This window comes from Drosophila suzukii, chromosome 3, assembly GCF_043229965.1.
Source record: "Drosophila suzukii chromosome 3, CBGP_Dsuzu_IsoJpt1.0, whole genome shotgun sequence".
Taxonomy (NCBI): domain Eukaryota; kingdom Metazoa; phylum Arthropoda; class Insecta; order Diptera; family Drosophilidae; genus Drosophila; species Drosophila suzukii.
This window is the reverse complement of record NC_092082.1, coordinates 13,687,907-13,798,537: the sequence shown is the minus strand read 5'-3', so window position 1 is coordinate 13,798,537 and position 110,631 is coordinate 13,687,907. Positions and strand designations below refer to the sequence as shown.

The 110,631-nt window shown below is 40.2% G+C and overlaps 19 protein-coding genes and 1 non-coding gene across 32 annotated transcripts; 12 read left to right on the top strand and 8 right to left on the bottom strand.

The window, feature by feature from the left end:
- Positions 1–10,368: 10,368 nt before the first annotated feature.
- Positions 10,369–10,695, bottom strand: LOC108011819 (uncharacterized). Its single transcript, XM_070996113.1, has one exon. The coding sequence runs from the start codon at positions 10,693–10,695 to the stop codon at positions 10,438–10,440; it is 258 nt and encodes an 85-aa protein (XP_070852214.1). The 3' UTR covers positions 10,369–10,437.
- A 9,009-nt stretch (positions 10,696–19,704) lies between these two features.
- Positions 19,705–29,025, top strand: LOC108011816 (uncharacterized). 3 transcript variants are annotated; one of them, XM_065864291.2, is made up of 3 exons: positions 19,705–19,933; positions 21,963–23,177; positions 25,712–29,025. In XM_065864291.2, exons 2-3 carry the CDS (start codon positions 22,403–22,405, stop codon positions 27,085–27,087), a joined length of 2,151 nt encoding a protein of 716 aa, XP_065720363.2. In that variant the 5' UTR covers positions 19,705–19,933; positions 21,963–22,402; the 3' UTR covers positions 27,088–29,025. The 3 variants fall into 3 exon arrangements, with proteins under 3 accessions (XP_065720363.2, XP_036671032.3, XP_036671031.3); XM_036815137.3 differs by having other exon boundaries at positions 19,705–19,982; XM_036815136.3 differs by lacking the exon at positions 19,705–19,933 and adding an exon at positions 20,355–20,593.
- Positions 29,026–33,579: 4,554 nt separating this feature from the next.
- Positions 33,580–34,938, top strand: LOC108011817 (uncharacterized). The gene is made up of 3 exons (XM_036815312.3): positions 33,580–33,743; positions 34,101–34,225; positions 34,698–34,938. The coding sequence occupies exons 1-3, from the start codon at positions 33,659–33,661 to the stop codon at positions 34,824–34,826; spliced, it is 339 nt and encodes a 112-aa protein (XP_036671207.3). The 5' UTR covers positions 33,580–33,658; the 3' UTR covers positions 34,827–34,938.
- Positions 34,939–37,296: 2,358 nt separating this feature from the next.
- Positions 37,297–37,809, top strand: LOC118877470 (E3 ubiquitin-protein ligase RNF8). Its single transcript, XM_036816518.3, has one exon. The coding sequence runs from the start codon at positions 37,297–37,299 to the stop codon at positions 37,807–37,809; it is 513 nt and encodes a 170-aa protein (XP_036672413.3).
- Positions 37,810–38,366: 557 nt separating this feature from the next.
- On the bottom strand, positions 38,367–39,253 carry LOC108011855 (loricrin-like). Its single transcript, XM_036815817.3, has 4 exons — positions 39,103–39,253; positions 38,802–39,044; positions 38,686–38,732; positions 38,367–38,605 (listed from the first exon to the last, which is right to left on the bottom strand). Exons 1-4 carry the CDS (start codon positions 39,163–39,165, stop codon positions 38,482–38,484), a joined length of 477 nt encoding a protein of 158 aa, XP_036671712.3. The 5' UTR covers positions 39,166–39,253; the 3' UTR covers positions 38,367–38,481.
- Positions 39,254–39,942: 689 nt separating this feature from the next.
- Positions 39,943–40,604, bottom strand: LOC108011854 (uncharacterized). Its single transcript, XM_017077095.4, has 3 exons — positions 40,448–40,604; positions 40,332–40,378; positions 39,943–40,250 (listed from the first exon to the last, which is right to left on the bottom strand). The coding sequence occupies exons 1-3, from the start codon at positions 40,538–40,540 to the stop codon at positions 40,151–40,153; spliced, it is 240 nt and encodes a 79-aa protein (XP_016932584.4). The 5' UTR covers positions 40,541–40,604; the 3' UTR covers positions 39,943–40,150.
- Positions 40,605–41,276: 672 nt separating this feature from the next.
- On the bottom strand, positions 41,277–46,790 carry LOC108011815 (uncharacterized). 3 transcript variants are annotated; one of them, XM_070995982.1, is made up of 5 exons: positions 46,524–46,680; positions 45,994–46,310; positions 44,541–45,937; positions 43,422–44,227; positions 41,277–42,898 (listed from the first exon to the last, which is right to left on the bottom strand). In XM_070995982.1, exons 3-5 carry the CDS (start codon positions 45,593–45,595, stop codon positions 42,405–42,407), a joined length of 2,355 nt encoding a protein of 784 aa, XP_070852083.1. In that variant the 5' UTR covers positions 45,596–45,937; positions 45,994–46,310; positions 46,524–46,680; the 3' UTR covers positions 41,277–42,404. The 3 variants fall into 3 exon arrangements, with proteins under 3 accessions (XP_070852083.1, XP_036671759.3, XP_070852082.1); XM_036815864.3 differs by lacking the exon at positions 46,524–46,680 and adding an exon at positions 46,687–46,790 and having other exon boundaries at positions 44,541–46,310; XM_070995981.1 differs by having other exon boundaries at positions 44,541–46,310.
- Positions 46,791–47,436: 646 nt separating this feature from the next.
- Positions 47,437–48,953, top strand: LOC108011813 (aldo-keto reductase family 1 member B1). The gene is made up of 6 exons (XM_036815832.3): positions 47,437–47,585; positions 47,692–47,859; positions 47,925–48,097; positions 48,157–48,301; positions 48,358–48,555; positions 48,625–48,953. Exons 1-6 carry the CDS (start codon positions 47,511–47,513, stop codon positions 48,814–48,816), a joined length of 951 nt encoding a protein of 316 aa, XP_036671727.3. The 5' UTR covers positions 47,437–47,510; the 3' UTR covers positions 48,817–48,953.
- Positions 48,954–50,005: 1,052 nt separating this feature from the next.
- On the top strand, positions 50,006–51,601 carry LOC108011838 (aldo-keto reductase family 1 member B1). The gene is made up of 6 exons (XM_036815831.3): positions 50,006–50,087; positions 50,211–50,378; positions 50,441–50,613; positions 50,882–51,026; positions 51,082–51,279; positions 51,348–51,601. The coding sequence occupies exons 1-6, from the start codon at positions 50,013–50,015 to the stop codon at positions 51,546–51,548; spliced, it is 960 nt and encodes a 319-aa protein (XP_036671726.3). The 5' UTR covers positions 50,006–50,012; the 3' UTR covers positions 51,549–51,601.
- A 438-nt stretch (positions 51,602–52,039) lies between these two features.
- On the top strand, positions 52,040–53,421 carry LOC108011836 (transmembrane protein 267). The gene is made up of 2 exons (XM_017077074.4): positions 52,040–52,562; positions 52,623–53,421. Exons 1-2 carry the CDS (start codon positions 52,269–52,271, stop codon positions 53,001–53,003), a joined length of 675 nt encoding a protein of 224 aa, XP_016932563.2. The 5' UTR covers positions 52,040–52,268; the 3' UTR covers positions 53,004–53,421.
- A 1,016-nt stretch (positions 53,422–54,437) lies between these two features.
- Eip63F-1 (Ecdysone-induced protein 63F 1) lies at positions 54,438–85,841 on the top strand. 6 transcript variants are annotated; one of them, XM_036814504.3, is made up of 7 exons: positions 54,438–54,591; positions 59,575–59,613; positions 59,711–59,750; positions 72,505–72,648; positions 79,549–79,699; positions 79,771–79,919; positions 83,956–85,841. In XM_036814504.3, exons 2-7 carry the CDS (start codon positions 59,575–59,577, stop codon positions 83,976–83,978), a joined length of 546 nt encoding a protein of 181 aa, XP_036670399.1. In that variant the 5' UTR covers positions 54,438–54,591; the 3' UTR covers positions 83,979–85,841. The 6 variants fall into 6 exon arrangements, with proteins under 6 accessions (XP_036670399.1, XP_036670398.1, XP_036670403.1 ...); XM_036814503.3 differs by lacking the exon at positions 54,438–54,591 and adding an exon at positions 56,626–57,019; XM_036814505.3 differs by lacking the exons at positions 54,438–54,591; positions 59,575–59,613; positions 59,711–59,750 and adding exons at positions 66,345–66,494; positions 67,520–67,776.
- Positions 85,842–85,936: 95 nt separating this feature from the next.
- mge (translocase of outer mitochondrial membrane 22 homolog mge) lies at positions 85,937–88,335 on the top strand. 2 transcript variants are annotated; one of them, XM_017070357.4, is made up of 3 exons: positions 85,937–86,039; positions 86,934–86,969; positions 87,641–88,335. In XM_017070357.4, exons 1-3 carry the CDS (start codon positions 86,019–86,021, stop codon positions 87,947–87,949), a joined length of 366 nt encoding a protein of 121 aa, XP_016925846.1. In that variant the 5' UTR covers positions 85,937–86,018; the 3' UTR covers positions 87,950–88,335. The 2 variants fall into 2 exon arrangements, with proteins under 2 accessions (XP_016925846.1, XP_016925844.1); XM_017070355.4 differs by lacking the exon at positions 85,937–86,039 and adding an exon at positions 86,411–86,763.
- A 99-nt stretch (positions 88,336–88,434) lies between these two features.
- On the bottom strand, positions 88,435–90,896 carry ida (anaphase promoting complex subunit 5 ida). The gene is made up of 2 exons (XM_017070353.4): positions 90,699–90,896; positions 88,435–90,631 (listed from the first exon to the last, which is right to left on the bottom strand). Exons 1-2 carry the CDS (start codon positions 90,816–90,818, stop codon positions 88,481–88,483), a joined length of 2,271 nt encoding a protein of 756 aa, XP_016925842.4. The 5' UTR covers positions 90,819–90,896; the 3' UTR covers positions 88,435–88,480.
- A 434-nt stretch (positions 90,897–91,330) lies between these two features.
- Sc2 (trans-2,3-enoyl-CoA reductase Sc2) lies at positions 91,331–93,183 on the bottom strand. Its single transcript, XM_017070354.4, has 4 exons — positions 92,752–93,183; positions 92,379–92,595; positions 91,747–91,862; positions 91,331–91,684 (listed from the first exon to the last, which is right to left on the bottom strand). The coding sequence occupies exons 1-4, from the start codon at positions 93,120–93,122 to the stop codon at positions 91,480–91,482; spliced, it is 909 nt and encodes a 302-aa protein (XP_016925843.4). The 5' UTR covers positions 93,123–93,183; the 3' UTR covers positions 91,331–91,479.
- Positions 93,184–93,809: 626 nt separating this feature from the next.
- Ubi-p63E (Polyubiquitin-63E) lies at positions 93,810–99,018 on the top strand. 3 transcript variants are annotated; one of them, XM_070996283.1, is made up of 2 exons: positions 93,810–93,828; positions 95,080–99,018. In XM_070996283.1, the coding sequence occupies exon 2, from the start codon at positions 95,091–95,093 to the stop codon at positions 98,976–98,978; it is 3,888 nt and encodes a 1,295-aa protein (XP_070852384.1). In that variant the 5' UTR covers positions 93,810–93,828; positions 95,080–95,090; the 3' UTR covers positions 98,979–99,018. The 3 variants fall into 3 exon arrangements, with proteins under 3 accessions (XP_070852384.1, XP_070852383.1, XP_016925841.4); XM_070996282.1 differs by lacking the exon at positions 93,810–93,828 and adding an exon at positions 93,955–93,973; XM_017070352.4 differs by lacking the exon at positions 93,810–93,828 and adding an exon at positions 94,165–94,322.
- Positions 99,019–99,316: 298 nt separating this feature from the next.
- On the top strand, positions 99,317–101,039 carry Ccz1 (vacuolar fusion protein CCZ1). The gene is made up of 4 exons (XM_017080663.4): positions 99,317–99,475; positions 99,532–99,629; positions 99,695–100,485; positions 100,543–101,039. The coding sequence occupies exons 1-4, from the start codon at positions 99,392–99,394 to the stop codon at positions 101,016–101,018; spliced, it is 1,449 nt and encodes a 482-aa protein (XP_016936152.4). The 5' UTR covers positions 99,317–99,391; the 3' UTR covers positions 101,019–101,039.
- Positions 100,975–101,605, bottom strand: Lamtor4 (Late endosomal/lysosomal adaptor, MAPK and MTOR activator 4). Its single transcript, XM_017080664.4, has 2 exons — positions 101,389–101,605; positions 100,975–101,329 (listed from the first exon to the last, which is right to left on the bottom strand). The coding sequence occupies exons 1-2, from the start codon at positions 101,532–101,534 to the stop codon at positions 101,122–101,124; spliced, it is 354 nt and encodes a 117-aa protein (XP_016936153.1). The 5' UTR covers positions 101,535–101,605; the 3' UTR covers positions 100,975–101,121.
- A 425-nt stretch (positions 101,606–102,030) lies between these two features.
- Positions 102,031–104,164, top strand: Gr63a (Gustatory receptor 63a). Its single transcript, XM_017077043.4, has 3 exons — positions 102,031–102,273; positions 102,335–102,484; positions 102,730–104,164. Exons 1-3 carry the CDS (start codon positions 102,064–102,066, stop codon positions 103,837–103,839), a joined length of 1,470 nt encoding a protein of 489 aa, XP_016932532.4. The 5' UTR covers positions 102,031–102,063; the 3' UTR covers positions 103,840–104,164.
- Positions 104,024–106,622, bottom strand: Fie (Fire exit). The gene is made up of 4 exons (XM_017077073.4): positions 106,243–106,622; positions 105,001–105,382; positions 104,801–104,937; positions 104,024–104,745 (listed from the first exon to the last, which is right to left on the bottom strand). Exons 1-4 carry the CDS (start codon positions 106,384–106,386, stop codon positions 104,656–104,658), a joined length of 753 nt encoding a protein of 250 aa, XP_016932562.4. The 5' UTR covers positions 106,387–106,622; the 3' UTR covers positions 104,024–104,655.
- Positions 105,904–106,173, top strand: LOC118877487 (U11 spliceosomal RNA). The gene has a single exon (XR_005014343.3). It is a non-coding gene; the product is annotated as a U11 spliceosomal RNA (small nuclear RNA).
- Positions 106,623–110,631: the final 4,009 nt, after the last annotated feature.

Sequence of the window (110,631 nt, the reverse complement as noted above, 5' to 3'; positions counted from 1 at the left end):
CCTTTTGTTGTATGGTTTCCTTGTTTAAACTATTTCGAATTTTTTGAGGAAAACAAAAAAGTGCCCAGCGATCTATCTGTCCATCCATCTCGCGAAGTGACAGGCCATAAGGACCTCGACCTCCTCGGGCATTCCTTGGAAATGGACAGCGGTATGTAAATATTAATGTTAAAGTAACGTATAGACCATCTGTGGAATTCGGCTGGACTAATTATAAAAAAAAAGGAATTGGACTCGCCCTACGCCCGGGTCCTAAGTAGAAGCCTTAAATATGCCCGTTCAACCCCACCCAGGTTGCACTGTAAGAAATTTATGTTATTTTTTTCGAGGTGTAATTTAAAACCCAAAAACAAATATATTTACAATGAAATTAAGTCAATAATAATAACAAGCGTAACTCCGCAAGATAAAATTGTCGTTAAGTTAGTAAATGGCATATTATATCACGGATATTGTTAGTAACGTTACCAATATTTTATAGAATTTCCAAAGGTCTAAATTCTTAATTAAATAATCAATCGTAATAATGGATATAGAATTTTATAAGTTGTTTTTATGTACTTAAGATTTTTACTGATTTTAAAAGTAGTATATTTCTTTTAAGACTTTTGGTACTAGAATTCCTTTACCTTGAAAAATACTTTTTGTTCTATTTTCTTTGTAGGTTGTATAGTTTTATTAAAAACTAATTCTATAATAATATTTGAAAATCCCATAGTGTATTTCTCTCTATGCATGTCCTTTCTTAAGTTGTTGACGAAACCACTCGCCTGGCACGCGGCTCCTTGCAAATGGTAATCTGCTTTTCCAGCCAACAGACTTGAAGGCGATTCCGAACAAGATGCGCTTTATGCGGCCCACGACGAAATTGTTGCGCTTCGTTAGTCACGCCCTCCGCCTCCTTGAGGAATTCAGGACCCACTCCCCATAGAGGACCTCGATCGCTGGCCACGCGCACACTCCACACCCTCTCTTGGAATATACCAACCTCGATCCGGAAGGTAGACTGCAGATGGTGAGGCACTGAGGCGATTCAAGCTCTACAACTCCATGTGGGCCATATGGCTTTGGCTTTGGCTAGCGAATCGGAACTTGGGCCACGCGTCACGACAGGAAAATGTAGAATAGTTTGGTTGTTGCAGAGGAAAAGCGGCCATAGGTGCTGCTACCAAAATTATGCAGCCGGCAGAGGACGACGGGCGGAATGGGGCGCGCTCACCTGGAACAAGGACAATATGGTTAATGCAGCGACAGCCTTTCCTGTTTCGTGTTTTACGAGCGGTGCGGTGTGTGTGCTAAGTTTGCAGCTATTAGTTTTTGTTTATTCCATGTTCTATACCCTGCGAGGGAGTATTTCAAATGGGCTTAAAGGCTTGCCTAGGGTGGTGTTTCCAACACGTTTTCGGGAGATATACTCGTATATAGGGTCCATGAGGACAAGTACTTGATCGGCAACGTTCGCTGTTGCTGGTCTACTATCTAGATTATTGGTTATAATTATGTAGGTCCAAATGACATTTTTTAATAGTCCAGGTCTAAGGACCTTTTTTTGATACTCCTAATTAGGTTTATTTGGACTTTCAATTAATTTTTCAAATGATTTTTTAGTAGAAATTAACAGCCGATCATTAGGCCATGGTGATAAAAATATCTTTTTAGAATGGAAGAAAATAAATATCTTGCAAACTTAAATGCTTTGTATGGAACATCATTACTTTAAACCGCTAGATTTGAAGAATTTGATACATTGATATACCAATATTGGTATCAAAATATTATTTTTAAACTTTTGCCGAACTATTAAAATACCAATAAATATTATAGAATTTTAAATAATATAACATATTTTAAATATATTTAGCTAAATTAAAATACGCTTAAAAATACATTTTAAAACATAAAAAGCAAAATAATTAAAATGATATGATATGATAAATAAGATATGATATGATACTGCATACTTTTGTATAATATCTTCAAACAAGTCCACAAGGGTATTTCGTTGGTCAACCCATTAGATTTTGTTGAAAGTTGTTGGTTTATTTAGTTTTGAGTGGGGGGTGGTGTGTCCGAGACTACGAAAGGTGCACCGCAGCCCAGTTGCGGGGATTCAGTTGAGCGCGTTTGCGAGCGTGCAAAAAGCAGCAGGAGCAAAAGCACGAGCAGGAGTGGGAGTTACCAGGAGCAGGGAAGCAAGGACCAGCAGCCAGGAGCAGGAGCAGGAAATGCTCTACAAGTGCTGCAGCTGGCCCAGCTGTTTTGGGTGTTTCCCCCTTTCTTTTTTCCTCGTTTTCCCCGTTCCCCGCTGATGGGTGGGCATTACGCCCAGCTATAAGCCCAATCTAAAATGCACACCCCACTGGCTGCAGTCGCCATTCGGCTTGTCAGCTTGCCAAGGGCTATTTGGCGTTGCCTAGCGAGTTGCCCCGAAACTTTGGCTATAACCAACGCCCCAACCCAGTCCTGCGACCCAACCCTATATAAGTATATTTCGTATATCCCCTCTATATGGTCGTATATCGCTCTGTCTCGCTTGCTCTTCGCTTGAAGTGTGACGCTCGCGTGGCACGGAAGTGACGTCGACGGCAGCTGTAGCTGTAGAGCTATAACCAGAAACTGTTGATCCTTTCCTCCTTCTCCTCCTTATATCACCCCTGCCCTACTCAACTGGGCACCCAGAGCTAGCCGAGGGCCAAAGGGAAAAGCAAGCCAGAGGCAGCGGTACGGAGGTAAAAATTCACAAAGGTACAGAGCCCAAGGGAACCAGGTGTCTGGCATGCTCATTCCGTTCTCCATTCAATGATGTATTAAAGTGGAAACAGCACGAGAGTACCAGACTGAGTCTGGGTCTGATTCTGAATTGTATATTGTTCATGCCCTATAGGAAGGGATATGGAAATTCACGGGGAAATTATGCTAAGTTCAGAAATCGTGGCATATAATATTTAGAATTTGGTTATAATTTGTTTGAATTTAAATATTTGTTATACTTGTTAATCACTTTTAATTATATAAAAATATATTTCGAACTTTTTAAAGAAATAAAGGCAATATATATATTATGGACAAAGGTAATATATGTTTCTTTATATATATAGTATACTAAGTTTACACACTTTGTAGACAAGAGATTTAAAAACAGACCATAGTGAAATAAGTCATTTATTTTGCATACATTTAAAAGAAAAGACCTAGAATGCTTACGCAATTTATAGAATATTTTTAAGCTACCCTGACTTTAGCGAAATTATTTTCCTTGAATATAACGTGAGAACAATTTTCTTTTTAATACCAAGTTATACGACAGTTGATGCTTAAAAATGCTGATTTACTGCATCGGCGAATTTTATTTGATTTCCCTTATTCCAGTTAAGGATACCTTTATACGCCATTAATTCGCGGACATATGTTCAGCGAGGCCTTTGGGTTAAACCCAAAGTATTTCCAATAACCGATACAATAAGGAACTGAAACAATCGAGGTGTATGTAAAGCGGTGAAGCCGAGCAACATGTAATTTGTAAAGCTTCCTTTGATTAGGATTCCGTGCCCTTTGTCGCCGTGTGACTCGTGCAGTTTATGGCACCATAAACCAATCAGTTGGCACGACAAAGAGTATTCACGCTTCGATGGCTCCGCAATTGACTTCTCTTTCATCTTTATTGTATTCGCGATGTCTGTGTCCGGGAGTCTGCAAGTCGGGGAGTTTGAGTTTGAGTTTAGGTTTGAATTTGAGTCTGGTTCTGGTTCTGGCTCTGGGTTTTCGGCATTCGGTGTATATATATCCTTTTGCGTCCCGGCGCTGTCGAGTTTTTCCCAAATGCTATTTATTCCTGTTCCTGCTGTAATTTCATTGTTACTCCTTTTTGAATGGCTGTGTGCAACAACCAACCACCCCATCGTCATCATCATCATCATCATCATCAGAGCAACACGGCACCACCACTTCCACTTCCACTTCCACAGCCACTTCCTCTTTCACCACCCTATAGCACCCTGCACCACCCAACACCACCCCATTTTTGGCATTTGGCGTCTGCATAGAAACAGCAAACAGGTAAAAAAAAAAAAAACAAAAGAACAATAACAACATCACAACGAGGGGAAGTGAAATAAAGGCGAGTTTACGTCATCGCCCGAAATTGCACTTTGCCCAGTTTTGATGGGCCAACTTATTAGCATATCCGGCAACAGGATATGAAGGATATGGTGGATACTTGCGGGGCTTCCCCAAAACTGGACGCGCGTGTGTCCATTTCCAGTTCCAGTTCATTTCAGAATCCAGTTACCATTCCGGTAATTCGAAACTTTGTATTTTTAATTACATTTGTTTCGGACTTTCGGACGAATCGGGTCGGGTGTTGAGATAGGGATATGAAGTTGGTATAGTGGGCTGGGGGAAATCTCACTGGGATCGTTATAGGGATAGGGATTCCTCTCCCTCTCTCTCTCTTTCCAGTAAAATTGGCAGCTGTTGCAGTCGGACAACAAAAGCGAATGAAACCCACAAATCGTTAGACGAGTCCTGGAGTTCAAAGACCTCTCCTCATGAGTGAGGAATTCGAAGGGAATAGGGGAAGGGGCAGGGCACGAACCCTGGCCCAAAAGTTGAGGTGCGGTCCAGGTAGCGAGAGGCAAGCTAAATAAAATAAAAAGGACAAGGACTCGCCCAGCGATCTGCAGACGGGACATCAGTCGATGATCTACATAAACACACACTGAAGAAAATCGATCTTTACGAGAAAAATATGCTTAAACACAAAACAAAGGATTGTAAAATAGGATTATAGTAAGAACTTGTTCATAAAGTTTGACTAGATTCAATATAATAAAGGAACAACTAATATAATTCTTAGGATATGCAAACTCATCCAATTTAAAAAAGGTTTTATAGGGGAAAGCCCATTTCGAGTAATATATTTAAAATTACTTTAGAACTAGAAAGTCTTTCATGGTCAAAGGGTTTATATTACATCAAAAAACAAGTTTTCTCGCAGTGCCGAAAACTGCATACTGCATGATAATGATGATTGCTGATGCCAGGACCAAAAACCCCTGTAAAAAACAGCCCAAGGGCAAACTGAACCCCATACAGAGAGCGAAGACCGCTTTTCAGTCGCCTTTCAACAATTTTCCGACAGCTGTCCACATTGGCATTATTTCATTTTCCATTTTCCTCTGCGTGGATGCAACAGCAGCTGATTCCTGATTCCTGACCCAGGTTCCTCTGGTCCTAGGTTCTGGTTTCTGCTGCACCCAGATCTTGAATTTCATTTCGGGACTGGGATAAGAACTCGTTTAGGATAGGGGACTGGGACTCGGATCAGGCTTAGGTTAGCGCCCTCTGGCATTTGTTTTGTTTGCCATCCATAAACTAATGGCTTTCAGGATGCAGCCGCTTTGGAAATACTTTGAATATCTAAGGCCTCATTCTCCCTTTGCAGCAGTTGATTCAATTAGAACCCCCGGAGAAGTCAAAACTGCAGAGGGTTAGGCATCAATCAAGGAACCGAGTTGATTCTTCAATTTGTGGGAATTACGGAGCCAACACTCATTCGCACAAAGGAAGATGCTTTCGGCAAATCTGTGCTGTGTAAATTGGTAATTCCAAGTGTAAGAGAAGCCTTGCGAAGATACACATTACTTGGAGGAGATAGAAATTAAAGCTTAGAATTCTCTACACTGAACTTAATTAAGGAAACTGATGTATTTAGGGTAATTTACATGATATTTCAATGCAACTATTTAGTGCTTATACAGTTTTTTACTTAATACTTAACAGTCTTATAAAGGCAACTAAAATATCTTGCTAACTTCAGAACAATAATAATTTTAATACCTCAAAAATAATGGTTAATAATTATAAATTTTACGATTTTATTTTTTAAGTTATTATTTTATTTTAAGACACGTTTATATTATATTATGTTTTTGTACTTTAACGATAATAACATATTTAGTAGCAAATAAAATCTTTTAAAGCATTTAAATCTCTTTAAAATTCTGTTTAGTTTTCATTTCCCTCTTTAAGATGCTTTAAGCCAGCAAGGACATCAGGAAGATCCTGTTAAATTTTTGCAGAGTGCAGCTAAAACAGACTAAAACAAGCAGGATGGCATAGAACAAGTTAAGTTGTTTGTCTGAGGAATCCTGTCTTCAGACGAATACGTATCTTAATGTCAGTGTGTGTGTTTTGTGTGCATATTGAGTCACTAATCTTAATTACTTGTGCAGCATGCAACAAGAGCACTTAGCGCTGATATCCTGGCAGACTCGTGTTGCCCGAGACATATGCACATACGTGATTATAGTTTCCGATGGCCTTTAGTGCTGCCTTTCAAGATACGTACCTTATACCCTATAAGCGGTATATACCCCCGCCTCTACATACTTCCCCTCCTATTTTGGTTTTTTTTTCTCCTTTTTCCTCATTTCTCTTATTGAAATAAATTCTCAATGAACGCGCCCATTCGATGGGCCTTTCATTTTCATGCGTGCCATTTGCAGCAGCTGGCGTTTTGGTCCTTGCAGCTTGTTGCTGATGGGATGCTGATGTTGTTGCCACTGCTGTTGCTGCTGTTGTTGCTATTTGTGAAACGCTTGCAAATCTGTGGCAGATGCTGCGCCGCACATATATCCGCAGCATATACATTCCCGTATAGTATATCATATTTGGTTTGCGCATTAGCCCGGCCAGCAAGGCTAAGCGACACATGGAGCTCATCCACGTAGATGGATACACTCCGTGCCAAACAGACACAGTTGGGGTCAAGCGAATAGGTAAAGAGGTTTTTTCTATGACTAACAGGGTTATATGTATGCGCCTTTAGAAATAATCATCCATTTTACCAAACGAATTTCTTATATATACCCCGTTATGCCTGAGATCAGAGTTCCTAACTTCTTAAGAAAAGTTAAAACATTTATCTTAGGTATACAAAGCCAATCTTTAGTAACTCTTTTATTTTTATAAGGATTTCAGCCAGGTATATCATATGTATTATAAAAATATTTTTTACTTATCTGATCTATCATCTTTAGATCCACGTTGCTATTAAAAATTGTGAAAACTTATATTATACTATCCTACTATTATTAATATTTTGTATTTATCTGATATTTCATCTTAAAAAACTTGTATTATACCATCTTATTATTACATGTTCCCTTAAATTCGAACAACAAACTTTGAAATATTCTATTCCTTATACCAAATAAAGTCATAATTTTGACCCCGGCTGTATGTGTGCTAGGATGCTTGTTTGCCATGTAGATGCTTAGGGGGTGGTAGAGTGGGCGATACGACAGCCCCATCCTTTATGTTATCCTCCATGTCCTTGTGCTTCAACTCGACAAATATTCAACACGTATTCATTTCCTGCGGACGCTCAGTTGCCAACTGGCAACATTCTGTGTCGCAGGAGTGGATTGCAAGGGGGCAGGGGTCTGAAAGGAGGTGGCGATGACGAAGAAGATGCTGCACAAGTGCAGCCAGGACATGGATACTTGCACTTGATGCCTTCGCCATATAGCTCCGGCTTCAGCTTTGGCTTTCGCTTTAGCTCCGACTGTAGCTGTAGCTGCTGATGAAGTAGCGACAATGCGGCAATGCGTCGCAAACTCACTTTGAGTGCTACTTGGCAGCAAGACAACGACGCCCAGACTGCCAGGAAGGAGCAGGGATGCCGGCGATGGCGATGGCAATGGAGATGCTGATGCAGATGGAGGTGCCAAAGGATGCGAGCATTGGTCCTTGGGGGCGGTGGAGAAATGCCAGCGACGACAGCGTGACACGCAACAGGAGGGCGGAGGACAGCGGTGTTTTCCCGGCCAGGATAAAGGAAGCTCTCCTTGAATTGGCGACAGATACGCTAAGGAATCTTTCCGCCTTGGATGAAAAGCAAGGAATGGCAAATGCTGCCACTGAAAGGTGCATGATGGAACCCGTGTGTTGGAATAACGATGAATAATACAACATGCAGATCAAACCGAACGTCTCTGTGGTTTCTACCTCAGATATTTTTAAATACATTGAACTATGTGGTATACAAAACGGTATTTAAGAGTAGGAAGAAATTGATTTATTGAATTTCTTTTATATTCTGGCTATCTCATGATAATATAGGAACTAGATAGAAATCATTTGTAATATAACACAAAATATTACTTAAGGTTTTTATTTTTAACTTTACTTTCAGTTTTTATTTAAGTTCCACCTATTATCATAGAAACCCGTTATAACCCTCAAACTCTTCTTTCTTGTTCAAGGGTCATTTTCGTACTTTAATAATTTCTATAAGAAAGAAATTGTAAAATGATGCGGCTCAAATTTATAGGATATTTGTATACGAAGGTTTCCCATTGTCTCACGGGGTTTTCTTTCTTCGCTGAAGTTGTGTTCTGCCCAAGACGAATAGGGTTTTCTTTTCTCAGAAGTCTTCATCGCTGGCTCAGGGCTTCATCTATTCCTTTAGGTCCCCTTTTTCTACCCCCAACCCCTCTGAGGAGGAAGTTCCCCGTGAAGTCTTGATAAATTTCCCTCACGAACCGACCGAGCGAATATGTTGATCCTTTGACGATTGCACAACACTTCCAGCACATGCATTCAGTTCCCAGTTCGCAGTTCCCATTCCAAAAAAAAAACGCGGCCCACCTCAATCCCAAACCCAAACCCCAACCCACTTCCCACCATTATTTCACCCCCCTGGAGGTATCTCGTCAAGTGACCCTCTCGATGGCTGTGGCTGCTACTCGGGTTCCCCCAGTTCCCCCGGCTCCACCAGTCCTCCCAGGATATCTCCAGGACCTCTACTTCTCCAGGAGGAAGCCGTGAACGCTTAACGCCCGCTCATTCCCTGTGAGAGAGTCACACGTAGCCACGAAATCATTTTTCACCACTTAGTCACGTCGCTTTGACAGCACATCCCTGGGAGGATGGGTTCTGGATTCTCGGTTCAGGATCTGGTGAGATGGTTAGCTGGTGAGCTGGGGATGTGTTGGGGTTAGTCTGGTTGCGGGCCAGGGATATACGGTCTCGGTAGCAGCCTCAGCATCCGCTCTTATCTGCGGTTTAGTTGCTTATAATTGGCAGACATGTGAGTGAAAAGAAGAGGAGAGCTTTCCCAGAGTCCTTTCCCCCGCTTTTCCTACACCCCCTTTTTGAAAAACCGGATGCCAGTGCCTGCCGACTGCTAATAGTTACACTCGCAGGATATCTATATGTCGGTAATTAGCCAACCGTAAGTCGGTACTACTTTCCCACGCGGCGAGCATTGCGTGATGTTGTTATTAGTAGAAAACAGTACTCCTACGTAACTTGTTCGGCAATTACACTCGTATTGCTGTCGATCGTTAGTTGGGAGGTGAACTTTCCCGCCACTTTTGGGTGGGTTTGGGTTCCTAACAGATGGCATCAATCAAGTGGAAACCACTAAGTATAATGCAGCAATGTTGCCCAAAAAAGTTGCCATTGCCAGTGCAGTTGGGAAATCTTGTTGCCCAGCAAGCACCTCTCGCACCGCCCTATATCCTGCACGGGAAAAAACTAAAAAAGGGACAAGTTTGTGGGTTAAATAATAATATTTTATGAAGAGCATACAGCTGCATTTATAAATAACAGGTTTTGTAGAACGCTGAAAAAGTACAAAAAAGGATAGTACATTTGATATGCTTTCCTTACATTTCATCGATTAATATAAGCCCATTCATTATGTATTGTAAATTCTTGTACTCGTAAAAGTTATCTTACTTTACTCATGGCATTGCAAGTTTTATTAGTGTTAATATTTCTTTTTTACCCTTATACCTCTTAGCTATAAAGGAAGACATAAGTAGTTATTATAAGAGGGTCTAATATATCCCGTTAATGACCTCAACTACATTTTAATGGTATAGTTAGTGTTGTTATCACAGATAAGGTTATTTATTTTATTATTATAAAAACCTAAGGAAGGCTTTAATATAAGGATATCATTCGTGCGTTTAAGAACTGAACAAAGCTATAAAAAATACTTAAATAGTTGTTACCAGAATACATTCTGAGTAGATCCTAACATTTATCAATACCTAGTAGTTATTCAGTTATAAATCCCAAAGTGCACCCCATTATAACTGATTTTCTCAGTGCACATTGAACCTCCCAACAAGTGCTTGTAGTACGTGTTGTCCTGATATTTGGTTACCTTGTATGGTTGCACTTCCTTCGTTTTGCTTGTGGCACGAATCAAAGTATTGAATTTCTATATCCGTTTTTTTTTCTCCTTTTCGTTTCATTTTTGTGTATTGTTCGGGTGAAAGGGGCGTGTTGCTCCGGTGTTGCTGCTGCTGTTGCTGTTGTCGCAGTTGCTGCTGCTGCTGCTGATGTTGCTGCTGCCGCCGCTTACATAAAGGACAACAGCTCAGCAGGACTAAATGAGTGCACAGGAAGTTTTTACATTGCTCACCTTGAGCGGGGGTTTGGGTTTGGGTTTGGGTTTGGGTTGAGGGTTCGATGGTTCGTTGGTTGTGGGAATGGAACTGAAACTGTAACTGGGTGCGGGGCAATTAGGTCCTGCTCCTGGTCCTTTCCCAATGGGTGGGTACATGTATATGTATGTGTACTTGTATCTGAGGCAAAACGGAAACTGTCGCAAGTGATCGGCGTGTTGATAAGTTCAAAAACAACATCAGCAGCAGTGAAAGCGGCAACAATCACCATCAGCAGCAACTTGAACCCAAAATGTGTTTCGCATTTGGCATTTTCAAATTGCCAAGGCAAAAGTTTCGAATGCGTTTTGTGGCTCTCGCAAAAATCCATTTTTCGCATTTGTATACCCTGACAGAGGTTAATTGCTCGAGTTCGTCATTTTAAAGGTCTACGCATTTTTTTAGCCAGTCGATTTCATTGGAAACTTTTTCGTGTGCTTCGAGGTCCGGATTTATGATGTGTCCTTCATTTTTCACATACTCTTTGTTTTTTGATTGCTCAAATAAAGGGCATCCTCAAAATGACATTGAAACAAAAAGTTGTCAGGGAGTTCCTAATAGAAACTTCCTATTGACTAAAACTTTTACTCTAATTTACTTAGTCAATAAACTTTATCGTAATTAAATCTTGATAAATACGTTTAAGCTAGGAAGTCATTTACATATTTACTGAGATGAAGCGATAACTTTTGTAATTGGAAGATGTCTTGATTTTATCATTAAGAGTTTGTTAACAGTATCTTTAGATGTGAACTCATTAAAAATGGGGAGAGTATAGTTAAGAAAACGTTTTTTAAGGATTATTGGTTTAACTACACCCCCATATCTTATTTGAATCTTAGATTCTATCACTTCACTATAAAATTTTAACAAAAACTGAGGATATCTATCGTTGACAAAGGTTTAAATTAGTTTTTTTTAAGATGTATAAACTTCTATTATTTTTTAAGGACTTCCCAAAGTTGTACCTGTCACAAAAACAATGGAAAAACCAGGGTATTCAAACCTTTGGATATCGAAGGTATTTTTTTAACGTTTTAAAATGTTTTTTGGTACAAGTTTGGAATCTGGTTTTCAGTATAGCTGTAGCTACTCGGAAACAAAGTGCTATAAAAGTCACGCCCGAGGCGAAATGAGTTTTCAGTTGCTGCAGGGAAAGCGAGGGGGAGGGTTAGGGGAAAAGGGGGAAAAGCGGGCGGAAAAGCCGCTTTTCCAGCGTGTTTTTTCCGTGTTCAGCATCAGGTAACCTAACCTTTTGTGCCGCCCATTAGAAACATGCACGCAGTCGGCTTACTTAAGCATACAAATTGTGTACGGAGGCAAATGCAAATGCGCCAGACTCAGACTCCCGGCGATATGGAAATGGGAAATGTGGAATTGTAGAATTGTAGAAATGTGGAAATGCGGAAACGTGCGGGGATTTGGAGCAGCTCTCTCTGTGGGCTGGAAAAACTTTGCCATGCGTGCCGCCATTTGACTCGCAAGATTGACACGCTGCCAAAAAAGGAGGGGGGAGATGGATTTTCCTTTGGGGGGAAAAACTGTGCAGATGTGTCCAATTTAGTGGAACACTGGACCAACGCCCCCGGCCAGATGCTCTGGAGCTCCTTATGATTATGATGTATATACACATATACCAGAGTCCATGGCATACAACCCCCGAAAAAGGTCTGTGGCAGAAGGAAAGCGACAAGAAAACCCAAGCCCAAAGCCTTGAGGCAACTCGACAAGTGGCGGAAATTAATGCAGTAATTGTGGTAAGTGCTTGTCCTCCTTGCTGATTCATAATCGCATGTATTCAATTAAGGAGATTAATTATTTTGGGCTCCCTTCGAAGGATTTAAATCTGTCAGACTTAAGCGAAGCGCAAGGAAAGGAAACTCTTTTCCTTGAGAGAAAATATTCGAATAGCCAGCGGTCAGCGAAAGGTCACGTGGCCACCATAAATATGCCGGCTATCGATTGTACCTGACCACGCCACAGAACTATCCATCTTCCATAAGATGTCAGCGGCAGGAGCTTATGCAAAGTTCTCCCCCCACTTTCTTTTGGGGGAGAAAAATCTATGCCGATCCCGAGAATTTCGACCATGACAATAATCAGCCCAAGCGGTTCTGTGTGTGTGGGGGGTGTCAAAAGTAGTAACTCCCCCTTTTTCGAGGGTGGTTTGAATTGCTTTCGGTTTCGGTTTTGGCTTCGACTTGGGTTTGGGCTGGCCAAATAAATTAGGCAACAAAAAATTGACATTCCAAGGAGGCCAGGACATCGCCACTGATTAGAACAATATGCGTAAGTATGTAAAAGGCAATCTATGGACCCATACAGCACCGTCTATATATATATACGTATATTTGTATCTGTGTATCTGCAGAGGCGTATTTATATAACGCATTTGTAGCTGGCCAAAAAAAGATGTGTTCAAAATAAATATGCGTGCGTGTTGCTTCCCCACACCGCAGTACAGTAGCCGAAATGAGTATAGATTTGTTTGTTTGTATGTCGTTAGCATTTGTTTTTTTCCCTCAGTGCGTGCGTGCGTGTGCCTCGGCATCTGTGTGTGTGTGTGTATTTTTGCCTTTCGTTGACACTTTCACAATTTATGGCAAATGCTGTCTTTCACCCGGTCCCCTGCCACAGGAAAGGCGCCAAGCGAGTGGCAGAAGCAGCCCAAGCAACCCCCTGAAAGTTACTTTCGCCACCCACCAAAAACAAAAAAGAATTTCCCCAAAAAAAAACAAGGCGATTTGGTAGAAATGGGGGTTACGAACATGAGGTACCCAAAATTAGAAGGTCTGGAAAAAGTCACTATAGTCAAAGCTATAAATAATCGTTTTGAGTAAATGAAACTTAAAGTGCACTTAAAGAGAAAATTCAAAATTATATAAAATAGTGTCTAAAAGTATGCAACATTATTTTAAATCTAAAGACCAGTTTTCATTGCATACTTTTAGACACCTTTATAAGTATTTTTTACAATCAAGCTAAAATAATCACTATTTAAATTTATAAGAAAGCACGAAGTAAGATTTGGTTATTATAAAGGAGTTAGATAGTTTGTGAAATATATTAAATAAGTAGCTTATCAATAGATTGGGACATTATCATACTTTCAACCCATTTACAGGGTATCTCCCGGGGGCGTTTTGTGGGCGTGGCCGCTGGGGGTTGGGCAGAAAAATCATTCTGTTTACCAGTTTCCGCAGTCCCCAGTTGTGCACAGGACTCATTTGAAATAAATATTTTTGTGTTTTTACTTGAAGCGACAATAACGCAAAACATGAAACATACACTAACAGAGCGGAGACAAATGTCCCTTTGTATCTATGTGTGTGTATGAATATCCTGGGAGGGTGAGACTGTGTGTGTGTGTGTGGCTGTAGGCAAAACCACGCGCGGCGCTGCGGCGTCAAAGTCGAATTACTCATACGCCACGTTGGCCAATGTCGCTGCCACTTTGGCTTTGCTGCCTTTGTTGTTCTTGTTGCCGCCTGACACACAATCCGTGCCTCCAGTATTTCGCGTTGACGTTAAAAGCTACAGAGCAATTAATCATTAGCTTTTACAGGATTTATTGCAAATACTTTTATCGGATATATTAAATGAACTCCACTCCACAAGAGGCTCTGCGCCGTAGCCTGTGGCCTTAGGCCGCCCGTGGAATTATGGCAGCATTAATCCAGTGGGGACTATCTGCCGACAACATCTTACTACTGTTCGGTTCTCCTTCTTTTCGTAGGCCTTTCGGCTTTAAGATTTGCGTCATCGCGTCATGTCAGTCATGTGTGAAAGTAAGGGAAAAACTTTTTTAGACATATGCACACACGCGATGGCTTAGCAACAGTTTACATCGCATTGTACTATGTTGTTTACTTTCGGTGACAAAATGAGTTACAGGTTTCATTCATTGCCCTAATGCAGCCTGATAAATTTGAGCGCATTAATTACGCTCACTTGGCGCTGGGAACACAGGACGAATATATCCTTCTTGGCACTGCTCCTTTTGTTAGCCGGCTATTCGCAGAGTGCCTCTGTTGTTCAGTTTCATGTGCCATTAACTGGCTCAAGCCGCCGCGATTGATCTTGGCCTTAAGTTGGGTTTATTGCCTCCTCAGAGCCAAAGAAGCTGTGCTCACTTGGGCACTCAGAAAAATGGTATATGTTAAATTACAGAAATAAACATTAAAAATTTTGTGGTTTTAATAATAATATCTGAAAGAAATTTTTAAAATCTTTAAAGTTGGCAAATAACGAGCTGTCTAAAAGTATGCAAGAATATATTTTACATTCCAAATACCTACGGATTCATTCCGAAAGTCAAAGTAGTTTTTTCGTTGCATACTTTTAGACACCTTTATAAGTGAGTTTAGAGAGTTTTAGAGATTTTTAAGCCAAAAAATATTCTATTAACTTATTTAAGATACCAAATGTGATTTTATATTATATTCAAATGATTAAATAATCGAAATATTTCATATATATATATATATATTTTACTTAAATTAATATACAAAGTTTTTTTTTTAAATAAAATGCCCTCTTTTTATCCCTATACTATATCCCTTTACAAGTTTTATGAAAACATAAAACCTGTGCAAATGTTTTTTGTGAAATCTAACAATCTCGTCAAGCTTTTAAATTTGATTCGCGTTAGTTTTATGGCGAATCACTAAATTTTACTGCGATTGGGAGCCATTCTTTTTTCAGAGTGGTAAGACGGAGTTGCCTCTTTCGCATTCTGCACATGCAAATTTATAACAATTTTACGTTCTCACATGCTGAAAGTCGTAAATCGTATTCGGCAAGGTGCGAACTGCTCCTCCATTCCGCGCCAAAACCAAGTGGCTGTGCATAAAAAATCGTTTATGGCTTTGCAGCGCTCAAATAGAACAAAGCATAAATCCTAATTTACTTATGTGGAGCTGCAGCAGTTGCCACTTGCTGTGTATTCGTGTGTGTGTGTCTGTGTCACCCAACGGTAAACATATATCAACAACATCTTAAACTCATGACGCCAAATAAATACAAATGTTGTAAAATGCAGGGGATGCCTTTGCCCCGGGACGCGAAAACGTAGAACCCAGGCCAGACTCGTAAATCGCTCGGAAAAGAGGAAAAACCCATTCCCATCCCCATCCTAAGGAAAAAATAAAATAAGAAGCGAAAAGCACCGTGTGAGCTTAGTGGCATCGCGATTGAATGGGACTCTGAATAAATTTCACCTTAGCAAGTGGCTGTAAATTGTTTATATTTTACTCGAGTTTGCTGTATTAAAAGGGAATTTGATGGAATATGGATTAGGAGGAGTGTTTTGACTTGGTTTTTGATTTTTCGGGTGAGAAGAGTGATAGAGATTCCGTTGGAGATATCAGAAATAACTTTAGCAGTCGATTTTACGACGAGTTGGGATTTCAAATGGAATTAAGAAATATCAATAAATGTATTACATGGATCATTTAATTAAATTATAGGATATGAATATGAATGAATGCAATGGCCGTTAAATTTGGGTTTGTTAGGAATTATACTTTAAAACATATTAAAAGATTTGAACAGAAGATATTTGTTTATAATATGAATAAAAACCTTCCAGACAAAATTTTAATGTATGTATATCTTAAAGAATATTTTTAAAGTACTTTCTCAAACCTTAACGTATTTTCTATGTCAGAGTACCAACCTTTAATATAAATAAATTCTTAATGGATTTGCACTTGCCCAAAGACATTTACAAACTGCATTGCGCCGACAATAAATGCATTTCACAAATATTTCAAAGTGTTCTTGGGCAATAAATCTGACCGAAAGTGGTCTTACCTCTTGATCAAACTAATCAAGTTGAGTAGCCGCCATTGAAGTGGTTTTGTTTACTTGAAGTTCTCGCCCAGAAATTGATATAATTGATGGCGAGCCATAACAGGCCACATTAGAAATGCCGGCCAATGTTGGAGATTTTCCTTCATCTTCAACTGGGCTCTCTCTGCTTTCTGTTCTGTGTCTCTGTCTGTGTGTCCGCATCTGAGTCCTTCGTCCTTGTTTGCGCCTGTATTTGTCGTCCATCTGGCAGAAGGAGCTTGGCCAGCTTGACTTGTGCAATCCGAAATCTAACAGGAGAAAAAATACTAAAGCGTCAGCGGCATGTTAAGTAAACTTTATGACCGGAGAATTCCGCAAAAAGCAGTGGGATGAGCTCCCAGGATAAGGACGGCGGTTTGGGAGGAGTGGAAATTGCGGGCCGCAAATAAAACCAGGACCAGAACAAGGATCCCGAACCCGAGTGAGGCATCAAAAAGTAAGAGCAAATGCAAAAGCAACAACTATAAAAACCTGCAGCGATAGTAAAATGCAAATTGGTTGGGGTGGATGAGCATGGGGGGATGGGGGATGGGGGCAGCAGGATACCCAGGACTCTAGGACTTCAGGACTCCCTTGGTCCGTCAACTGAGGCACAAAACAAAAAAAAAGAAAAAAGGAATAGTAAGCTCTGGCATTCGCACTCGTAAAATAAAAGTAAAGTGCAACAGCAATTTGTTTGCACAATTGCTGAATGCGGCCATTGCTGTTGCTGCCGTAGATGTTGCTGCTGTTGTTCGTGTTGCTGTTGCCGTTGCTGTTGCTGTTGGCACTCGTCGCATTGTTTGCTTTGTAGCCGGTTGTTGTACATTTTTATGACAGCTCAAATTGGCCCCCATCGCCACCCGCGAGCAACACTGTCAGCATATGGCAATAAATGGGCAACAGGAGTTGTTCCTCCTCGCTCCCCACAAAAATATGCCCAGACTATAGTCCACTATTTATATATCTTTATGTATATATCATTTCCCCTCTACCCCACCGACCTTTTTCGCGTCTGATTTGCGATGACAGCACACCCGGCTGATTTGATGCCTTGTTGCGGAGCCCTTTTTGATGACTGCCCCATCTTTTTGCTCCATTTCATTTTCTATTTTGGCACTTTGAAATTAAAATATAAAACCCGCGCCGCTTTGACAACTTTTTAAGCTCCATTAGCGTTGACGGCAAGAAAGCCTATCAAGCGGCAACAAAAGGCGGCCGTGGAAAAAGGGTCAATGTAACCGCGAAGGCAGCCGACGACGCGGCAGGACATCCAGGACATCAGGACATCATCAATGGCAGAGCAACAGCAACAGCGACAGCAACCCCTTTGGCCGGGGTAACCTTGCGGTTGTTTCCTTTCCCAGTCCAGTGCTTTCCCCGTCCCTGTAGCATTGCCAGGAGCCAACCAAACCCCGATTGCGAAACCCATTCAAACACTATAAAGAATTTCTTAAGTTAATTATTTCACTACTTTATTCGATGGGTAGAATTTTTTTTTATTTATTTATTTATTCTCAGGTTAAAAGGCAATTGAGAAATTATCTTTAACCTATGCTTCTTATTGCAGCTATGGGTAGAATATTCATATGATATTTTACAAATATATTTATAAACTGATCTTGTTCTACGTCAAAATAGTTTAGAGGTTAACATTTTAAGAAAAAGACATCTCTTATTTTAGTAACAGATCGATGTAATTTACGCAATTTTTTGATTTTTAAAACCATTTCAAATGGTACCCAAAAGTATGCCATAAGATATTTTAAATGCAAAATATACTAAAAATACTAAAATACCAAGCTATTTTTTTGTTGCCTACTTTTAGACACCAACCTTTTAACCTTAAAAAAACCTATATATATGGCTAGACTTGGGATATTCCACGTTTTCATTATAGTAAAAAGGCAATATAAACTGAAAATGAAATAAAACACTTTTCTCCCCGTGCATCCTGTTCCGGTCTGCCCTGGGTTGGTCTGTTGGCTGGCTTGGTTGGTTGGTGTTGCACTTCCGTGGCTCGAACAACAGCGGGAACCGAAAAAAAAACATTTAACTGTTTCGCTGTTTGGCATTCATTGCGAATTTAAAGGGCGGCTTAGTGACAGGAATAATAAGGAAGCCCGCAGCGGAAGCGCTGATGTCAACGCAGCAGCAGTAGCAGCACCACCAATGCCACAAAACGCAAAAAAAATACAAAAACCACAAGGGACTCTATTGGATTCGGGTTGGGGGGGGGGGGGTTACCCGGAATAAATGGAGGGGGCGCTGGGGGTGGTGGTTCCGGCGGGGGGCAATAATGGGCCACGGCCCATGGAGTCTTTGCGGCCGTTCTGTGTTTGCTGTATTTTGTGTCCTTTGGCCCCCTTTTCGATTCGGTCTCGCATCTCGGCCTGTGCAAACAAACCAAACCAAATGAAACCAAACCAAACGAAACGTAACGAAATAAACCCAAAACCTCAGAACGTTAAAAAGGACAACGGACACAAGGCAAGGAGCAAGTTTCAGTTGTCAACTATGCTAAATATTTGGTCTAGCTAACGGAAAAATGGGGAAAAAGAACCGAACCGAAAGCCAAAAAAAAAGGCCAACCGAAGAATGAAAACAATACCAAATTAAACGCTTACAGCTGGAGCAGCTCATAATTTATTTCTAAGCTTGGAACCCCTTGAAATTTCCAACTTCCAGGTTTGGGTTTCTCTTCGTTTTCTTTTTTCGGCAGCCAAGTGGCAGACATCAAAACACACCCCCGGCTTTTCGGATTTTTGGGAAGGTACTCCGATACTCTGGTACTTCTTCCCGGTTTTGCGGCCCCCCGTGGCTCACGAAAACTCATACCCCCCTCCCAAACCCTCCCCCATTTCCAAAAGCGGTGCTGTTGCATAATTTTCGGCAATCCACAAGTGTGTGTGGCACGAGTTCCTGCCAGGATATAGCCTTTGTCATGGTATTTGTGACTCGCTGGTTGTATTTCGGGAGAATCAGCCACAATGTAGAGAGTCTGCGCAGACTCCCTGTGAATTCTCTCATGGGGTTGTTGCATGTTTTTGGGTGTTTGTTGGGTGGCCAGGGGGTGGTGTTGCTACCTACTTGTTGTGTCTTGGCTTTAAGATTTGTTATTAAAGGCTAGCCAATAAATCAGAAAAATATATCTTAGAACTTAGGATCTATAACTGGAAATATTACGAGATCTAGCTTACCCTAGGCCCTAAAAATACCCCAAAACCCAGAAAGCAACCCCTTGCCTTCCAAAAAAACACCACCACCCTCTAGTGGTGTGCGTTGGTGTTGACCCGAAATCACGCACACTCGCTGTAAATCACACACACATATATATCCATACCTATATATATATATGCTATAGCCAACTGAGCGGCAGAGCCAGCGAAAAGCTGCGAATGCCAAGCGCACAGTAGAAGGGAGTGGTACGTCAAAAACTGACGCACAGCGGCAGGCCAAACAAGTCCATAGTTTAATAGCCAGCACACACCGCACCACAATAATAATATAAACTGTAAAATACATAAAAACACACAAGTCCAGGCCAGAAAACCGAGAAAAAAACCCAACAAGTTACGTGACCAAGTGCAAACAAACAAGAAAACAAAAGGAAAATCTATAACTATAAAAAGAAAAGAGTGTGTGTGTGTGAAAAAGAAAAAAAAAACAAGTTACAAATCAGAGCGAGTACGAGAGTTTCCTACTATATCATATCATATAACCGCTGTAGATTGAGGCCCGCTTGAGTTTATTTTTAGCCATAAAAGAAAAATCACCAATTTTGAGCCTTAATTATGCATGATTTGATTTGGTGTTGCATGTGACAAAGTGATATATATGAGGTATAGGCCATGCATGTGTGTGTATAAGTCGCTGCAGCTGCAAAGTATGCAATAAAAATCTCGCATTGTTTATGTGCAGCAGGATACGGAGAGCGGAAAAGAGAGGAATCAAGAGAGAGAGAGAAAGCGAGCAAGGGGGTGGCGAAAGGGGGTGGTACAGTGAGGTAGGCTAAGGCAACCAACAGTTGACTATTTGTTGCATGTACTCGCTATAATGGACTTCTTTCAACTAGTTGGTAAGCTTCAGCGAGTGCGCCGAGCTCTCTCGCCTTCTCTCGCTCGCTCTCGCCAAGCATGAAAAACTCTCTCCGTCGATTTCAATTCACAAAACATTCGACAAGTGCAGAGTGAACAAGTTGTTGTTGCTGAAACAACGAACGGAAAAAGAGGAAAATTTACAGGGTTTTCCACAAACCGCAGGCCATTACCTAATAAATATTCAACATGTGATAAAAAGTAAAGAAAACACAGGTCTATATAGGGCTATATATCACCCGTATATAACTAAATAATCCCCATCAAAACCGTAGAATCTCGGTTAGTGCATTTCCTAAACAATGGCAGCGAGTATATGCGCCATTTTTAAACGTGGGATAGGGATAGATAGTTTCGGTGTGCGTGCGTGTGCGCCACCTTCCAATGGAAGCTTTTCCGCCCAGTCCGCCCCCTCTCCCCCATTTCCCACCCCCCCTGATTTTCCCTTTTTGCTCTCTCCGTTCCACGCAGTGCGGAAAATGAACTGCCCGTCCGTGTATAAACCGTGCAATTTAGTGCAAAAAGTATAACAATTTATCAATTAAGTGTAATCAAGTGTTGCAAATTTTCCCCAACCATCCGGAAAACCCACCACCCACTTTCCCAGCCACTCGATGGGTGGTCCTGTTCCTTTCTGTTGCGTTGACGCTGATTGCACGGCGGTTTCTGCATTTATAATGTAAATATTATGACTGCCAACCACTGCAGGAACTTGTTTACAATTTTCGCACTTTAATCGCCGTTTAAATTATGCAATTTTGTTGGTTGCCATTTTTTTCTTTACCTTTTTGTGAGTGCAAGGCGTTGGGAAAGTGGCGGAGTGTGCAGTTAATGGTTGCCATAGAGTATTTACCTGCGATTTATGGGGTAGCACTACCGCAAAGGGTGTATAATGGGCTATCAGAAATTGCTTAGGGAGTTTCCCTCAAGGGTCTGTGGTTTTTTGTGAGTTCAAGAACCCAGGAGTTCCAGTCTATTGAAAAATATAGGAAACATGCATCATTGATATCTTAATAATAATGCATTTTTTAAGATATATTAATTTTTTTTATTTCAACCCAAGTCCAAATAATGTTACAATACGATGAAAAACTTTATGGGATCGTATATAAAAATAGCTTAACATTTTTAGAAATTTAGAAGTCCCTTCTTGAACTCTTAAATATTAAGTATATAAAAACAGTTTTGAGCTTGGATGTTTTAGTTCAGCAGACAATCCCAGTTTATTAGAAACCATTTCCTTTAAGATGAAGACTTTATTTATAAATAGATATTATCAATATATTTTTTTTAAAGTTACCAGTAAGGTACTCATTCCACATTTAAGTTAAACCATATATTTTTAGTAAAATATTGGATCAAAGAATATTTTTTTCAAAGTAAAATACAAGGAGATTTCAATTAAGCTCCCGCCATTTTAATAAGCTGCATGCTGCACAGTCTCACCTTTGTCTTGGTCCTTTAAGAGAAAAACAGCTATTACCAGCATGTAAATGTGACAGGGTCTTTGTGCACTGTCTCACCGGTAAATAAGTGCAATTTAATTTACCTGCGCTTCCATTACTTGCAGAAAACAAGGAGGCAGCAACAGCAACGGCAGCAACATTGCAACATAGCAACAACCACCAGCAACCAGCAACTATCAACCAGCAACGCAACAACGAACGGCAAATACCTTGGATTGCGGAGATAGCCAGATAGTCATAGCCGGTTATACAAGTGGAATAAGCTGGCAAGCGGATGTGGTAGGATCGCAGGTGGGGCAGGATCTCGTGGGCAGGAGGGCAGTGGCAGTGGCAGGAGGATGCCAGCCAGCCGGCGAGCCAGAAAGCACAACATTGCAACATCCGCAACTTCGGGGACAAGGAATCAAAGCTGAAGGAGCAACCGCAGCAATACACTCTTAAGGCAACTCGTGTCAATGTCAAAGTTGAAGTTGAAGTAAACGAGGTCGGGGGCGGGTCAAAAGCTACGGCTATAGCTATAAAAGCAAAAGCATTTTAACTGCAGATGACAAAGAAGGTTGTGCTACATCTACATAGTAAATACAAAACAAATCTAAGCATAAGATACACTCAAAAACCCACACCCAAAACAACTTCAACTCCAATCTCAAGTCCCAAACCAAAACCCAAAAATCTAGACCAAAGTAAACAGAGCGGCGGAGCAGAGCAAACAAGTGGTGGGGACTGCCCGGAATTTCGATTGCCGAAGCTCCAAACTGGCAAGAAAAGGCGGCAGCAGGATACGGATACGGTGACCCGTTTTGCAGGCAAAATGTCCGTGGACTTTATACTGCCCAATCGCAACAAGATCCAAACGATTGCCTATGCGAGTGCCAGCAAGAAATATGTGGCCGGAGGATCGGGCTCCAGTCTGGGCTCTGGGCTGGGATCGGTGTCGGGAGCAGGATCAGGATCAGGATCGGCATCTGACTTGCAGAGCTGGCGACGCCCCAAGCCCAGGACCTCTGGAAAACTGAGGCCGGAGGACAAGTCCCCGCTGACTGCCAGTTCGGTGCTAAGAAATGCCAATGGAAATGGCCTGGGAAATGCCGGAAAATCAGCACTCAAATCGGTGGCTAAAAGAAGCTCGCGATCGGTCCTCAAGCGGGAGATCATCGAGCTGGACGACGAGGAGGGTGAGGAGCAGGAAGATCAGCTCTGCGAACATCTGGAATGGTCCGCCGCCCAGTCGCTAGTCCAGATGAACTCCTCCAAGCAGGAAAAGCAACGAAGAGCAGGCAACTCGCCTGCAACTGTGGCAGCTCCAATCTCCGCCTCAGGTATGTCCCACTTTAATGACTTACTTTCGGCAACCATTCCCTGTTATAATAGTAGATAAAAGATCTCTTCCTTAGGAAAAACTAGAGATTTACTCTTCAGAAATTCTCAGAAAAGTAGGAGGATGGGGTGGAAACGACATTCCCTCGTTAAAAAAGATCCGCCAGATAATCCAATCCTTTCATTATTATGAAATTTGTTTATTACATTCTCAAATTGAAGGTGTTTCATAAAAGACAAATAGGAATTTTAATTAATCATAATTTTTCCGGACCAGAATAATACTTTTTTATAAATGGTTTTTAAAGCAATTATACGAGAAGATCATACAAATACACTGAACCTTTTTTGTTTTCCATTAAAATAGATAAAACGTATAGCTCCAAATATTGAATCTGATGACTTTGGTTTTAACTTTAATTGTTAGGTTATATGACAGTTTTTTATTATTAGGTGATTTTTCTATTCCAAACAGTAAAGGTATAAAAGGTTTTTCGGGTTCTTTCTGAGATTTGTTGTGTCTTCTAGTCATTAAATTTAAAGTTTTCCAATTATAAGGCCACATTTTGTAGGTTCCCCCTTAATTTCAAGTGAATATTCTTGGGTTGAAAAGCTGTTGCCTTCTGAAGGCGTGCTATTGTTCCATTTGTGGGACCTGCCCACCTCATACTCCATACCCCCGGAATCACCCGGAATCAACCAGCTGCACCCCCCTGAAAGTTGCGTCACAACAATGTGAACAGGTGGCTGCGACAATTTGTGTGCTCGTATTTATTTTTAGTACCCAGGCTCTGTGATCCCACTCCATCTTCGAAAGCCAGCGGCACTTCCAACCATTTTATGGCCACCCACTTGGCCAGCGTCCTTCAACCGCGCTGGTGACCCCCCACTGGTGGATGGCGAATGGTGACTGGTGGCTGGTGGTGACCCCACCACAAAAGCCCCCTGCTTTCCCCTTGCTTTCCCCAGCTTTCCCCACTTTGAACACTCCACTCTGAGCGCTCGTGTTTGACATTGTCGCCGTTAGCTAATCTTTTTAGCGTATGTTGGCATTTTCCATGTTTGCGCTTGCCTTCTTGTCGATGTCGTTGCTTGTTGCTCTTGAATGAAGGAAAAAAGCCTGGGAAAGCGGGGGAAAATCGGAGGGAAAGCTGAGGAAAAGCTAAAGAAGAAGAAGCAAATGCAAACAAGCGGCATTGACTGCCGTTGGCAGTGGGTGGCGTTGGGTGACGGGTGGCTAAGATGGCTCGGGAGGTCGTCATATCGATTGAGGAACTCGGAACGTAACAGGTCAGCCGCCGTGGAGAAGGGATATATTGCGTCAGCCTCAGCTTCAGTCCCATAAAATCCCAAAATGTGCATTTATGGTTACTGCTGCCTTTATGATTCCTTTTTTCCCCCTCTGTGGAATATGAGTATGACTTGCAGTTGGCACACGACACGCACCCTTAGTACATATATTTAGGAGGAGCTTAAGAAAGGGCACACAAAAAAGTCTCAGTTTTAATAAAGTCTGTCCAAAGGAGCTCAGGGTTTCGGGTTACACTTTCGAGGTCTACAGGTGGGAGCTAAAAAAAATAAGAAGGCAAAGGAACATAAAGTAATGTAAAAAGTAAGTTTGATATAAAGAAGCAATCAAAATGTTAGGGGTTTCTTCGATACAAATATTTATATGGTTTTAAGGCACCTCAAGTTATTAATAATCAAAATTTTTATATATGTACCTATTTTTTTAGGTTTGTCAAGTAATTTATAGTTTGTTTAGCCTCAAACTTAGCATGTCATCTTTAAAATTGATTTAAAGACTTCTATTTTTTATAGGGTCTTTTATTTTGGTGCAGTGTGCGAAGGTTATTTGTGTGTTTGTAGGTTTTTTTCTACCTTCTTCAATCTCGGCCCAACAAATTGATTGGATTTAAGCTAGAATCAATCTCCTGCCAACGGACCACTTTGATTCAAATTGAATTTGAGCCCATTCCGATGTTCCAAAATGTCAGAGCTTACAGTTGATTAGGCAGCCCTGGCGGGAAGTTGACCCTTGGGCAAACGTGGCAACCCTTCAGCTGGTCAGTCTTAAAAATCAACAAGTCGCTTGACAATCATTCAATTTCCGATTAAGTTTAGAGGTTAAGATCTTATTCCTAATGGCCTTAGCCCTTTTTTTTGTGAAAAAATGAACTTTAAGGGGTATTTTAAGCAGAACGAAGATGATTGCCAGCCCCTGGACTGTTAGTTCTTATAAGTTATCAGATATTTCTCGGGTACTAAAAGTTGACCCTTGGGCAAACGTGGCAACCCTGCAGCTGGTCAGTCTGAAAAATCAACAAGTCGCTTGACAATCATTCAATTTCCGATTAAGTTTAGAGGTTAAGATCTTATTTCTAATGGCCCTAGCCCTTTTTTTTGTGAAAAAATGAACTTTAAGGGGTATTTTAACCAGAACGAAGATGATTGCCAGCCCCTGGACTGTTAGTTCTTATGAGTTATCAGGTATTTCTCGGGTACTAAAACCAAGTGTTGCTTTCCTTATAAACAGTATCGCTGCGCCGTCCAGTGGGCAGGGCTCCGGCGGAGGATGGCAAGGTGATTTTCTACGCCCCGCCCGCCAGCGCCAGTGGATCCCAACGTCAGCCGGAGCCGGTGACCTTGAAGAGGGAGCGGGACAGGGAGCGCGAGAGGGAGAGGGAACGCGAGCGCGAGCGGGACCGCCTGAGGGAGCAACAGGTGGTGGCGGCCACCTCGATTTACCGGGGTCGCAGTGTCGAGGAAACGGAAGCGGCCCACGATCTGCTCTCCCTGTCGCAGAGCCTGCCGCCCCTGATCCCGCCCTGCGTGGTTACCATCATGAAGCAGGAGCAGGAGCAACTGCGCTCCCCGGAAATCCAGGAGATATCGAACAGCGCTTCCAGCCGATCGCCCCAGTCGACCATCCGGTTCATAGGCAGCAGTTCCTACGACCTGATGGGTGGCTCCTCGGAGGGGGCCAACAACTGCTCGCCGCTGACGCCCCCCAACTCGGATCACAGCTCCGATGTGGATATCGACATGTCTTCCTCCTCCGAATCGGGACTGCAGCAATGGGGCAAGCCCAATGCGCAGCAGCAGAACCAGCAGCGAGCCTCGGCCCTCAAGATGTGCCTCAATATGCTGGATGGCCGGACCAAGGCGAGCAAGGCGGCTGCGGTGAGCAAACAGGACAAACCGGAGCCAGTGCAGCCGAGGCCCAAGAGTGCCCAGAGTAATGCCTCCTCCTCCGGGGGAGGTCCCCCGTCAGAGCCACCGGAATTGGGGGCAGCCACGAGCACGGGCTCACACAGCTCGTCGGGCAATGGGGAGAACTATGCCAAGCGGAAGAGGGGCTGCTACAAGTGCTGCGAGTGTGGCAAACAGTATGCCACCTCCTCGAATCTGTCGCGCCACAAGCAAACGCATCGCTCCCTGGACTCGCAGTCGGCCAAGAAGTGCAACACCTGCGGCAAGGCCTATGTGTCCATGCCCGCCCTGGCGATGCACTTGCTCACGCACAAGCTCTCGCACAGCTGCGACATTTGCGGCAAGCTCTTCTCCCGGCCCTGGCTGCTCCAGGGACACCTGAGATCCCACACCGGCGAGAAGCCCTACGCCTGTGTCCATTGCGGTAAGGCCTTCGCCGATCGCTCCAATCTGCGGGCCCACATGCAGACCCATTCGGGGGACAAGAACTTCAAGTGCCATCGCTGCAACAAGACCTTTGCCCTCAAATCGTACCTCAACAAGCATCTGGAATCGGCCTGTCTTCGGGACACTGGAGCGATTGATCAGGGCAAGGGATTGGACGATGATGATGATGAGTGCAGCAAGCAGGACGAACTGGAGCTGGGCGAGACCGAGCTGGATAGCGACGAGAACAGCCAGGACATTGTGGTGGCCTAGGAACGGACGACCTAGGGAACTCTCCTGCCCGCAACTAAGATACTTTATACCAGAACCCTATAAGCAATACTCGAGCACCCTTATCAAATTAATACTAAAGAGAATAACAAAACAAAATGAGAATTAAAAACAAACAAAATCTAGTCTAGAAATCGGCTTACTAGCGGAGTAGTTCATTAAATGATGCTGACGATGATGATGATGGATCTCAACTCAATAGAATCTTCTTCAAGCAGTTATATACACACACTTATATCTACTCACTTATAATCTGAACTATCCCAAAATCTCTCCAAGTTGCAACTTTTACTGAACGAAGATTGAGAGGCAAAAGAACAAAGAAAACAAAAAAACAAAAGGTTTGAGAAGGAAATCCAAAACGTAACTTATAGTAAAAATCTGACACAACGAATATTATGGAACATAAGTAGAAATTCTATATATACACAGATCAAATAAGCATTATATACAGATGAGGAAAGGATGAAGGAAGTATGAAATGGGAACGGCAAATTATATGTATACATATGAACTAAATGATTAATACCTAGCGAGCAGAACCAATTTGCATGTTTTTTGGTAAATATCTACTTTTAGGCATCGTTTTAGGGCTCTAGAGTTTATATACACCCCCGTCACAGAAAAAGAAAACCGAAAACAGATAACACATAACTCACCCACTCACCTAGATGTAGTCCGAGTACTTAAGGATTCGATCGGAGCTCAGTTCAAGTCTTAGCAAACTAATCAATTAGTGAACTTATAGCACTTCCCGCAACTCCCTATATCTCTCTCGCTCTTAGACTCTTTTTAACCGTACTCAATGATCAAGTTTAGCAATCGGAAATCGGATATATATAGAATCGAACGAGACGAACCATTTTAACCGCTGCAACAACGGCAACTTTACACTCTAACCAAGTTTAAGATGAGATTACTTCCATATTATGCTCTAACTCGATAAACAGAAAACTACTTCAATTACTTAGAAATGATTAAAATTAATGAGAAAACAATTTAGAAACATATCACAAGGACAATACTTAACATAAATAAATACATTCAAAGTATGGAAAGTATATAAATGGCGAAGAAAGCGCGAGGAGACGACCCCAATTAAGACATTCTCATACACATGCAACAAAGTACTTACGAAATAGTTATTTTATTACTAGCATTAGACCCCCGACTCGTGTACATATATATATATATATATATATATAATGCAAGTTTAAAAACAATTTTATACAAGAAACTACCCCCGTACCCGCGACCCCTCGAGCTTTGGCCCAGCCAAAGGTTTCTTATGGACAGGAACGCATCCTCCCCAATCGCAAAGGGATATACTCACATGTAGATATCCCTAACCCCCGAAGTTCTGGGAGGTCGAACAGAAGAAGAAGCAGAAGAAAGCAGAAAGGTTGATGAAACGATGATGATAGACGTAGAAGACGCACTTGTAAAACAAATGATAACTAAAAGCAATTCCAAAGTTAAGTGACATAGTTTTTAACAAAGAAAAAACCAAAAATACAAAAATTTGTAATTCTATAAAACCAAAATCGAGAAGTATTGATATATACACAAAACATGTATTTATTTTACGCGTAGTTTTTATTCCGAAACCATAAGCAAATGGCAAGAAAACCAAAAAAAAAACCGAAAGAGTAAACTTGAAAACAATTTAATTAAATTGTCAATTACAATTATTTCATAATTTAAGAATTGATGAAGGTGGCAGATGCGATAGAGGTTATTTTTTAAAGCATATATATACACATAAATATATTACAAATAAATAAATATATTTAAAAGAGGCAGTTTTATATCGAAATTAATAATAGTAAATGCAAAGTAACAACAAAATATTGAAAACCATTCGAACTTAATTATACAACGAGCAAGAAACCATTAATTATAAACCCCCCTCCCCCCAAACACACACACACTCACACACACACGCCCACACACACATACGCCCACAATTTTATAGCAACAACAGATTATTACATCGTATCTACATACGTGCGCGCCATGTAGATAACCAAGTAAAATAACGCCGCATGTCGCAATTCTAGCAGCAATTCTAGAATATCGGTGCAGAATTAGAATTTAGACCAGAGAGTGCTATGTGCATTGTTTATAGGGCCATAGTTCGAAATCGTGTTTATGCATGGCTTTATTGATGATTATTGATAGCGTTTTAAATAGCATTAAATGCCTATATACACATAAGCAAACCAAACAAAAATCAGAAGAAAAAAAAAAACAAACCGAAGAAAGCTAAAAAAAACGTATATAAGAAATTCCATTGAACAGTAGTGGTAACAATTATGTGATTTGCAATTTTACATTCAAAATATATATGAAATAATTACGAATATAAATAGATTATATATTGAGGCGAGCGTTTAATTGATTTATTTATGAGTAAGGTTTATTTATACACATTATACACCACAAAAAAAACGAGAAACAAACAAAATACAAAAAGCTAAAAATAAGAAAAAACTCGAATGGATTGAGGAGAGGCGAAGCAAAAAAATATTTTTACACAGAAACCTTGTTTTATACACGCGGCAAGTTGAATCCGAAAGTCGAAATACCCCAACACACCTGCAAAAATTAATTAGAGCCCCCAAAATACCTTTAAAACAGACGTACAGCTGTGCTCCCGATTTCACTTACTTTTGCGACTTTTGTTGAATTTTTAAGAAGGCAAAATCATATTGCAATATCAAAAATACTTTCAATGTTTACCTGATTCCAATTTTTAAATAATTTTCTATATTGTGAAGGTAAAGTTATGAAATATCTTTTTCTGTTCAACCATTATTTATATTTTTATTTAAATTTATACTTATACATTCCAAATTAAGATAGTGAAATCGGGAACTCTACCTAATGGACACCCACACCACACACCCTCTCGATACGAACAGATAATTTCAAGATCAAAGACACCAATTCAATTTTGATTATTATACAATAAACGGAAGGGCAGAAATCGAACAAGCGAGTGACGGTGAGATATTTTATAAAATGAATGAATGAATAACGTAAAGATATTAATTTATATATTCATATATTAGAGATGCAAAAAGACTTGAACAGTTATATACATTTAAAATTGCAATATATTGTATACTTCATTAAAAAAAAAATATATACATACATACCGGCATATATGCAACCACGTATATAAGTATACATATTTAACTTATTTATATAAATGCTTACAGCGAACCATAAACATATACATCATAAACCGAATCTCAATTTTTCCAATGCAAGACGAATAGGAATCCCTCAAGTAACTCAAGATCAATTCAAGTACATATATACTCAATGACCACCCGGCCGGCAAGATCGTCTGGCCGTACAGGAATATATAGCTAAAGATATATAAGTAAAATACGTATGTATGCAATACAATGCCACGCCCACTCCCGATCGGCAGGCAGCGATTTTAAGGCGCTGCCCGTAGGAGTTTTCACAGATCAGATTTTTCCTTTTGATACTTAGCATTCGTTCTTGTTCTACTTTTAGTTAGAGAATGTTCAACTAGTTTCAGCTTTCGTAGGAGTTAAATAATCGACTTTAAAGACACACCACACACACACATACGAAACCAGGAGAACACCTAGATGAACCGCAGCTATACTAATAACCCCGTAACCCCCTGTAACACAACTCTATTAGACACTAGCCGACATCTACAGACATACCCACATGCATAACCATGCGATTTTATGGCAAAATATGTAGAGCATATAACCTATTATATCCCAAAGAAAGCTAATCCATTCTTAAATTAATATACACGCGAGTAACGGGAGAAAGCAGAAGCGATTCGAATCGAAAGCAGAAGAATCACAGAAGACAGAAGATTGTGACAACAAACAAAAAGAATTAACGCAACACGAGTAAACTCCCCCTCAAAGAAACAAACAAAAGAAAACAATACATCCATAACAAGATCCAAAAGGTATGACACGATGAGTGGAAGGTATATAAATTAGAATCATAGTTATAAAGCTACACCCACACACTAGTGCAGCCATGTAACTATTTTTAGAGCCTCGGAAATAAACATACATAAAATACATAAAAATATTAAATAAACGACAGAGAAAACCAAGTTCGGGAAGATTTTGTATTTATTTGGAAATGGGTTTGAAGTAAGTATGCTTTCAGATTATTTCTGTAATAAGAAATTTTTGTATTTATTTGGAAAAGGGTTTTAAGTAAGTATGCTTTAAGATGTTTTCTTTAATAAAAAATTTTAAAGATAAGTATGGTAACAGGATAATATAATTTTACAATATATCTTATTAAAACACATAATATTTATGTTAATTTTTTAAAAACCCCAATAATTTTAAACATTTTATAATAGAACGTAGGTACTTTATAACAAATTTCAGTGACCTCAGATGCAAATCAATGTATTATATCCCACGATTGCTTATATATGGTTTTAAAAGAGCTTTTTGCTCACTTTGTGAAACTTTAATTAATAGAACCGCTTGTAATGGTTCGACTTCAATGAAAGTTAATTCAATGGTCCATGGAAAACACGCACTTTAAGTGCACTTGAGCTGGGGGTATCCACAAACATTTTACACTGAAAGTTAGGGGCGTATCGGTGGAGAGGTGATTTACTTTGTTTTAAGGGCAAATTACTCGGCAACTAATAAACTATGCATCGCTGATTTAAATCAATTCAGCACGGGGAGCTTAGTAAACAAGCCGCATTCAGCAGATGGGTGCACATAGAGCACAATATACAATCTACGATATACAATATAGTGCCTCCAGTACTTGAGCATTATATCGGAATCTGGAGGGGGTCGGGCACACAAGACAAGTGCCTCGTCATGTGGAGTGTGTTTAAATGAAATTGCTTGATTCGGCATAAACATATTTACTCTGTTGAATATTTGCCCAACAATTTGATTCGCAATCTGGGTTGAGGGCGATCGAGGGCGAGGGCGAGGGCTTGTACTTGTCCTGGATGTGAAATGCCGAAATCAAAATGGAATTGTATCAAGGACGCGGAACAATCGAGGCGGGCAAACAGAGGCCTCTTTCCGTTTCCGTTCCATTCCCCCAGTCAATCCCCCCCACTTGCATTCAATGGCGTAATCGCAGCCAGATACGAGTACTTGTATTCCGATTTCCGCCGGTGCAGTACATCCATCCAACCACCCATCCATCCATCCAAACAGCCACCCACCCGCGGCATTTCATCCACAGATGTCAGCAATTTCTCGATTTGAATACTCAACAAAAACGAAAGTGGGCAAACAATTCAAAGGAGAGTGTGCGGAGCAAAAAATAACAGGCAGCAGGGCGCAAAAAAGACGAACCTCTTCGCGCAAATGGCTTCTCTAACGACCCAATTAATTTGAAACAAGTTGAAAAAAAGGAAAGAATAACGTTTGAATTTGAGGAACAGAAACGAAGTGTGGAGTGGCGGAAGGCGGGTGGTAACGCCACAGGCCACTAAATGCTAGGTTAGAACCCATACCCTTGCTGTTTCCCAAAACCCCCACCTCAGACCTCCCAGTCCCTCACAAACTCCGCAATTGCCGCAGAACCCAAAGCTTTTTATGCCCCACCACAGCTCGAAAAGTTCGCCGACAGCTTCATTACCAGCCATCATCGGAGCCATCATCATTCCGCCGCTGTTGCCGATGCACTGCAAAAAAAAAGGGTAAGGTTTGAATTTTGGGGACGTATTACTGGGAAAAGGAATGAAGAAAAACAAAAGCATATAGCCATGAATCCTGCGTAGTGGCAAAAAGATTTAAAAGATATATCTACATTATAAAATTTCTTCAAATCTTTAAATAAAAATAAATAAAAATATCTAAATCCTTTCGTAGTTCAAAACAAAGGTTTTGCGGAAGTCTTGAAAATATCATTAACTATAATGCTATATTTTTTAACAGAGTATATCAATTGATAAGTTATTTCAGAAAAGTATTTATAAATATTTCATATGTTACTTAAGTTGATTTATTAGCGTTGTTTCTTAGTTTCGCGTAGGATCGCTTTATATATGTATATACATTATTCACTTTAAAAATTAAAAGGTAGATGTATTGCACGTTAAAACAAACCGTTCTTAAAACTTGCTCTTATATTTATCTTATTACACTAAAAATCGTTACCCTAAAATGTAATCCTTAATTTACAATTGAATCGATTAGAATATACTTCTAAGGTCTAAAGATTTTTACAAATAATCTTGAAGGGAAATTTTATTGGATCTTTTTTAATGTAAACATATAATATTTTCTCTTTGGCTTTTTGAAGTAATTGATATTTATAGAAAATTTTTTAAGAGCCATTCATGTATGTCATTGCTATATAGCCAATAGATGTCTTGATTTTTCTCCGTGATTGGATGCTGCTACCCATGAGTAATTGGCCCGGCAAAAGTTTGCTGGAGTCGAGTCGGATTTAAGCTTGGCTGCTGGCCGATCTAGCCTGAGTCTCGAGTCTGGAGTCGCGTCGATCGCAGTCCGAAATCAAATCGCGGGAAATTCGCAATAAAACAGCCATGGTCAAGACATCCGCCAGCCTGGGAAATAGCATCTTGCTAGGTGTAGTTCTAGTATTCCTAGTTCTCGCAACTCTCACCGAGGGTAAGTACGGTGGCGAAAAAAAAAACGAATTATTTTTTACGAGCACTAAATACCTCATATTTATGGCACATCTGCTTGAAATATTCACGGCTATTGTTTTGGGATGAGAGCCGAAAACAGGTTTTCGAGCGCCAGAACCGCGAGCCAGGGGCGTAGTTCGAGGGGATCTTGGGGCTCTGGCTCTCTCGGCTCGTTAGTCATAATTACGCTTTGTCGTGATTCAAGGCTTCCGGGTGTATGTCATAGCCAAGGCGGCGGAGATTAGCCCGCTGATAAGGCCGAACAGAACCCGAAACAGAAAAAGCAAAACAGCAACGGCTACATAATTTAATGGCATGTAATTAAATTTTCCCCCAGCGGCACCCTATCAAGAGTTGGAGCCCCGCAAAGGTCATGTGCCCGTCTACATACGACATGGCGATGAGCCCCTGAGTGAAATCCATCCAGGACTGGCCGAGGCCTTCAAGGAGGGTCAGTCTAAGGTGAGTCCAGAAAAGCACTCTAGGGAATATTCACCAATAGTCCAGAAATCTTTTGGCATTTTCAGGAACTCTTCTTAAAAAGGCACTTAACCATTTTTTTAAGAGCTTCCCAAAAGTGTCTTTCTATTTAAGTTTTAATAAACATAAAATTTATAGTCACTTTTGGTAATGCCCAATTTTGTAGCAATCTGAATTATATAAAAAATAAAAAAAAAATCATTATTCATTAAATGTATTAAGTGCTTAAATACCTTAAGGATATAGTTTTAACACCAAAAATGAAAAGTTTTGAGGTTGAAATTATTGATACTTAACAAATTTTGATCATAAACTAACCCTTTTCATAATATCAAATAAAAATAGATACATTTATGGATCCTTCTACTATAAATCTCGATTAATAACTCTTGATGAGATCCCCTTGTAATATTCATAGCCTTCTGACAGCTTTAAACTAATTCTTTTCCCTCAGAGTCTCGTCACTGAAGCTCCCCAGGCAGAAACCACAAACCCACCGACCTCATCTGATTCTCCTGCTCCATCCAGTTCAACGGTTTCTGATATAGCCAGCTTTGAGGCCATCAAAGCGAAGACGGAATAATACAATTGAATCGATTCAAACTTTCTTCTATAACATCCTAAGCTTAAAAGATAAGTCCATCAAATGACCGAAGTATTTAAATAGACAATAAACATTCTAATAAAGAAAACAAGCCGTGTTACGAAATTTATGCAAACTAAGGAATAGAAGGTGCCAGAATAGATCAAAAATTTTAACTTTATAGACAGTCCTTATTTTATTTAAGACATAGCTCGCATGTCTAAAACTCTAACAGACTTAACCAAAAGCGAATTAATCACTTTTCTCAAATACATAAATTTTAAAAGTAAATAAAATTTTTTGAATCGTTTCCAAAAAATCAGTTCAAGCTTTGCTTCTTGGTATACAATTTTTAAGAACGTAAAAAAACAAAGTGCCTTTCAATTAAATATATTGGTTTCATTAGAGCGAATTCAAAAGGGTCCTCTGACCCCGAAATAATCTTAAAAGCGCTTTGTAACTTAATTATTTGTATAATTTGGAAAATTACCAGGCAAGTTAAGTCGCTTTAAACGATCCCATTCCGGAGTTCGTCACCAGCGAGGAATTGAGTGTCCTGTCTGGCGCGTTTAAATGAATTTCTGAATTTCTGTGGACCCCAGCTCGTTAAGAGCTGTGCAAGTTTCACACATTCAATGGAAATTATTTGGTCCCTTTGGGTTTTCTGTTTCTGTTTCGGTTTTGGTTTGGGTTTCCCCGTCGGTATCCTCGTCTCCTCGAAGCTCTTCGCTGAAATCGCCTTAGAGCTTTGTGTGTGATTTACTTGTTGTGCCCATTAGGGAGTTGGGGGACGAGGACAAACCGGGGATTGGGAGGCAGGACATCGGACCGACAGGACCTGGCCAGGAAGCTGTGGCGCAAACGTTTGTAATTAATATAATGGCAACGGCTGTGCCGTTGAGTAAAACTCCAAAATGGCCTACACACGTTGCGGTTCGACATGGGGTATGGGTTTTTTTTTTTTGCTTGGGGGGGGGGGGGTCCTGGCTGATTGGGGGCGATCACAAATTGTTGTTTCATTGTCTCTCGGCCCGGCTGTCTAACGAGCAATAAAACTAAATACATACACATAAAGTTAATTATAAAAGGGCAAAGGAAATTGGAAGGTCCCAGACTATTGAGCTGTAGGATGCAAGTGATGGATTAACCAAGATGGAGTGTCCTTTCGGGGGAGAGGGTTTTTTTTTTGGGGGTTTTATCTGCAGACGAAATCGGGCTGCAATCAAGAGGGCATTAAAAGGAAGGCAAAAATACTTGGAGTAGAAAAAAAAGCAGAGGGGAAAAATCCAACCAAAAGAAATGCCACAAAAAAGCGACGAAAACTATGCGTAGTAAAAGCGAATTTTATGGAGCATCCTCGTTTAAGAAACAGCTCCTGAATTTAAATTTTCCTGCGTTCTCACACATATATATTTGCACTCGCACACACACACACAGAGACAGGCTGCCAGGTCCGTGTTCTTGTATCATTGTGTGCGTTCGAGCGCATTCAACCTCAAAATGAATAATTGCATATGCTTCAATGATTTGCGACTTTATTCGAGAGCAGAAGCTTCTCGCAAGCTGCTCGCCAACTGCCAATACTTTAAACTTAAAGGCCAAAAGTTCAATTGCAGGATATACATAAGGACATAGGACACCGAAGATGGGAATGGGCCATACAAAATGTAAAATAAGGGAGCAGAACCCACTGACCATCCAGGCTAATTTGAGAATTGCTCGGCTTAATTGCGTGGCGCTTAAACAATAATCAAGTTAACGGTTATGCCAGCGATTATCGCCATTTTTACACCGATGCCAATACTAAGGATTATTGGCTGCCCATTAACAGGAGCAGCAATTCCAATCCGAGTAGCCCCCACCCACGCCCACATCCCCCAATTTGATTTCGTCCAACCCAATGACATCGTGCACTGCGCGAAAGATTGTCACCTAATAGTATGCATTTAGTTAAACATATAGCTATTGTTTTATTGATTCAAATCATTCCCACCTTATATTTTGGTATATAGATTTATAAACATTTTCTTAAATCTTAATATAAGAGTGTTGCATTTTCTGACGGACGTTTCTTAAATTACATATATGTATATTTGTATACCACCTCTGAAAATATTTCAATATTATGTATTTTATTAACTATTATTATAATTATGTGATTACCTATTTGGCAATAATTCCTCTATTTATCCTATTTATACTTTAAATTAAAAAAATATAAGTGTTCCAGTTTATTGACGTCCATTTAAAAAACGGCGGAATATATGTAAAATCATTTCTTAATTCTTTTTATATAATACCATTATTAAATTAATCCAAGTTCCAACAATGATGTTTTCTAAAATTATTTTAAAGATTAATTTTAATCAGAGACACCATGTTTTAAATAAGGTTTCCCCTAACATCACAGATTTATTTTTAAGTTTTCAAGTCAAGATTCTTTATCTACTCAAACTTTACTGTCATTATAATGTCAAGTCAAACGAAGCCACTGGAAATTATGAGTAAAATTAACGACTTGTTGGGCGAACTTCAGAAGCAGGAAAAGGATCTCGAAAAGATTTACTTTCAAGAGTCTGTGGAGGATCTGGAGAAGCGATTGCCCGAATTGGAGTTGAACAAAGCCCAGATCACTGTTTATCATGGTCTGCGTGAAGACATCCTGTTGAATTTGGAGCAGGAGGTGACCAAATTTTCATCCTCCCTTCCAGAATTGGATCGTATTGCCGAGATCCGCAGCCAAATAAATGAAATCAACCGGGATCTGGACAAGATGAACGAGATCACCAAATGTTCCATCTGTAAAGCGACCTGTGATCCACGTGGCAATCATTGTCTAGTTTCACTGCGATGTGGACATCTCTTTGGACAATTCTGCATCAACTCTGCCCTCCGGCGGGCATATCGATGTCCCCTTTGCTTGAGGGCAGCTATTTACTACGATGTCCGCAGGATCTACGGCTTAAACTTTTTTCCGTTCTGATTTAGCTAAAGCTGTTTATATTTTTAATACGCTTGTCTAACATCAAATAATACTTGTAACAGTTCCATGAAGTAATTCCTGTACTTAACAAGGACCAAATCGCATTTTCTTTTTACCAAATTTTAAAGAAATTTCACAATCTTGCGATTGCCTTATTTTTAAAAAATATATTTGCATTGTTTTTCCATAAGAAGACAATATTTTCTTTAGTATATCCATTTTATCAAAAATTTAAAAATCAATTGGAACAGGTACAGAATTTTAATAGAGATATGAAAAGCTTTATAGAGGTTAAAGATTTTCCATATATATTTCGAGAAAAAATCATGATAAAAACCTGCAGAATAAGTTTAGTAATTATAATGATATTTAACATGTAAACTCTTTTTCCGTAAATGGAAATAGCTCACATATCTAAAATATTTTGTTAACCCACTTTCTAATATTTATTAAAATCGTTCGAATATTATAATAGAAATTCAATTTCAATTTCTTTAGAATATAAAGCAAATTTTAAATGTCAAACAGATATTATAAAATACATCCGAAAATAATTATAAAATAAACGATTTTATCCAAAACTTCTGTTAAGTAAAATGCCCAATTTTTGCCAGTGCTGGGAGCATCTTTATTGGGTTTAATGTGAGCACATTTTCGCCATCGAGATGGGGGCTATTTGCCACCCAGCAGACCGCCCAAGATGCCACCGCCGCCGCTGCTGCTGCCGCCTCCGGTGATGCCGGGTATGGAAATGAGATTGCCCAGCAATGGGTTGCCGTTTAAATTCAGCAGGCAGCTGTCAAAGCAATTGCATGCGAAAGAGCAAATATATGAGCGGAATTGGCCAAGAGGACTGAACCGGAAGCTGCCACTTACCGCAGATCCAGGCGGATGACGTACTGACAGGCCCATTCCCGGAGGCACTGCAACATGGCGGAGAGAGATCGGGCTTTAAAGCCTTAAGGCGAGGGATTTATTTAAGCCGCACTTACCCGTAGAGCTTCGGGAGAGGGTCGCGGGCAAGTGAGGCCATCGCCGCCGCCTCCTCCTCCCCCGCCGCCGCCACCACCACTTCCGGATCCACCGCCGCCACCTCCACCACCACCACTTCCGCTTCCGCCGCCTCCACCACCTCCTCCTCCACTTCCACCGTCTTTCGGGTAAACAGGAACGGGAACAGGAACAAGAATTGGCACCTTCTTTACCGGAGTCTGTGTCTGCGATTCCCAGGGGTTCTGGGGGTTTTTCATTCAAAAGGATCACCAAAAATTACTTTTTAAAATCCTCACTTACATTGTGACCTAGAGACAGGGATATCAATCCCAGCATAGCTAGGGACAAGACTAATTTTCTCATTTCAGTTTTAGTCAGATGAAACTCATCCACTGATATATCGGACTCACTGTCTCAAAACTCCGTTTATATACGGCCAAGTCCCACAGGTGTTTTCATATGTGGGTCATGCAACCGCTGCAGCGAGATAATACTTATTCACTTTTGATTTTAACTAAAGGAATACACAATGAAGTGTACATTTTAATAAGCTTATCATACAAAACAATTTAGGTAGGTCATATTTTCAAGTCCATGTTCCCAAACCGTATTTAAATTAATTAATGATAATAAAATTGTCTTAGTTAAGTTGAAAAATAAGCACAAAATAATATTAAATAATTTCAAATATAAGAAATTTTATTATGTGGTACAATACCTAAATATTAAATAAAACAACCATTTCGAATTTGGCGGTTAACAAACCGGAAAAAGGGCTGCCAGACCTTTTAATATTTAAAATTCAAACAGTTCCCGTTGAAAGTGTGGCAGCGCCTTATCGGCTAAGAAGACCTTCATACGATCTGGCCACGCTTCGTTCGTTACTCTGTCAGCTCTTTTTACCGGTTCGCTTAGCGCCAAATTTAAGAAGTATTTTCCTTAAATGATTTTAGTAATAACATCTTTATTAATCACAAGTTTATATGTTAATTTTGTCGAAAAATATGATAAAAATAATTAGTATAAATTTAGTAATTATAATGATATTTACCATGTAAATTGTTTTTTTTTTTGTTTAAAGGAAAAAGCTCACATATTTAAAATTTTTGTTAGCCCACTTTCTAATATATTTTAAAACCATTTGTATATTAATATAGATATTTCATTTTATTTTTAAAGAATATAAAGAAAATTTTAAATGTCAAACAAATCCAATAAAATTTATCCAAAGATAATTATAAAGTAAGTGATTCTATACAAAATGTTTTTTAAGTAAAATGCACAATATTATGCCAGTTCATATTAGAGCATATTTATTGGGTTTAATTTCGCCATCGAGTGGGGGTTATTAGCCACCCAACAGAGGGCTGCTGCTGTTGCCTCCGGTAAGGCCGGGTATGGAAACAAGATTGCCCAGCAATGGTTTGCCATTTATACCGATCAGGCAGCTGCAAAGCAATTGCATGCGAAAGAGCAAATATATGAGAGCGGAATTGGCCAAAAGGACTAAGCCGAAAGCTTCCACTTACCGCAGATCCAGGCTAATGACGTACTGACAGGCCCATTCCCGGAGGCACTGCAACATGGCAGAGAGAGATCGGGCCTTAAAGCCTTAAAGCGAGGGATTTACTTAAGCCGCACTTACCCGTAGCTCTTCGGCACTGGCTGGCGGGCAAGTTTGACCGAGAGACAGGGATATCAATCCCAGCACAGCTAGACACAAGACTAATTTCCTCATTTCAGCTTTAGTCAGATGAAACTCATCCACGGATGTATCGAACTCACTGCCTCAAAACAAGTCCCACAGGTCTTTTTATATGTGGGTTACGCAACCGTTACAGCGAGATAATACTTATTCATTTTTAATTTTAACTAATGAATACACAATGAAGTGTACATTTTAATGAGCTTTAGTTTACCATACGAAACAATTTAAGTAGGGCGTATTTTGCAAGTCCATGTTCACAAAACTCTTTTTAAATTATTTAATGACAAATAAAATGGTCTTAGTGTAGTTGGAAAAAAGGTAATACATAATATTAATTTTCAAATTTAAGAACTTTTATTATTTGGTACAATACCTTTGAACAAAAAAACCATTTCAAATTTGGCAGAAAACAAACCGGAAAAGGGCTGCCAGACCTTAAAATATTTTTAGTTCAAATTCTATTGAAAGTGTGGCAGCGCCGAATCGGTTAACAAGACCTTCACACGATCTGGCCACGCTTCGTAAATTACTCTGTCAGCTTTTTTTTACCGGTTCGCTTAGCGCCCAATTTAAATTTATTCACTTAATATTTGTATTTATGAATACATTTTACGTGTTTTTTAGTGATAAATTTATGCAAATAAATTTCAATTGAATTATAGGACTAAACATATTCTGAATAGAGATAGTTTACATTAATTTTCCCGAATAACTATGTTATAAAAGGAAAGTTCCCAACCGATAGAATAATAAAACAACGCTCATGTTCCATTGATTTTCTATATATATTTCAATTAATTTGATAATCATAAATATTTTATTTATTCGCCATGCAAACCATGTACAATTACATAAATAGGTAGGTTCATTTCAATTTCAATTTGTGATTTTAGTGGTTTCGTGTACTTTATTTGTTTTCGGTTTTGGCAACTAGTCGTATATGTATAATATTTATATATATATATATAAGTTACGAGAACTAATTGTACAATAATTCATCTAATAATACCGCTGTGTATAAGAGTAATATGAACGATCGCTTGCTAGTTGATTAGTATACGTAAGACAATATCATTACCGTTGGCAATACAAATATCAATGGTGTAATTGAACTGCGCGAGAACGGGCGCAGTAAAAGAGGAGAAACGCACATCCATAATCGAATCGAGACTCCTGCTCGTAATTCCTAGTTCCATTGTACAGGTAGGTGAGGCTAACCATGCTAATCATGTTCGAAACTTTCAACTGACTTAACTTGACTTTTTGAGCAGTGTTTTTGTGGATTTCCGTGGACAGGTGGCTGATTCTTTTGGAGTAAAAAGCATAGAGGTGAACAGTGATCTTTGGGTAATTTTTGGCAAATGAATATTAATATTTTAATTTAAAAACCAACAGAATAGCCATTTTCTAGTTATGAACCGGCATTTTTCTTTAATTTTGCAATATTTTTATTGGATATTATGAAAATATTTATTAAAAAATTTTAAAAAGTATTAAGTGTGTCTGTTAATTTTCATGTTAGATATTTCTATTGGTTTTTAAATAAATTAAGCTTAAAATTGGGTATTTTGAGCAAGCAGAAAACATATGTAGGTCCTATAAAACCTTCAATTATTTTGTTAGTTATTTAATGATTAAGATATGTCATCGTTTTAGTGGCTTATGTTGCTAAGCCAAAAAAAATGTGTAGACTAACATTTATACCCAGATTACTTTTCCTCCTTATGGCGATTTTATAACCCAAAGGAACCAACCACCCATCTGTGATCAGTGTTTTGTTTTTGCATAAATCCGCAGTCGTGTTTTAATCGGGGTGGTCGAGTAGAATCTATAAGTCAGTAGCTCAGCGTCCGAATCCAAATCCGAATCCGCAGCTGCACTGCCCCGGCGATCCTCAGGTGCACTGCATCTTCTTGCAGTTGCACAGCCACTTGATGATCCTGGCATTCCGCTCCACAATCGATGGAGGTTCCGAGGGTCGATATGCCTGGGTGGCCTGTGGCTGGGTTTCCGTACTATCAGGCAATCTCATCGAGTCCACGGTACTCACATCCGAGAAGAAAACTGTGCTGGAGTCATCCGAGGCGTCATCCGTCTCCGAGTGGTGTCTCCTCGGCTGACTGTAGATCTCGTGGAAGGCCTCGTCGTTCAATCCCAGGCGATCGAAGAACTTCTCCAGCTCCGAAATGCTGGCATTCAGGGCCTCCCTCTCCATGTCCAAGCTGCTGTGGTAGACCTCCGAGGAGAAACCTTTGGGGAAGAAGACGTTCTCGTGGTCCACACTGCCTCGATGCTGCTTGTACGCAGCCAGGACACCGCTAGCCGGGCCCATTCCTCCAGATCCCGGGGGTGCTAGGCCTCCTCCTGATCCCGGTGGTCCTCCCATTTCTGCACAGGGAAAAGATATGCATTAAAATGGGCTTAAAATGGAAATTGGTGTTATGAAAAAAAGGTTGTATGCCGAAATGTCTGTGTTTTTGAACCCTGGTTGGCAAGCAAAAGTAACCCTTTCATAACCACAATGAAATGGGATATTTAAAGATCTTTTATGTCTAACTTGATATTAAATACATTTAGATCATTCAAAAATAAGTACATGTGGAGGAAAATGTAGACATGAAAAAGATAAACTATTTCAGGAGAAGGTTATAGGCAAACTGTAAGATACTTATTATTAAGACCTGTTGTTTCCATCAAAGAATAAATGAATATATTTTATTTTAAAGGGGAAGAGGTAAAACATAGACCTAAGAAGCTTTTTACTTCAAAAATTGTTTGCTAAATATTGTTATATTTAAAATAATGGGTTAAAGCTTTGAAAAAATCTTGTGGGTCTCTACAAAAACTTTTAAATAATATATTAGTTAAAAATATATTCTAATAGTAAAACATTTTCCATAGGTGTACCCACCTCCTTGAACTGGCAGTCGATTCCTGTTCTTGAAGCGGATGCACCGCTGCCTTTTGAACTGGATGGGCGGTGGACTGATGTCGTCCACGGAGGGCGCCGATCCGGGGCTCTGGACCAGGGAGCTCTGCGAGTGATTGATGCTCGTGTAGCCCTGGGAACTGGTGTGCAGCTGCTGACTGGAGGAGCTCGAATATCGGGGCGTCTGGGTCTTGAGCCTGGGCGATGGGGGAGTCGGGGTGTAGTCGTCCTGGAAGGCCTCCGGAACCTCCGGTGTGGGCGTAAAGTTGAGCAGATAATCGGAACCCATTCCGGTGTCCTGTTTGCAACGGCAATCCAAACACTCCGTGTTGCGACCTCCACTCATTCCCGAGTATTCACCAGCCGGAGTGACATAGCCACAGTAGGAATTCGCACTGTGCTGGGTGGAGGAACCACTGTCTCTGCGGGTGGCCGCCACCAGGGTGCAACAGTTTTTTATTGTTCCGCTCGCCGGAGCCCCACTTCCGGCCGCATCCCTTTGGCGCTCTCTCTTATAGCACGGCTCACTGCGATGGGTGTAGTGGCCGGAACTTCCGCCGGAATCGCGGTTGATCGAGGACTCGCCGGCGGACTTGATCGAACGATTGCCCCGGCTGCAGCAGCTCAGGATCTCGCTGTGCGGGGAGTGACGACTGATCTGGGTGTGCAGATCCGGCAGCGACTTGTGGCTATTGATATTAAAGTCGCCGGAGGGATAGGGGGCACTGCGATCCTCCCCCGTGTTGGGAACCTCGTGCGAATGCGAGTACGATCGCTGGTAGTTGTATCTGAAAATAAATGTCGATGGTAACATCATTCAGAAACAGAAATTCTCTCTACCTATTTTTCCAATTAAGTAAAATACTTTTTAAAAAATATCACAACTGAAAGACAGCATTAGTAAAAGAAATCTATCCACAATCAATGATTTTTCCATTTTTAGTTTTCTTATGAGAGGGATACAATTATAAACTTTTTCACAATGTGTTAGAAATTAACATTTTCCAATTTAACACTTTCTTTACTTCCAACTACTTTCTTTTACTAGCTAATAAATATTATATTCAACATAACCATCCCATATAGCACCATCTATCTCACCTGTAGCGATCGTTGTGGGCCTGACCCGACTTGGCCGCATACTCGGCGGGCGGGCTGATGGGTCGATAGTTCTCGGTGAGGACGAGGGGTTCCTCGCCGTCCCGCCCGAAACCATGGGCGGGCATGTAGAGGGGCGGGGGGATCCTGAGGGCGCCCGCCTGCCCGCCCAGCTCCTCCTCGCCGTAATCCGTGGGCAGGAGCTCCGCACTGCCGTCGTTCAACTCGTGGCGCCTCAAGGTGGCACCTCCTCCTCCTCCGTTGCGCTCCTTTCCCGACTCCGATCCCAGCAGCATGCGCAGCTTGTGCTGCAGTAGGTTGTTGTTCACGGCTGCTCCTCCGCCTCCCCCTACCCCGCCTCCTCCCCCGACTCGACCTTGACCTTGGCCTTGGGCGTGACGGGAGTGCGGGTGGTGCTGGTGTGGGTGGGGATGGTGGTTGTGCAGGTACTGCTGTTGCTGCTGCTGCTGTTGCTGCTGTTGTTGCACCTGCTGTTGCACCTGCTGCTGCCGACTGAGATTCAAGCTCATGTACCGCCTGTCCTCCAGGTCATGGTGATACCCATGGGACGACGTCTCCTCCGGTCTGCGTCCCCTCTTTCCGCTGGCTCCATTGTTGCCCCCTCCATTGCGGTAGCTCGCCTGCTGCAGTCGCTCGAAAACCGCCTCGGATTTGATGTAGAAGGGTTTGGACTCCGCCAGCAGCTCCACGGCGGACTTGCGCTTGCTGTAATGCCTGCCGCCCGTGTGATAGAAAGCGTTGTGGTGACCCCAATAGTTGCGACTGGCTGCCGCCGTTTCCGGCAGCGCGGAGGCGGAGAGCGGTCTCTGTCCGCCGGAGGATGACATCCCATAGCCGTAGCCCGCATCCTGCATTCCTCCTGCGCCGGCGAAAAACTGCTGAGTTGTGGCGTACAACTGCTGACTGACCGTTCTCGAGTACTTGGGCATGGTGGGGTAGGCGGAGGAGGGCGTGGAGCCATGGTGACCACCGGGAGAACTGCTGCCATTGCAGGATCGCTGCCGCGGACTGCTGCAGCCATGAACAACAGCGGCCATTCTTGGGAGCTATGTGCTAAGGGATCCGGCTATACTATGGGTTCCTAGAGTCCCAGGGTTTGTTGAGTTCCTTGGGGTTCCTTGAGTTCCTTGAATACTTCTTATTTTTTCAGATTCCGTGAATTCTTCAGGTTCCGTTGTCTACTTAGATTCTTTTAACTTATTGGGTAGTACAGGTTCTTTGAGTTTCTTGAAATACTTTGATACCTTCTGTTCCTTAGTTCCCTTGCGCTTTTTTGGGTTCCTTGATTCCCTTGGATTGGTTAAGTTCCGTGAATTCTTCAGGTTCCTTTGGCTTCTTTAGTTTCTCAAAGTTACTGATTAGTATAATTCCTTAAGTTTCTTTAAGAACTTTGATACCTTCTGTTTCTTAGATTCAATAAATGATTTTGAATTACTTGAGTTCCTTGGTTTTGTACGTTTTCTTGCATAGGTTCTTTTGATAGAAAGCTCCAAATTTCTTCTGGTTTCTTGGGGCTGTTTAAAGTATCTGGGTACTTGGGTCGTTTAGCTCCTTCTTCCTAGAGTTCCTTCGGATCCCTGGCTCCTAAATGAACGTTTCCTTGGGCTCCTGGGCAGGTGTTGCTGCAGGTGTCCCCTGCTGTTCCTCCTAATTTTTTCCTCCCTCAGCTTTTCTGCTGGCCTCGATTGGCGGGGGTGCGAGTTCGGGAGTCCGGGCTTTGTGGCATGCGCAGTTGTCGGCGTGCTGCGTATACTGAAATTACAATACAATAATTTTCAGCTAACCCAGGCTTGATGGCCGTCTTCCTCCTACACTTTCATGGCAATGGCCAAAAACTAGACCAGACCAAGGCAAAACCAGTAAGCACCCGACATGCACTTGGGCACCTCCATGTGGATGCAAATATGGTGGGACTGTCGTGACTTGGTCTAGTTACCCAAAGAGTATTTATAGATTTCAACGCACTTTCACATGAATCCTTTAGGGGTACACAAAGATCTAGGGGTTTTCTTTCATATTTCAACTTTAGTACCGCTTTTCTTTTTACCAGACACTCATTGAAGTATTCTTTTTCGGTTAAGATTGGTTTGGATCGGAGCACACACACATTCCTCGGGTGGGAACTCACCAGGCGCTACGAAAAATTCCTTCAGTTGTGCGACGGTGGCAAGGTCTGCTACATTGTGCCTCTTTGAATAACAGATGTTGTGCCGCTTCCAAAGTGTTCCGTCCTCCCAAAAAGTTCCAGTCATGCGCCTAGGATATAAGACCCCAGGCGAAGCTTTCACTGGTCTCATAGGTGTGGTGGTTACCCGAAATTCTACTTTTTCCAGCAGGCACAGAAGTTGCTAGAGTCTTTTGGGTTTTAAAACCACTGATTTTTCAATTTATATAGTATTTTAATGGTTAATATCCCTTAAGTTTCAATGGGAAGTCGAATGGCAGATACTTTCACCACACCTTGATAAGAAGTTCACCAAGTTCACTACCTAGAATTCAATAAATAAATGCTTATCATAAAAGCTTTTTAAAAACTAATAAACAAAATCTCTGAGTTAAAACAAAGTTAATAATCGTTATTTGTTATAATCGAATTATGTAAAATATTTTTGTAAAAATGTAAATTATTAAGCTTGAAATCGTTAAGAATTTAAAATAATCTATCTTTAGATATTCTTAAGTATGTACATTTGAAGACAATTCCAAAAAGTTTTTAAGTTTTTCATATTTATCATGTTAAAATTCAAAATAAACTTTGGGGTGATTTTTTAAATTTAAAAAACCGTTTCAAAAGTTTATCTCTGTGTTATCTCTATTTTCGCCCGCCAAAAATCACAGGGCCTTTGCAGCTACTCACAGAGTAGTACTCAGAGCTTTTTCCAGAACTTTATAAGAGAACCCCAACCAGAAACTGAGTTAAGTCAGTCAGTCCGCAACTGCGAAACCGCAAAGATGTCCAGTAAAATTCCATACGTGAAGCACAACAACGGCACCCAGATCCAGAGCATAGGATTGGGTACCTATACGGTAAGATTACGTCCTGAAGATCACGTCTCTGATATCTTTCTGGGCAATAATATGGTTATCAGGGGGGAACCTATCCCATAATAAAACGGTTTGCCATTTTTCATAGTCTCTGGGTGGCGATTGCGAGCGGGCCACGCTCCATGCGATTGATGTGGGCTACCGGCACATAGACACCGCCTACTTCTACGAGAACGAGAACGAGGTGGGTGCGGCTGTCCAGAAGAAGATTGCCGACGGCGTCGTCAAGAGGGAGGACATCCACATCACCACCAAGGTCAGTTGGTAATGGTTTCTGGAGTGTATATCATAAACTAATCCCTGAATGGGAACCCATTTTAGCTGTGGTGCCACTTCCATGAGCCGGAGAGGGTGGAGTACGCCTGCCGTAAGACCCTGAAGAACTTTGGACTGGAGTACGTGGACCTCTACCTGATGCACTGGCCCTACTCCTATGTCTACAGAGGCGATAACGAAATGATGCCCACCGATGCAAAGGGAGAGGTGGAACTCAAGTGGGAAACTGAATACCATATAAAACAATAATAATATAGACCAATTTTTGCTCTTCTAGCGACATTGATTACTTGGACACCTGGCGTGCCATGGAGAAGCTAGTGGAACTGGGCCTGACCAAAAGCATCGGCGTTTCCAATTTCAACTCGGAGCAGTTGACTCGCCTACTTGCCAACTGCAAAATCAAGCCAATCCACAATCAGGTGCGCCTTTTGTGGTTTTCACTTAGGTGTTTAGTTACTAATGGACTATTTTCCAGATCGAGTGTCATCCCGCGTTGAACCAGAAAAAACTGATTGCCCTGTGCAAAAAGAATGATATTGTGGTGACCGCCTACTGTCCTCTGGGACGACCCAATCCGGCTGAAAAGACGCCAAACTATATCTATGATGCCAAGGTGCAGGCCATTGGAGACAAGTACAAGAAGTCCACCGCCCAAGTGGTGCTCCGATATCTGGTAGGGATTCGAAAAAAGAATTATTTATTTACAATATACACTTATCTATGATAATATTTGTCCAACCAGATTGAGATTGGAACCATCCCATTGCCAAAGTCCTCCAATCCCAAGCGTATCGAGGAAAACTTCAAGATCTTCGACTTCAAGCTGGATGCTGAGGATCATGCCGTTTTGGATTCGTATAACACTGGCGAACGTCTTATCCCCATGACCCATGCCATTAAGAGCAAGAACTATCCATTCAGCATCGAGTTTTAAGCTGAAATGTTAAAGGAATATTTGATATTTTACATGGCTTTGATATTATGATAACATGGATATTTTGAAAAGCACATTTATAATGTAGAATTTTTATTTGTTGAATAAATAATGATTTGAAACCTTTTATTATTTAATTACTGACTTATATACATAAGTTTCGATCGTTTTTGTACGATCCTATGTACACTGTACATATATAAGGCGATTGCAGCCTTATCACTTATCACGTCAATAATAAATAGTATTTGGGTTTATAGTTCGTAAATGTATAAGGTCCAACCAAATTAAAAAAAACCTTTAAAATAGCCTGTATAAAATGATTAAATTATGTGATTTTTTGTACATAATTATAAAAACAAGCCTCTTCCCATTTGTATTTACCCCTGCTGATCTGTCGGCATTTTAGAGAGATAAAAATATACAGAGAGAGCTTTCGCTGGCTCAACTAGTTTTTAGAGAAGAATTCGCATGGAAAATTCCATTTAATCAAGATCACATAGACTAATGCAAGACCGCCCCCAGCTGCTTGAATTCAATTATTTAAAATTAAAAAGCAAATTGCAAAAATGCACAACAATAAAAATTACAAAAACGCAGCCAAACTCACATGTGTTAAGCTTATAAACGAAGTGCTCAAGTAATAAACTTTACGCGCGAACTTACTATCGATAAATGAGATTTAAATAAGTTCCCAGATTTTAGTATGGGTATTTCCACAGCGTAAATCGTAAGCTTTTAAAGTTTAATAAATCATAATTTTGTTTGTGATATTACAATTAAAAAGGCGTCATAAAACATGTATCTAACTTTTATGACTACATATTTGAATATGATCTGTTCTTTTTTTCTGACATAAAAAGTATATAAACCAACCATACCAAAACTACTAGACACCCCACTCTCATATCCCTACTTATTAAAGATACTAAGCTTTTATATTTTTCCAATATATATAACAATAAAATATTAAGTTGTGTATGTATATTGAAGGGTGAAAAGAATTAACCTTTTACATCGACTTGACAGACAATATCTTTGTTTAGTTTCATTGTTTTATGGTAGTCTGTCCAGGTATTCCCGCCAAATCTCAAAAGGCTTTTGAAAGTTCCCCGATCCCTTTCCTTCCCAAAACTTTAAAAGACAAGTGAATCGAGATATCCGGACATTCAGCGTTCAACTGCGTTACAGTGAAGATGACCGGAAAAACAGGGTACCTAAAGCACAACGACGGAACCCAGATTCAGCCAATTGGATTGGGCACCTTTGCGGTAAGACTATGCGTGGCAGATCACGTCTCCGATATTGGTTGGGAATGTCGCTTATCAGCAGGGCATATAAAGGTTTAACGTCATTTAAGAGCGTTTAACGTTATTGATGACTCTTTATTTCAGTCGACGGAAGGCGATTGCGAACGGGCCGTTCTCCATGCGATTGATGTGGGCTACCGGCATATAGACACCGCCTATTTCTACGGAAATGAGGGCGAAGTGGGCGCGGCGGTTCGGAAAAAGATTGCAGAAGGTGTTATCAAGCGGGAGGACATTTTCATCACCACCAAGGTCAGTTGGCAAGGGAATAAATTTCGGAATAACATAATAATATTATATTCTATATCCTATAGCTCTGGTGCCACTTCCACGAACCTGAGAGGGTGGAACACGCCTGCCGTAAGACCCTGGAGAATATTGGTCTGGACTATGTGGACCTCTATCTGATGCACTGGCCCTTCTCTTATAAATATCGTGGTGATAACGAACTAATCCCCAAAGATGCCAATGGAGAGGTGGAGCTCGTGTGAGTAATTAAAGAATGCTTAATTGATTGAAAACGTACAACTGATTGTGAAATACGACTACTTATGACGTTAGTTCTTCTCTTATCTTTAATCTCTATAAGAGTCCTAATTTGTAGAGCATTCTCCAAAAATCAAGATTCAAAAGTGCCCATTATTTTATTTGCCGGCATTTTTCAAGAAAATATAAAAAAACGCAATATATGAGAGCTCTTCAGATTCGTAAGCCACATAGTTTTATGGTATATGTAAACATCCATTTCTTTACAGTGACATCGATTACCTGGACACTTGGCGTGCCATGGAGAAGTTGATTGATCTAGGTTTGACTAAAAGCATCGGCGTTTCCAATTTCAATTCGGAACAGCTTTCCCGCCTTTTGGCCAACTGCAAGATCAAGCCAATCCACAATCAGGTGGGTGAGTCTATGATACCCCCAAGTTTCTAGTTGATAATAGCCATTTCCCCAGATCGAAGTCCACCCCGCGTTGGATCAAACGAAACTGATTGCCCTGTGCAAACAAAATGACATTGTGGTGACCGCGTTTTGCCCGCTGGGTCGAGCAAATGCCGAACTGAGGACACCCGCCTTCATGTTCGATGGCAAGGTGCAGACCATCGGAAATAAATACAACAAAAGCATTGCTCAAGTGCTGATCCGATATCTGGTAAGGTTTTTATATTCAGAACTATTTTTTGTAATATTTCTGATTATATATCTATCTTTTTATAATAGATTGAACTTGGAACTGTTCCCCTGCCCAAGTCATCCAATCCCAAGCGCATCGAGGAGAACTTCAATGTCTTCGATTTCAAGTTGGATGCTGAGGATCATGCTCTTTTAGACTCATATCACACTGGCGAACGTGTGGCTCATGCCCGTCAAGCTATCAAGAGCAAATATTATCCCTTTAACGTTTATAGTGCTTGTTTTTAAAAAAATAGAAATTGTTTTGTACAAATAAAAATATTTAATTCTAAACAGTATAATTTTTTAGCACTTATTAATGAAGATATATCGACTAACGTCAATCAAACGTTTGTTTGCTGAGTTTTTTATTTAAGTGTTTTGTGTATGCCTAACTTTGTCTTATCATTTTAAGTAGTTTCTTTTGATACTGAAGGAGGTTGTCAATAAATCAACCATGGGAGTCTATATTTATTATTACATTTTTTGTTCTACCTCCATGATAGGTAGTAGTTCTAAATGCTTAAAGGTATCGCTTATATTTTAATTGTAATTGTAAAATTATCTGTCAGTACTTTAAGAGCGATAGGCGAAGATGATAAAGATTTATCACTTTGGTATTTATCACTGCCGGTATTTTACACCTGTTAGTATATTAGAGATAATGGCCGAAAACTATCGATAAATATTTATTTTTATAAAAGTACCAAATCTCCGCTGGAGATGGGCGCGTGAAATATCGCTTGATCCATAATAGCCATCCATGTAACTTCGCTTTGCCGGGATTTTACAACAAATTGCGGGTAAACAAGATGCCAGCAGTACGTGGCCACCGCAGCGAAGATTACGTGGATCAGCAGCGGAAGGAGGAGTAAGTGAGTCCCGGGAACAACCAAGCAAATCCGTCCAGTCCGTGGAAATCAGAGCTTCGCCAGCCGGAAAAGTAGAGCAGACCCCCCACAGAAATCGATGCCCCACTGCCACACAATGGTCTATATGCGAATTGTGCTGACAACCTTGGTGACCATTACGTGTCTGCTGGGGGACAACTTTGTGGAACTGACCCAGCATCCCCTGCTGAAGGCCCTGGCCGATAATGCCACACATGCGGCCATAGGAGCCCTCACGGGCATCACCTTTGCCACCCAGTTTTATGAGCGGACCTCGCAGCTGTTCGGCTGGATATTGATTTTCACCTGCTTCGTTGTGTCATCGTTCATTGACTTGGACCACTTTGTGGAGGTGCGTTCCCTATATCTGGAGGTGAGTGGGTGTGACTAGATGGTATAACCCTAGTAACAACGATCTTAAAACCCCCCTTAGGATGCCACCAATCTTTCGAAGCGGCCCTTCCTCCACTGCTCAAGTATTATAGTCGTGCTGCTGGTGTTCTACATGTGCACCGCCTGTTTGAACTACTTCCGGACCAGCTTGATGCTGGGCTCCCTACTCTGTGCCTTCATCACACACCATACCAGGGATGCCGTGAGGCGGGGCTACTGGCTGTGTCCGCTGGGACACACGGACAGGATGCCCCAGCTGGCCTACATAGTGACCACCATCCTGACGCCCCATCTGCTGGGCTGTCTGCACAACATTTGCCGCAGTGCCACCGTCCTCAATTTCCTGGGTCAATACATCAAGCTTAGCGAGGGCCAATATCGCAGTAGTTCCACTGCCAACTATCGCTATATGCAGGTCTAAGCTAAACAAAACACATTGTGATAATACTGCAAATCATCATGAAATGGTAAATGCAAAATGCTTTTCAAGCTTAAAGCGCTTTAAGATTAGAGATCAGCTAGAAACCAAAATACTTCCACACTACAGGACACAATTTTACACGGAAATACTACTAGGAGTACCTTTTTTCTATGGGAACTATGCTTCCCGTCCAATTGATTTTTCTCTGTTAAGTAGCGTGTAGGTTTTTACTAGCATCTAAATATAGTACAGATAATATCCGGATTTGTGATACGTAGTCCTTAGAGAAACTAGAGTAACGAGCATAGCGCACAATGATATGTAATCGATTTTCAACTTCAACCTTGACTCTTGTACTTCTAGGCCATACGAATTTTAAGCTAATCGAAACAATAAACACAATGTAATTGCCTTAAAACACCTGCCTTGTAATCACGATTAATCCCATTGATTTACTTGGCCCACCTTAATTTCCATTCGCTGTTTGTTTGTGGGCCAAATTAGTTGCCATTTACAAATTAGCCCCAATGGCTGGCGTTGCTGCGAAGGAATCCCGTCATAAATCGACTTTTTCGTTTATTTAGCCGAATCGGTCGGGTCTATTTTTAAACGAATTTAATTTTAAATGTTCGCCATTATAAATAAATCACATTTCGATTGAAAAAGTTCGCAAGGAATATAAAAAACTTTGGTTTTTCGAAATTTTCCTACGCTTTTCGGCGGAAAATCGACGTATTTGCGGGTCAATAATTGGGTAATTAAATTTCCACGTGCGATGGAACAAAGAAAATATTCTAGGGTATTGTCGGTCCCAGAATTTCCCACGCATGCCCATTAACAGCGGTACTAACAACAATAACAGCGGCTGAATCTGTTGGCAACACCCACGATACAACATTTGTTTGACATACACTGAGAAATAAGTCTTACAGTCTTTTGTTTTAAAACTTTGATTGTTTTTTAGAAGGGTTTTAGCATCCATAATCAACATTTGTTGTGTTATTTATCATTTACAACCTTCACAATTATTATTTTCTAGGTCATTGATAGTATCATTTTCTCTAAATGATACATATTCGTATAATATTTCAACACTAAATGTTGCAGGGGTGAATAGGAATACCATTATTTGATATTTACTAATTAAAAATTTTAATATGAGTGTACTTGGAAAAACTACTCGTTTTTGGTTTTTTTGTCATAAGGTTTTCATTTGATTTTTAAGTCAGAGAACAGTTATAATTGACGTATGTAATATTTGTTAGTATTATAATCTTTAATTGTTTAACCGTAGATATATTATCTCAAAATGGGTTATTAACCTCCTGATTTTTCCCTGTGTACACAAATGATGATCGTTTTGGGCTTGGTCGCGTCTCGTTAGTGGACACATATTTATGTCTGATCAGATCGCTGCAGAGATCCCAGTACAAAAAGTGTCGGCGCGGCGGCCACAGCATCTGATCTAAAAAAAGAGTCAATAGGTCGCGTGTCCAAATCTTTCGGGATTCGAACTTATCGCGTGTGTGTGTCTTTCGAATTGGCCAAGATTGCGGACCAAGAGGATATCAGTGAAAATCCGCTCGCCGTAAGTGCGCTGGATTTCAAGATTCGTAGACTTGGCTAACTGTTTGGCTTCCGTTGCACTGTTTTTTTTTTGGTTTTGAATTTTGAACTTACAATTGCATAGCTAGAGTTCCGCTTTTTTGTTTGCCCCTCGACCTTGGGCACTTTTCACGCTTCGTCTGGCAGCCAGCCGTATATTTGTCTATCGATGATATCACGGCTGGGTCATTAAGACCCCGGCCAAGTGCGACATTTTTGTTTGCCTTTCGCCGATAACTAACTTAAGTTGCTAAACGCCGTTCCCAGAGTCATTAACACCCAGTTAAAATCCAGCGTAAATCACGGGATCCGCCACTGGGCAACCAGCAAAGTTTCATAATATTTATCTGGCACGATCATAACATGCATACACAGTGTACACTGTACAACCGTGTATATTATATCTATATAGGTACATGGTTTAAAAATAAACATTGTAAATATTTACATTGGAAATCTATAAAGAGCAACAAGCCGAATTCGCCCCATAATTCTCTTTGCTCGTTGTTCACACAGTTTTGGTCTTTGGTCAAAGGTTTTATTACCTTTTTTTCACTCTGTTAGAAGAAATAATATGAATCTTCAAAAAGAAATAACTCTGGTGCTTTCATGTTTATGAATTGATAATGAGCTCGTAAACAGTTCAATTCCGGTTGCCGCTGCTTAGAAGCCATCTAAACTGAACCGATCTTGATCAGATGGGGGATCTATGGATGCTCTTGCAGCATAGTAAGCTCACATCTAGGTGTAAAGTCAGTCACTGATAAAGCCAACGATCGATCGGGTTCGCCAAAAGCTCTTAAACAGTTGAGCAATTTAAAAAAAAAATATATAAAATTGAAAGAAACATGGGTCTACAATCCGGGTTTCATAACTTGAACACTTAAAAGTACCTAATTACAAATCGGGTTTTAAAATTATACTTAAAAAATTTACCTTCCTTAATAAATAAATTACTTTAATGTACATTATTAAAGATATATTTATAAAGACGTTGAAAAAAATAATGTATGGATTTAAAATATGTTCCCTCAGGAAAGGGATACAATTTAAAGTAGGCACTTTAAGACACCTTGAAAAATGCATTGTCTAGTACTTTTTATTTTTATACTAGAACTCGGACTGTATGATTACTTTATGATGAATGTTTCTTTGTGCAGCTGCAAAAAATCGAATTGCCTGTTGTCTCAATTCCCCAAAAATAAAACATTAGCTTATTGTGACCCCAAGGCGTATGAGCAATGTGTCATTTTTGAACGCCTCACCTGAACAATCTGAACGGTCCACGACAGCTGCCTAATTAAAATCATCGAAGATTCCGCTGCTCCGACGGCGTCTGCCAAATTTTTTGAGAAAATGGCCAAGGGGTCGGATTGTCGATTGGTAAAAATAGCTCATACGCAGAGTGGGCACACGAACGCACTTGCAATGGCACAGGCACTTCTTTCTGTCGTCTTATGTGCAGCCGGGTTGAATGACTCGAGTCCGTGCGTCCGACTAAATATAACACTTGCAGTTTGCCCAGCACCAGTTTATATAATACCCTCTTGAGTGCTGATCTTAGCTAATCCCCAACAAGGGATTTCAGACTTTGAGACCTTAGCAGCAAAAGCTGCTCGTGGAGATGCATTGATAAACAAATATGGGGAAACGTGTTTGACCAAGTGTTTTGTTTTTTTTTATTTGGTTCTGATGGCACAGTTCTTTCTTTAGAAAAACATATAGACCCAACGAAAATTCGCCCCGTCAGAAGATCTAAATTTTGTGCCGGCTGTTGGTCGTTGACAAAGAGCGAACGAGCAGTGAAATCGATGAAAATAAATCAAAAAAAAAATAAAAATTAACAAAATGGCAATCCCAGAATGAGGGAAGATTTCAAAATTTTGGTTCAAAAACCACTGGGCAGAGAGTATACCGCTCTCTACTTCTCTCTTCGGACGACTTGTTTTGGGCTTTCGCTTTTTTTTTGGCAGCTTTTCGAGCGTGTTGGAGCGCCGCAAAATGCTCAATATTGTTTGGGATTCCGTGGCGAAACGATCGTTCAGAAAGTCGCGCGCGCTGCTATAATAAATTTTAGAGATTCACAAAGAAATACAATATTAGCCAAAAACAAAATAATAAAAGCACACACCATTAATAATCCCCCTAAAATATTAAGACTTAAATACGCAGACAAAAGCAAATAAAACACAAAGTAAATACATTTTATTGGTGAATAATTATACACAGTGACAAGAGTGGTAACACATTTAATACACACAACACATTCGAGTGCTGGTAAATAAAGCTGAAACTAGGCCAACATTTAAAACAAAATATTACTCATACGCCACCGGCACCGCATTCATTCCCCCATCTCAGTTATCAGTTTTTGAATGAGCCCAATGAGTGGACTGCGTCAACAGCTGAAGGTAAGTACCATTTCGCCTTATCGATGGGGTAAGCCTCCTACGTATAAACCCTAATTCCCAATGATCTTGAGTCTCTATTGTAAAACCTGCTCGCATTTGCATAAATATTTACCTAATCGCTTTTCAATGGTGGCAACAACTTTCGTTCTCCGTCTGGCAGGCACTAAAGCTGCCTCCGTTGTATACACAATTTGTTTTTATTTCTTTTATGATGAGCAAATATTAAATCCCTCTCTCGCGAACCGGCTATAAATAATTTTAATAACAATATTGGTACTACATTGCGGCAATTCGCCTGTCAGGGTCGCCAAGGAATATGTAAATTAGCAGATCGTATTTGTTAATTTCACCATGTCTCGTCAAATATTTAGCGTAACCGAATTACATGATGTTCAATACAAATATTTATCTGGGTTTATTTTCGGCATAAGGCTAATTTGAATAAGTATTGTGGCATTAATGGTTGTGTTAAATGCTGAAAAGCTCATATGATCAACAATTAGGATGTCGTTACGATATGTACTTGTTTAAAACTAATTGGCTTGCAGTTATTACGAAATTCAATTGTTTTTATGTCCTCATTGTTAATTTTGAAATCATGAAATCCATTTATAATTAGAGTACTATTGAAGCTTCCGGATATTTTTTCAGGTTTAATAGCTAGTTTCATTACTTCACTGTTTTTACCATAGGTTTTCACTTAATGACAGTCTATAAGCCTGCACAAGTGCCATAATTTATCCAGAACTATGTAGAAAAGTATAAATTTAAAAGCGTATGTCAAGTCGCACATAAAGTTGCTCCACAACATTGCACTCTGTTTGTCTAAAGTCATAAAATGCGTCGCTGTCGCAGCCCATAACATTGTAGCCAAGACACATCATTAAAAAGTACAGATGAGCATCCATAAAAGGCATATAGAAATAGATATAGATATAGACATGTGCATGTTCCACTGGAAATTGGCTTTTCGCGGGTGGCATCATAATGGTTTCTTAATGTGCTCGTCCAAGATTTTTGGCATACAAAATGCGCTTCGGTGCTTTCCAAGGCATTAAAAAGTCGATTGTTTATCGGCATAGACGTACATATATACTTGGCCAATATAAACATTGTCGATTATTAACTTTTTCTCAACCTTTTCGATGTGTATATTTGAAATTCGTCTACCCTAATATGATGTGAGCACACTATGCGAACTTTTACTTGTGGTCCAAAGTTTGATACTTGTTTATCAGAATTTCCCGATTGACGACACAACAATATTTTGTCTGGATTAAAACAAACAAGCCACAGATTTATGATTTTGGCAAGGCTTTGCGGCACATAAAAATTGTCGGTGAATTCGTGAAAAAGTGTCAAAGAAAAATGCCATCAAATGAACATTAAAATGCCATTCTCTACAAATTTATTAATATGTTTACATTTTATGCGTCTTGGCACGTGAGCAATGCCATAGTCTGCATTTATTTTCTTAGGTAAAGTCAATAAACCAGCAGTTGGCTAAGGTAACTAACCTGGGACAAGGTTTAACATAGTTGCCGTTCGCACCAGGTGAACATCTGCTGCATTATAATTACCAATTAGGTGGCAGTTTGAATTTTAAGTAGCATTACAAGACAAAAGAACTGAGAGGAAAATAAACCTTCCACTTGAAACCTTCAGATTTTACTATATTAATTTAAAAAGTACATATTTTTCAAAGCACTAATGTTCTTAATAATAAAATATTTCTTATCAATACCTTTTCAATTTGCAAACTTACAATATTTTTGTTAAACACATTTATTTCTTATTTTAAACCATATAAATCGCTCCATAATTATGAATTTTTGCACATAATTAATTCTGTAATTAACTTACTTTTCTGTATAAAAATCTAATTAAAAAGGTCACACGCAGTCAATAAGCTCCACATGATTTAATTAATTAAATTTTCCCACCATGCACACAATTTTAATGAATTTAAAGCAAGCATTGTTCGAGAAAATTGAAATATTTGATCTTTTCAGATTTTTACGCAAACACTTTCACCAGTTTTGCTGGTTCGTTTTCGCAATTAATCAAAAATAGTTTAAATACTTGCCATTCGGTACGTAATTGAGAAATAAATTGGGAAATAAATAAATAGAAAGCACGAACACTTTAGCTAGACCCCTGCCAAGTTCCCTCATATTTGCCCTAATCGAGGGGTTGATGTTTTCGTATTGGTTTTAAAGAGCCAACTAATTGCATTTGCACTGCTTTTTGGCTCAGTTGAGATGTTCGGAATTCCTCAAATGCAAATAGATTGGGGAAAACAACAAACACGAGCGGGTACTAAAATAACCAAAGAACAACGTAATAAACAAGAATGTCAAATATAAAAAAAGACTTTTAAACGAAGTGTAAAAATATCTGTCTAGCCCACCCCCAAATACCTTTTTAATTTTAGCCCGCAGCTCAAGAGTATGCCACATTTTCTTTTATAATTTGACTAATATTTTTTCTTGGCTCTCTGACTTTTATTTAGTACACTCCATGTTTTATCTGGTTTTATTGTTTTTATTTCACAGATGCTGGGAACAGCTTTGCTGGGCAAGCGGGCCACCAAGGTAAACACCAAAAATAATTTCGGATTGGTTTATTTTAACTGGTCTTTATTTATTTAATTTTCACTCTCGTTTCGTTTTTTGCCTATTTATTTTACAGTCTGTCAAAAAGAAACCATTCACAGAGGTGGAAATCAAAGGTAAGTAACCAAATCAAACCACAAATCAACAGACAAATTGTTTATTTACAAACAAGACGAGCAGTGACCTCTGTTCTTCTGAGAAAAACTGAGCAAGATATGGGTTAATATACGATGCGATGGTGCTGTGCTATCTAGTATCTGATTGTTCATAATTACAGCCAATTTATGTGCAAAGATAAATAGCAGGCTAGGTCATTTCTTGGCCAGGCCCACACTGCGTATACACAATCTGTTTTAGCACTATCAGGGTGTAAAACTATTTTTTGTAGTGCACAGAGAAAAATATATTGTGATCTAATATAAATTTATTGGTGTCTTTAAAAAAGGAAGTTATTTAGCATTTTAAAGAAAAATTTAAAAATTTTATATACCTTTCTTGTTTACAATTTTAAAAGGTTCGTAAAATATTTTTAGCTGATTTTAATCATTTTCCTTTGCAACACCCTACTAAACAGAATAAGTGAATTTACATAAATTCAGATTTATTTAACACCAATCTTTTCATGTATTTTTTTAAAGTTTCGAAAGGCATAGTTTAACTAAACCTCTATTAAGAGATAAATATAGATCTGTGTAAAGTACAGCCTAGAAATTATTTTTCTATTTTTGTGCAAGTAAATTTAGCAAGACTTAATTGCTGACCGCCTTTTGCATGTCAGCTCATTTATGTATGTTTTCACTACAACCACCAATTTTAGACCTTCATAGGACTGGAAGATGGATGGGTCCGTACTCCTATATAAGTTAAAAAGCTATTTTTATATCTTGAAATTTGCTCGAGCAGCACTGCTGCCTTAATCTAATCAAGATAGCCATAATCGAGTTGAAATTTAATTAACGCGCCTCCTTCTTTTTTCTACCCGATAGTGAAAAAAGTGGAGGTGAATATAGACGGGGTATAGAGGGCAGCGGATTGCTGACACCCTCGCATCACGTGCCCAATTAACGGGCAAATAAAGACTTCAATAAAAAGAAGAAAAATAAAAGTAGAGCGGAAAACATAAAAAATACCTGCTATACAGCATTTTTTCCAAATTTAATTTGGCCCCTGGGACTTATCACAAAAGGTGTTTACAATTGAAAGACGAATCAGATAAGATGCTGATCCCACACCACCCATGTGACACATTTGCCCGGCTGACAGGCCAAACAAGTCATATTTAAATCGGAACAGGCACTTTCATTTGACATTGCCTTCAGCTGTTGATCTCTAGCAAATATTTGAAATATTAAAGTGGAAAAAGCAGCGGGAAAAATATCATATACCATATGAGTCATTTATGACCAAGGAGGGTCTTATTGTGGCCAAATTAAGGGTAATTCGAAGACATTAATGGTTAAGATAGTCATTTATCGACATTTTAAAAATTTTCAGTTCTGTATTATAAAATAAAATATTATCAATAATAAATGTAGGGAAAGCTAGGTAAATACCTTTCTGAAATAAATATATTACGGTTCTGAAAAGATGATATTAAAAAATAATCATCAATAATAATGTTAATATTCGTTAGTTCAACCCAATCAAGTTTTGAAATCTTTTCGTCAGTGCAACGTTTGTAAATCAACCACTCCTACTTTAATAAAAAAAACTTTAGAAATAACATTATTGGAAGACATAGCACTACTAGTATTACCCCAATATCGCACAACAATCAAGACGACCCATTCACTTGTATTTTTTGGGCTAAGGCCCCACTCAGAGTGTCTGATTGTCTTGCCCTGGTAATCAGACAACTGAAATCAAGATAAGGCCAATGGGAAGAACAGTAATTCGAGTGAGAGTAAATACCATTACGACACATGGACTAGCACTTAATGAAATCGGACAACCCATCCCAGCTATATACCTGTATATACACACACCCACCCATTTATACACCCACCCACAGATTCGGGCACTGCCATCCGGCTGATAAGTCAGTTAGTTATCTGCGGGGAGCGGCGGGTGCTATCACCCAAATGAAATATAATACAATATAGTATAGCAAAAGTCGGCTGGGTTCTGGGGCCCAGGTTAGTTCGTTTCACTCCAGGCCATTATCTTGGGAGTTTTCGTAGATAAATCGCTCGGTAACGCTGGCATTCCTGCAGCATTATTATTTTTCGCGCCCTCGCAGAGTATCGCCAGCTTATGTAGCGGTCGGAAGTGCCCCTCGAGTGTCTCTCCCCAGCCGTGATTGATTGATTGATTGACTGATTAACTGACTGATTGCCCGCTTGATAGTGCCGCGTTTGTGTCTCCCGAACTTCCAAAAACCGAACCAGTTTCACCTGGCAAATTAGCGTCTTTTCGCTTCGAAAATATGAGCAAAGATGATAAGTGTGAGTATAAGTTGGTGCCGAAACTTGGCCAAAAGCGAACTTTAGCCAAAATCGTAATAACGCTATCGTTATCGGTGGTAGTACGAGTACGAGTGCGACCAGCAGAATATTACTAATTTGCAAACACCAATCAACTTTTGGAGACACACGGCAATGTCAATTTGTCGCCACACTTGTAAAACTAATTAAACGTTTGTCAGCAGCCACGTATGGCCTTAAACACTGGGAAAAATATTGGAAACTCAAGGTCTTTTAAAATAAATAAGCATTTAAAGTTCATATAAAGGGTGTTACAAACTAAAATGAAACAACATCTTCTCTAGAAAAAAAGGTGTTTAATTTAAAAATCATAGTGCTAAAATATTTAAAAAAAATGTTTTTTAATTGATAAATTCAATCTATATTTCAAATAAGAAGTTTTCTATTTATCTTGCTTTTTATTTAATATATAAAAATAAAATTTGAATCTTAGACCTGTTAAAAATACAACTTTTTCTATCTGGACTTCAGATATACATTTTGTTGCTCACTTATTTGTTTAAGAGTCAAAAGAATTCCGAATTATTTTGTGAGGTACATTCATGTATCAGTATATTTTTTGCAGTGTAGCTCCCTGTCCCTTTATATATCTCCCTGTTATCGCTCTGAAAAATTATCTGTATGTTTGTGTATTTGGCAAGTGGGCGGTTGGCAGTTAATTTGTTGCCACTTTGCCGCTGATGAAACCTGACAGTCAAAGGCAACCGGAATATTTTCTGCGAGTTTTTGTATATTTGGGTTTTTTTTTTTGTTTTTCTTTTGGAACACGCCTGCATTTTGATTTATGGTTACGCAACGTTGGCAGTTTTTTTGGGCTTCGTCCACAGAATTCTCGGCTTGCTACTCGACTTGAGTTATGAGTAGCAAGACAATTAGCCAAAACGAAAAGAAACGACACAGAAGTGAAAAATGAGCGAGTTTGTCGTCTGTGAAATTTCAATTTTACTTTAAATGTGCTTTATTTGAAATTTTTTTTAAAAATAAACAAAATAAATGCTGTTCATGAGTGAATTTTTTAAGAAAACTCAAAATGTTGGGTCACAAAAAATTTATTTATTTAGCTACTAAGCACTGAAACATGCATTGTCAAGTAATTTTCACATTTATGTTTTGTAAAATTTCAAATGAGTGCTTAAAAAATGGGAAATGGAAAAATACAAAGCGCTAATTCAGTCACGTCGATGGATTCAATAACAAAGCGAGATGATAAATTGTTTTTCGTAGCCTGCTTTTGTGCGTGCCTGTGCCCTTGACCCTCAACCTAGCCCCACCCCTTTTTTGACCCCTTCTCGGCTCCTTTTTAGACCCCCCTTCAAAGCTCGTTTGGGGTCACGTTTTGAGTATGAAAGATTTTGACGATGCCAGCGGCCCTCGGATTGATTTTTGCATATTAATGCAGGACATTGAATCGGAATCCAAATGCACTCGATTCCAGATGGGTGGGAAACTCTATATGGAACAGATGACTGGCCTTGGGTACTTTGACAGCCCATAAAAAAAGAAAAGCCAAAGATAAAATGCATTGAGTGGCAACGCATCTATAATGGCAATCGCCTCGTAAAAGACCACATTTGTGTTGCACTTTCACGCACTTGACTAAAAAAATTGAATTTCTTCAAAAAAGAAAAATATATATTTAATATACATGTATATGCCTTAAAAGAAATGGTAAATAAACAAAAAATAATAAAAAATTTAGACCTATAATTGCCCCCTTGTGAGCAATAGACTTATCTGCCTTGTTTTCTAAATGTAATTAGGTATTAAAATCTGGGTCCTTAACCGATGTTACCCCACCGTGCTTGGGTGGCGCCCTCTGGCGTCGGCACGTGACTTCGTTTGCGTAGCTCCCACGTTTTTCGTAGGCGTTCGTGATGTTTTTGGACCCGCCTAGTTAGTTACTCCGCGCCTAATACAATTTACGCCTTCTGGAAAGTTTTTTTGCGACGCAGTTTGTCTCGTATGAACATTGAATCGTTCTGCAATATCCAGGCCATCGTCCTGTAATAAAGCTGCTCATATTGTAAACTCCATCATCATCTATGTGTCCCAGAGTTAACTGATTGGTGTTGGTCCTAGCTTGCATTTCACTCTGTTGGCTGCCCAAAGTTTTCCCAATTAATTTTCATTAAAAAGTTGTTTGCATTGCCAAGAGTTGAACGAACTGGAGGGGAATCCAGAGCACAAGTGGTGGGGCACTACCAAGGGAAAAAGCAGTATCGTTTGAAAAAGTGGACAGCACTTTGTTAAAGGATTGCAACTCATTTCTCGGAAGGGAACATCGAACCCGAAATTTGTTTTAAAGCTCCTTTAACTAGTCTTTGTTAAATAGGAAGAGTTATTTTAGAGTTTAAGCTTAATTTCTTGATCATGTCCTTATTAAATTTCTATAATTAAACATTGCCTTCAAAATATATTTAAAAATGTGTACTACAAATATCAGAAATAAAATATATATGATAAAAATCATTTATTTGTATCATGCTCCTAAAAGTAGGCTTTGAAAAATTTCAGATATTTCAGCCCCCACTAATCAAACTACCAGATTCAAAATACTTCTTAGAATACTTCTAGTCGCCTTCCTAGGTGAACTCAAATCTCTAGAAATTTCGCATGTTATGTTCATTATTTTTCCCGATTATACATTTTTTATTTATTTCCCGTTGGTAATCCCCAATTTATTTATAAGTGGGATTATTTACCATTGTGTATGTGTTATTGGAAAATATGTTGATCTCTAGGATAAAATTAAATTTAACATTTTTATCCAACAAATCGAAATAAATCGCATTTATAAGGCTCATACGATACGTAAGTTGACAATGCGATTTAATTGAGAATTACATAAAAATGCAGCGATACCGTTGCATAAAGCCTTACGTACAGCGGTAGCCCCTCTCTCCCTTTCTCTTTCTCAGTCGCTACCCCACCCTTTCCCACTTAACGGCAGATTCACACAAATGCCGTTGCCTGCGATAACAACAACAAATCCGTTTTCCATCATTTTGTTTTGTTCCCTACATTCGCTGAGCCAAACAAACGGATTCGTTAGTGTAAGTGCGAGTGAGAGGGCGTGCTAAAGAGAGACTCAGTCGGCTTTCTCACGATTTCACAGTGTGTGAAAGGGATAGAGAAAGAGAGCGCTTCGTAAGTTGCCCCTCCACACCAATACATATGCACAAGAACGCGGTTGTTGTTGCCACTCCAATTGCATGCTGCACAGAATGCGTTTTGTTGTTGCTCCCCTCATTATATTTGTTGCTGTTGTTGCTGTTGTTTTTGTGGTTGGGGCAAGGTTACTGGAAGCATTCTTATAAGATTCCACTTTGAAGGGGATTTCCGAATACAGGGCGTATGCGTGATATTTTTGCAGTGTGATTTGGGGGTTCCATATCCTTTACTTATAGTTTAAATATTTTGTACCTTTTTATTTAGTTAAATTAATGTGTTATCTTTGACTAACAATTTTTTTCATTTTTCAATGATTTAATTTATTGAACATTAATTAAGAACTCTTTTTAAAAAAAATTTTTTCTTCAAATTAATTACTTTTTAGTTTACTGTTTTGTCTTAAAAAACCAATGTTTTGCAGCTGAAAATATTACAAAATTTATAAAAACTTTTTTTCAAAGAAATTGTGAAAGTATTTCTTCAATGCATATTATCGCTATCAAAATAATGATACCCCAAAAACAGCTCTTGTTACCACCAATTAAAAACTTTTTAAGCACCGAAAATTTAACCACGATGAATATTAGATAATAATGAAATGCATAGCTACCAGACGAGTGAACAAACTTATCATATTTCGTATGAAAAACACAAGCAAAAAACCCGAAAAGTCCTTCAAAAGAAAAGCGAACGCCGTCACGTGAATGCCGAGACGAAAGCGAAAACACTAAAAAACATTCCAATCTGGAGGAGAGAGTGCTTTCCCTCTCCCTCTCCCACACCCACTCTCTCCTTTTCCCGCTTTCTCCGCGACGAAGAACGTTATGAAAACAGAGGCAGCAACAAAAACAGAGAAGAATTCGCTGGTTGCCCCAGCGATGAATGAAATTTCGACGAAGCCAGAGAGTTCCCGAAGTCTCGTGGACCCGAAGAATCTTCGGATAACGGGAATCGTCGGGTGGGGGGGTGGTACATAGACGAACCTACTGCCAATGGGGCTGCCATTCATGGTGTTTCGTTTTATAGCGCTCAGTTTCAGTTTCGAAGTCGGCGCGAACAGAAAGTCGCGACGGATTGAAATTAACTAACAAAAATTAACCGTACTTTCGGTGTTCTATCTTACTATCTTTAATCTATCACTAACTAAACCGCTATCGGTTCTTCCAATTTTCTTGGCCAGAGCAGCTGATTTTCCAATTATCAAAGGTTACATTTTATAATAGTCATTGCCTTTGTTTTGGCTTGGCATTTAACATTGATATGGTCACTTCCCCCGCCAAACAATTTGAACTCAGTGCGCGTAATTGAAGCGTAACGCGCGGCCTTGAAGTGTCCATCTATAAGTCTTTAGTCTGCGCTGAAAGTTAAAAGCCAAAGAACTGAAAACAGGACACCAAGAGTCCCACAAGGAGTTGTTATGTCACCTATTCCTTTGCACTGAACTGCATTTTATGTCAGTTGTTTTAATTTCCATGACAAATGATGAGTCAAGGTATTTAAATGCAATGGGGAAACCCAGTTTTTAGATGAGAGAATGATTTCAAAAAATACAATTGCCTTATAAAAATTTATAATTGCTTAGAACTGGGTAGTACAAATATTTTTGCCGAGCTGATATATTAGTATACAAGTTAACTCAATTCATTATAAATATAACATTTTAATGCTGGATTTTTCAAATTATTAAAAAATACCATTTCCCATTTTAAAATAAAATGTTACTGATTTATTATTTTTTTAGCCTAGTCAAACCTCAGAATTTTTCCATATTCTGCAATGACCTCTTAGGACCTCAAACAAAGTTCAGTCAGCTTAATTTGCCATCATATTTCTCTTGTTCATGCCATAAAACTTTCAATTTGCATCACCCCAGACGTATATTTATTGGCCTTAAGAGAAATGGCTGTCGGGCTGCATAATTATTGAAATATCAAGTCTGGGAAAGCTCAGCGTGTGACGGGCGATAAATTGAGGAAAGCCGACAAGTGTCGGCGCGATGTGAGGAAAAAACAAAAAAAGGAATAAAAAGGAAAAATCATAGACCCTGACCCTGAACGCGTGGCCAACACATTGGCATTTTGACCTCATTCGGTGGTGATTTCAGTAATTAATTGCAATTAAAAAATCAAGCCAAACCAAGCAGGCTGATTATAATTGTTTGCTGCTCGGCCAAGATCAACAATGATCCCGTAATGATTCGAAAGCCATTTTCCTTTTCATTGTTTAAGTAGTGAAAAACTAAACAAATCGCTGGCGTTACTCATACGCCCCGTTAACAGAGACACAAATAAGTACACACATCCGCAAAAAATAAAAAAGTCATAATTGCCGGAGAGCAAAAAGAAACATTACGCTAACAACAAATAAACGAGCGTCGAAAATAACACAAAACACTAAATCTATAAATACTATATAGATATAGCGAGAAACAAAAAAACAACAGAAATGGATCACAAAGAAATCGCAAGTCAAGTGCGAGGTGAGCTAAGTATGGAAAATAATTTCTTCTCTTCTTTCGCACACTAAGTTTTGCTATTTTTATGATACTCACAAGTCCAGTTACTCCAATAAATATTTAAGTTTATTGGACTTTCTGTGGATCATAAATTTAATCTACACATTTCATTAACTACTTTGTTTAGCCACTGCAATTAACTCAGTCACACATTTCCATGATAGTGCTAAGCGAGCACATGATGTTGATATGGGCAATTATCACTGAAAACCAATATTCATGTGTACAATATTTAAAAATGAAATTAGACCAGGGGGAATTTCACAAAACAGAGTCGTGTGTCATGCCAAATCGTACACCCACTCACCGAAGAATTACAAACAAAACAGCGAACCACAATCAAACACAATCAACGGAATTTCCAATCTAATCAACACGATAACTTTCTGTTGTACTGTGATGTTTTGTGTTTCCTTTTTTTTGCTCATTTGATGTCAATTAACATACTATCTTATCTTTGCCATGCGCCAACAAAGTCCATTCTCATTATTATTATTGAGAATCTACTCATTTTCCTTATTACAAATGATTGACTTTGATTAAATTTAGATTTCTGCATCAAATAAAAGCGTTAGTGTGACCATGCTTATATAATTTCACCTTAACTAATTGAGTGACCATGTGCCTTGCATATTTCCCTTTCATTAGCTTTTTATTAATGTCAATCAATGGTATAATATTATTCATGACTCTTTCTTTTTGTTACAAAGTAAATAAAAATTCCTTACAACTTGAACTGTGATTCAACCCATCCCAAGTCAGTTTCATGACTCCCACTTGGCTTTTTCTCTTTCCAATTTTCCGCAGAATAGTTATGACTTTTTTTTGTCGTTCGCCAACTTTATATTCAACTCTGCAGACTGTAGACTCCCACGCAGTTCCCCATATATGTAAGTGACAAATAGAGGCTCTTGAACGTACACCCACGCGCACTTCAATTTGACACGTTTGAAGTGTTGAAAAGCCCGCGTAAAATGTTCAAGCCGTGTCCTTTGTGCAGGATAATTTGATTTCACTGCGAACATGAAAGGGGATTAATATTGCTTATTGCCAGGCTATTAATAGCCATAGAAATTCTAGAACAAAAGGGACAAATCTGGGATTAAATCTTTCAAAAAAATAGAGACCTTAAAAATATTTTGTTTTTAGGGTTGAAAAACTTTTTTAACTTTTACTCTTTCAATGCTAGGAACTACATATATAAATCCGTGACCCTGATGAAAACCTCAGAGGCCGAAATGAAATGGCACTTCCTCATTTAAGTCACATTTCATGGTCGCTGTGGTTTATGCATAGAGCAATTCCCACCCCAGCATTTTATTTCGCCTCGCAAATCCTTCGCCAATATGTGTGTGGGATGGCAAAAGTTTTTGGAGCTAAAAAACTTTTCACTTTTAAGCGTTATTTACGACGGCATTCACAGCTTGCAAGTGCAATTTATTGGGGCTCCTCTGTGAGCTTTCGCAAAGTGTTGGCAAGTTTTGTTGGCAACTCAATTACATCGGTCCCCCCGAAAACGAGGCTCCGGGGACGAAACCAAAGGCATATAAAGGATCTGTCGAGCGAGCGATGCAATGCAATTATCAAGTTCATTGACAACGCAAGAATAAGCGACAAACCAAAACAGACAAGGGCAAACAACAAATGTTTTTCCCTCAGCCCCCTTTTCAAAAAAAGTTTTATTGCTCAAGTGCAGTTGGTGGGGCGTTCCCCTATTTCGCATTTCGTAGCCCCCAGGAATACTTGGAAAATCCACGGAATAGGAACCCCCGAAGCTGTCGCCTCAATTAGTTACAGCGACACTTACAGATGGCCAACTTTCTGCCACATCGCACTTTGACTTTGTCATGGAAATGTCGAGCTGAACTGATGGAACCCAAACTTTGTCATTGTCCCGATTTAATAAGGCAATTATAAAACTTTCGCTAATTGCTAGTGCCAACAATTTTGCGTTCGTCTTACTTTACAATTTAGTTAAAGGACAAAGGTAAAAGTCCTTCGATTTTAAATCTGTACAGAGATTTAATGACAAGCTAGCAAGATAATTTTGTATAGTTAGGGAAAAATAGGAACATAAACTGTACGTCAACCACTTTTGTTATCTAAAATGTCTTTTTATAAATAGTTATTAATCTTTTCTAAAATATTTGATATTTTAAAAGGGTGCATCACTCAAAATCACTTATAAAGGCATCTAAAAGTATGCTACAATATATTTCCATGGATCAATGATGAATTTTAATGTCATTTTTCACGGCATACTTTTATACAGCTTTATATTAACAACTATTCATTATATATAAAATTTTATTTCTTTGCACAAATCACAAATTATTAATTAAAAATTAAATGAAAATCATTTCAGTTACTTTAATAAAATCAATCAACTTATTATCATTATCATCATTATCAACTTATAATCCTAATACTTTTTCCTTTGAAATTGTGTTCATCACCATTTCGGAATTTTGCCAAATTTGAATTTAAACCACCTCAGCCATCGATCCGCTGCCAATGCCATAAAAGTCGAAGTGAGCAACAGACCAATTTGATTTCGCTTTGAGCGTCGCAATATATATGGTATATCTGCTGTGAAAGCGACGACATCAACTTAACTAGATGCCAATCAAATGCGCCGATGCCGATCCATGGGTTAACCTCAATATGCCCCAGTGTCCCGACACCTGTCATTCCCTCCATTCCCCTGGAGCCGCAGACGGTGCACTGTGAAATATTGGTGTCAATGTGTCAATATTTGAAGTATAAACACGTGTGCAATTACAAACTATACAAGTACGGCAGCTCAAGTGTGTGTGGTCGTATTAACAAAAGCTACGGCAACGGAAGTGCTCTACATACAAGCCCCGGAAAAGGGGGAAAATGGAAAAGGGAAAAACTGGGCGAAACGGGGGCGTGGTCTGGTGGAAAAGCGGCTTTTGCCCAAAGCAATTTACATGCAATTTTCGCATATCTTCTGTCCCTATTCCGTTTTCCCTTTGCATCGCAATCCGGCCAGCGGCTGTCTTTAAAGGATAATATTGCTTTTTGCTATCCTTTCGTATTCTAATTTTATTACACATGAAAAAGTATTTTTCATGATTTTTTTCTTAGAACTATTCATAAATTTATACATGGAGAAAAATATCTTCAAAGTGGATATGTAAAAGCTTTAGAAACATCAAGAGATTTGATTTTTCCATAGATATAAATAAACGATTATTTACAACAACGATTTTAAATTGAAAGTAAAATGCTTTTATTCAAAAAGACGGTTATCCGTTATATACTGCATACTTTTAGACACCTTAAATTATTTGTGTGGCAAATAAAAAAGATTTATAAATTTGGCAATAGGACAAGTATACATTTCATATCCTAAAAACTTCCTGAATACCATCATCTATGAAAATGGTATAATCTTCCTGCTTCCACCATTACCCCATTTACCCAACTTAGTTGCATATCAAATTGCACGCAAAGTTATGCGCGATTGGGAAAATTATAAGTTTTGGCTAAACGGCAATATTTATGGCCGCTTTCTGGCAGGCCAAACTGCAAGTTTGATCGATTTGGCATTGGGGCACCGTCTTTCAGCCAGACATTTTGCTAGATTTTATGGCCACAAGGCATTGACTGAAGTCTGGGCTCCCGGTTCTTGGCGTGCCGCAGAGAAGGCCATCGCAAGGCCTTAATTATTGTGCAAGGACCCCGCTCAAACACCCCCAAACTTCTTCGCAACACAATATAACACAATATACCCCCACAAATCCCGAATGAGCCTTTAAGTCCCAGTAATTTCCGTCTTAGCCTGGAAGCAGGCAACGATTATTTTTTGTTTGTTCAGCGGGAAAACAAGAAAATTCCCCCAGACGGTAAACATTTTTCAATGGACGTTTCCTCGCGCGTCCCATAATTTCTACAAATGCAGTAACAAACAATAACAAGCACGCGAGTTTTCCTCTGCAAAGAACAAATCACGCATTTCCACAGAATTGTTCTTTCATTTTACGACTCTTTTGCTTTGGTTTGCCCTGGATTTACACCCCCAAATTTTTTGGCAAATTTTCGTTTTAGGATTGCGAGAACTTAAGTCGCCATTTCATTCCAGCTGATATGTAAATACTTATGTGAACTGAGTAGGTTGTTGTGGCCAACACGGCGCATACGTAATTTTCTTTTGGGCAAAGCCACAAACAAAAGTGGTTTGTGCTGGGAAAAGCCCTCAAATGGAAGATTAAATAAATGTTTTTTCTAAGAAGTGGTGTTTAATGTGTATGTTGAGTGAATAACTTTCATGCTGACTTCTGTTGAAATTCTAGGAACCTAGAATTTTGGATAAGCTTAAGATTTTCATTTACTTAATTAAAGTGCTTTTAATAAAATGTTAAATAAATATGTGTAACAAGCTTTGTTGTTTCATAAGGATTCCTTTTAAAATACTTTATATAATTTCTGTAAAAAATATTTACAAAAGATGGACTGTATATTTGAATTTTATTTTAAGTTCACTTAAAGATTAGGTCTGAATAAGTGTAAATGATAGTTAGGTCTTTCCAGTGGGACACACTTTTTTAAAGGATTTCGGACTAAAATTAATGTATGGATCTATTCGGTACTATTGCTTGTTTGTAGTGCTTGCTTATAATATTTGTATAATATACCCCAGACTAATAATTTTTTTTATTTTATTTTTTATTTCAGATCTACGCACAGCATTCGATCTACTAGACAGAAATCGCGACGGTCGCGTCACCGCCAACGAGCTGCAGTTTATGCTGAAGAACCTGGGCATAAACGTGAGTGACGAACTCATACACGATCTCATACGTGAGGCGAGCCACTCAGGTAAGTGCCACTCGAAGGACCTCTTCATGTGGTCGGGCCTCACCCATCCACCTGGCCAACAACCTGTGGACACAAAGTGCAACAGTTTGTCCCCGTGAAAGTGTTTGTTTGTCTGCCCTTTAATAATTCACGACGCTCGGTGGCATTTGAAAGGCCGTCGGGAAACGTTAATTAAACCCACCGAGGCATGTCGATTGGTTCTACCAGCATTTAATCAAGTTTAGACCTACTCAGACACGAAAACAGGGGCTAAAAGGGGTTTTTATTTTTAATTTCCCAAAGGTAAACAAAATGTCACAAATATATTGCTTCGTGTTTGAAATATTGGCTAAAGTAAATAGAAGTTCAAGAAATATCAATCCAATAAATAAAGCTTAATAAATCTCTAAGTAAATTTCCATAACCTGACTATATATATTACATTTTGTAGATATTATTGATAAAATGATTTAATTTTTAATTCCAACTGAGAGTCACTGACATTTTCAAAAGAGGCAGGCTTCTCATTAAACTCTCATTTTGTGATGATGCAGTATTTTAAATGGAATTTAATTTAAATATTCACTAGAAGTTTGGCTTTATGGATCATTTGAAATAAGGAGTTATGTTTCATATTAAAATTTCATTCCATAACGAGGCAGTTTCACAATTTATTGCCAAGGGAATTTGATTCAAGACAAGTATTATGGCAGCTAAGAAATCCGCTTTAAGCCACTTTCCCACTTTTCTGCTGTCTCTAGGCGGTGGAAGTTTTTCTCATTTAATTTAATCGTTAGGAAATGCAATTTTTATTATATAAATTCCCCTGCCAAGACGGAGTGCTGCAAAAGCACTTCCTTCCCTCCCGATAAGGATGTATATATAAGTTAAACGAGGGGTGGACAATATTCTTGCGATGCAGCAAATTTATGTTATTTTTCTTTCCCACTCATCGTTTTGCCCAGTTGCGCATATTTAAATTAAATTAGGTCAACCTGGTGGAAAATTGAATTTCCTGCAATAAAATGCAATTGTTGTTGTGGTCAAAACGTGTCAACATTAATAATGGTCTTATCGTTAATAGACAGAATTATAAGTCTTATGAACAGCAGCTTAACTCAATTGATGTGCAATGATGTCAATAAGTTTAAATTTAATATGAAATTGCATTGTCAATTTTATTGAATGTTTATAATTTTGAATAATGAAATTATTTTAAAAAACTTACCCAAATTGACATTGTAATTTATCAAGTGTTGGCATAAATTAAAGATAGTGCTTGCTGCTGAAAGCCTATTTGCGTCACTTATGTTTGCTCAACACTGTTAATTGAGTTTCTGTTAATCACGTCACAGGTAATTTAAATATTTATCCATTGCATTAGGAGCTCTTATCGTTGGTCTGCAGTTTGCACTGGTTATGCTGTAAATTTAAACTCGGTCACGTTCAGGACGAAATGGCTGGGGGGTTTTCGCAGGATTGGTTTGCGGGCAAGTGACATTTATCATATAAAAGCAGGCAACTGTTGCTGACAGCCCTCCAGACAGGCGAGAAAGAGGAGTCCTGGGGCGAAAGGGGGGCTTATTTTGATGCCTGCCACCAGCAGGCGAATGTTGCACATACCCTTTGCCCCTTGCCCCTTGCCACTTTCCACTTGCCTCATGTGTGTTGGCCTCTGGGAGACCTGTAAGTTGACAGCGAACAATACTCGGAACACAGGCAGCGACATGTGCCAGACAGACAAAATAAAAGGCTGCTGGTTCAATGGAAATTACAGCCAAATCCGATCTAAAATTAAGGGATTTTCAAAAAAACACTGAAATGCATTTGTATAGGGTGAAAAACCGAAATCACATATAAAGGTGCCTAAAAGTAGGCAGTGAAGTAGAGTTAGCACATATTGTTGCATACTTTTAAGAGCCTTCATAGGTTTTCTTTATATGTTGCTTTTGTGCTTTCAATTAACTATAATATTAGTTTGAATATTATTAAGATTTATTGTTATGAAAACAGTTAACTTCTAATTTATGTTTATAACTCAAAAGATTGTTATTTTATCAGTTTCTACCAGTGTCTTAAACTTTTATAGCTCTTTGTTTTCATAGTTCAAAAGTGTAAGCCACAAATAATCTCCAATATCCTCTTGCCAAATAGAAAACTTTGTGATTTAAAATGCATATTTGGAAGGTCCTTGAACCCCATCAAATTCAAGCAAATCAACATAAAAGGGCAGCAACTTTGCCACAAATGACCACAAAAGACCATAGACAAAGACTCACTTGCTCTGCTTTTTTGTTGCTTTTGATATTCACTTGGCCAGCATTTCGATTAAGGCCCAGCCAAGCTACATAGCTGAATGTGGCTTAAAGCGTGCACTTTATGGCTTCATTAACATTCCAGGGGTTTCAATGACACTCCCCAGAGAGGGCCTAAAAAAAGCCGGGGTGGCAAGACGCTGATTTAGCCATTCTGACATTGCTAAGTGACCACCTGGCCGAGCTTTTCTTGGCCTTATTTATGCCTTGAATGGAGCACGCAAGCAACAGTTTTTTTCCTCTTGATACTTTCCCATTTTTCGCTACCTACTTTCTGGGGTCAATTGCCGCTTAAGTCCAGAGAATTGACAATTTATTCTGGCTGCCATTTAAAAATTTATTACTTCTGTGAGCGCTGAGCACCATTTAAAAATAATTGTAGCACGCTTTTAGGCAGCGAAATTAATTGATATTTGGTATGGGGCTGGAGGTTGTTTTGCCTGCTTTTGGGCGCAAAATCCACATAAACGCCAGCTGTGAGCCATTAAATTTCCTATTAGGCGAGTTGTTAAGTGTCAAAGCCAGGCCCGCAGGGAATATCTCTATGTGTGTGTGCGTATCTTTGCCATGTTAAATTAGTTTGTCGTGGCCAAAACCACAACCGCTGGGCTTCACATTAGCAACAACTGTCGTGGCAATTGCACAACCAGCCCCACACGTCCAACCAACAGAAAATCAACCTAACCCACTAAACCAAAGTGACCTTGGTGCATTTGCCCCTAATCGAATTTCAGTGAAGACAGCCCCGAAATTTACATAACCAAGGGCCAAAAGAAGCCGGGAGCCAAAATTAAATACAGCTTAAAATGCCAACAGCGGGAAATTCCTTGAAAATTGCCGACCAAGTGGAATGAAAATGGCTGGCGACAAAACAGAAATCCCCCAAAAATGCCGGAGACTAAGTTCAAAGTTCAGCTGAAGCCCTGAAAACGCTGCCTTGAACTGCATTCCTTGGCCGAAAATTGGAAAAGGAATCTCCCCCATTACCAACAGACATTGCACATACGCAACGTTGCCTTTTTGTAGGTATTTAATTAATGGCCAAACTGCAAGGTAATTTATTGGCCATCAAAGGCAGTCGTTCATGGGGTTGCCTGGGCGAGTATTAGTCAGCATTTATTGCCTGTTTTACAAGACCAAATGTGGGTAAATGTCGCTCGAGAGCAACAATCAAACGAGAGTGCTGGCAAATCCCCCACAAATACAGTGCCAAGCCCCCGGGCGAACTTCCGTTTCCGTTTGCTGTGGCATGAGGTCACCTGCTATAGTATACATTCTATATAGTACCCACAACCAGCAGCTACATTTGCCAATAATTGATTACACTTTGGCATGAAGTTGTTGCCACACACCTCAACGATTCTCCTCGGAATCCCCGGTAATGCCCCAAAACGACTGCACTGGCAAACCGCAGTGGCCATTTGTTATGCCGGTTGTCATTGGATGTCTCTCATCGTGGGCAGCCTATGAACCCCAAAGGATCTGTGATTGAAATAGAGTCATCTAAGAAGGTGGCAGGTACAGTGTAGGAGGAAATAGTAGCATTGGAACTTGGAAGTATTTCGCAAAGTTCTACAGATTAACTGATTATACTCGTATCTTAGATTTAAGTGATGGGGACAATAGTATGTACTAAATAAGGTAAGGAAACACGAATAGAGTTTTAATATCATTTATAAAGGTGTCGAAAAGTATGCTGTGGAAAAAAACTTTGCCTTTCGAATTCAAAATATAGTGTTGCATACTTTTAGGTCCCTTTATATATCATTTAAAAATGCCATTAAAACTATGGCAATATAAATCCTAAGTCATTTTTCCTTATAAATAAATTTATTCCAAAGTTTTTTTGCAATTTCTTTCACTTACTTTTCTTATATTTAAATTTAGCAAAAATGAAAACTTCAAAAGAAGTAAAAAGAATTAACTAAATCCCCGTTAACTTGACTTGTTTACTTTCAATTTAGCTGGTTGATTTAAGGATTTATAATTTCGATTGCATCTCTACATTTCTTCAGTTATATTGAAAAACTTTCGAGCCATCGATCAATGCCAAGAAATGCTCCCAACTGCAGGTCAAGCTTGAAAATTCGTTGCTCTGCTTAACGAGCCAAGTGAGCACAGCCATATGTATGTATGTGGCATACATATGTTTGTGCGACAAGCAGTCGCAGCCAGAAACGCCCTCGCCTTCGTCCTTATGGCTCAAAAAAAAGAAGGAAAAAAGGACGACAAACGATGACAATGGCGGCAACGTCAACATCAACATACATATAACCAAGCCATTTTCATTATCCTTGGTCTTGTCCTTTTCGCAGGCTGACACAGACATTGGTGCAGATAGAGGCAGAGATAGAGATAATGTGCATTTGGTTTTCGCATTTAAAAAAGAAAAAACCTAAGAGGAAAGCAGCTGAAAGGAAGGCCTCTCAAGAATGGGGGCCTGGCTCTTGAGATGGGGAAGACATCTTACAGAACCTGCAGTCCTAAAAAGGGAAAATAATAAGACTTGATCATAGATACCCTTCATTCTGAGGTAAAGGTTAAGATATTAAGGTTTTCAAAAAACTTGTAAAAGTGTCTAAAAGTGTGCAACAAATTTTGACTCCTATGTTTTTTCACTGCATACTTTTAGGCGCGTTTAAAAGTGATTCGTTTCGAAATTAGCCCGTTTTCAAACCTTTTTGGATCTTACTATAATTTGGCTTATTATTTCCGAATACCCTATAACCTAGTCCAATTTTAGGGAAAGGGAACTCCAAGTAGGATGAGTGCCGCTAAGCGCAAATGAAAATATTTTCCATGCAGCACCGACACACAAATGTCACACAGATGTCAGAGCGACAAGAAAAGCAGGAAAAGCTGCGACAGGAAAATGGCAAATAGAGAAAGATGGTTCGGGTCGTGGAGGATGACAATAATGGGTCATGTATGACCATGTTGGGTGGCAACATATGAGCAAATACCCAAAGCAATCATCGTGATATGTTGATATGTTGACGATGGAGCAATATTTGTGTTCGGCCAGAGAGTTGAGTGTGGAACTTTGTTTTGTTGGCTGTTTTCTGGCCTCGGGCCAAGGAACTCCTTGGGTGCAATTGTCTAATTGATGTGGATTCGGTTGTTTGACCCTTAATGCATTTTTGATGCCAGCAAACGACTAACAAAATGTTACTCAGGGGCAAAGTGTCAGCAGCTCTTTCGGTAATTACCATCGTTTTGTGCCCTTTAAAGTAGAAATCTTTATCTTTAACTTAGAAATAGGGATTCGGTGGTGTTGGCAAAAAATTAGAAGTCTTGAAAATAATGTGAAATGTACTGAAGATTTTTCTTATAATTCCTAAGAATTAGCAGAACTTTTTTATTCCTACAGTATTTCAATTAAATGGGATTCCGAGTTAAATATTTTTTTCAAGGTTTTTTTTTAGATACCAAATTTATTTAAATTGCATAATTATTCCCACAAGTTCTTGTGAGTTCTTTATGGCCATTTGATTTAATTAAATTATTTCTATCTTCCAAGTCTAATTCTTTGCTTTCATCAGACAAATAAATTAGCAATTCTAATTATAATTGCGGTTTGGTCAAACAAATTGCAATTAGAGATGAAAAGGCAAATAATATAGAAACCCTCTTAATTTTTGTATATCCCTTGGCTTTCGCTGCCAAAATTTATGCGAGCGAAGATTATCACAGATTTGGACTTCATTTTCATTGCCATTCACACAGTGAGAGTTCCTTTCCACTTGTTTTTCTTTTCATATTTTATTTGGTAATATTTTTTTTTGGTTTCTATGAAGGTCAAGGACGAAGAGCAGAGCGCAAAAGGTTTTCCGGACGCCGTATCTCTTGCGTTTAATTATAAAAGTTTCAGCGGCAGAGGAAAGTTGAGCCGTTCCCACTGAGAGCGTTCACTTGCAGCTTTTGGCTTAGGATTTTCCTTTGGCTTTGGTTTTGATTTTTCGTTTTCCTATTTTGTTTTTTTTTTTTTTTGGATTGTTAATGGTCCCGGAGATCTCAGCCGGAAATGCCTCCAACAATGCCACCACCTGGGCGCATTAGGATTGGCGCAGGAGGAAGCCTTCCGAGGATGTCCTGCCAACAAAGGATGTCCTCGTTGCCAAGGATTGAGGCGTGTAAACATTTCCCAACAATGAAAATGCATTTTTTCTGTGCTCAGAAAAGTGTTTGTGGAAAATGTTTCCAGCAGCTCTTACACGGAAAATATTTAAGATTAGCGGAGGTACTAAGGGAATTTAAAATGTATGATAACCCTATGAAAAACTTAATAATTGAGTGTTTGAGTTGGAAAAATTAGGTTTATAAGAAAAATTGCAAAATACTTCATTTTCTTGCGGTTTAATTAGGAGTTTTCATAAAGACTTTTAACAAAAAGGCATTTTGTGCTGAGTGTCTTTTTTCTCAACTTATGGATAGACTTCTTTATTAGACTGTCTTAATTTGTTCTCAGTGCATTCAATTATTGCACCCAGAAAATGTGTTCTCCGGCCGGAAAACGCTACTGTTGCACTGGGTTACTGTCTAGATTTTCCAGAACTTTCCTTGGAACCCGTATCTAAGCCAGACTCTCTTATCCTCCAATCCACAGGCAATGGCTTAATCAACGAGGCCGAGTTCCTGCAGTGGGTGGGCAGGATCCAGGCGCTGCGGGACGACCAGCAGTCACATGAGGACAGCAAGGACAGCAAGCCGGTGGACGAGGCCGATGATGTCACCGAGGACTTGATAGCCGCATTTAGGTATACAGTGTTTATGGTGTTTAGCATATCTCCTGTTCCTATAAGAACATCCCCCCTCTCTCCATCCGCAGAGTATTCGATCGGGATGGTAATGGGTTTATAACGCGCGACGAGCTGCAGACCGCCATGGAGATGATTGGGGAGCCCTTGAACGAGCAGCAGCTGGAGCAGCTGCTGGTCATCGCGGACTTGGATCAGGATGGGCGCATCAATTACGAGGGTGAGTGCAGTTGCAGAAAAAGGACAAAGGACACTGCTGACGCAGGCGTTCGCTGGGAAGGACATGTGTGCACGGGCAGAAATAAGCAATCAAAATGGGCTGCAAATTGGGACTTTAGATTTTTATTTCTGTTCTCAAGTTATTCAAATCCTTTCTTTAATCCAAGATTATTACAGATAAGAACAAATCCTTTAAGTACTTAAGATGGAAATCAATCTACCCAAAAATAATGACACATATGCTAGACAAACTTCTTAAGAAGGTGTCAAAAATTATGCTACGAAAAATATGTATAAATATGAGCTCTTTACTAAAATTACAAATATACTGCATACTTTTAGGCGAAACCATAGGCAGTTCTCTGAATCTTCGATTAACAAGTAGGCAATGAGCCTATAATAAGAAATCTGACTTTTATAATATTTTTTTTAGTGTGCAGGTATACTTACTTCATGATTTGAAAGTGCCCTAATAGGAATTCGATTTTATTTTCCAAAGACTTTGGCTTTTCTTTGCCATTGTGAAACTTTCAAAGTCCCCAGCCCTGTTGCTTCTGTTTCTGCAGCAGCTACGCCTGTCTGAGCCTCAATCAAGGAATGGCATAAAATATGGCAAACTCATGTCAATATTTGTCCTACGCACCGAAAACCGTACGCCCATAAATCAGCTAGACAAATACGGCGACAACAAAGTTTATTAACCTCAGGGAACAGCAACAGGAGTTCGTCTAATAGGGTCGAGGGTTTATTTGTTTGTTTACTCGTAAAGTTTTTATACCCGCTACTTGCAACATTGCTGGGTTTATTGGGTTTTCGAAGATTGAGTTCTTAAAACCTAGTATTTCATGCGGCATTTGGGCGACTCTGCATAAAACCTATTAATCTTGAAATAAAAGAGCCTGGATCAAACTGTGTTAGGACTTAAAACACCTTACTGAAAGTAGAGCAATTAAAGCAACATTTTCGTAGGAACTTCAATAAAAAGGTATTTTCACATAGCTAAAGTTCTTAGTATTTTTTAAATGTCACTGCCCCTAAAAGGTATCTCGTAGTCGTAAACGTTGCTACTGTCAAAAATGACCTGAGGTCTTTGGCTGGTCTTAAGTTTCAGCCATAAAAAGTTTTCGATAAAGCAAATAGCTGCAAAAACAAAGAAGGCAGCATGAAAGAGTCCTTAATGCAGTTGACCCACAATGAAGTGGAGCAAAAACAACAACAGCACCTCACCTGAGGATCCGCCCACTTATTATTCTGCACTAATGGCAAAAAAAAGGACAGCACAAAATTCCCTTGCGTGGCATTAAATTGGTTTAATAAACTTAAACTAATACGGGGACATGCTCGAGTGTCCTCTTTGTACTTGGTGTTTTATGTAGTTTTTTCTTTCTTTTTTTTTTGCTGCAGAGGTGTGTGCTTGTGTGTGGCGAATCCCTTGTATCATTAGGTTCATATGCCATCGCCTCGCTAGTTGATACTTTGACCTTGTAACGCATTGACATGTCAGCCGACCACCCACAAAGCCCGCCCAGTTCAGCAAAGTTCGAGAGGCCCAACCCGCAGCCCGCATTTGTTTGCTGGCATCTGCAATTTATTTACTCATTCTGTCGCTCTTGTTGTTTTTCCTGCTGCCTGTGCCTTTGCCTGTGCCTTCACCCTATTTACTTTGCACCGGCATCGACAGCGGCCAACATTGCGTATACGTTATGTGTACGTTCGGTATATTCGGTATACGCAACGTGGTCCCTTCCATTTTCTGCTGACACAGAAGGGAACCCGAGAATGGGTCGATTGGCCGGAGCAACACGTCCGCCGCCTCCGGAGAACCACATCGCATAAAAAGCGTAGTTCGTTCTTTTGGAGGCGTGATTTCCAGAGGCGACAGCTTATACAGTTTGGCCATCCCCATCTGTAAAATGTTTTTGCCTCGGTGGACATAAGTGTCAGGGAAAGTGGTCCTTCTTCTGGATGTCTGGTTTATTTCATTTAATTTTATCAACAAATTGGCTTCCGTTTGGGTTTTTATTGGAGCGGGGACATTTGGAAAGTTTGGAAAGTATACTGATTTCAAATACAAAAGAAAAATTAGAAGAAGTTTAAAGTATTAAATCAAATTTTAAATTTCATACATTACAACATTTGTCCAAAATAAGATTGACAGCCCGGAAGAAATAGAGTTTTTTTTGCTAAAGTTGTTTTACCTATTTTTCGCTCTAAAAACTCAGTGTTTTATCTGCCATATTGCAAAAAAAGATCAGAATGAGACATGTTATACCTCGTTGAGCTCGTAATTTAAATTACTATCCATTGCCATTAAAACCTGGAAATGTATAATTTTGTCCATTTTTCTCAAAAAAACATAAAAAGATGGAATTCGTTAGCTTAGGTTCGTAGCTGCTCAAAACAGTCGGTCTTTTGGCTTTACGCTTTGATTTAACGAATCTACGATTGAAAACCCGCTGAAAATAAGAGTATTTTTGACTAGAATGTGAATCCTGATTTTAGGCCATAAAAATCAGTGTTTTGGCCGGAATCATGCGAAAAAAGGTCACAATGAGGAATGTCATACCTCGTCGAGCTCGTAAATTAAATTCCTATCCATTGGCATTCAAACCTGGAAATGTATAATTTTGGCCATTTTTCGCAAAAAAAATTAAAATGAAAAAAGCGAAAATTGGTCAAAAAATTAATTTCCCTAAAAAAGATGAAATTCGTTAGCTTATGTTCGTAGCTGCTCAAAACAGTCGGTCTTTTGGCTGTACGCTTTGATTTAGCGAAATTACGATTGAAAAACCGCTGAAAATAAGAGTATTTTTGACTAGAATCTGAATCCTGATTTTCGGCCATAAAAATCACTGTTTTGGCCGGAATCATGCGAAAAAAGGTCACAATGAGGAATGTCATACCTCGTCGAGCTCGTAATTTAAATTCCTATCCATTGGCATTCAAACCTGGAAATGTATAGTTTTGACCATTTTTCGCAAAAAAACATGAAAATTAAAAAAAGCGAAAATTGGTCAAAAAAATAATTTCCCTGAAAAAGATGGAAATGGTTAGCTTAGGTTCGTAGCTGCTCAAAACATACGGTCTTTTGGCTGTACGCATTGATTTAGTGAAATTACGATTGAAAAACCGATGAAAATTAGAGTATTTTTGACTAAAATCTGAATCCTGATTTTAGGCTATAAAAAATCAGTGTTTTGGCCGGAGTCATGCGAAAAAAGGTCACAATGAGGAATGTCATACCTCGTCGAGCTCGTAATTTAAATTCCTATCCAATGGCATTCAAACCTGAAAATGTGTAATTTTGGCCATTTTTCGCAAAAAAAAAATGAAAATTAAAAAAAGCGAAAATTGGTCAAAAAAATAATTTCCCTGAAAAAGATGGAATTCGTTAGCTTAGGTTCGTAGCTGCTCAAAACTGTCGGTATTTTGGTTGTACGCGTTGATTTGGCCAAATTACGATTGAAAAACCGATGAAAATAAGAGTATTTTTGACTAGAATCTGAATCTTGATTTTAGGCCATGAAAAATCAGTGTTTTGGCCGGCAAAATGCAAAAAAAGATCAGAATGAGGCATGTCATACCTCGTTGAGCTTGTTATTTAAATTTCAACCCATTGGCATTCTAACCTAAAATATTTTTATTTTTGTAATTTTTTGCAAAAAAACATGATGCATTCCCTTAAAAAAAAAAGAAAATTGGTTAAAGAATAAATTTCCCGGAAAGTGATGGGGATTGTTAGCTTCTAATGTAAGTTTCTCAAAACTGTCGGTCCTTTAGCTGTACGCCTTGACTTAAACAAACTACGATTAAAAATCATTCAAAAACAAACTGAATAATTGATTCCTTAAAACTCCTTTATTTCTTAAATTTACATTACTGTTTTTCACTTTAAGATTTATACATATTTGTAATACGCTTTTCAGCTGTATTACAATTTTCTAGAGATTACTTAGGAACCTTTTCCACTTAAGAAACCACTTTACTTTCCTTTCTTGAATTACATTTAATGGACTCTTTTCTCGTTTTAATTTCAGAATTTACGAGACTTTTGCTCTAAGCAGATTAACGCCCACAAGGAGGCATGGTTTATACCCCGTAACCCCGAAACTTTCGAGTGGATTGCAGCCCGAGTTACACCCCTTCAGCATAATTGTTAAGCTATTAAGAATATACTCAGACATGCAGAAAATAATAATGCAACAAAATGTGCAGAACGTAATTGTTTGAAAATTTTATACAAAAATAAAACTTATTTATACAAGGGTTTGAAAAAAGTGCAAGGCAGGCCACACACACACCCATAAAGTTTTAGTTTCATCAAACACCCACATACATACGTACACACACACACACACAACATAATCATATGTAAATTAGTTTCAAAGTTTTGTCGATTGTAAAAAGTGAATTATTCATTTTCCGTATGAATTAAGTTAAATCAGGATGTGGAAAATTTAAATGGAAAACTTTAGACTAATTTTTGTAGACGATTTGCATCGCAAATGATTTAAATCACACAGAGACACACACATAACATAAACATATAAAATGCATATTCGGATAAGTCTGAGCGCGTGAGTGATATTGTGTTTAGGGTGCTGCAAAAATAATGAGCAGGCAAACGGAGAAATTACAATTAAAAATTACATTAAAAATATATCCGAATTCGGAGGAGGTCAGCAACGTGGATTCATATATTTGTATTTTATTGTAGTTATGCTGCTTTCAATGTATGCGTGTTTCAAATACCCCAAAAACAAACAAAAATTGTTTCAAATTTGTTAGAATAAGGAAATAAATGTTAACAATTTATATAAGAAAACAGAAGATTTAATTTCAGTTGGGAAGTTACTCAGTAGAGCTGTCAAATCATATGTATTTGAAAAGGAAGAATGAAAACAAAAGTAGGCTCATGATAAAATGAAACACAAATTTTTAAAGGAAATTAAGGAAAATTTGGTAAATTTGAAGTATTGATGTTTTCCAACTCTATTATATAGAAATAAAAACAGCTAAAGGCAAACGGAAAAAAAATAATATTAAATATTAAAAAAATATAAGTTACTTATAACCAACAACCCGAATAGAACATTTCAGAGTTCTAAGAAAGCATAGTTTAAAATAGTATTTTTTACATTTGAAAAATTTAATTTTGTTTATTTTTCAATTTGTTTTCGAAATTCAAGTCCATTGCATATTGCCGTCCCATAGATAATTCAACAAGAAATACAAAATAATGTTTTATAACTATTACAACTCATCGATTTAAGGCATTGCGGTTTCAAATAATAAGTTTTTATTCATTTCGTATGCTCTTTTTTGATAAAAGTTTAGACAAGTTGAAATACAACAGAAAACCGAATTAAACAAAAATATATTTAACAAAAGTGCTCTTTTGAAAAATCAGTGAAACAAGAATTAAAGTATATATTTACATTTAAAACATTATATGGATAAAGTTGGAAAAAGGAAATAATAATCAGGTCAAAGGTACAAAAATAGCAAAATGGGTTATAACAAGGAAGGCAAACCAGGAAACCAGAACTTTTGTATGGTATTTACAACAGGACTGCAAAGGCAAAGCAAATTTAAACCTAATCAAAAATCAGAAACCTAATCAAACTTAACTTTAGCCCAAAATATTGAAACATACCCGATAAATGTACTTCAATTCAAGTAGTTTTTTATGACCTCTAAATGTGCTTAACAACTATATGCAGGACTATATACCTACCCAACAATATATTACTTATATACACGATTACATTAAAAACAACAACTAAGACATTATCTGTATGCGAACCTAAAAAGTGGTAGATATTTCGTTTAGGTATAAATGATTTAATAATTTATAATTGCGATTGCGAGACAGAAAACGAGATGTGACATAATAAATAACGGTACACCAACGCTCAATAAATGTTTTATTACTAATAGTAGGCTATTTCAGTTGTTGACTTGTGTCAGTTGGCAATCCAGAAATCATAGATTGTAAAATTGTGCTGTTCGATAAGACGACGTTTCTAAATTTCTGGCTCTCCGCAAAATATTGTGTATATTTTTATTTTTAAACTCTTAACGCGGTTGAATAACGACAATGAGTGAACCTGAGGGCAAGGTTAGTATATTATTTTGTGAAAACAGCTTCTTTTGGTCTTTATCATCGTGTTTCTTCGATAAACCAAAAATTTGTACTTAAACGCTGCTCAGAAATAGTACACGGTGCTCAAAATGCTACAACAACTGAAAGAAATACAATAACTAAAGAATGTTGCTGAAAATTAATTTAGGGCAAAGTTATTTTCATAGATTTTATTTATATTTTGCTAATAAGTAAAATGCAAAAAATAAAATTCGAAAAACGTTATAGTTCTTTAAAATTTAAAATCACCAAAAACTATCGATAGTTACCACGCTTAAAGCGATTATTTCAGCATGACCGTTGGACTGTTTTTGGTATATTTAAATATTTGGTATTAAAAGTAACTTCATTCCGCGGTCACACTGCTCACGAGGAATAAAATCAATTTTTACTGAAATTTTAAGCGACCGCGAACGAAAATTCCGCCAAAGCTCAATTAAATGCCAGTGCGAACTGCATTTTTCGAGCTATTCCGGTGACAAGATATTTGGGTGTTCCTTGAAAGGGTTGCTATAGAGCAGAAACCCTCAATTTCCGACCGCGTGCGTTGACTTAAAGCCGCAAAGTGGATACCGAAACAGTGAAAATCGAGGATTTGATGGACTCTGATCCTGAAATCGAGTTCATTGAAAAGGACAGCGGGATGTCGTCGTTGGGCGGCAGCAAGGATGAGACGCCCGAGCGGCGGGCAGTGGCCGCCGTAAGTAAAAACGTGGGGCCTCTCGTAGCCCCCTTGGAAACCCAGTTCCCCCGACTGCCCCCAAAGTTCTTATCGTGCTCACGTAATTGTCGGTCAATCGTAGCAGCTGTCCCATAAAACCGACCTTCCAATACCCTATACTGATCATCTTATTTTCCCATTTTTTACAGACTTCAAATGAGCCACAAGGCGAGAACTACGATGATGTAAGTGGACCCTGTTTGTAAACAACACGCAATCTAACCTCAAACTTAAGGAGACAACCGCTTTAAAAGGACCTTTTAAGGGTTTTAAAATGTAGAAATAGTCTTAGGGGTCTAAAAATAGAGGATAGTTTTATTTAGCTTCAAACTTAATTTAGATATTTTATTTTTGGTTTAGAAATGTATCAGCTGTTGGCCAAAACGTGCACTCGATAAAGGTCATTGTCATCATAGACTTTTCCCTATTTTAAGGTTTATACATTTAAATTACATTTATTGTTCCTATTTCAAATGTTGAACATTTTTTCGCTTTAATAAATTGTTTATTTAATCTCCCTTTATCCTCAGAAGTAAATTTAAACTTTCCATTATCCAAAATGTGTATCTGTTAAAGCCAATTGATACAAATCGTAAAGAAATTCTTTTTATGCACTAAAGAAAATCAATTTTGTATATTTGAAGAATAGATGAATTCTTGTAATAATAACATTGCAATTAGGGTTTGCTAAAATTGATTCATGGGGACATTTACTTTCCAAAATTAAAAATAGTTTCAATAGTTAGGTCTTATCAGGCTTATTAATTTTTTCAAATCCCTTTCCAAAATTAAAAATAGTTTCAATAGTTAAGTCTTATCAAGCTTATTAATTTTTTCAAATCCCTTTAAAATTTAGGAACCCGATGAGACGGCGGCCGAGCGCTTCTGGGGCCTGACAGAGATGTTCCCGGAGCCACTGAGGAACGCGGTCGGTGCCGTGAGCAGCGCCACGGTGAAGAGCGTCAAGGGATTCTACACGTTCTCGTGCAACGCCAGCTGGATTTTCTTCACCAGCTCGGTCATCCTGTTCGCCCCGGTCATTTTCGAGACGGAGCGCGCCCAGATGGAGGAGCTGCAGAAGTCGCAGCAGAAGCAGGTGCTTCTTGGACCCGGCAGCGCGATGGGCCCTGGAGGATCCTCGCCCAGCTTACCCTTGATTCGTTAACCGAGAGAGACCCTACCACATACGCATATTAGCTCTACGATAACCGGCAGCGGAAATCCGGAAATTGCCACACGTTAGCTTAAGTTTGTCGATACCAATCAATCCCAGTCGAAATCGAGAGGTCGAGGACGTCCACGAATGGCCGAAGCAATAGCATCAGCGATTCCCTAACAAGCTGTCACCCATTAAATGCCACTCCATAGCCCACAGCATTTACACATCCACACTCTCGGAACTCCCGGCACCAAAACAGACGTCCTCTTCGATCGAAACGAGCAGTTGCAAAACTTCAGATAGGTGTTAGCATTGTAGTTGGCGTACAGTGTATAAACAAGCTACCACTACGGTTTAAACCAATTAATAAAACTACGTTTATTAATAGTTAACAGCTATCCGCTTTATGATTTTTAATCTGTTCAGTTCTGATAAAAAAGTGGCTTCCAATAAGTTAATAATTTTAAAGGCAATAGAAATAGATATTATAATACTTAGTAAGAATACGTTTATTCAGAGTTTAACAACAGACTGAAACTAAGGACTCCCCAGATATTCCCTTGGGATCGGATGATCCGTAAAGTAACGCCGAAATTCCCCAGCGTACTTGTTCCTTAAATTCCTTTCCCCAAATTCGTTGAATCGCTGTGCCAGAAAAACATACACATCCAAGACTTTGGCATGGGCAGAAAGTTTCTTGAATGATTGAGCTGAGCGCTCCAGGATGTCCAAAGATTTAACGAGTTGCGCCTTCCGTTCCTCGACATTATTTTGATTGATGGCCAGCAGGCAGCGGACAAACACGAAATCCGTTTTAGCTCGTTCATAGAGGCCACCATTGATGTGAATGTCGTGCATGCAGCGCTTGATGGCCTGGTATGCCTTCTGTGGCATTCCAAGGAGCAGCAGTTGCTGGGCCAAGAGGAGGTCGACCAGGGCCAGCTCGTAATCCATCTGTGACTCTGCCATTTCCTCAGCCACGCGAAGCAGGAGCATAGTAGTTTCACTAGAGAAGCGCCCATCCGCCATTCCACAGTAGCCTAGAAGGACTTGTACCCTCATCCTCAGGAGGAAAGGTAAATTGTCCTGACCAGCCAGCTTGTCTAACAGGCGCCTCGCATTAAAGAACTCTCGTTTGGCCACGTAAATAGAAGCGCGTTGCATTATGGCATCAGAGGGATCTAGCAAATAAAGCTGATCGCAGGCCTTCAATGCATCATGCCAACGGCACTGGTAGATTCCTGCCTGGATGACCACATGGCACTGACTGATCATCCAGCCCTCGGCGCCGGGCAATCGCGGGAAACGCTCCTTAGCACGATGTAGGAGTACTTTGGATAGCTGGGGCTCTCCCTGCAACTGAAGCCATAGGGCGTAACTTGCCAAAGCGCTTCCCAATCCCGCAGAAGCATTGCCAAAACGATCTCTGGAAGCCAACAATACTTGAGAGTACAAAGCAGCTAACTCATGCTTTCCATAAGCAGACCACACTGCACTTCTTAAAGCCAAAGCCTCTGATGCGTGATCCGCGAAGTTGTTTCGATTTGTGAGATTATCGCTGTGCTGGAGGAGATCAAAGAGTCGCAAAGGTTGATAGCCAGCTACTGTTCCCAGTTTAACAGCGAAGTGGAGCGCTAACGTGTAGTTCTGAAGCAGAGAACCATCAACTTCGTTGGCCTCTTGCACGCTCTTTTGGACAGCGGATAATGGGAGCTCATCCCTGAGCAGGCAGTACCAAGTATTGGCCAGATTAAGACTCCTTTTGTCGCCGTGCTCCTGGGCCAGCATAATGCTTTCCCTGAGCGCCGCTAAAGCTTCATCACGATGACCAAAAGTGGCATGTAGCACGGCCAGATTGACGCAGAAGTACTGGTAGCCCTTCTCCTGGCTCATCAGTCTCACGGGACTCCTGTCCAGAGCTCTGTGGAGCGCAGAGAGTGCGTTATAGTAATCCCTAACTCTTAATTGGTTCATGTAGCCCAGGAAATAGGGAGTAGTTATAAGTGGCAGATCGTGTATGATCTCCTGCACCTTCTTTTGGAGCTCCAAGGGCGGCAAAGCCTTGCGTTCGTTGCTCTCCAGGAGTTCCGACTGCTTGTTGATGAAGAACTTGGCCTGCTTGGGAGCCCACCTGCTTAGAGGATTGCGTTCTTGAGCAACACGAGCTATTGCCTCCTCCTTTTTCTTGGCTTCAGTATCTGCAGGCTTTTCTGTTACCTGATTTGGTGGAGGAGTCTCCTCCCTGTGGAGGATTCCTCCAGCTACGGCCATTCTGGAGCCAGAGGCAGCAGCTCGAACTCCCCGTTCGTAGTAGGAGCAGATGTTCTTGTACATATCCATCATTTCAGGGAAACTGAGCCGCTCCAGGACCACGCCGACTCGCCGGACATAAAGACCCACCATGCTGAACTGGCTAATGCCATAGTTTTCGTTCAGAATCTCGTCGATGTTCTGGATCTCGGTGAAGTCAAACAGGGACTCAATGCTGCCCGCACAGAACTCGGACATGGCTTTCTCAAAGGCTTCCAACATCAAGGTGTCCAGTTTATATTTGCCTGTGGTCAGCAAACTATGGAGCTCATTGTAGCTCTTATCCTCCTCCTGGACGAGCTTAAAAACCAGCATGTAGAACATCCGACGTCGCTGGGTGCGCATGGATATCCCAGTATCCAAGCAGGACTTTTTATTCTTGGAATAAATAGAAAAAGCTAGGTAAGAAATGGATTTTTAAAGGGTACAAACTAGGAACACCTACAATCACATACTGTTTTAGCAGTATCAGCACGGTTATCTTGTGCGCCGTGGGCGTCTCAATGCGGGGAGGTTCTATCTTGGAGGAGGGGTCCAAGGTGTCCAGCTCCTCGAACAGATTCATGATTATTTTCAGTGCTTAAATTCCAATTTTCGATTTACCGGCAAAATGTAAACAATTAAATAAACAGCTGCAGCCAACTTAGCTTTGTCAGAGTTGTCATCTTAGCAGAGTTCTGCACTGTGGCAACTCTAGAAGGCGCGCATTTTAAATAGAAGATTATGATTTTAAAAAAAATTATAAAATAATAAGTAAAGAACAACTTTCGAAGTACACAATAAGTTCAGAAGAGTTGTGGCTCGATCAACGCCTAAACTTTGTTTATTACAACTAACAAAGCTTAATATAATCTAAGAAAAATGTTGAAGCCAAGCGTATAAGCGCTAGAAAATATTAAAAAAACTATTAAATCTTATTCCAAACACAGTCCAGAGTTGCTTCACATACTTCTCGAAATCGAACACCTGGCGCACCTTCCAAAGACCCTAATTAAACTATTACTGATTACCCACGCTTCATCGACCTGCCCATGCGATCAAAGTCCAAAAAGCGACGAAAAATGAACACGTTAAACATACGCTTCTCCAATTTGTATTTGCTTTAAATCAACGAAAGCACAAAGTTCACTAGACAACTACCCTGTTAAACGCTAACCAAGATGTATAAATGTGTAATGTGGAATATGTAATACAGCGAATGCGTCATGGGGACATCAATATCCATCCTACAGGACGAACGGGAAGATGGAGCGGCGCTGGCGAGGGTAGTCCTTGAACTCCTTCCTGTAGTTGCGGTGCTTGGCCAGAGCCCAGACGGTCATCTGGAAGGCACCAGCAAAGGCAAACAAATAAGCAGCCAGGCAAGAGGTTAGCACGGAGAAGGAAACCCAGGCACCGATCTCGTAGGTGTAGTTGGGGCACGAGACCAAGCTAGAGTTCGGGGAAATGCAAATTAATATACTTGAGTTAGTAGGGTTTTACTATTTACTCACTTGAACAGCTTGGTCAGGGGATTTGCATCGGGAACGGGAATCTTGCGTACTTTGGTGCCTGGCGGACGCAGGTTGCGCAGGGCAATGTGCACCGAAAAGTTTCCCAATTCACAGAGCTGAAAGTCGAAAATGTGCGGTTAGTTTCTGGGTCAATAAATTGGATAGCTTAGATCTGTATGAAATTTTAATTTGCTATTTCAGCTAATTTCATAGCTAAATAATAGTTAACATATTAACCTACCGTAAGCAAGAGCTATTAGTTGTTTAACCAATTAGTATTGTGACAAATCTTGTAATCTATCTTATAAGACCAAAGATGCTGATAACAATCCAATAAGTTGCAAAAACTGCATATAAATCAGTAAATTCTGCTACAATTGGCTTTTCAATGAGAAAACTATTTTAACAATTAGAGGGATAATAATCTTAAATTAAATTAAGTCTGCAGAAACTGGTAAAAATGGTAATCTAAACCTTTCCAAATTGATTTCGTTTGGTTAAAAAAAAACTGACAAACGGGAATTCGCCAAATGAAAGACAGCTCTATCAAACAAAAGGTTTCGATATGCAAAAACCGGTACATTATGGAAACATGTAACCCAAATCCATAAACCATAGCCCCGAATACGTACGGCAAAGGCGCCCAAAGCAGCCCAGACGGTGCACATGCACGGCGAGGTGAACTGCGGATGGTTCACGTGGTAGGATACGTAGGCGGTGAATCCCCAGTAGTAGGTGCAGTTCTTGAAGAGGTTCCGCAGCGGCATGGTGGCATGCGAGAAGCGATGGACGAAGATGGTCTCCAGCAGACGCTTCACATAGTGGACCGTGTAGCAGCCGGCGGCAATGCTGCGGAGTACGAGAAAAGAAAGCGGGTTACTGGGTGAACCACCATCCAAAGTTCATGGATAATTATGCAGAGCCGTTGCGTTTTAGTTTGCATAAGCGACGAGGTCGATTAGGTCGAAAATCGAAAGATTTCAGCGACCACTTTCTATTACTCACTGGGTGGTTAGGGAAATCGGCAGAGTGGCCGCTTTGCCGTACACCAATTCCGGTCGGAAATAGAAGATCAAGTATACGATAAGGGGGCCGGCGTATTCTGCCAGAAAGACGGTCTTCCAGCCAATCTGGGGACCCAGATCCTTCACATACACCTTATCGCCGGAGCGCAGAGACAGGGACTCCAGGGTGTCCGTGTCCTTCAGACTCTTGCCCTTCAGCTCCAGGCGCAGCGACTGGCGGTTGGCATCCGGGGTCTGCTTCAGACTCTTGTGGATCAGGGCGCGAAGATCCCCGATGGGCGTGGCGCCGGAGGGCACCTTCACCTTGCCGTAGGGCTTGCTGTTCTTCGCGTTGACAATCTCGAGCTCCATTTTGCGTCCGGTTTGCAGCTCTGTCTAAAATCGAAAATCGCCGATTCCGATTGGAGGTGGGCCGTAGTATGACCGTAGCGGGAGGTGCGAAAAATTACCAACGATATGGTCACCCAACTGGGTTGTGCGATATTTTTAAATATATGTTTTTGTTTTTTATTTTAATCCCTTTTAGGAGGTTTAACTGTATTGTTGTTTAAGTTTAAAATATATATTTATTTTAAAACTGGCTGGACAAGATTTAGCGATGATATATACACTGTGTTTTGTGAGACAGTCAAAGTACTTATAAATATGCAGATGAATATATCAGCAATGAAAACTCGATGTGACTCCAAATATTACTTGTTATCCAAATATTAGTTGATATTTCTAAAATATTTTCGCGGTAATAAAACCCTTTGTAAGACGCCATTTTTTGAAAATTATTTTCTAAACTCTAGTCACTCCTTGTAAGTTAAAAATGCTATAGATCCCCTAACAAGTTATAGAATTCAAAATGTATATTAAGCAGTCGTTGCTATAACACTCACTACATCACACTTTTGAAACACCTCCACCTCCCATCCAAAATTACTTTTAAAAATTGCCAGTCAAGTTGAGAGTTTCAAAATTTTAGCCGGTAGAGAAGACAGTGCCATAAAAAAACATAGTAGCAAAGGTCTTAAAATACCTATATTAAACAAACGTTGGATTTTCGCATTTGGTAAGTTCAAAGGAGGCCTTGAATTCGATGTCACAGTAAAAGTAGGTTAGATCGACAAAGAATTTCATTCAGCCGGTCAAGTCAGTGCGATATCAAGGTCTCGTTTTGAAATTGTCTTGAAAATATTTTATTATTTTGTATTGTGGTGAGTTAACAACAAAAAAGTAACAAAAGTGGGTTTGTCAAAAACACAAAGAAGTTAACAACAATCCAGCCAATATTTTTGTAATATCATATGCTTACAAAGTTTCGACCTCCGATCGATTTCAGTGTATTCGTGTCAATTATAAATTGTTGTGTATTTTTTAGTACATTTTCCGCAGACCGAGGGTATATAAGCCACGTCCGCGAACGGTCCTATTTAAAATCATCTGACAATTGCAGCAGCAAGTACAAGCAAAAAATAAACGCATCCAATCATAAAGAATATATTATTTAATTAGTTGGTGACTAAAGTAAAATAAAAAGAACATTCTCGAAAGTTACAAGAAAACGTAAGTTTAAAATCGCTAATATCTGTTATTACTCACGGTTAAAAGGAAGTTAACCAATTGAGCAAAACTGCAGTTCAAGGCCTTTGTTCGGCCATTTTGTTTTTTCTTATTCAACCCTCTGCGTAATGAGAAAATTGAAAATTGGCAGCTACGCATTACTTTTTTCCCCAATATATTGGCAGCAAAACACAAACAATTCTATAAATAAAACTTGCGTGTTTATTGTTCTTCGCCAAGATTTATTGGCAGATTGCGAAATTCGCAATGACGCACTGAATATTCGAGAACTAACGCACACACGTATCAATTTGTGTATTGCATTACAGATTTAATTAATTCAAGGATTTTGTTAAAGTAATTGTGTTATTTTATCTGAAACTTGAGCATTTGCTTAAATAAGGCCACGTATGAAAATTTTCAATTGCTTGCAACGCTCTGACGTCATCAGTATACACACGAAAAATTTGTATGTATGCATTTTGAGCTGCACACACACCAAAGAAAAGTGACGAAGCAACGGAACAAAGGTTTCAAAATCTCTCCATTTTTCTTTGTTACCCCGTTTCTTCGTCTTTGTTGAAGTAATCGAAGGGAGGGGGAAGAACACGAAACAATAGAAACTTAAAAAGTAGGCGTCGATAAGTTAACTGTCATTTCGATTACTCGCACGAAAAATTTCATCAGTTTGTGTATTTTCACCAAGCGAAACAGATCTGAATTTTAACTGATTTTCCATCTCTCGATTTTCTACCCGCAGAATAATCCAAAATGCAGATCTTTGTGAAGACCTTGACTGGAAAGACCATTACTTTGGAGGTGGAGCCCTCCGATACGATTGAGAATGTGAAGGCCAAGATCCAGGATAAGGAGGGCATCCCCCCAGATCAGCAGCGTCTGATCTTCGCCGGCAAGCAACTGGAGGACGGACGCACCCTGTCCGACTACAACATCCAGAAGGAGTCGACCCTCCACTTGGTCCTCCGTCTGCGCGGTGGAATGCAGATCTTTGTCAAGACTTTGACCGGAAAGACCATCACTCTGGAAGTGGAGCCTTCGGACACCATTGAAAACGTCAAGGCCAAGATCCAGGATAAGGAGGGCATCCCCCCAGATCAGCAGCGTCTTATCTTCGCCGGAAAGCAGCTTGAGGATGGTCGCACCCTGTCCGATTACAACATTCAGAAGGAGTCGACCTTGCATTTGGTCCTCCGTCTGCGTGGTGGTATGCAGATCTTTGTCAAAACTCTTACTGGTAAGACCATCACCCTGGAGGTGGAGCCTTCGGACACCATTGAGAACGTGAAGGCCAAGATCCAAGACAAGGAGGGTATTCCCCCAGATCAGCAGCGTCTCATCTTCGCCGGCAAGCAACTGGAGGACGGACGCACCCTGTCCGATTACAACATTCAGAAGGAGTCGACCTTGCATTTGGTTCTTCGTCTGCGTGGTGGTATGCAGATCTTCGTGAAGACTTTGACCGGCAAAACCATCACTCTGGAAGTGGAGCCTTCGGACACCATTGAAAACGTAAAGGCTAAAATCCAGGACAAGGAGGGCATCCCCCCAGATCAGCAGCGTCTGATCTTCGCCGGCAAGCAACTGGAGGACGGACGCACCCTGTCCGACTACAACATCCAGAAGGAGTCGACCCTCCACTTGGTCCTCCGTCTCCGCGGTGGAATGCAGATCTTTGTCAAGACTTTGACCGGCAAGACCATCACTCTCGAAGTTGAGCCTTCTGATACCATCGAGAATGTGAAGGCCAAGATCCAGGACAAGGAGGGAATCCCCCCAGATCAACAGCGATTGATCTTCGCCGGAAAGCAGCTTGAGGACGGTCGCACTTTGTCTGATTACAACATCCAGAAGGAGTCGACCCTCCACTTGGTACTCCGTCTGCGCGGTGGAATGCAGATCTTCGTCAAAACTCTTACTGGCAAGACCATCACCCTGGAGGTGGAGCCTTCGGACACCATTGAAAACGTAAAGGCCAAGATCCAAGACAAGGAGGGTATTCCCCCAGATCAGCAGCGTCTTATCTTCGCCGGAAAGCAGCTTGAGGACGGTCGCACTTTGTCCGATTATAACATCCAGAAGGAGTCGACCTTGCATTTGGTTCTCCGTCTGCGAGGTGGTATGCAAATCTTCGTGAAGACTTTGACCGGAAAGACCATTACTCTGGAAGTCGAGCCTTCTGATACCATTGAAAACGTCAAGGCCAAGATCCAAGACAAGGAGGGAATTCCCCCAGACCAGCAGCGTCTCATCTTCGCCGGCAAGCAACTGGAGGACGGACGCACCCTGTCTGACTACAACATCCAGAAGGAGTCGACCCTCCACTTGGTGCTTCGTCTACGCGGTGGAATGCAGATCTTCGTCAAAACTCTTACTGGCAAGACCATCACCCTGGAGGTGGAGCCTTCGGACACCATTGAAAACGTCAAGGCCAAGATCCAAGACAAGGAGGGTATTCCCCCAGATCAGCAGCGTCTTATCTTCGCCGGAAAGCAGCTTGAGGACGGTCGCACTTTGTCCGATTATAACATCCAGAAGGAGTCGACCTTGCATTTGGTTCTCCGTCTGCGTGGTGGTATGCAGATCTTCGTGAAGACTTTGACCGGCAAAACCATCACTCTTGAAGTTGAGCCTTCTGATACCATCGAGAATGTGAAGGCCAAAATCCAGGACAAGGAGGGCATCCCCCCAGATCAGCAGCGACTTATCTTCGCCGGCAAACAATTGGAAGACGGACGCACCCTGTCCGACTACAACATCCAGAAGGAGTCGACTTTGCATTTGGTTCTCCGTCTGCGTGGTGGTATGCAGATTTTTGTCAAGACTTTGACCGGAAAGACCATCACTCTTGAGGTGGAGCCATCGGACACAATTGAGAATGTGAAGGCCAAGATCCAGGATAAGGAGGGCATCCCCCCAGATCAGCAGCGTCTCATCTTTGCCGGAAAGCAACTGGAGGACGGACGCACCCTGTCCGATTACAACATCCAGAAGGAGTCGACCTTGCATTTGGTTCTCCGTCTCCGCGGTGGAATGCAGATCTTTGTCAAGACTTTGACCGGCAAGACCATCACTCTTGAAGTTGAGCCTTCTGATACCATTGAAAACGTCAAGGCCAAAATCCAGGACAAGGAGGGAATCCCTCCAGATCAGCAGCGTCTCATTTTCGCCGGAAAGCAGCTTGAGGATGGTCGCACTTTGTCGGATTACAACATCCAGAAGGAGTCCACCCTTCACTTGGTGCTTCGTCTACGCGGTGGAATGCAGATCTTTGTCAAAACTCTTACTGGCAAGACCATCACCCTGGAAGTGGAGCCTTCGGACACCATCGAAAACGTAAAGGCTAAAATCCAGGACAAGGAGGGCATCCCCCCAGATCAGCAGCGTCTTATCTTCGCCGGAAAGCAGCTTGAGGACGGTCGCACTTTGTCCGATTATAACATCCAGAAGGAGTCGACCTTGCATTTGGTTCTCCGTCTGCGTGGTGGTATGCAGATCTTCGTGAAGACTTTGACCGGCAAAACCATCACTCTTGAAGTTGAGCCTTCTGATACCATCGAGAATGTGAAGGCCAAAATCCAGGACAAGGAGGGAATCCCCCCAGATCAGCAGCGTCTCATTTTCGCCGGAAAGCAGCTTGAGGATGGTCGCACTTTGTCCGATTATAACATCCAGAAGGAGTCCACCCTTCACTTGGTGCTTCGTCTACGCGGTGGAATGCAGATCTTTGTCAAAACTCTTACTGGCAAGACCATCACCCTGGAAGTGGAGCCTTCGGACACCATTGAAAACGTAAAGGCTAAAATCCAGGACAAGGAGGGCATCCCCCCAGATCAGCAGCGTCTTATCTTCGCCGGAAAGCAGCTTGAGGACGGTCGCACTTTGTCCGATTATAACATCCAGAAGGAGTCGACTTTGCATTTGGTTCTCCGTCTCCGCGGTGGAATGCAAATCTTCGTGAAGACTTTGACCGGCAAAACCATCACTCTTGAAGTTGAGCCTTCTGATACCATTGAAAACGTCAAGGCCAAGATCCAAGACAAGGAGGGAATTCCCCCAGACCAGCAGCGTCTCATCTTCGCCGGCAAGCAACTGGAGGACGGACGCACCCTGTCCGACTACAACATCCAGAAGGAGTCGACCCTTCACTTGGTACTCCGTCTCCGCGGTGGAATGCAGATCTTTGTCAAGACACTTACTGGCAAGACCATCACCTTGGAAGTTGAGCCATCAGACACCATTGAGAACGTGAAGGCTAAAATCCAAGACAAGGAGGGTATTCCCCCAGATCAGCAGCGTCTCATCTTCGCCGGAAAGCAGCTTGAGGACGGTCGCACTTTGTCCGATTACAACATTCAGAAGGAGTCTACCTTGCATTTGGTTCTCCGTCTGCGTGGTGGTATGCAAATCTTCGTGAAGACTTTGACCGGAAAGACCATCACTCTGGAAGTGGAGCCTTCGGACACCATTGAAAACGTCAAGGCCAAGATCCAGGATAAGGAGGGCATCCCCCCAGATCAGCAGCGTCTCATCTTTGCCGGAAAGCAACTGGAGGACGGACGCACCCTGTCCGATTACAACATCCAGAAGGAGTCCACTTTGCACTTGGTGCTTCGTCTCCGCGGAGGAATCCAGGCTTAAACTGAATACATTTCCAAATAAACACAATTCTTAGCACGCACTTTACCCGAGACTCATTCAAGACCAATTTTAGCAAGCAATAGACGGCGGCCCCGCCCCTTTCTGTAGTTTTGGAAGGGGCGGCAGTATTAAAATTCCAAATTCCCAGTTCAAACCAATATATCCCTTTAGTTATGGCTTTTAATTCAATATAACCAAATTTCCTTTTCAAATTCATAATACACTTAAATAAATGAAGTTATTTGAAATCGGCTGTGATTTTTAATGGCATGGTATTTGAATTTGGCGCGCTTGCTAGGTAAATACCAAAAATACTAGATTTGGTTTAATGCGGCCCTGGCTGGCCAAGAAGGAGGCGTTAGTTCATTTTCATTATTTACCTTTTGCCGAAGTAAATTGATAATTTGCAAAAAATGGCTAAATTATTGCAACGCGTAGAAATAACGCTGCGTAGCTTTTATATATTCAACTCCAGTTTTGGCCAAATTGAAGGAGAGGTGGGTTTAGCATTTGCAAAGTGAAGGAAACGCCCCTAAATGAGTAATATTTGCAGGAACACAAAAAGATTTTGTACTACCATCCAAATGACATTGAATTAAACACAAAAATCAAGGATGTGGGACTGAGTGAGGCCATTATAAGGTTTACAGGGTATTTATTGGACTTTGTACTTCGTGGAGAAGTGAGTAATAGTAATGACTTTCCTGCTTTTCCAGAACTTTTACCTCCGAAGATGATTGTCAGGCATTGCACACCCAGAAAACTACCCAACTTTTTTATCAACCAGAGCCAGGATATTGGCTGGTTTTGGTCTTAAATGTGCCCAAGGAGGTGCGACTAAAAGAGGGCGTGGAGGTGGCCGATTATCGGGGGGCAGAGATCTCGGACAGGATTTATAGAGCCATCCTAAGGCAATGCTTTCAAATGTTTCGCTTTCAACATGGAAGTTTTTCCTCCTTCGGAAGTGAAGAATCGAATGCGGATAAGCAAAGAGAACTGCTCTGCCAAGAGCTCTTGAAATTCTACGATCAACACCTGACCGACCTGAAGGATCCCTCACAATGTGATATCATCGACATGCTGCATTCCATACAATATCTTCCCCTGGACAAATCGCTCTTTCTGCGCGCCCAAAACTTTGGTACGTTGGGCGAGACCTTTCCTGCCATTAAGCATAGCATAATGCTCTACCAGGAGCAGGTCCTTTGTGGCGGAAAACTTAAACCGGAGGATCTGCACAGCTTGCATTCGTTTGTGGTGCAGCATGTGCTGAAAGCGGAGGCCAGCAACTCGTCCATTGCAGTAAGTCCCTCGCTGAAGAGGAGCATAAGTGAATGCCAGGTGGGAGGATTCGTCAGAAATCAGAAAGGCGAGGGCGATAATCAGGAGGTTGTCATTGAGGAGGATCATCCCCTGAAGGTCTATGTTACGTTGGAGAAGGAAGCGAAGCCCTATTACTTGCTCATCTATCGTGCTCTGCACATAACACTCTGTCTGTTTCTTGATGGTATGTTGTAGTACAATCGAAACCATAACCAACCCAACTAAAAACTTGATCTTTCAGCTGACCAACCCCCACCAAAGCAAGAGCTGTACGACGAGCTCCATGGCTACATGGCTCCACAATTGACTTCCCTGGCCCGGGATATAACCAACGAGTTGAACAAGGAGGCAGTGGGTGCCACAGGGCAGGAAAACTCCACCGGCGATATGGCCCCCAAGTACCTGTTTATTAACGAACAAAGTCTGCAGCATCATACGAATTTTCAGAGGCACCTGCCCCAAGGATTACCACGTAATGTCCTTAGCATTATAGCGGATTTGTCCAATTCAAGTGAGAAAGAGGAGATGGAGAATGCGCCTGCCGAGGAGCTTCAGGTGAAGACCACCAATGACTATTGGATTGTGAAGAGGCGCTGTAACTATAGGCAATACTATGTGATCCTGTGCAATAGCAAGGCCACCCTGCTGGATGTGACCCAGGAAGCAAGACGCATTTTCGAGCAGGAGCTCACAGATGATGTATTCTTTGACAAATAAAGAGGAGGATCAGATACAGAATGGGAGTGCGCCAATTGTGGGGTCTTTGCCCGGTTCCCTGCCAACAGAATCTGCAAGTGGATCGGGCATCCGAAGTCGGATTTCAAGCCAGCACCGCCCCGGTGTCGCTGGCATCGTTATACACACTGTTGGAGGAGGATGAGCTGGTGGTCGTGGTGACTCCGTTCTGGGATTTGCTGATCTTCACGATGTATATTCGACGATTGGACATGCAGATGCTGTAGTAGTGCTGCTCGTAGTCTATAGTGATCCTCTCGCAGCTGCTGTTCGGCATGAAGGACTCGTCGATACTAAGATATAGGGGTAATTATCAATGGATCCCTGCAGTCTTTGTTTTTCCGGAACCCACCTCTCTGTGAGATTCAGCAATCCCATTATCACGTTTGCACTGTGCTCATCGTTCTTGAGGTCTCCGCCAGATTCCAGGACTGCTCCATCTTCCTTAAGTATCAGGTAACCAATTTGATTGGACACAATCAACTTTTCCCTGTCCATTTTTATTATTATTATTATTTATCTTTTTTTCACCCACACCCTCTAGTGTGACCAGAGTGTTGAATTACAGAGATACCGTTACTTTGGTTACCTAAAACATGATAACTCTTCAATTTAATGCCTATTTCTTGATAAGACATAAAACTACTTAAATCAATATTATTTAAAAGCCTTATAATTACTAGAATCTTTTAAAAACGGAGTTACTCTTTAAAAAAACTGAAAATTAAAACAGCAGAACTGGCAATCTGACAACCCTAGTTAAGTGTTGCAAACCTTCCTCGACAGTGTTGCAAAACGCCTATTGCGCGCCATTGACACAAATTTGAAATCGGGACACCGGGCTAAGGTTAATGCATTCACAAGACAAACAACGCACTTCAACAGGAAACTAAAACTCCGGCTCTAAGTCAATAGGGGGCGTGGTCGATATCGGGGCGTGTGCAAGTGCATGGCTAATGCCTACGTCTGGACGAAAAAAGTGGTAAAAGGCCATGGACAAGAAAATTCCGGACACAGTCTCTCCGGAATGGCCAACTACTATCGACGCAAGAAAGCCGACGCGGTGTTCCTCAACGCAAAACCCCTGAACAGTGCCAATGCCCAGGCATATTTGTACGGGGTTCGGAAGTACTCCACCGGATTGGCGGAGCGTTTGGATGCGGATTACGAGGCACCGCCGATGGACAGGAAAAAGAGCTCGGACAGCAGGGCCTCCAATAATCCGGAGTTTACGCCGGTGAGTGGAGGTTCTTCTGCTGTCAAAATTCCTTTATAAAGCTGGTTATTCCTGCTTCCAGAGTGTTTTCTACAGGAACATAGCTCCTGTCAACTGGTTCCTAAGGATTATTGGAGTATTACCAATTGTGCGACGTGGTCCTGCCCGAGCAAAGTTCGAAATGAACTCCGCCTCCTTTATTTACTCAGTGGTTTTCTTTGTGCTCCTGGCGGTGAGTGGTTTTTTTTGTTAATAATTTAAAAACTCCAACTAAAAAAAATCGTGTTATGTAAAATTATGTGAATGTTATATAATAATGAAGACTTAAGTCACCTAGACGTTTTTAAAATTTATAGACAAGAACTTAAATTATTATGAAACCATAATCGTGATTTTTTTGGGAAGCAAAGATTATTTTTAGTGTGTAGATTAAATTGTGTAAATAATAATAATTAACTTAAATATCACCTCCTCCAGTGTTACGTGGGCTATGTGGCCAACAACCGCATCCATATTGTGCGATCCCTGAGTGGACCCTTCGAAGAAGCGGTGATTGCCTACTTGTTCCTGGTCAACATCCTGCCCATTATGATTATACCCATCCTGTGGTATGAGGCCAGAAAAATAGCAAGACTCTTCAATGATTGGGATGACTTTGAGGTGTTGTACTACCAGATCTCCGGGCATAGTTTGCCACTGAAACTCCGACAGAAGGCGGTTTATATAGCCACCGTGTTGCCGATCCTCTCGGTTTTATCAGTGGTCATCACCCACATTACCATGTCGGATTTGAATATTAATCAGGTGGTGCCTTACTGCATCCTGGATAACTTGACGGCCATGTTGGGTGCCTGGTGGTTCCTCATATGCGAGGCAATGAGTATTACGGCCCATTTGTTGGCGGAGAGGTTCCAGAAGGCCTTGAAACACATTGGACCCGCTGCTATGGTGGCGGACTATCGGGTTTTGTGGCTCAGATTGAGCAAGCTAACCCGGGATACTGGAAACGCAATGTGCTACACCTTTGTCTTCATGAGTCTCTACCTGTTCTTCATCATCACATTGTCGATTTATGGTCTAATGTCTCAGCTCTCTGAGGGATTTGGCATCAAGGATATAGGACTTACTATCACAGCTTTGTGGAACATTGGACTACTTTTCTATATTTGCGATGAGGCCCATTATGCTTCGGTTAATGTGCGAACAAATTTCCAAAAGAAACTTCTGATGGTGGAGCTAAACTGGATGAATTCGGATGCCCAGACGGAGATAAATATGTTTTTGCGAGCCACCGAGATGAATCCGTCGATCATCAATTGCGGCGGTTTCTTCGACGTGAACAGAAGTCTCTTCAAAGGACTTTTAACCACTATGGTCACATATCTGGTGGTTTTGTTGCAGTTTCAAATCAGTATTCCCACAGATAAGGGGGATTCTGATGGCGCTACTAATATCACCGTTGTGGATTTTGTAATGGACAGCCTGGATAATGATATGAGTCTAATGGGAGCCACCACTCCGAGCACCACCACTGCGGGAACCACAATGGCACCACCAATGATCAAGCAAAAAGGAAGGAAGGGTTAATGGAAACTGAAAAACTAAGATGATTAAGCATTAGGCTAAATAGATAAACCTAACGTTATGCATCTGTAGCTGAGGCCAAATAATAAAAGCACCTAAAACTAAAAAATCCCCATAATACATTACCATTTTTAAAAAGGTACGTTCAAGTAGGTTAAAAAAATACTCCAGAAATAAGTTCTTAGGATATGTTACAATTTTGCACTTTTATTTGATATTCATACGTTTGTTGTTCTGTGCTACAAAACAAGAATACTTAAATTATTGCTATTTAACTGAGTTTAAGGCATATTTAGTAAATTTCTCTTAAGTCTACAAAGAAAATGAACTTTAAACTTCCTTGCTATTTATTTGAATGCCAATTGAAATCAGACAAGCTTAACTTTTTCAAGCTTCCCACATCAAAATCCGGCTTGAGCTTTTGCCGTAGCCCAGAGGTTTGTGTGTCCGGTTTTTGCTTGGAAGTCCCGAGTTCAAGACCTGCCTTTGACTAATATTTTTTATTTAATAAAATTCGTTTCTTCTTGTTCTACCTTGTATTTAGGTGCTGGATTAACTTTAGGAGTTAGTTCTACACAAAAATAGTTTATGTACTTGGCGGCAAGCCGATATTGCCCCTCCTTTTGGGATATAGACGAGTTTTATACGCTTTGTAATATGTATTAATATGCCCCTCTATCCATATCCGTTGGCTATCTAAAATAGTATCTGTTCTATTACCATATCACACTCATTTTCGCAATACAGAAACTGTAGTACAATTGCAATCAAGACACCTGATGGGGAAGTTCCAAAAAAATTCTATCTCTCTTCATTTATTTAACACTGTCCATCGGGAGATTCGGTTAGGATGTGTTTATAACCATTGCTGCCCAGATACATGTGCTCGCGTTGGAATCGATAGGGTATCTAGTAGATAAGGAGATTATTTAAAGATGTTTAAGATTTTCAGATCCCAACTTACGGCTCCTGGAGCTGGACAAGGTATGGCCACAGTGGCGATCTCCCTGAGTTTGTTCATGGTACGCAAGCTTTGGTAGAAACTATGGATTACATACCACTTGCAGTAATCCATGCAGATCAAGACGTAGCAGATGATAACTGAAATATTGGATAGGACCTCTCAAAATATATTTTAAAATGCTTTATAATGTACAAACTCACAGTAGGGCACTTGACCACCCAGCAATTGCACTATCTTCGTATCTCTCAGCATGAAAACCAAGGCTCCCAGTCCCACCATCAAAAGGAACTCTACGATCAGCCAGGGAATAATCAATCCTGGTCGATTCTTGTACACCCCAAAGAACAGGGATATGGCACTTAGGGCATAGGTTCCCGCCACTCCAGCCATCACATAAAGTAGATTTTCCGTGGCAGCCGCCAATTGGGCAGCGGTCTGCAGGCGAAGATCATTGTGGAAGGGCGACATGTTGTAGAAACCATTGTCCTTCTGGTCCAGGATGTCCAGCTCCAAGACCTCGCACATCTGCTCGGCATGAGCCAGCCCCAAGAGAACCAGGAACAGGGCGCAGTGCGAAATTAACTGGGGGAAAATGAAGACATTTTTTAGTATTGATATATTAATAAAAATTATAAATTATAAAATTTATTTTCTTAAGATAAAAATATTTTTAGCTTAAAAAAATCGTATATTTTTGTTAATATTGGAAATCTAAAAACAAAATCTTTTGAAATGTGTTGAAATATATAGAGCTAAATTTAAGGTCTAACACTTTTTATTTATAAGAAAATATTTTACTAAAATCATTTTAGATCTCTAAAATGCTAAAAACTTATAAACAGGAACTTTGTTATTATGAAACTAATACACAGAGCAAAACTTTTTATTTCAAATTTAGGGTATTTCTATGAAAAGTTTTCAGATCTCCCATATCCAAAACGCATAACATTTAGTGTTGGCGAAAACCGGAACATACCAGCGATCAGCTGAGGTTACCACCCCTATTCACCCCTCAAACTGAACAACCGAGTGTTGTTCCAACAATTCCCAACTGGTTCTGGCAGCTGTTGACATGACTCCCCCTAATTCTCCAATCAAAGCGTAAAAAGGGCGCTCGTCCTGGCACGTTCGATCACTGAACACAAGTGCAGACGCATTGCGCCGCAGGAGCGTCTCCTTCGCTCCGCCCCTGGATTTCCAGGAGCGGGCGGGGGCGAGCGTACCATTGCCGCCTTCGACGGCTCCTTGCGCGCCCAGTGGGGTATGGCTTTGCATATCCAGTGCGTAATTTTTGGTCCTGGGGTCGCGGCTGCATATCCTGGATTGCTCGAGGGATTCCCGGATCCCCCTGCGTGCCTGTGCGCTGCGCCCCTCCTGATGTATTCATTCCTGGTTCGCTTATATAATCGGTATACCCAGGGGATATATCTTTCCTAACTCACCAACTGATAGATGCTCGTCAGCAAAGCCGTGGTCCTTAGATTCTTGGGCGATACAGGCGCCATCAGCATTTCCCAGCTGCGGCGACAGCAGTTTTTCCACTTGCATCCTACGGCGGACGAACCGCTCACAGTCGGCAGCAGCATTTCGTTGGAGTTTTCCCGATTTTCCTGTTTTTTCCTCAATCAATTTATGGATTTTTCCCGCTTTCAGCTAATCAAGAAGCGACGCAACTGTTCCGCCACTGTTTCGTCATGCAATTGGACTTGGAGACCTCGCGAAAAAGGCGGAGAGGGACAACACCCACGCAGTCCAAACTTTTCCGGAGCTTTTCCCTCTGGTTTGGGTGAAAACTGCACTGCTGAATTAATCAACAAAACTATATGGATATAAGAACGTTGAGTGCCAAGGTTGGCGAAATGTTTTGACTCGGTGGAAAGCTTTTGCGACTGTGTTTTGCTTTATTATCTAGGTCTAGGGGTGTTGACTATGTGATAAGGTTTGCCGCCTTTTAATATATTTTAACCATTTTTTAAAATTTTTATATTTTGAAAGCATTTTTAAACTTCCTTTTCGGATTATATTTACACCAACTAAAGTTAGTAAGTCAATTTTTGTTTTATAATTTTTTCTGAACTAAATTAATTCAATGCTCAATTGGTTCAATGTTGAAAATGGCTCATTATTCAGTTCTAAAATCAAAGTTTGGTGACCTCGAGATTTTATTTCATATATTCTTTGTATGTCTTTTGAAAGACTAATTTTATTATTTTTTAATACTAATGGGTATATAAATATTCTACTTCGAATATCATCCCTATATTTAACTAATTTGGGGGTTGTTTTCCTCTTGAAACCGCGCAGATGTTTATCGCCCCATTCACAGAGCTTTTTTTTTTGTGACTTTTCAAAGCTTCCGACAGAGTTGCCACTGCTTTCGTTGCCCAAGCAATTAAAGTTGGCTCGGGACTTCCCCCTTCGAACCGCGGCCCGTTGCTATGATAAATTTTTGCATTTTAAAAGTCAATTTACACTGGAACTATAAAAATGTAACATAAATTTTGCCAAAGCAGGCCATAAAACTCCTGCCAGTCGGCGCGGAAAGAGAATCAAAGTCGTGTCGATGCCACTGGGCAACACTCCAGCTTCGGCTTCAGCTCCAACTCCAACCATCCTAACCATGCGAAGCCCCATCATCACCATCATGATCTTCGGGGGACTGGAACTGGAGATGGGAATGGGTTTGCGAATGGGACTGCGACTTATGGCGCTCCCTTGGAGTTGGGAGCTACTTGTGGGCCTAATTGATTGTTTTTCTACGAGCTCGAAGCTCCGAAAACTCCTGGCGAGGATCGACTGAGGATTCTGGGGATCATCTCACAATGTTGGTGGAAAAAGGAAACGATGATGAAGACCTCAGGGGCAATATATGTATGTTGTTGGCGGCTTGTTATCATTGGGCGTGTTTTATTAACTTTTAAGCTGCCATGCACGCGAGGGGCCATAAAAAGTGCAACTGGCGGTGGCTCCGACAACTGCAAAACTGCAAAAGTCAATTAAAAATTTTTTACATTTGTTTGCACACACAGGAATGGAACGCGGTAATATTTTTTTAGCAGCCCCATACCAACCTCCATCCTGGCGCGATAATCATAACTGCAAAAAAGTAAGAAAACTACGCGCAGGCGTCGCCCGTCGATAATTTATGGCCAAAAAGTGATGGCCAAAGGGGGCCAAAAGGGTTCGGTGTTTCGGACTTTAGGACTTTCGGAGCACAGGTGATCCGATCCCGGCAAGCTGGTGTATTGAAATATCATCTTGCAACCATTTGCCGTTCAATTTGCGTTCGCAACGCTCTTTTGATTGGTTTTTCCAGCCCATCACCCGAACCGCCCTCTTGCGCTCCACGCGATTCGACTACAAATTGATTGCCTTAAAGTAACTTGTAAAATGCATCTAAGAGATGCACTCGAAAAGAATGCTGGGGTTCTAAGTGTCTTGGAATATGTAAAAAACATATAATAAGACAGTTTTACATTGGTTAGTTTTATTACTTCAAATATTCTATCGATAGAATTACTCACTACAAACTTATTATATCTATAAAATAATGTACAATGTACAATAATTAAAAACAATTCTTAACCATTTTCATTTTAAATATAATATTTCATAATTTCTTAAGATCATTTTCAACCAAAACCTTATAACTATTCTCTCTTCTCTTTGGTATTTAAATTAATACCATGATATTGATAAAAATGATTTTAAAGTATAATGCAAAGTAACATTAAAGTATTCAGTATTTTGGAAGTTATATCATATAAATTAAATGTTATTGATCATTATGCACTTCCGGAAATAATTGTATACATACCATATCATTTGATATGTAGTCTTCATCTTGGGATTTAAGTCAACTGAAAAGCATAAAAGAAGTATGGAAAGTTCACTTAAGTAAAGCTTGAATCAAGAGTGATTATATTGCTTATAATTTTTTAGTGAAATATTTGTTTTATCGATAAATCTTTTCTCCCAGTGTAAACATCCAATGCAGTTCCTCTTCTGTCTTTGCTGCTTCCTGGGCTCCTCTTTCAGCCAAAAACAGAAGCAACATTACAAATGTGTGGCGTTATTGCCACGGGGGAGGAGTCAGGAGTCAAGGAGTCAGGAGCATCGACTTCTTTTTGATTAAAAAAGGAAAAAGTGGGAGAGCAGGCGGATCGTTTGGGCAAGGAGTTGGATTTGTCTGGAAGTGGATGTGGTTGGGGAATCGAGCACTGTGGATTGTGGATTGGGGATATAGACGACTGGTTGCCCAAAAGCAATCGACGTTGTTAACAAGCATTTCAGCGCATGACAATTGGCATGCACACCTCCGGGCCATTAATATGCAACCGATGCTGACACATTTGGAGCTCAGCTGAGCTGCAACTCCTGTCATTCTGCAGCCACAACCACCGAGGGGACTGGGCTTTAGTTATTTAATCACAGAAAATCTTACGAGCATAAATAACATTACCCGACTTATTTGCACAATTTGTTTGCCTGTTTTGACAGTCGGGTTTGCAGGCATTTTCGATCTAAGAAAGTTGCAGGTTTTTAGGAGTGGGTTGGGGTAGTTTAATAGTTATGGTAAGCTTGGTTAGATCCCTAGAAAGTAATTATGAAAATAAAAGCGAATTATTTCTGGGTGGATCCCCATTTGAGGCGATTAAAGTACTTTGGAATAACCAATTTGAAATGTAAATTGGTTAAATAAAAGTCTATTAATAAAAATACGATGAAATATTTTGACATAATACATTTTCGAGAATTTTCCACTATTTATGTTATGATAATTTAAAAATTCTGTTTAATTGTTCAAGAACCTTTCATGTTTCTTCTCAGCAGCTTTCATAAAACTATCAACATAGTTATTATAGTTAAATACTTCAGATCTTTCTCCCCTTCCGTAAATTCCAAGGCATTACTCATCCTATTAGATTCATAATTTTGCACCTTTCACTGAATCGAATCCCCTTAAACCATTGTCACGTTTTTGGAATCACATTCTGATGCCAAATATCAATTGTCGCACATATTTGCAAAGGCCAAATATGAGAGGGAGCTTAGGAGGGTTTGGGATCTCCCCCCTTATAAGCAGGGATGTATTGTCATCTCATCGTTTGGGGATACATTTTCACATCGCTGACTTGTTTCGCGGATTTTCGCGGTGCCGCAATGATGAAGATGTTGCCAGTTGTGATTAAACATGAAACCCCCACCGCAACAGCAGCAACACGCACAGCAGCAACATCATAAACCCCGCAGCAACATCAGTTCCTGCAACGGCAATTGCAAACAAACGAGTGAGAAAACCCTCACTCACTCGAATCTCAAGGGTGTGTTCAATTGTGTCAATTTAACGCCTTTTATGGCCCACCAAACTCGAACCATTTGCACCCCCTCCAATCCCAATGAAACCCCCTTTTTAGCCCCTGAAAACCCCCTTTTTGGACCCCTTACCCCGACATATTGCTGCTGCACGTTGGGCATATTAATTATTGCAGGGCAACGGTTTCAAATAGATCGCTGATGCTGATGTTTAGGCCACTCCATTTGCCAGCAGTGTTAATTATCCATTCCCTTCCATTCCAACCAATATCCATCCGATGGATGGATAGTTTCATCTGGGATATCGTCTATTTGCCAACTGCATGCTCGCTTTACGCCGGCCAAACACGATTATTAGTAGTTGCCTGTCTAAATATTGGAAATTGTCAATGTGCCAGCAGCGATGCTTAAATGGTTTATGGATATATACATAAAAGGGATGTGCATCTGTTGAAGGACGAGGATTCATCATCCGAAGGATGCAGATTGGCAAACACGGATACGGATTGCTGGGA

Excerpts from the sequence above, each read along its gene's own strand:
- LOC108011819 (XM_070996113.1), bottom strand. The coding sequence starts at position 10,695 with ATGGTGATTGTTGCCGCTTTCACTGCTGCTGATGTTGTTTTTGAACTT.
- LOC108011816 (XM_065864291.2), top strand. The coding sequence starts at position 22,403 with ATGACAAAGAAGGTTGTGCTACATCTACATAGTAAATACAAAACAAAT. Across the intron at positions 23,178-25,711 it reads AGCTCCAATCTCCGCCTCAG|TATCGCTGCGCCGTCCAGTG; the intron begins GTATGTCCCACT and ends CCTTATAAACAG.
- LOC108011817 (XM_036815312.3), top strand. The coding sequence starts at position 33,659 with ATGGTCAAGACATCCGCCAGCCTGGGAAATAGCATCTTGCTAGGTGTA. Across the intron at positions 33,744-34,100 it reads TCTCGCAACTCTCACCGAGG|CGGCACCCTATCAAGAGTTG; the intron begins GTAAGTACGGTG and ends ATTTTCCCCCAG. Across the intron at positions 34,226-34,697 it reads TCAAGGAGGGTCAGTCTAAG|AGTCTCGTCACTGAAGCTCC; the intron begins GTGAGTCCAGAA and ends CTTTTCCCTCAG.
- LOC118877470 (XM_036816518.3), top strand. The coding sequence starts at position 37,297 with ATGTCAAGTCAAACGAAGCCACTGGAAATTATGAGTAAAATTAACGAC.
- LOC108011855 (XM_036815817.3), bottom strand. The coding sequence starts at position 39,165 with ATGAGAAAATTAGTCTTGTCCCTAGCTATGCTGGGATTGATATCCCTG. Across the intron at positions 38,733-38,801 it reads CCTCTCCCGAAGCTCTACGG|TGCCTCCGGGAATGGGCCTG; the intron begins GTAAGTGCGGCT and ends GCCATGTTGCAG. Across the intron at positions 38,606-38,685 it reads GTCATCCGCCTGGATCTGCG|CTGCCTGCTGAATTTAAACG; the intron begins GTAAGTGGCAGC and ends TTGCTTTGACAG.
- LOC108011854 (XM_017077095.4), bottom strand. The coding sequence starts at position 40,540 with ATGAGGAAATTAGTCTTGTGTCTAGCTGTGCTGGGATTGATATCCCTG. Across the intron at positions 40,379-40,447 it reads CCAGTGCCGAAGAGCTACGG|TGCCTCCGGGAATGGGCCTG; the intron begins GTAAGTGCGGCT and ends GCCATGTTGCAG. Across the intron at positions 40,251-40,331 it reads GTCATTAGCCTGGATCTGCG|CTGCCTGATCGGTATAAATG; the intron begins GTAAGTGGAAGC and ends ATTGCTTTGCAG.
- LOC108011815 (XM_036815864.3), bottom strand. The coding sequence starts at position 45,595 with ATGGCCGCTGTTGTTCATGGCTGCAGCAGTCCGCGGCAGCGATCCTGC. Across the intron at positions 44,228-44,540 it reads GCCCACAACGATCGCTACAG|ATACAACTACCAGCGATCGT; the intron begins GTGAGATAGATG and ends ATTTATTTTCAG. Across the intron at positions 42,899-43,421 it reads TCGACTGCCAGTTCAAGGAG|AAATGGGAGGACCACCGGGA; the intron begins GTGGGTACACCT and ends TTCCCTGTGCAG.
- LOC108011813 (XM_036815832.3), top strand. The coding sequence starts at position 47,511 with ATGTCCAGTAAAATTCCATACGTGAAGCACAACAACGGCACCCAGATC. Across the intron at positions 47,860-47,924 it reads ACATCCACATCACCACCAAG|CTGTGGTGCCACTTCCATGA; the intron begins GTCAGTTGGTAA and ends AACCCATTTTAG. Across the intron at positions 48,302-48,357 it reads TCAAGCCAATCCACAATCAG|ATCGAGTGTCATCCCGCGTT; the intron begins GTGCGCCTTTTG and ends ACTATTTTCCAG.
- LOC108011838 (XM_036815831.3), top strand. The coding sequence starts at position 50,013 with ATGACCGGAAAAACAGGGTACCTAAAGCACAACGACGGAACCCAGATT. Across the intron at positions 50,088-50,210 it reads TTGGATTGGGCACCTTTGCG|TCGACGGAAGGCGATTGCGA; the intron begins GTAAGACTATGC and ends TCTTTATTTCAG. Across the intron at positions 51,280-51,347 it reads AAGTGCTGATCCGATATCTG|ATTGAACTTGGAACTGTTCC; the intron begins GTAAGGTTTTTA and ends TTTTTATAATAG.
- LOC108011836 (XM_017077074.4), top strand. The coding sequence starts at position 52,269 with ATGCCCCACTGCCACACAATGGTCTATATGCGAATTGTGCTGACAACC. Across the intron at positions 52,563-52,622 it reads TGCGTTCCCTATATCTGGAG|GATGCCACCAATCTTTCGAA; the intron begins GTGAGTGGGTGT and ends AACCCCCCTTAG.
- Eip63F-1 (XM_036814503.3), top strand. The coding sequence starts at position 56,984 with ATGAGCCCAATGAGTGGACTGCGTCAACAGCTGAAG. Across the intron at positions 57,020-59,574 it reads GACTGCGTCAACAGCTGAAG|ATGCTGGGAACAGCTTTGCT; the intron begins GTAAGTACCATT and ends TTTATTTCACAG. Across the intron at positions 79,920-83,955 it reads TGGGCGCATCAATTACGAGG|AATTTACGAGACTTTTGCTC; the intron begins GTGAGTGCAGTT and ends TTTTAATTTCAG.
- mge (XM_017070355.4), top strand. The coding sequence starts at position 86,662 with ATGGACTCTGATCCTGAAATCGAGTTCATTGAAAAGGACAGCGGGATG. Across the intron at positions 86,764-86,933 it reads AGCGGCGGGCAGTGGCCGCC|ACTTCAAATGAGCCACAAGG; the intron begins GTAAGTAAAAAC and ends CATTTTTTACAG. Across the intron at positions 86,970-87,640 it reads AAGGCGAGAACTACGATGAT|GAACCCGATGAGACGGCGGC; the intron begins GTAAGTGGACCC and ends TTTAAAATTTAG.
- ida (XM_017070353.4), bottom strand. The coding sequence starts at position 90,818 with ATGAATCTGTTCGAGGAGCTGGACACCTTGGACCCCTCCTCCAAGATA. Across the intron at positions 90,632-90,698 it reads TGCTAAAACAGTATGTGATT|AATAAAAAGTCCTGCTTGGA; the intron begins GTAGGTGTTCCT and ends ATTTATTCCAAG.
- Sc2 (XM_017070354.4), bottom strand. The coding sequence starts at position 93,122 with ATGGAGCTCGAGATTGTCAACGCGAAGAACAGCAAGCCCTACGGCAAG. Across the intron at positions 91,863-92,378 it reads CTGCTTTGGGCGCCTTTGCC|CTCTGTGAATTGGGAAACTT; the intron begins GTACGTATTCGG and ends TTCGACTTTCAG. Across the intron at positions 91,685-91,746 it reads CCCCTGACCAAGCTGTTCAA|CTTGGTCTCGTGCCCCAACT; the intron begins GTGAGTAAATAG and ends CCCGAACTCTAG.
- Ubi-p63E (XM_070996283.1), top strand. The coding sequence starts at position 95,091 with ATGCAGATCTTTGTGAAGACCTTGACTGGAAAGACCATTACTTTGGAG.
- Ccz1 (XM_017080663.4), top strand. The coding sequence starts at position 99,392 with ATGGCTAAATTATTGCAACGCGTAGAAATAACGCTGCGTAGCTTTTAT. Across the intron at positions 99,476-99,531 it reads TTGGCCAAATTGAAGGAGAG|GAACACAAAAAGATTTTGTA; the intron begins GTGGGTTTAGCA and ends TAATATTTGCAG. Across the intron at positions 100,486-100,542 it reads ACTCTGTCTGTTTCTTGATG|CTGACCAACCCCCACCAAAG; the intron begins GTATGTTGTAGT and ends TTGATCTTTCAG.
- Lamtor4 (XM_017080664.4), bottom strand. The coding sequence starts at position 101,534 with ATGGACAGGGAAAAGTTGATTGTGTCCAATCAAATTGGTTACCTGATA. Across the intron at positions 101,330-101,388 it reads TTGCTGAATCTCACAGAGAG|TATCGACGAGTCCTTCATGC; the intron begins GTGGGTTCCGGA and ends CCTATATCTTAG.
- Gr63a (XM_017077043.4), top strand. The coding sequence starts at position 102,064 with ATGGCCAACTACTATCGACGCAAGAAAGCCGACGCGGTGTTCCTCAAC. Across the intron at positions 102,274-102,334 it reads ATAATCCGGAGTTTACGCCG|AGTGTTTTCTACAGGAACAT; the intron begins GTGAGTGGAGGT and ends TCCTGCTTCCAG. Across the intron at positions 102,485-102,729 it reads TTTTCTTTGTGCTCCTGGCG|TGTTACGTGGGCTATGTGGC; the intron begins GTGAGTGGTTTT and ends CACCTCCTCCAG.
- Fie (XM_017077073.4), bottom strand. The coding sequence starts at position 106,386 with ATGCTGCTGCCGACTGTGAGCGGTTCGTCCGCCGTAGGATGCAAGTGG. Across the intron at positions 105,383-106,242 it reads TGACGAGCATCTATCAGTTG|TTAATTTCGCACTGCGCCCT; the intron begins GTGAGTTAGGAA and ends ATTTTCCCCCAG. Across the intron at positions 104,746-104,800 it reads CTTGTCCAGCTCCAGGAGCC|ATACCCTATCGATTCCAACG; the intron begins GTAAGTTGGGAT and ends CTTATCTACTAG.